The sequence below is a fragment of the Plecotus auritus genome (genome assembly GCF_963455305.1).
Source record: "Plecotus auritus genome assembly, chromosome: 6".
Classification (NCBI taxonomy): Eukaryota; Metazoa; Chordata; class Mammalia; order Chiroptera; family Vespertilionidae; genus Plecotus; species Plecotus auritus.
In genome coordinates, this window is record NC_137773.1 from 166,432,950 (window position 1) to 166,577,128 (window position 144,179).

The window sequence follows — 144,179 nt, forward strand, 5'->3', positions numbered from 1 at the left end:
AGAAGAAGCAGAGGACCGCATCAGTGAGCTAGAAGACAGGTAGGAAAAAATACCCAAGTAGAGCAGCTTCTAGAAAAAAAATTAAAAAGCAGGAGGAGAGCCTAAGGGAACTTTGGGACAACATGAAACAAAACAACATCTGCATAATAGGGGTTCCAGAAGGAGAGGAAACTGAGCAAGGAATAGAAAACCTGTTTGAAGAAATAATGACAGAAAACTTCCCTGATATAGGGAAGAAAAAACCCACACAAATCCAAGAAGCTCACAGAGTCCCAAGCAAAATGAACCCCAAAATACTGATGCCAAGGCACATTATAATTAAATTGGCAAACACCAACGACAAAGTAAGAATCTTAAAAGCGGCCAGAGAGAGACAGAAAGTTACCTACAAAGGAACCCCCATCAGACTAGCAACTGATTTCTCAACAGAAACTCATCAGGCCAGAAGGGAATGGAATGAAATATACAAAGTCATGCAAAGGAAGGGTCTGAATCCAAGAATACTGTACCCAGAAAGGCTATCAATCAAAATTGAAGGTGAAACCAGGAGCTTCACAGATAAAAAAGGACTAAGGGAGTTTTTACCACCAAACCAGCAATACGAGAAATGCTAAAGGGTCTGCTGTAAAAAAAAAGAAATAGGAAGCAAAGAAGGAACACAGGGGTAAAGAATACAAATGGTGACAAATAAGTACCTATCAATAATAACTTTAAATGTAAATGGATTAAATGCCCTAATCAAAAGACATAGGGTAACAGATTGGATAAGAAAACACGACCCATATATCTGCTGTCTACAAGAAACCCACCTCAGAAAAAAAGATGCACACAGACTGAGGGTGAAGGGATGGAAAAAGGTTTTTCAGGTGAATGGAACTGAAAAAAAAGCTGGGGTAGCAATACTTATATCTGACAAATTAGATCTCAAAGTGAAGGACATAAAAAGAGATAGGGAAGGCCACTTCATAATAATAAAGGGAGCAATCCAACAAGAAGAAATAACTCTGGTAAACATATATGCACCCAATACAGGAGCACCCACATACATAAAAAAACTCCTGGAGGATATCAAAGGAGAGATTGACAGCAATACAATCATAGTAGGAGACTTTAATACCCCACTATCACCATTGGACAAATCTTCTAAACAAAAATTCAGCAAAGAACCATCAATCCTAAATGACTCACTAGACCAGATGGAATTAATTGACATCTTCAGAACATTTCACCCCAAAGTCACAGAATATACATTCTTCTCAAGTGCACATGGGTTATTTTCAAAGATAGACCATATGTTGGGTTATAGGCAAAGTCTCTTCAAATTCAAGAAGATAGAAATCATATCAAGCATCTTCTCAGATCACAGTGGCATAAAACTGGAAATCAACTGCAATAAAAACAATCCAAAAAAATCAAACACATGCAGACTAAACAGCATGCTATTAAACAATGACTGGGTTACCAGAGAGATCAAGGAAAAAATAAAAAACATCATGGCAACAAATGACAATGAAAACACAACAATCCAAAATCTATGGGACACAACGAAAGCAGTCTTGAGAGGGAAGTTCATAGCTCTACAAGCCCACTGCAAAAAACAAGAAACAATGGTAATAAATTATCTAATCCTACAACTCAAAGAGTTAGAAAGAGAGCAACAAGAAAATCCCAGTGTAAGCAGAAGGAAGGAAATAATAAAGATCAGAGCAGAGATAAACGACATAGAGACCAAAGAAACAATACAAAAGATCAACAAAACCAAGAGCTGGTTCTTTGAAAAGATAAACAAGATTGATGAACCTCTAGCCAGGCTCACCAAGAAGCAAAGAGAGAGGACCCAAATACAATCAGAAATGAAAGAGGTGAAATAACAACAGACCCCACCAAAATACAAAGGATTGTTAAAAAATACTACGAACAACTCTATTCCGACAAACTGGACAACCTGGAGGAAATGGACATATTCCTAGAAAAATATAACTTTCCAAAACTCAACCAGGAAGAATCTAAACATCTCAATAGGCCAATAACTATGGAAGAAATTAAAGCAGTCATCAAAAAGCTTCCAGCAAACAAAAGCCCGTGACCAGACGGCTTCACAGGGGAGTTTTACCAAACATTCAAGGAAGAACTAAAACCTGTCTTCCTCAAACTATTCCAAAAAATTCAAGAGGAAGGAACACTTCCAAGCTCCTTCTATGAAGCCAGCATCACCCTAATACCAAAACCAGATAAAGACAACACAATGAAAGAGAATTACAGGCCAATATCCTTCATGAACATAGATGCCAAAATCCTCAACAAAATTCTAGGAAATCGGATCCAGCACTACATCAGAAAGATCATACACCATGACCAAGTAGGATTAATCCCAGGAATGAAAGGATGGTACAATATTCGCAAATCAATAAATGTGATACATCACATAAACAAATTGAGAGATAAAAATCACATAGTCATATCAATTGATGCAGAAAAAGCATTTGACAAAATCCAACACCCTTTCTTGATAAAAACTCTCAACAAGGTGGGAATAGAAGGATCATACCTCAACATAATAAAAGCTATATATGATAAACCCACAGCTAACATCATACTCAATGGGCAAAAACTAAAACCATTTCCCCTGAGAACAGGAACAAGACAGGGTGCCCACTCTCACCACTCCTGTTCGACATAGTAATGGAAGTATTAGCCATTGCAATTAGACAAGAAGAAGAAATAAAAGGCATCCAAATTGGAAAAGAAGAAGTAAAGCTGTCCTTATTCGCAGATGACATGATATTGTACATAAAAAACCCGAAAGACTCCATCAAAAAACTAACAGACTTAATAAATGAATTCAGCAATGTAGCAGGATACACAATTAACACCAAGAAATCTATGGCATTTCTATACACCAATAGTGAACTTACAGAAAGAGAGACTAAAAAAGCAATCCCATTTACCATTGCACCAAAAAAATTAAGATACGTAGGAATAAACTAAGGAGGTAAAAGACCTATACGCGGAAAACTACACGATACTGAAAAGAGATAGAGGAAGACATAAACAGATGGAAGAACATACCATGTTCATGGATTGGGAGAATCAACATCATTAAAATGTCTATACTACCCAAAACAATCTATAGATTCAATGCACTTCCCATTAAAATACCAACGGCATATTTCACACACCTAGAAAGAACTCTTCAAAAATTCATCTGGAATAAAAAAGACTCCGAATAGCCACAGCAATCCTGAGAAAAAAGAACAAAGTAGGTGGGATCTCAATACCAGATTTTAAGCTGTATTACAAAACCACTGTTCTCAAAACTGCCTGGTAATGGCACAAGAACAGACATAATAGATCAGTGGAATAGAAGAGAGAACCCAGAAATCGACCCAAATCACTATGCTCAATTAATATTTGACAAAGGAGGCATGAACATACAATGCAGTCAAGACAGTCTCTTCAATAAATGGTGTTGGGAAAATTGAACAGATACATGCAAAAAAATGAAACTAGACCACCAACTTACACCATATGCAAAAACTCAAAATGGATCAAGGACTTAAACATACGACGAGAAACCATAAAAATACTAGAGGAATCCACAGGCAGAAAAATCTCTGACATATGCCGAAGCAGTTTCTTCACTGATACTGTTCCTAGGGCAATGGAAACTAAGGAGAAAATAAACAAATGGGACTACATCAAAATAAAAAGCTTTTGCACAGCAAAGGAGACCATCAATAAAACAAAAAGAAAGCCCACTGAATGGGAAAACATATTTGCCAATGATATAAATTATAAGAGTTTAATCTCCACCATTTACAGGGAACTCATGCAGCTTAACAAAAAGAAGATAAATAACCCAATCAAAAAATGGGCAACTGATCTAAATAGACACTTTTTGAAAGAAGACAGAAGGAAGGCCAAGAGATATATGAAAACCTGCTCAAAGTCACTAATCATCAGAGAGATGCAAATCAAAACGACAATGCGGTACCATCTTACACCTGTCAGAATGGCTATTATCAACAAATCAACAAATGACAAGTGCTGGCGAGGATGCGGAGAAAAAGGAACCTTCGTGCACTGCTAGTGGGAATGCAGACTGGTGCAGCCACTGTGGAGAACAGTATGGAGTTTACTCAAAAAACTAAAAATGGAGCTCACATTTGACCCAGTGATCCCACTTCTAGGAATATATCCCAAGAAACTAGAAACAGGAATCAAAAAGGATATATGCACCCCTATGTTCATAGCAGGAAAATTCACCATAGCTAAGATTTGGAAACAGCCTAAGTGCCCATCAGCAGATGAGTGGATTAAAAACTGTGGTACATCTACACAATGGAATACTACGCTGTGGAAAAAAGAAGGAGTTCTTACCATTTGCAACAACATGGATGGAGATGGAGAGCATTATGCTAAGTGAAATAAGCCAGGCAGAGAAAGATAAATATCACATGATCTCACTCATTTGTGGAATATAATGAACAACATAAACTGATGAACAACATAAACTTGATGCATGCATATAAGCCTAATCAATGGACACAGACAACAGGGGGGTGGGGGCATGAATGGGAGGTGGGGGGTAATGGGGGAATAAGGACACACATGTAATACCTTAATCAATAAAGAAATTAAAAAAAGAAAAAAAAAGAGAGGGAGAAAGAGGGTTTCAACTGGGAAGTTCTTAAAGCAGGAGTTCAGAAAGTATCCATTATGGTGCAAGAGTGACACAATAAAAATGGTATGAAATGGCAAGGGAGCCTGATGTCTCTCTTTACTATCTCTTTTCTCTAACATTTTTCTATGGATTTCTGCGTTTGGTTCATTCCATTTTTATCTGGGTCATGGGAGTGCTAGAAAGATCCTAGTCAAATTCCTAAGGCTCTGGATCCGACCTCTGGCCTCCCTTCCACCTGAACTCTTGAATCCAGATGAAGAGAAGGCAGGGGAGGGGTCTCTTGCCCATTGCTCCTGAGAAATGTCTGCTCATTGAAAACCAACGGAACCCGGTGCAGTCTGGAGCTAGGAGGGTGTTCCGGGTTTGTACTGCAACCAGGACGAGTTAATCTTTATTAAGCAGATGTACAGAGGATCAGCCCGACTCCATAACATCTCCATGGCCATCCGCTCCCCATTTCTTTTATTGATCTGCCTGTCTAAATGGATACTTCTAAACTCAGTGGGAGTTTTCCAATTAGATAAAAGGCAATTCATGTTGCCTGCTGCCTCCGTGCTGCACTAACAGCCCCAAACTAGGAGAGCATATTCAAGACTTCTTGGCAGAACAACCCACTTTAATCAAGGCAGCCCCCTCCTGAGCTCCCTTGCCTGCAGGACATTTCTCTTAATATGCAGAGGCTTTCTTTATTGGAGGTGGAGAAAGATGGGCTGCTCCTCCAGGAGCTGGGCTTCAGGGTGAGCTGCGTAGTTAATGGAGAAGATGCATCGCCCACTTTTTGGGCTGGTGTTTTAGGAAAAGCTGTTTGGCAGTTATTTTGGGGTCAAAGACTTGAAGATTTTCAGATCTCTGCTAGAAGCATGGCCTCCTGTCCCTGGATGAGTCATAGCTTGGGTAGCACAGTGTTTTGCAGTCTCTATTCCCTGTCAGGAGGCAGAAGAAATCACAGGATGGGCACCACTGACCCAGTGGTCAATGTAAGTGGCCCAAAGTCTGGACATCAGCAGGGGCCTCCCATGGCCCACTGTGGCTTCCATGGTCCAACCATTCTTCATGAAGTTCAAGGTCTTTTTTACAAGGCAGACTCATTTCTTCTGCCTCTTAACTGGATCTATTCTGGTCTGGCTCCTCTTACACATAGGCAGGAGCAAGTTTTATAACTTTTGGTTGTACTGTGCTTTTTTCCCCCTTAAAAAGCAGCCCTCATCTGAGAAAGGGAAGCCCTTCTCTGTTACTGTCTTTCTCCTTCCTCCAGATTCCTTTCATACTGTTAGTATTACCTTACTTATTACCTAGTCACTAGTAGACTCTACCTGATAGAGTGACTGTCCTTTATTGAGTGCTCACCATGTGCCAGACACTGTGCTGGGTGGTTTACATGCAATTAACAAAGTCAGACCTCACAGTGTTACTATGAAGTGGTTGCTATCATAACCCCTTTTTTTACCAAAGAGGAAACTGAGGCCAAGCACCTTACTCAAGGGCACATATGCATTTGTATCTACATCTGTGTGATTCCAAAATTCTTAGGCTTTACCGTAAATAATAAACATAATGGTAGTGAAAATAAATTACTTGCTTTTGAAGACACTTGGCACAATCATGCTTGCCTGACATAAGGCTTAGCAACAATGCTCTTTGACTTTGAGACCTTCCCAGCTTCCCAGAATTGCCCTTTCTCATTCTTCCTAGGACAGCAGATAGTGTCTGTGCAAATAAGATTTTTGGCAGCTAGTGCAGGTAGGTCAGATCGATGAAGTCTGGTGTGATGATTACGTGCCTTCCTCCATACCTTCAACCTTGAAGCTGGGGGAGGTGGCCAGGCTCTTCTGTGGCCACCGCAGTCCTGAGCACTGGGCTGCAGATGGAGATGTTGGCACATTGTGAGCTCAGAGCAATGCTGAAGCTTAAGGTAGGGAATGTGATGGGAGATCATTGATAGTGAGTTGATGAGCCTCACACCCTTCCCTTCATTCCTGCTCCTGGCACAGTATTTGCATAATCCGGAACAGCTGTGTTGTCTAGACCCACAGAAGGGTGGGGTGTCTCCAGTAGCCCTCCTTTCCCCCTTTCCTTCCCCTTCTCACAGCACAACCCCAGAGGAGAGGCACAGCTTGGTTTCCCCTTGCTCCTGTGGCTTGGGTGGACAAAGCTAGGTCCTTCTCTGACACATGATAATCATGGTCAGTGTGAAGAGAGCCGGAGCAGTGAATATTGAATGTGTATACTGAATGTCTGGGTCTTGACCTCCCAGCAGTGGCATCTTCTCGCCCATCAGGCGTTGTCTCAGCATTATTTCGACTGTACCTGGGAGTCAAAGCCAGAGAATGATGGAGCTGTGTTGTTCAGTAGTCTTAGGCACCTGCAGCTCAGAATCTCCATGAAGCTATTGGAGCGGCTCTGGAAAGAGGCACTTGACCTCTTCTTACATCAGAAGAGAGAAGAGCCAGGGACTAACATTGGAATTAATGCCCATTCTAGCTGGAGGGGTTCCCCTCCGCTCTGGGAAACAAGGGGAAGTGTTTGATGATGCAAGAAAGCTTCTGTTCATTATCAAACCCCAGCAGGACTTTATGATAATTTTTATAACTTCTTCATTCACAACTCTGGGTGCTTTGAAGGTTAATAACTTGTGTTTATTGAAACTTCCCTTCAAGGAATTCAGAGAGCTTTGTAGACTTTAATTCAGCAGCACCACAGGACAAGGAAACAGGAAACAGGGAGAGGGTGAACAGAGAAGTTTATTCCAATTTAGGAGAATTGATGATATTAATAGCTCCAACAGGGAGTTTAAGTGAGTTTTAGAAAGTCACAAAGCCAGTTGTGAGTCATCCAGAAAGAGCTCTCCTCATGTCCAGCCCTGGCAGCCTCAGACCACCATCTGGTTCTAGTACTGTGAACTAGGGGGGAGCTGGACCTCTCTGCCTCAGTTTCCTTTTCTGTAAAATGGGACAATAAATCCTACTTCTTGTCAACTGTTGTTATATTTAATGAGATAAAGGAGTAAAAATACCAGCACAGTGCTTGGCACATGAATATTGCCTCCCCATCCCACCTTCTGCAGGGAGCCACAGAATATCTTCCTGTGACTGCAGGAATGAACTACATGTCTCTTACTCTGCTCAGCATAAGGAAGATGGGCAGGGATGCAGGGGTCTGTCTGCCCATGGGGGACTGGTGGTCATTTCTCTTTTCTGGAAACTGTGAGATCCAAAAGATATAGCCAAGTTTTGTGAGAAAACTAGCCCTCTCTCTCCAAAATCTGGAACAAAAGGAGGGCATATGCATGAATGAAAGTAAGATGGAGATCTGAAGCAATTTTATAGTTAACCAGGGGGAAGAAAATACCTCTGCTGAATTGTCTTTTGGGGGTTGAGTCGTTTGTGGAGGTTCACATTTCTCAGCTGGTTACCTTCCATTTTGCTCTCTTTGGAAAAGGAAGTGTCAGCAGAAGGTACTTGGCCTGTGTCTGGTTTGGAGCATTCCAGATTGGCATGAGATTTCCAGTTTTATTTTATTTTATTTTATTTTATTTTTTATTATTTTTTTTCTTATTCTTTTATTTTTTTAAATAAATCTTTATTCAGATTATTACAATTATTTCTCCTTTTCCCCCCCATAGCTCCCCACCACCCATTTCCCACCCCACCTTCTGCCCTTACCTCCCCCCCACTGTCCTCATCCATAGGTGTATGATTTTTGTCCAGTCTCTTCATGAACCCCCCATACCCCTTTCCCCCTGAGAATTATCAGTCCACTCCCTTTCTATGCCCCTGATTCTATTATATTCACCAGATTATTCTGTCCCTCAGGTTTTTAATTCACTTGATTTTTAGGTTCACTTGTTGATAGATATGTATTTGTTGTTCATAATTTTTCTCTTTACTTTTTTCTTCTTCCTCTTCTTTAAGAATACCTTTCAGCATTTCATATAATACTGGTTTGGTGGTGATGAGCTCCTTTAGCTTTTTCTTGTCTGTGAAACTCTTTATCTGCCCTTCAATTCTGAATGATAGCTTTGCTGGGTAGAGTAATCTTGGTTGTAGGTTCTTGCTATTCATCACATTGAAAATTTCTTGCCACTCCCATCTGGCCTGCATAGTTTCTGTTGAGAAGTCAGCTGACAGTCGTATGGGTGCTCCCTTGTAGGTAACGAACTGTTTTTCTCTTGCTGCTTTTAATATTCTCTCTTTGTCTTTTGCTCTTGGCATTTTAATTATGATGTGTCTTGGTGTGGTCCTCTTTGGATTCCTTTTGTTTGGGGTTCTGTGGGCTTCCTGGACTTGTAAGTCTATTTCTTTCACCAGGTGGGGGAAGTTTTCGGTCATTGTTTCTTCCAATAGGTTTTCAGTATCTTGCTCTCTCTCTTCTTCTGGCACCCCCATAATTCTGATGTTGGTACGGTTGAAGTTGTCCCAGAGTCTTCTTACATTATCTTCAACTTTTTGGATTTTTTTTTTTGCTTTTTGCTTTTTCGGTTGAGTGTTTTTTGCTTCTTTGTATTTCAATTCTTTGACTTGATTCTTGTGTTCCTCTATTCTGTTTCTGGGTCTCTGTATAATATTTTTTATTTCAGTCAGTGTATGTTTAATTTCTAGTTGGTCCTTTTTCATATCTTCGAGGGTCTCGTTATATTTATCGGCCTTTTCTAGGATATTCTTAAAAAGTCTTATAACCGTGGTTTTGAATTCTATATCCAGTCGTTTGTTTTCCTCCATTTCTTTCATTTGTGATCTGATTCCTTGACCCCGCATTTTCACTGATTCCCTGAGTTGGTAAGGTAGATATTTGTGCTAGGTTTCCAATATGGCCCAGTGGGTCTGCTTCCCCAGTTAACCTGAGGTGGACACTCTTGGTGCACCCCTTTGTGGACTGTGTGTACAGCCTTGTTGTAATTAAGTCTTTATTGTTGTTGGTATCACTGGGAAGAATTGACCTCCGGGTCAGTTGGCTGTAAGGATCAGCTGTGTCTATGCTGGGAGAAGCCCGGTGCTGGAGACAGCCCTATAGGATTAGACTTGCCAAATTGCAATAGCCTCTGTGCTCAGCTTGGATGGGGTGGAGCCTCAGTCTTGGCTTCCTGTCAGCCCCGCCCCTGCGCGCACATGCGCTTTCAGTCCTCCGCCTTCCCCAGCTCGAGTCTCCGCCTGAGAGTCCAGACTCCCCCCACAAGAGCGTGGGTCCCCAGGGGCTCGCCTGGAACCGGGGTTCATTGCAGTCAGAACTGGGGCACAGTGCAGTCAGGAGCCTCTGACTCCCCTCCACCAGGGAAAGCCCGCGGCAGCCTCCGCAGCCCTTGTGCGCACCGGCGCGGGCGCGCTTTCAGTCCTCCGCCTTCCCCGGCTCCCGAGTCTCCGCCCGAGAGTCCAGACTCCCCCCACAAGAGCGTGGGTCCCCAGGGGCTCGCCTGGAACTGGGGTTCACTGCAGTCAGAACTGGGGCTCAGTGCAGTCAGGAGCCTCTGACTCCCTTCCACTAGGGAAAGCCTGTGGCAACCTCCGCAGCCTTTGTGCGCACTGGCGCGCGCGCGCTTTCAGTCCTCCGCCTTCCCCAGCTCCCGAGTCTCCGCCCGAGAGTCCAGACTCCCCCCACAAGAGCATGGGTCCCCAGGGGCTCGCCTGGAACTGGGGTTCACTGTGGTCAGAACTGGGGCTCAGTGCATTCAGGAGCCTCTGACTCCCTTCCACTAGGGAAAGCCTGTGGCAACCTCTGCAGCCTTTGTGCGCACTGGCGCGCGCGCGCTTTCAGTCCTCCGCCTTCCCCGGCTCCCGAGTCTCCGCCCGAGAATCCAGACTCCCCCCGTAAGAGCGTGGGTCCCCAGGGGCTTGCCCGGAACTGGGGTTCAGTGCAGTCAGAACTGGGGTTCAGTGCGGTCGGGGGCTTCCTTCCCCCTTCCACCAGAGAAAGTCAGCCAGGCTTTCAGCCGCCCTTCCTCTCTGCGCGCACAAAGACCCTTTGCCGTACCTCCAATTCTCTGTGAGCTTTTCTCTTTCCTTCTAGTTGTAGAATTTTCACTCAGCCAGCTTTCCTGTGGTTCTGGATGGTGTCCGTTCTGTCTTTTAGTTGTAGTTTTGAAATTGTTGTGCGAGGCAGCAGTTTAGGTGTTTACCTATGCCGCCATCTTGGTTTCTCCCCGAGATTTCCAGTTTTAGAGCACGACATGGCTTGAGAGATTCTCCCCACAAAACCCACAAATAAGGATGAGTGGTATACTAGCAACCTTCCTTAGTAGCTGTGGCCTTTTAGGGTTTTAAAGTTATATGGAGAAGAGAAAAGAAAGGACTCTTACAACCAAAAGATCCTTAGGGCTTTACTGGTGGTCTGGTGACTGAACACTGTGGGGAGTCAGGACATGGCTGCTCCCACTCAGGCCCCCCATTGAACCAGACTTGGGTAAGAAAGAGTAGGAATCTTCTTCCAGTTTCTCTGTCAGTTTCCTACTAGTTTTGGGCTCTGTTCAGTCATAGGAATCTATGGAATTACTGCGAGAGGCAGAAGCTTTGATTTGCAGCCTGAGGTCTGAGGTCCGAATTGGTCCCCTCTTCCTGGGCTCATCTATCTTCAGAAACTCTAGCCCTGGAGGGCTTTGCTAGACATCTTGCCATCAATGGTAATGCTTGGATTCACCTCCTCTTGGCCTGCATCTTAGAGCAAGGGAATTTTGGACTTACCTGAATTGCATATGTTAGCCAGTGAAAAGATAAAGGCATCCATTGGTTATGCTTATATGCATGTGTACAAGTCCTTTGGTTGATCTCTTACAAGACACTGGGAGGGGGGCGCAGATAAAAGCATGTACTGGGGGGTAGGGGAGGCCGGCGGGGAGGTCAATGGGGGAAAAAAAAAAGGAGACATATGTACTACTATTTGTAATACTTAAAAAAAAAAAAAAAGATAAAGGCAAACGATGCCAAAGCAGAAGAGCCAGTGGAACATTACCAGGTGGTTCTGGTGATACAAAAATAGAGGAAGTGACTGTCATATGGGTTAACCTCAAGGCCAACTTATTACCTAAAGCAGGGGTGGGCAAACTTTTTGACTCGAGGGCCACAATGGGTTCTTAAACTGGACCGGAGGGCCGGAACAAAAGCATGGATGGAGTGTTTGTGTGAACTAATATAAATTCAAAGTAAAGGAGCGGAGGGGAGAGCAAGAGAACCCTCCACTCTTTCGGCTCCGTGGGCCGGATAGAACAGCCGAACGGGCCGGATCCGGCCGCGGGCCGTAGTTTGCCCACGGCTGAAGAGTACAGATTAGCCCCCTCAGTTTCAATGGGAGTTACCCTCAGGCAGCAAGACCATCTCGCTGATACCACATTCTTGACCTGTGCAGAAACAAAGGAAGGTGAGCCCAATTTTATTTATGATGACTAGGCCCTTTCTCTCGACTATAGACTAGAATTAATATTCAAAGTTTAGAAGAGGAAGCAGATATACTCATTGAAATTTCCCCTGCATTTCCTAGCCTCATCTTGAAGTCAGACAGATTGCTCTGTCATTTCTTGAGACACGTTCCTTTCCTTGGTGTTACCGGGAGAGTGATGAAAGCTGCCTTCCCTAGCTCTGAGCTGAGGCCTCGGAGCCAGGTTGAAAGCTTTCTTGGGAATTACCTCTGAATGTCTCAATTCCAGTAGTTTTAAATCTCAGCCATAAATGTTTTAGAAGTGTGATCTTTTTCTGCACTGGATGTATATGCTCAGTGATTTAACGACCTAGCCTATGACCTAGTGTTGCTATTGCTGTCGAATGTATAATTCTCCATTTGCAGATGGGTTTTGTCTTTCATTGTTCTCCTAGGCTTTAATTGGGGAAATGTTTCATGGAATAGCATAAAACACAGGTGTTCAGGACCCATGCAGCAATTAGGAGGGAAAGCCACGCTACCATCCAACAAAAAGAGGAGAGAGTTGAGAGGAGACTGAGTGAAGAGCAGAACTTGGCTTCTAGTTTAATAGGCATTAAGTCAGACCACATTTAGTAGAGTGAATTACAGAAGCTATGAAATCAGGGTAGGAGGGGAAGCCACATGTAGCTCAAGACCAGTTCTGAGAGGACACTGGCTAAGGTGCTAGCCAACAGGTGTGGCCAACATTGGCTGTCAGGTCTTAGGTCCAGTCTGACTGGCCATGGAGAATCACCCATCTTCTAGTCTGTCTGCAAGTACTTTGCTGGGCCCTGCAATGCAGGGACATGTGTGCTCTCCTAGTAGGTGGGGTTCTTCGGGCTTACCGAGAGGTCACTGACTTTCCAAGGGAGAGAGATTTCTAAGGCCAGACACATAAGAAAGGACTCCTCCTTCCCCTACTAGTTCTTGTTTGCTTCTCAAGGAGCTGGACACTTTTTCCCCCTGAGAAGTTACAGTATATCATTCATTCATTTATTTCTCAAACACTTTTGAAAGCCAGATACTGGAAAGAGTGCTGGGAATAGAGTAATGCACAAACACAGTCCTACTCCAAGAATTGGGTGCCCCATGGGTGTGTGGGGGGTGCAGGATGAATGTTTGTACACGTGAAGGGAAGAATTTCACTTAGATTCCATGTGTATGTATCTGTGTGCTTTCCAGGGAAGGTTTCTGCAGAGAGATAATAAGTCTCAGGGCAAGATGGAGTTCAAGGGCAGGTGGGAGGCTGGAGGTAGGGATGAAATAAAGTCAAGGTAAAGAGATTAAAGCTAATAGGCCTGGGAGAACAGAGCATGCTATCCAAGTGAGCAAAGCCTCGAGGCTTCAGAGATATCCTCTTCATGTCTGGGGGTGAAGGAGGGAACAGCAAGAGCCTGTAACACCTCGCTGTTCCATGAAAGCCTTTTCCTGGTCTGCTTGAAGGAGAGAGTTGAGTTCACTTTAGAGTTGCCAAATCTAGCAAATAAAAAAACAGGATGTCCAGTTAAATTTGAATTTCAGATGAATGGCAAATAATTTCTTGATATAGATATGTCCTATATAAATTCTAGATATATGAAAAATCAGTCACTCTTTATCTGAAATTCACATTTCCTTGGGTACCTCGTCTTCAGGCATGTCAGACCTAAAGGGATCGAGGAGACCTGAGGGATTGGAAGTCCCAGTGGTGGGCCACTTGGCAAGATGGTGCTCAGGGATTTTTCTGGGTTCTTATTGCCAATCTTGGAGCAATTTTTTTTGTTAATCCTCACCTGAGGATATTTTTCTCATAGATTTTTAGAGAGAATAAAAGGGAGGGAGGAAGGGGGGCCGGGGAGAGAGAGATACATAGATTTGTTGCCTCCTGCACCCACCATGACCAGGGCCAGGGAACAAACCTGCAACACAGACTTGGGGCCAATTCTTGAAGTGTTTTCCCATACTTGTGACAAATGTATCACATTTCTGTCAATTGCTGTATTTTCCTACCTGAATCAAGGAAGACACTTGACTCCTCTCTCTTCATCTTCCCCCACCTTTTTGACCACAGACACCTTCCTACCCTTGACCTTGCTCTCCACACTCCCTATAGGTTTCTTCCAAGCGCACCCTCTCAAAAACCACCCCACCCCGAATCATCACCCTGGCTCTTCTAGGGAACCTGATCTAATGAGAGAATTCCTTTTCTTTCTTGGACTGTGGGAGTGTTTGTGTGAGCCATTCTTCTGGAAGGGTCTGGGGTTTTGCAGGTTGTATGTTTTCTGATTGCATGATGAGTCAGGATGGATTTGAGATGCCACCGGCCTTCCAACACCCTGTCGTTAGCAATGCAAGGCTTGTCGTGGGTACAGACGGGCGGGCAGACTGGTCCTGGGGGGAGGCGAGTCATTATTTCTGCCTGAGTGCATTCTAATCATATTTTCCTCTGTCAAACCTAGCAGGACCTTCCAACTTACTGCAGAGTCTCTGCTTTCCTTCCACTCGGATCAGAAACAAATCAGCGTGATCAAGCCTGGCAGTAGATCATTTAGAGATTTTCATCTCTATCAGTAGCCAAGGGCTGGTCATATCTTTTGTATTTGTGTGTGAACATACATGTGCCTTTTGCTTTTAAGTAGTCAATGGCACTGCTTCCCATTTTGAAATGCTGGATATTTTGCCCCCTTTTAATTGAATTTATTGGGATGACATTAGTTAATAAAATTATATAAGTATTATGGGTACAATTATATAACATCATCTGTACATTGTATTGTGTGTTCACCACTCCAGGTTAAGTCTCCTTCCATCACCATTTATTCCTCCTTTACCCTCTCCTACCTCTCCCACCTCCCTTTCCTTCTGGTAATCATCATATTGTTGTCTGTCTATGAGGGTTTTTTTTTTTCTTTTGCTTAATCCCTTCACCATTTTGCCCTTTAATTTCCAATAATGATTGCAGTCATGGAGAAGGATGAATCAGCACAGAACAAAAATTCGAGGGTGACGAATCATCAGAGAATTCTTCTACCTGTGAATTCTACCCAGTATAGTGATTCAGGTATCTGTTCAGTCTTTTTAAACTTTTATTTTTAATTGGAGTATTAGATGTATAAACTAAAGTGCCTAGATATCTATAATAATAAAAGCGTAATATGCAAATTGACCGAATGGCCGAATAGGGGAAACGACTGTCTGGACAACCTTCCAACGACCTTCTGGACGAAGCCGGCTGGGGGGCGGGGGGCGGGGGGCGGAGGTGGAGTGGGGGTGGGGAGGGCTGCGAGGGCCTAGGCAGCCGGGGCTGTGAAGGCCTACTCTTGCACGAATTTCGTGCATTGGGCCTCTAGTTAAGTATAAAACTGTAGATAGTTTTACATATGAGGATGGTCATGTAGCCACTACCCAGATCAAGATGAAGACCATTTCCAATACCCTACAAGGGTCTCTTGTGCCCCTTCCCTAAGTAACCACCATACTGATCTCTATCACTGTAGATTAGTTCTGCTGTACTTTAACTTCATATGAATGGGATCATGCAATCCTTAGTATTTTTTCTATATGGCTCCTTTGACCTATTATGCTGTCAGTAAAACTCATCCATGTAGTTGTATGTTGTGGTTAGTTGCTCCTTTAAAATTTCTGTATAGTATTCCATTGTACTACAATTTATTCACTCCACTCTTAATGGATTGCTTTCAGTTTTTGGCTGCCTCATATTATCAAAACTATCTTAGTGTCTATAAAGTGCTTTATTGCTCTTCTGCCACAAGAAGCCTGCACTATAGACAGGATGGGGATTTGTATCTTTATCTTCCTTATATAGATGAAAAACTTCACAGAGAATTTCAGGGGCTCGTCTAAGGTCACACAGCCATGGAAGGACAATCTGGAGCCCAAGTTAAGGGACCTCTCCACTTAAATAAAAATCACCTTCCTGATGGCTGAGACCCTGTGGAACCTGTCTCATGTCTAAACAAGTGCAGTTTCCTCAATGGCCCTTCAGCCTAGAGGGATGCACTTGACCCCCAGATAAGCAGCAACAATTAAGACTCTTTCAAAAGGAAGCAGCTGAAGCCCCCACTCGGCAGTGTCTGGTGACTAAGCAGTTATAGCAAAAAGTATGCCTGTCAGGCATGGGCTGGGAGCAAGAACATGCTGTGTGGATGTCGCCAGCAAGGACACCTAGGCTTAGATGTTGCCATCGCATTGGTCCCTGCTCCGGGAGGTTTGGGAAAATGGGCAGGATGCAGTCCTCCCCTCCTGCCTGCTCTCAGGCAGGCCCTGGTCGGGAGAAGTGTGTTCGTATTTAGGAAGAAGGGTGAAAAGAAGGCCTCAGAACGGATGGTGCCCTGAGCATCCCTTCTGGTGATTTCTGAGCTGAGTGTCCCGAGAAGGAGCAGTTTCGTTCTGTCACTCTGTCACGTGCCTCGCAAATCACCGCATGCCCATGCTGGATTCCTGCAGGGCTCAGAGGCCCTGGCAGTCGGCTCCGCTGGTTGTTCCTGCTGCCTCTGCTCCCCCCGCCTTTTTGTTTTGTTTTGTTAATCCTCATTGGAGGATATTTTCCCCCATTGATTATTGATTTTTTTTTCTTTGAAAGAGAGTGGAAGGGAGAGAGGGAGAGAGAGAGAGAGAAACATCGATTTGAGAGAGACACATTGATTGGTTGTCTCCCACATGGGGCCCTGACTGGCTGGAGCCTGGGATCAAATCTACAATCCAGGTATGTGCCTGCCCTTGACCGGGAATCAAATCTGTGACCTTTCAGTGCGTAGGCTGACACTCTAACCCAGCCGTGGGCAAACTACGGCCCACGGGCCGTATCCGGCCTGTTTGGCTGTTCTATCCGGCCCGTGGAGCCGAAAGAGCGGAGGGTTCTCTTGCTCTCCCCTCCGCTCCTTTACTTTGAATTTATATTAGTTCACACAAACACTCCATCCATGCTTTTGTTCCGGCCCTCCGGTCCAGTTTAAGAACCCATTGTGGCCCTCGAGTCAAAAAGTTTGCCCACCCCTGCTCTAACCACTTAGCAACACCAGCCAGGGCTGCTTTCCTTTTTTCTCATTGTTTTCTTCCACCGTCTCCTCTCTCATTTTCCTGCTTATTTTTATTTTCTCTCATTATTCTTGATTTTTTTTTTTAAAGCAAGGAAGTGTCTTGGAATAATAGGATTTACAGAGTGTTTCTGGTACAAAGAAGGCCTCTGGTCTTCACAGGCTCTGTGCATGTTAGGTCTTCTCACTATATGTTTACAGACGAGCAAATGGCAGCTCAGAGGTTAAGTAGAGTGACAAACTCATCTTGGTTTTCCTAAGACGTTTCTGGTTTTGGTCCTGAAAGTCCTACATCTGGGAACCCCTTTCGCCCTGGGCAGTCGGGGTTAGTGGACACCTGACAGTACAGTGAGCTGCCTAAGGTTATGAGCCAGGAAGTTCCCGCACTGAGATTTGAACTCAGCTCTCTCTGGTTCCCATGCTGGTGCTTTTCTGGCTTTCCCATGTTGTTTTTCCTAGGTATTAGTTTGGAATGATTGAGAAGGTGCTTTGAGGGACAGGGTTGGTAGCCTAAGACATGCATGCTGGAGCTGCTTCTGAGGGGGGCTTAGCGGACACAGGAGATGATGGGGAACAACCTGGAGGTTAGCTTAATCTACAGGCAGCCTCAGATGTGCCCCACCTGCATGGTCCAGCTGATTTAGGCTGAGAAGATGGAAAAGGCCTATTTATTTAGTCACTGCAAATGAAAAGGGAGAGAATGAATCATTGCTCTTCCTAGTCTCCCAATCTTGACTTGATTTGGGAATTCTCAAGGCTTGAGAAGATAACATGGTTAGTGATGGTGAGACATAGTGACCCTTTTGGACTATGGCCGGCAAGGTGCTAGTGCTGGAAGCCAGTTCCAGCATGTCATAATTACAAGAGTTTCATCAAAAGGTTGATGGAACTTGGGGACTCAACAAGGGCTGAGTCACATATGTTATCACCTGTTGGGAATGGCTAAAGGCATTTCCCCCAAACCTGAATAGGATGATTGTTTGCTGCCAGACAGCTCAGGGCATCTTAATCTACATGTTAATGCCTCCTACTGTAGGCTATTCCCCAGTCTGACAGTGCTTCTGTACAAAACCCTACCCTTTGAAGCGTGTATCTCCACCTTGCCTTAGGACAAATTGTGTTAATAAAAAGCAAGGAGTCCTGAGACAAGGAGAACCTTTAGCTAAAGCTCCTCTGACCCCCAATGCCTTTCAAAATTATCTTTCATCTCTGGACTCTTACTTAATCTATGCACAGCCTTCTCCAGATTCCAGAACCCTTCTATATGCCGGAACAAGACCCACCGGCGTTAAATGTCATCCAACGTCCGGCATTATGCTAGATCCCCAGTGTTTGGCCAGTTTTCAAAGGGAGTTATCTGGGTTTAAATAGGTTTCAAAGTCTTTTTTTTTTTTTGCACAAGTTTGCTGACAAGGACTCCGCCCTCTTAGAGTGTGTCTCCAAACCTCTGGTTCTTACCAGAGTGAACCAGCACCCCCACAGTCCTTCCCAGCGACAATGCATCTCCATGGAGAGCTGTATTTTCTTTGACCCAACTTACTAGTATTTATATCACCTACTCAAGCAGGACTTGACCAATGACCTACATGAAAACATTCTCTACTAGATTTTACATTTGGTCTAAAATTATGTGGTTCATTTTCTATTTTAAGCCAAAGCTCGCTTATTACCCGATCCTTAGACTTTAGTGTGGCCTCAGAGATTCACAATTCTCTGCAAAGTGGAATCTGCAACCCTCCTTTCCCCTGTGACTCCCAAGGCTGATATCTGATTTTCTTTTCTGCCACCCAACCATGATTAGGTCATTCAAATGGAATTTACGGGAACACCTTCTAGACACATTTAGGCACAGAGTGAAATACGATTGAGCTAGAGCTTAAATTCATGGACAAGCGAATCAAAAGGTGTGTCATCTTTGTTTTGAGGTTACTGGCCCGTGGAAGTGGCAACATTTCCCAGGAGGGTGAAATTGTGTGGGAGGAAGGGGAAGGCCAGGAAGGGATTAATGGATTGTCATCTGGGTGCCAGGCATCAGATTTGTGTCATCTTATTTAAGCCTCACAACAAACCTTTTGAAGGACGAGACTTACACATGAGTGGCTAAGTGACTTGTGCCATGATTCACACAGCTATTAAATGGCAGAGCCAATATCTTAACCAAGTCTGACTCCAAAGCCCAGGCTTTTCCTAGAATATGATGGGGAGGAGAATGGAAAGTTTAGAACAGATTCCCAGACGATTCCTACTATTGGGGGACATTAGGAAGTATATCTATATATTTGTATGTTTGGATAAGTTTTCTATCTTTTTTAAAGTGGAGGACACTCCTTGAAGCGCATCTTAAAATACATTTTAAAAGCAAAAGACTTTAAAACACAAGGTAAATTTCCACTAAACAATGAGCTGGTTTACACAAGCAGTTTTAAATGGAGGGTGGGAAAGATAGTTAAAAATGTTCCAAACCTGTAGGTAAAAAACCAACATAGAGTAAATGAATCAGCCAGATGTGAGTGTGAATTCCGACAGCTTCTGACAAATTGAGGGGCTTAGATGAGTTCCTGAACCTCGCTCAGGCTGTTTCCTCATCTGTAAAAAGGAAACAACCCCCACTCTGCAGAGTTGGCAATTGCTCAGTGCAGTAAGCTGAATTAGTAAGATGCCAATTCTTTCCTAGAATTCCTTGCTTCTCAGAAGCAAGCCTTCTAATGCTGGTGGCGGTGTGAAGAGCCACCTGGTAGCACACCAATGTGGGGAGGGGCGAAGACGCACCAGCTCTGCTCCCCATGGAGTTTCCTATAGAAGATGATTTCCTCACGCTTCACTCATCCAACCCCTAGCTTTCTCTCTGCTCTCCTTTCTTCTGGCCATCCTTTTGGTCCATTGTACCACCTCCATCGAAGCTGAGCAGAGAAGTTGTGGGCCATAAATGGATGTGCTCACAAGGGTGTTAGACGCTCTGGTCTGCCCTACACATGGGCCCAGCAAACTCCAGTGGCCAGAGGATGCCTCAGGCAGTGTGGGCAGGAGCACGCAGGATCAGTGGGTGCTGAGGGGGTCCCTCACAGCCTGGCCCATAAATCTTGGGTGACCCCACCATTTCCCAGCTTTCCAGCTGCACTGCTACCTGAGTCATGCTAGAGTAGCCCTGTGCTACCTGTGGGTCCCTGCATACCCCAAAATTGTGTTTTGCCTTCATGCTATTGCTCATGTTAAACTTGGCCTTGGATGTCCTTCTCTCATTTCTCTGTTTAACATCTACATATTCTTCAAGATTCAGCACCACCTCCTCCAAGAAGCCTTTCATTTTTTCTTTTTTTTGTTTGGTTAAATCTCACCTGAGGATATTTTTCCCATTGATTTTTTTTTTTTTTGAGAGTGTGCAAGGGGGAAAAAGGAGAAAGGGGTAGAGAGAGAGAGAGAGAGAGAGAGAGAGAGAGAGAGAGAAACATTGATGTGAGAGAGACACATTGATTGGTTGCCTTTTGCACGTGCCCCCACTGGGGCCTGGGATTGAACCTGCAAATCCAGTACATGCCTTTAACTGGGAATCAAACCCTTGACCTTTCAGTGTGTGGGCCGACACTCTAACCACTGAGAACCCCAGCCAGGGCTCCAGAAAGCCTTTCTTGATTAACTTCTTCCCTAGCCTGATTAAATAGCCCTTTTGCAGCATTTTTCACAGATCTGCTTCCCTCACCAGACCGTGGGATCTGTGGTACATGTACCCAATCTGGTTCCTCTTTGAGTCCCTAGTGATGAGTGAGCATGTGGCCTGGTACAGAATAGGCAGGTGATGGTCTGAACGGTGCCTCTGTGGCTCATTGTTTCATACATGGTTGAGACTTGGTATTTGTGTCCTGAATGGAACAGTTGTTTCCCCAGCTTCCTCTTTTTCTTGGCAGAGGCAACAAGGGAATAAAATGGAGTCCTCACTGCCCCAGCAGACAGAGGCACTTTACTCTCCTTTCCGGAGAGATTAGAGCTGAAAGTGGTGGCCAAGGGGAGGCACAGAGCTGCAGGAGACAGAAAGCACCAGGTTAACACACATACATGTGTGCACATACACACGCACATGCAGAGATGTGGACAGACAGATCCACACAGGAAAGAGGCAGTGTGAGAGGGACTGGTCTCAGCAGAAAGTGAAAAATGGACAGACAGAGGAATATTGGAGGGGAAAGAAAAACAAAAAGATAGAAAGGGACGAATAGAAGGTGGGAGGAGGGAAAGGGGAAAATAAAGTCAAGATGTGCTAATTGGGAAACTGCGAATAAAACCTCCTGGAAAAGATTTATCGCATCTCAGAGATGGAGATTGGAGGTGCAGTTGTGAGCTGTTTTGTCTCCTTGCCCATCGCTGGCCCAAAGGCAGAGGTGGATGGTCGGGTGTTGCTGGGTGAGCCTCATGAACGGGCACACATTCACTGCCATTGTCTGGTGGCACCTCCTGGGGGAAGGGTGAGTGGTTGTGGGATTTGCTGGGCCCTGTTTAAGCCCTTTTTTTAGGGGCTCAATTCTGCAAGGAATGGAATAGAGCACCGCTGTGGCTCCCGTGTGCTTGCCCTTGGCCTTGTGTAGTTGGATTTGTGGTGTTTCATGAAAGAATGATGACTGCATGAAATTTTAAAGCTGCCTAATGCTCCTCTCAGCCCAGCTGTCTGTGAGTTTGCAAAGCAGGCAGCATGGCTCCCCAGGAAAAGGCCAGAGGACATGACTGAGTGTCAGGTCTGCTGCTGTGACGGCTAGTGCCCAGGACTATTCTTGATGGCTGTCACAGTGCCGGGGACGGGAGAGGAATGGTGGGATCATTATTTGGGTCAGAGGGCAGGTAGACTGGACTTAGGAGCTTGGCAAGATTTTGAAAAAAAGGCAAGTTCTTTGATTAAATCATTCACTACAGATTATTTTCTTCTCTACCTATGTTTGCTGGCTGTGGTGCCAGTTATCAAGCTATTATCTCTCTGTTCCAAACCTAACATTCTGCCCTGTGCTCAGTGGTGCTGGATGGGGACTCTGCAAACCACATTTCTGCTTTGCCAACCGGGTCACTGTTAAGTTTTGCCAGTAGGAGGCACAAGAGGGAGGAGGGTTGCTCCTTCCTGTTGCCTTGCTGTTCTTGTGAGCCACACCCCAGCAAAGGTCATTTGCAAACCAGCAGCTGGTTGCACTTGGTCATTTTTCCAGACGTCGCTGCACCTCCTTTAACATCCCAGCACCAGCCAGGTGGTGCCCCTCCTCACAGGTCTGGGTCCCATCTCTGAGGGGCTCTACCGCCGAACTTGGAAGTTTTAACAATTCCAGTTCTTCCCGGTGTTCTCCCAACACTAAGGGTTGTGTAAGGTGACCACCTTATCTTGGTTTTCCTGGGCCTGGAGCACTCAAAGTCCCGTTTCCCAGCAACCCACTCAGTCCCAGGCCAACCAGAGAGGTTGGTCACCTTAGGGTGAGAACTGCTCCCTGTGCTTATGACCTCAGTTACCCCATTAGTGATTTTATATCAAGATAATTCTTTATAATACAATCTCTCTGTTAAAATACTGGTGTGACTTCTGTCCTTAGACTGGAACATGATGCATCCTCTCATTGAATTGTTAGGAAGTGATGTTCAATCAGAGAGCATCCATTACTTGTGGGGAATAATCACAGTGTTCCACCAAGGAGCATTACCTGTTTTATTGCTGCATTGTGATCACTGCGGCTGTAGCAGCAGCTGCTGCTCCGGGGATAACAATACCTCACATAGGTAGAGCATCTCACAGTTCCCAAAACACACTGGTCACCTTTGCCAGCTTGTTTTTCGTAACAACTGTGGTGGAAGTACTATTATCCCCAATGGATTCAGAGGAAGAGTTACTTGACCACAGTCATAGCTAGTCACAGATTGCTGAATTTCAAACTAATTAAAAAATTCCAGATCTCCCTCTTATTGCCTCGCAGCCTTGCTTTCTTTTTTAAAAAATACATTTTTATTGATTTCAGAAAGGGAGAGGGAGAGATAGAAACACCAATGATGAGAGAGAATTATTGATTGGCTGCCTCCTGCACACCTCCCCCCACTACTGGGAATCGATCCCACAAATTGAGCATGTGTCCTAGACTGGAATTGAACATGGGACCCCTCAGTCTGCAGGCGAATGCTCCACTGAGCCAAACTGTCGAGGGCCAACCTTTCTTGAATTGAATTCAATTGCAGGCAAGCAGTAGTTGTCTTTTGCTTCCCACCCCGCCTCCCCCGCTCTGTGCCCCTAAGCTTTTGAACTTCATCTAGCTCTGCTGGATAAAATGGACCACAGGGATGGTGATGAGGAGAACGAGGCTCTGCATCCCACACATTCTGCTGGACATCTCCCTAATGATGGCATGCCTCCCATTTCCAGTGGGTTTGCATTTAAACTAAAAGCTTTCTAAATGTTGGACTTAGACCCGCTTCACTCAAAAGGTTTTTCCCAGAACACTCAATCTCATTAATGCCACAAAACAATCCATGTTAAATAGCTGGATCATTTCATATTCAGAAAACATCCCCAAACTGAATTGCTCTGTTTGGACCGTGACTGAAGTATTCCTGTAAATCAGTGGTTCTCAACCTTTCTAATGCCGCGACCCTTTAATACAGTTCCTCATGTTGTGGTGACCCCCAACCATAAAATTACTTTCGTTGCTACTTCATAACTGTAATTTTGCTACCGTTAATGAATCATAATGTAAATATCTGTGTTTTCCGATGGTCTTAGGCCAGGAGTGGGCAAACTTTTTGACTCGAGGGCCACAATGGGTTCTTAAACTGGACCGGAAGGCCGGAACAAAAGCATGGATGGAGTGTTTGTGTGAACTAATATAAATTCAAAGTAAAGGAGTGGAGGGGAGAGCAAGAGAACCGGATAGAACAGCCGGATCCGGCCCGCGGGCTGTAGTTTGCCCACGGCTGTCTTAGGCTCTACAGCAGCGGTTCTCAACTTGTGGGTCGCGACCCACAAGTTGAGAACCGCTAGCAGGGTCGCCTAAGACCATCGGAAAACAAAGATATTTACATTACGATTCATTAACAGTAGCAAAATTACAGTTATGAAGTAGCAACGAAAATAATTTCATGGTTGGGGGTCACCACAACATGAGGAACTGTATTAAAGGGTCGCGGCATTAGAAAGGTTGAGAACCACTGCTGTAAATGGTGTTGCTGCGTGGCCCTGGAGAGGTTTGCCTAGAAGATGCAGATTGGGGGAGTAGTAGGAAGGGAACTGTATGTAGACACCTGTCTGGGCACCATCCAGGGCCGCTGGGTGGTGCCATGGAGACCAGAAGCATGTGTAATGTGGTCCCTCTTCTCAGACTGCTTACAAGGCAGATTTGAGTTGGGGGAATCAGTTCTGCCTTTTGATGGGAAGAGTGGCAAGTGTATATTGGGATGGGCAGATTGCCAGCTACCATCACTGCAGACAGTTCACCCCTGCTGCACACTTATCCTTGTGCTTGAAGTGAAAAGCAAGACTCAGTTTAACTGTGCAGCTGTTGAGCTCATTCAAGCAGATGGAAGGCGACCCCTATAAGGTTTGACAGCTCAGGAGCCCATATTCCCGTTGAAAGCCATGACATTCGGCCAGAGAATTGGCCAGTCCCAGCTCCAGGAAGAGGAGGCAAAAGGTTTGCTTGGTTCTGGATAGAACATTTTATTGATCTCTGAGAAATAAGCCTGAAATGGAATGTCAGGAGGATTTGAAAACTTTTCTTTAAATTTGATGCACTTAAGTCCAAAGGTAGGTAATGAAATTTTGTTCACCAGTAAAGCTTCAATCTCCTTGATGAGCATATGCAACAAAAACTGAAAACAAAGGGCAGGAAATTACCATGGTGATGGCTCATTGTGGTGAATCTGCATATATTAGTTCACAATAACCCAAATAACACTTGGTTGGCCGAAGGGTTAAGGTACAGAAAGTAGTGTTCTGTTTAAAATGTAAAAATCACAGTCTGTTCTGATTAAACTAACATTATAAATATTAGCAAATTCAATGTTGTTTAATGGTGAATGGGAAAAGAGAATCAGAATTGGGCTTAGTCTTATCATGCAAAGTCCTGGAATGTGGTCGGTATGCTCTGTGCTCCAATGAAATTGGAAATAGAATATTGATCTTTTGGGCCCTCCCCTCTCTCTCTCAGCAGCTTTTTTTTCTTTTCTTTTTTTTTTTTACATTGTCATCCTCTTTCTAAGATGCCCAGGCATCTCCTCAGGAACTGGCACTGTGGGAGGAAGTACAGGGAAGATAGAGACAGGCTTGTTTTTAAGAAGAAATAATAGGCTGAACTTAACCATCATACCCAGGAGGCCTCAACACCTGCCAACGTGGGGCAAACAGATTCCCTCACTGAGACTTCGTTTTCTCATATGTAAATCGGGGAAGGTATGTACCTTGAACAAGATAATGGGTTGTTTGATGCCAGTGATGTTAGTTGGAGAGAAAAGGCTGGTGTGCATGAAATGATGGCAGAGTTGGGGAGATCTATGGGGATGTGCTAAACTGTGGTTTGGCCTCTTCAGTTCAGCAAAGGAGGTTCGACTTCCTGAATAAGAGACGGCTTGAGCTGGGCACAGCTGGGGCAGGAGGAGGTACTGAGAGGATACTCTTGGAAGACATCTCACGTGAGAAGGTGTGGAGGCAGAAATAGGCACACGGATGTGCAATGAGAGACAAATGATTGGCAGGAAAGAAATGGTGACTAGTGTTAGGGTTACTTCATGGAGAGCTATGAGACCCAGACAAGGAGTGGACTTAGCGAGGAGGCTTAAGCTCTGAATGCCCACAGGACATTCGATAGAGTCCCAAGTATTTTAAGTTTGTGTGATGTGCTTTACCTCCCACTCTCCACCCCCAAATTCATTTCAGTGTCCTTTTTTCTCTCTCTTTTTCCAAATTACCCTCTTGTCTTCACTCTATAGTGTGCTGTTTACTTCCAAGTGCAATTAACGGACTGGGCCAAAAAGCAAATGGAGCACATCTTGCCAACTCTACCTGCAATTGCATTACATTTGCTTAACTGTGAGTCAGATTTGGAATGACCTGGAAAGGAAAGGGCAATGGTGTTTGGGTGGCGACAGCACCATCCATTACCTTGCTGAGAGCCAGGAAGAGGAGCCAGTGGAACTATTTGAGAAAGGATGAACTGTGAAGCACACAGTGATTCAAGATGAACAATAATTCCTGAAGCCTGTGTTGTGAAGAGCAAGTGTTTAAAACACTCTCACAGCCAGTAATTCGTGTAAGTTTTAGGACAAGCCTATGAGGTCGTTACAGAAAATTGTTTTTCTTATTTTACATGTGAGGGAGCTGAAATGGAAAGAAAAAGAGGGCTTGCCTAAACTTCCATAGCAAATAAATGGTGAAGGTGGTTGGAGACTTAGGTTGTTGGCTATATCACCCATCAAACATCTGTTCTGTGTTCACTGCTCTTGACTCCCCTGCTCCCCTCACCCCTGTTCTGGTGGCAGACTGGAAGATGCTGGATTAGGGATGAAGTAGCTGGGAAACCAGTTAGAAGGCTATTTTGGTGGACCAGACATGAGATGAGGAGGGATGAGGAGATTCTAAACCTCACTTTTTCTCATGGCCTCTCTGGGCATTGTTCTCAGTCTCCCGTGCGGCTCTCTTTTGTCCACATTGACATCTCCCAGTGCTAGGCCATGGTCTCTATTCTCACTCTCCACGATCACATGGGTGATGCCTGTCATTCTCCACCCTGGCTTTTATCATCGATTCTGAATTCACATTTTCAGCCAGACTGATCTCCTTTGATCAAGATCCATTTAAAGATCTTAACTCACAAATCTTACCCTTTCTAGCATCTACTGATGCTTTTCTCTGATCATGATATGAGTGTTCTCAGCAGAAATCACGGTGAATTATTCTGTTATTCTTGGAACACGCTTATCTTGCTTCTGTGACACAACACTCCTGGTTTTCCTTCCACCTTTTGAAAGGCTCTTTCTCTTTTCCTTTGCTCATCCTCCAGTGAAAAATGATTAAATGGTCCCATCCATGACTTGTTTCCTCACTCTATACATAATCACCTTCATGCAATTCTTCAGTGACCACCTGTATGGAGGCAACTCTCATATTTACAAATATAGCTTACGTGTGTTTTTTCTGATTCTCAGGTCTACACAGTCTACCTATTAACACGCTTCTCTCCTTGGGTGGCTTTAAAAGTCCTCAAAGGTAACATACCCAAAAGTGAACTCATAATTTTTCATTTCAAACATGGTGCTCCTTTAAGGTTCCCTATCCCAATGAATGACCCTCAATAAATTTAAGTCAGAACCTCTGCAGGTCTTCCTTGACAACTCCTGTCTCATATCCCACCCCAGCCATCATCATTACTTTCCAAGTAGCTTTGAATCCACCCACTTTGCCCTATTTCTGCTGTAACCACAAGTCATAGTTGTGTCTTGTGAGATTATAAAAAATCTTCTAATTAGCTGTTCTCGTTCACTTTTGTCTCCTCCAGTGCATTTTTACATTGAACCGAAGAGACCTTTTGTCATCTTATTCTCTGCTAAAAGCCGTTCAATACTTCAAAGTACTCTTTGAGTAAGTCAAAGTTTTTCATGTTGCTCCCTGCATCTCTTGCATTCCTCTGCAGCCTCATTTTGCTCTGTTCTCTTCATTCTTTCTATCTCCTTTCCACCTCAAGATTTCTGCACACATTTCCCCTTTGCACAGAATTCGTGCCTGCTCCTCACATATTCAACTCTTCAATGTCTTTGCATATCCAGCTCAGAGGTTGCTTTCATAGACGTGTTTACTTGACTTAGCATATGTGGTCCCCTATTCATATGTCTTCACAGTTCTGGCTTTATTCCCTGTGTAGCCTTTTTCAGTTTGCAATTCTATAGTTAATGTGATTGATTAATAATGGTCCCCCACATTTAACTGTGTACTTCATGAGAGTAAGGGCTGGTGAATGCTTTTACTTATATTGGATCCTGGGACTGAGCTGAGTGCTCGATGCACAGTAGGCACTCAGCAAATGTTTGCTGAGTACTAAGTATGTAAAAATGGATATTATTCATCATCATATAAATTAATATCTCCAAAGCATACCTCAAACTGAACTCACCCATTCCCTGTGCCCTTGCCCTCAATTACCCTGGCATTCTCCATTTGAAAAAACAGTATAGCCATCTACCCAGTCACTCCACTAGAAACCTGTGTATCATTCTTGGTTCTTCTATTTCCAATCATATTTAGTCCCTAAGTCCTATAGACATTTTCTCCTTAATATCTCTTGTATGTGTGTCTTTCTTTTGAACCCCACATTGTCTGTCTTAGTAAAAGAGATTCTTTGGCTTGAAATAATTGCAATAGCTTCTAATTTGTGTTCTTCTAATTTCCTTTTCTTTTCACTGTTGGAGTCATCTTTCTAAAATACTAGTAGGCATATTTTTTTCTTTCTCAGTTTCAATGATCTCCTATTTGGGTGACAGATAAAATATAAAGCTTACAGCATTCCTTTTATGCTGATCATTGCTAACAAGTCCGAAGTCTCCTCTTCCTCTTTTCTTCTCCTTTTCTCCCTCTCTTTGTTTATAATACATTAATGCCCTTTCTATTGTCCTCAAAAGTTGCCAGGCTTGCTTGTGCCAATATGTCTTTGTTCATGTTTTTCGTTCTTCCTAGAATGACTTCCTTGTTCACCGAACAAATGTTTCCCTAGTCTTCTAGCTCAGCTCAGCTGCCCAGTATCTCCTCCTCCTTTTGGGAAGCCTATCTTGCCCTCCCCCGACTCCCGCATCCTTAGGCAGATTCATACTGCTTCTCCCATGTTCCCCGAACACCTTTTATATACCTGTTCTAAAGTAAGTTGCTATTTCTGAGTTTGGATTCCCAGTAGAGAAATGTCTATAATGCTTAGCACTGTCATGTCTGGCTGGCACTCAGTAAATTATTTTTAAATCTATGGATATATTTTCATCAAATGAAGTAATTGGTTGTCAGGCACAGGGACCCACCCACTTGGGCTAATTTATGTAACAGGATTTATGGTAAGGTCGTGAAGTCTCATGAAACCCAGCTGTAGGCAGTATTTCTAAGGCTTTCAGAATATTACAAAGTTGTCAGACAGCTGCTATCTTTATGTCTCTTTCTCTGGAGATTCATTCTCTCTTGTCTGCTCCTATCTGCATATGCTCTCCATTCTCCTCATGCATACCTGCTTTCTCTGCAAATCTCTCATCTCTGCATCTCCATAACTTTGGCTTGCGCCCCGCTTTGAGTCAGATGTCTGCCATTGACACATGCTGCAGTGCCAACATCTGACTTTCAATAGTCCCTGTGTTTCAGTTCAAATTATCTAGGACATTTATTGGTTCTTGGCCAGTCAGTGGTGTGGCTAGCTTTGAATTGGTTCTGTTCACTATTCTTGGTTCCATCCTCTGTTGTTAAGGGGGTAAAGGTCACTTGGCCTGAAGCTATTGGTTAGAGTTCAGTCTCTGAGAAGGAATGTGGGATGGGAAGGAAAATCAGTTGACTACTAACGAAGGAACAAAATCATAGTTTGGTAATTTGCTTATCAAGACTACTGCAACTGGGAGTGATGTGAAGAACTCAAGTCATGGGCAGTCAGTTCTCCAAGCTTTCAGTGGCCCAGGGATTTTGATTCTACTAACTCTAGGTCCTTCATCATCTCTAGCCTTAGTGTCTTTCAACCCAGCAAAACAGCCTCACACATAAGACATCAAATAGAAACCAACTGGTAGCTCAGCAAAGGTAAGGCTCAGCTTTTTAGGATTTATTTGAACCAGGTTTACTTGTATGAAAGTGATTCTGGGCAAATAGTGTGCTTTGTCCTGAACAAGGATTTCTGGAGAGAGTAGCTCTAACGAAAGGGACACTCCAGCTGGGCCTTCCATTCTCCAACTCTTCTCCAGGGAATTACTTTCATGGATTTGAAAGACTCACGGAGTGGTGTGGAATATAAAGACCACAAATTGGGAATCAGGTTTCTGTTTCATTTTATCAACCATGGGGATGTGATGAACAAAATTCAGACTACAGGGAACTCTATATGACAAATGACCCAATTTGTCTAACAACAACAAAATGCAAAAAAAAGAAAGAGGAGGAATTTATAGATTCTCTGTGTCTTAATAAACACCAACAATCACAGTATATGAACCTTATTTGGATCCTGATTCAAACAAAAGAAAATTGTTAAGAACAACAACAACAACTAAAGCCCCATCTACTCAACACTGGGGAAATATGAACACTGACTGTATATTTTTGATATTAAGAAGTTAATTATTATTATTGTTTTGATGTGATAATGGTTTTGTGATTATGAATTTTAAAAAATTCCTACTTTTTGAATATGAATATTGATGAATGATATACTATCTGAAATTTGTTTCAAAGTAATTTGGGAAAGGAAAGTGGGAGGGAATTTAGAGAGAACAAAATTGGCTCTCTAAATTATTATTGAAGATGGGCTTCATTACATTTTTCTTTCTGTTTCTGTATTTGTATACATTTTTCCATAGTAAATGTAAAAGGGGAGGAATGAAGGAAGACTTGGCCTGGACAGTGTCGGGTTCCCTGGTGGCAGTGTTTCTCATTTCTATAAGATGATTTTCTTGGTTGGGGGGAGGAAGTCTCAGAAGAGTGTTATTTCAGCTGAAGAGTGTTATTTCTGACCACATTTATTCTGGGAGTTATTCGCCTGTCTTCCTAGTTCTCCTTTGGGAGAGGTGGCCTAATGGGCTGATCAGATCTCTTACTCTGCCCCTCACTCACCTCTTCTGAGAAAAGCAGCCACTATCATGGAGGAAGATAATGCTTGCTCCCCTGGACATACCTGATTTTGCTGGAGAGCAGTGCCCCGCTGTTCCTCCAGCATTTATTCAGACCACTTTTCTTTTAGGTTTAGTTTATTTTTGTATTGACTTCAAGAATGTCTTCTGTTATCCCTTGTAAATAAAAACTACGTCATGCTTTTATTTTCTCCTATTGCTTCCGTTTATCCTTAATACTTTGTAGCTACTAGTTTTTAGTATATGTGCTGCTGAAGCGAGCACCAGCTACTTGTTTTTACTATCACTCTCCTTGCTTCCTCCATTCGTTTCCTTTTAATTCCACCTTACCCTGTTTGGTGGATGCATCTGGGCCTTGCCCAGATCCCATTTACCAGGGATATTGTAAACCATCCATAGTTGCTGTGAGTGTTGGCTGCTAATGGCTCACAGCTTCCAGAGAATTGCCCAGAGCCAAAGGGTAGCTGCCCTGCCAGGGAGAGAGTACACAGCCAATGGGGGGACAAAAATCCAGCACTTTGCCTGAAGGTGAGCCAATTCTGCGGTGCAACTCCCGCTCCAGAACTCCCCACGAGATCAGGCTCCCGCTGAGACCACAGCTTGCTTAGCTTCATCTCCTGCCCCATCTTGTTTCCCTCATCCCCCTTCTCATAAAAGGACTCTTTCCATAAATTGTGTGTGCTGGCTCTGCTTCAAGGGAGCTTGACTTAACATAGTCCACATGCTCTCTGACTTTAGCCTTCCACTCAAAGCATCGTCCATTTCTACTCAGCCTTTGAGAATCATGCATTTTTCTACTCCTCTCTTCCATTATTTCCCTTGATTTATTTCACTGCCACATTTGCTTTTTACCTTTTCAGAGCTTCTTGCATGCCTCAGAGTTGCTACCCCTGGAGCTATATATGTGATGCATCTTTGCTTTGTAGTTAATTGGATGAATCAGAACACGTTCTCCTTCTTTGCACCAAAGACCCGAAAAGATGCCATATGGAAGGAGAACCTCATTCCAATGAATGTTCCTACTAGAAAGGCTTCGGATTGTAAGCAGATTGAGACTCTGCCTTCATTCTCCACCATCTGTTTCCCTGTTGGAGGCAGGAAGCCTACAGGACTGAATGAAAAGATGGAGTGACCTTTCTCAAAGACTTGTTTTCAGTATAATGTCTTAGAGTCTCTCTTTCCCAGAGCTAAATAAATACTGTCTCTGGTAATAAATCTGTGCAAGCTGTGCTAATTCTCCCAGGACACCAGAGGGCCAGTGAACAAACAGAAGAAGACTATCATTTGGTGGCCTCAAAACTATAGGCAAAACTAAGCCTATTTGGCCCAACCGCCGTGGCTCAGTGGTTGAGCGTTGGCCTATGGACCAGGAGGTCACAATTTGACTCCCGGTCAGGGTACTTGCCCGGGTTGCGGGATGATCCCCAATGTGGGGTGTGCAGGGAGCAGCCGATCAATGATTCTCTCTCATCATTGATTATCTCTACCTCTTCCTTCCTCTCTGAAATCAATATATATGTATGTATATATATGTGTGTGTGTGTGTGTGTGTGTGTGTGTGTGTGTATATATATATATATATGTGTATATATATATATATATATATATATATATATATATATATAAATAACTAAGCCCATTTGGGTGATAGATATCCATACTTGTACTCAGTGTTCTGTGGTATATTAAACTGTGCCTAAAAGAAAGTTAAACAGCCTTCATTGATAATTAAAGAAATTAATAGCAACACTACTGGGATTTGTAAAATGCTATTATATAATAACTCTGGAGGTACATATAGTATGTAGCACTTACCACGCTTGTTTTATGATACAACTTCTTTTCCCTGTTTCCTTTTAGTAGAACATCTTATAAGAACAACTTATAATAATCATGCGACAATAGAGTTCAATAAATACTGTTAAGCACTATTTGTGTATATAGCAGTTTGTTATCTACTAGAGGAGATGAGATAGCATTTGCATACTAGTCAGGACTCTGTCAGTTATAAGATATTAAGACCCAATTTCAGCAGCTTAAGCAAAAAAAAAAAAAATTGAAATCCATTGATTCATGTAACAAACATGAATAAACAGATTAAAGCATGTTCTGGCTTTAGGTGTACATGATCGAGGGGTTCAGATTATATTGTTGGATTTCTTTATTTCTTGACTCTTCATTGTGAGACAAGCTTTGTTCATGTGCCAACTGTCTTAGGTTGGGTTCCCAGGAAAAAGGTGCTGGAATGGAGAGTTGCATGAGTATTTATTGGGGAGCACTTTTGGAAATCACACCTGTGAGGAAGTGAGAAAGACGAGGTTGGGCAGAGGAAGACATTGACCTCTAAAGTGGTTGAAGCTGAAGGCTCAGCTAATCCTACAGGGAGCTCTGGAAGCTTTCAGAGTTGTCCCCGAGTTGAAGCAAAGAGTCTATGCCTTTATCAGCAGATCATTTGCTATGGGCTACTCTCTGGGAGGGGGCATAACTTTGATGAAGAGTTTCCTTGTGGGAGGGAGCAAATCCAGCTCTGTGGGATTGCCAACACTTTTGACAATGGGGGAAATTAGTGTGTTGCCCTGAATAGGGTAGCTGGACAGAGCACCATGGGGTCCCCTACAGTCAACCAATGTGATCCTGCCAGCTCAAGCCTGAACTTTCTTACTTACTATTTCAGAAGGAGAGAGGCTCTCTCTTCAGGTGATGTTCTTGAAAAGGGAATTTCCTTATCCAGCCTGCAGCGTCCTACTGATCCTGTGATGGAGGAGGTGGAGATCATATAGTGCAGTGGTCGCCAACTGGTGGTCCATGAGGTCTGAAAGGTTGGCGACCGTTGATACAGTGAACAGTTCCATTGTCCATGGGAGGGGCAGTCCTTAAAAGGAATACATGCTGCACAGACACAAACGAAAACCAGTGTCAACTGTAGCCTTCAGAATCTTACTGCACCAGAGAATAAGAAAGCATATCCATAAATGATAACAGTAAAAGAGTCTATGACAGGGGTGGGCAAACTTTTTGACTCGAGGGCCACAATGGGTTCTTAAACTGGACTGGAGGGCTGGAACAAAAGCATAGATGGAGTGTTTGTGTGAACTAATATAAATTCAAAGTAAAGGAGCGGAGGGGAGAGCAAGAGAACACTCCGCTCTTTCGGCTCCGCAGGCCGGATAGAACAGCTGAACGGGCTGGATCCAGGCCGCGGGCCGTAGTTTGCCCACGGCTGGTCTATGACAAATACACCTAAAAAACATGACCTTGGGTCATCCAGTCTTATTTTATAGGGTCAGAGAAGGGAACCTTGTTTTGAATTTATATTTGCACTTACTACTAAATCTATGTTCTATGACATTTTAATTCGGAAGGTAACTCTACATTACCTTGGCTGGTCTGTTTTGATTTAAAAAAGACAAGATAAAAACTATATAAGTTGGAATAATTGTCAGCCTATTGTATATAGAAGTACTCTTCTGTGAATATTATTCTCTAATTTTATTCATTATTTATCTAAAGATTTATACTGCTTTATTAATACTGTAGTCTTCCCCTTATCAGAGAGGGATCCGTTCCAGGACTTCCAGGGGCTGCCTGAAACCACTGATGGTACCCAACCCTATATACTGTGTTTTCCTATACCTACATACCTATGATAAAGTTTAATTTATAAATTAGGCACAGTAAGACATTAACAACAATAACTAATAATAAAATAGAACAATTATAACAATATCCTGTATAATAAAGAGCTAGTATGCTAATTAGACCAAACAGCCAAACGACCTTCCGTACAACCTTCTGGACAAAGCTGGGGCTGTGAGGGCCAAGCCCCTTGCATGAATTTCATGCACCGGGCCTCTAGTATTATAATAAATGTTATGCGAATGGCTTTGGGGCCATTATTAAGTGAAATAAGGATTATTTCAACATAAGCATGGCACTACCATGAAATGCAATCTGATAACCCAGACTAGTGGTCAGGTAGTTTATACAGAGAAGGTACTTTGGACAAAGAGATTATTCATGTCTGGGCCAGACAGAGCATGATGGCTTGAGATTTCATCACACTACTCAGAACAGTATGAAATTTAAAACTTATGAATTGTTTATTTCTAGAATTTTCCACTTAATATTTATGGGCCGCAATTGACCCTGGGTAACCCTCCAACAATGGAAAGCAAAACCTTGGATAAGGGGGGACTATTGTAATGACATACTTGCTCATATTTGTTGAATATGTTATTATCTGCAAGAAACTCAAATAAGCAGTTGGTATTCACTTATCAATCTTTGGGACTACCCCAACATAAGTACAATCAGTGTCTTCACGTAATAGATAAGGGAACTGAGTTTAAATGAGGTAAAGTAAGTTTTCCAAGGTCTTTTAAATAATAAATGGATTTGACCCTTTAAAACCTGGAGCTTAACCTCCCTGCTATGTTGTCTTATTACTAAGTTGACATTTTTTATTAGATCTTTTCAAAACAAATCCTTAATCTAGTTGAAAACACAATTCCTTAATTCTTATATGGTGAATTAAAGAATTTGAAATGGAAAGATATAACAAAATTTATCCTTTGATTTATTTCATGATATATCTTTATCTGCATAGCACTCATGTCTTTAATGTTTTAACATTAAAATTGATTTTACAAATAATATAACAGCGTGAAAAATAGCAGAGGATAAAAAGTTAATCTTTAAAAGCACCATCCCTTCTACTCTGGCTGATGTTGCTAAGTGGTTAGAGCAGGGGTGGGCAAACTTTTTGACTCGAGGGCCACAATGGGTTCTTAAACTGGACCGGAGGGCTGGAACAAAAGCATGGATGGAGTGTTTGTGTGAACTAATATAAATTCAAAGTAAACATCATTACATAAAAGGGTACGGTCTTTTTTTTTTTTTATTTCAATAGTTTTATTCATTTCAAACTGTGCTCTGATACTGTGCTCTCCAGGGGCTTGTCTCCCTACATTACCACGATAACGTGTCTACGCATTCCCAGGGTGATGTCGGGGGACGCGTCCGCGGGCATTACAAGGAGCCTCTGGAAGATTGAGAGGTTGTTCCTTCTACTGAATGGGGATACAACGTTGCCATGTTAACACTGCTGCTGGTGAAGGAGCGGAGGGGAGAGCAAGAGAACCCTCCGCTCTTTCAGCTCCGCGGGCCGGATAGAAGAGCCGAAAGGGCCGGATCCGGCCCGTGGGCCGTAGTTTGCCCACGGCTGGGTTAGAGCGTTGCTCGGTGCACCGAAGGGTTGTGGGTTCGATTCCTGGCCAAGGGCACTTACCTGGGTTGCAGGTTTGATCCTCAGCCTTCGTTGATCGGGACACTTGAGGGAGGCAACCAATCAATGTGTCTCTCACATCGATGTTTTTCTGTCTCCCTCTCTTCCTCTCTTTCTAAAAGTTAATAAGTAAATGGAAAAAATATCCTCTGGTGAGGATTAACAAAAATAAAATAAAACTACTATCCCTTCAACGGTTTTTCTCTTAGGTCTGGTCCTCAGAAGATATTATTTTTACCTGTCTGTATCCATGATAGAACTATTAGGTTGAACCATGTGAAATTTTCAATATTTTATATTTTTCCTACAAAAATTTCAGTTGGTATGGTTCAACTGAATGCTTTAAAGTGTTAATTTATCACTTTGTATTAACATTTCCCATGTCACCATGTAATCTTCGTACTTTTCATTTCAATAAATGTCTAATGTTCTTTCCAGTAAAACTTTTCTTAACCATTCTTTGTCTGTTGTCCTTAGATTTTTACTATTGAAGCTAAATATCTTTAAACATAGACATTTCTCTTTCCTTTGGGTTAATTCCTTATGGTAAATTCTTAATTATGGAATTACTGGATCTAAGAAAATTAATATATTATGGTTTTTGATATTGATAGTTAAATTACTTTACAAACAGAATTTATTTAAATTGCAGTCAATAGTGAATTAATGTACTAACTTCATCAGAACCTGGTTAGCCTTGAGTATTATCATTATTTTTATAATATAATAGGTATAAATGGTACTTAATGAATATTTTAATTTGTTTTTCTTTGCTCACAGCAAGGTGGAGAATTTTTACATGTTTGTTTACTAATTTCCATTCCTTCTGCATAGATGATCAGATCATATTCTTTGCTCATTCATCTATTGGGCATCTTATTTGTACATAATTGTGCAAGTTATATAATACAGATGTTAACTCTTTGTATTTCTTTTAAAAGCATTTTAATTTCTTGTTTTTCTCTTAATTTTCATTATATTATTTTAGAAGTTACAAAGTATTTTATAGCATTAAATCTGATTTTTCCTATCAAAGCTTAGAAAGTTTTAATTCCTGCACATATTTAAACATATATAAATTTATTCTTTGCCACATTTTATAAGATTTAATGATATTTACATTTTCAGCGATGCAAAAACTTATTTTGATTTATGGTATACACTGAGGATATAAAGTAATTTTGTTTTAAATTTGCTAATCAGATATTCCCAAACATTTTTTTAAAATAAGTTTTTCTTTCCCTGTTGTTTAGAGATTTTTCTTCTAAGGGTGTAAATACCTTGAATATGACAGAGTCTATTTCTGAAACATTTATTTGGCTCCATATTTTTTATGATACCAGATGTATTTTAATAAGGAGAACATTTTAAATATTTCTCCCCTACTTTTTTATGAATAGGCTAAGTTTTTAAAATATTTTTATTGATTTCAGAAAGGAAGGGAGAGGGAGAGAGAGATAGAAACATCAATGATGAGAGAGAATCATCCATTGGCTGCCTCCTGTACACCCCCTACTGAGGATTGAGCCTGCAACCCAGGCATGTGCTCTTGACTGGAATCCAACCTGGGACCCTTCAGTCCACAGGCCGATGCTCTATCCACTAAGCCAAACTAGCTACGGCTTTATATAGGCTAATCCTATATAATAAAAGCCTAATATGCTAAGTGTCCGGTTGACCAGTCGGCCATTCAACCAATCAAAGCATAATATGCTAATGATATGCTAAGGCCACTCAATTGCTCACTGTGATGTGCACTGACCACCAGGGGGCAGACAGTTGACCAGTCAACCAGTTGCTATGACATGTACTGGGGGTAGATGCTCTGACTGGTAGGTTAGCTTGCTGCTAGGGTTTGGCTGATTGGGACTGAGCAAGATGGGCCGGACACACCCTGGCGCCATCCCGCGGTTCCTCCCCTGCTGGCCAACCTCCCTGCCCCTGATCCTGCATCAGTGGGTCCCTTGGCCTGGCCTGTGCCCTCTCGCAATCTGGGATCCCTCAGGGGATGTTGGAGAGCTATTTTTGGCCTGATCCCGCAGGCCATGCTGAGGGACCCCACTGGTGCACGAATTCATGCACTGGGCCTCTAGTTTAATATTTCACAATTTGGTCAGGTTTAAGAAGTGTATTGGTTTTCTTTTGCCTCTGTAAAATAACACCACAAACTTGGTAGCTTAACACATCATGGATTTATTATGTATAGTTCTGTGGGTTAGAAGTTCGACATTGGTCTCACTTGGTTAAAATCAAGGTGGCAACTAGGCTGTGTTCTTTTGTGGAAGCTCTTAGTGGAGAATTCATTTCCTTGCCCTTTCTTGCTTCTAGAGGCTGCCCACATTCCTTGGCTCATAGTCCCCCTTCCCATCTTTAAAGGCAACAATGTTTCATCTCTCTGTTTTTCTCTGTGAACAGAGTTAGAAAATATTCTCCAATTTTAAGGACTTATATGATTAGATCAGACTCTGGAAATTTCAGGATAATTTTCCCCGAAATGGAAAATATTCACCATTAATCACACCTGCAAAGTCTCTTTTGCCATGTAAGGTAACATACTTAAAGGTACTGGGGTTTAGGATACATACATATTTTGGAAGAGGGAATTAATTTGCCTACAATAAAAAGTATCAGAGTTTTGTTTGGGATTCTGATAAGGATATATTAAAGGATTTTGGCAGATTGGACATTCATGCAATATTTCACTTTGCTATCCATCAGTAAGGTGTAGTTCAATCTTCATGGAGATTTCCTGGTGATATTTTGAGGATTGAGTACTTTTTAAAAAAATATATATTTTATTTATTTTTTACAGAGTGGAAGGGAGAGGGATAGAGAGTTAGAAACATCTATGAGAGAGAAACATCGATCAGCTGCCTCCTGCACACCCCCTACTGGGGATGTGCCTGCAACCAAGGTACATGCCCTTGATCAGAATCGAACCTGGTACCTTTCAGTCCGCAGGCCAATGCTCTATCCACTAAGCCAAACCGGTTAGGGCAGGATTGAGTACTTTTAAAGACCTTATTTCCTTAATTGTGTTCCTTAAACTTCTGTTTTGTGTGTTGCTAATGTGACTCTTCTTTGCCTGTATTCCTCCCTACTATATTTCTGTAACAAGTTATTGCTTGATGTTCTTAATTCTTCATGAAAATTTCTTCCCTAAATCTTAATTTGTCATCCACACTACAAGGAGGAACATATGCTAGCACTTGGTGGTGCGGTGTGAATGCAGCTCCCAGGGAACCAGTCCAGCTATGCCATATTGAGAAGTCTCCATTTTCATTATTTATTTGAAAAGATACAAAAATGCTGAGCATTGAGATGACCTTCAAAGCTTAAGAGAGGTTGCTGAATACTACAGTTGATCTAATTTGCTCAATGTCCTGAGCAGAAGGACACCCAGCAGTCCAAGAGCTGCCCTGGCAAAAGGAAGTGACATATGGGCCTGGGTGGAGAGGCAGAGCTTTGCTTGGGGACCCTGCACAGCCCCTCTCTCCAAATGATTAATTTATACTTCAGCAGGTTATAGTTTGCAGTCAACTCCCTTCTAAGTTTGATATTGGTGTTGAAAGTAAGCTCGTGATGTAGAGGAACGATCATGGGAAACAGGAGGCCTGGTTCAAGCCTCTAATGAGAGCGTGGTTAAGGAGGTAATTTGAGGCATGGATTCATGCCCCGGTGCGGTCCCTCAGCCTGGCCTGCACTTTCTCACAATCTGGGACTCCTTGGGGGATGTTGGACTGACGGTTTTGGATCGATCCTTGCAGGTCAGGATCGGGCTGAAACCAGCAGTACAACATCTCTCAAGGGATGTAGTAGTGCATGAAGCGGCAGGTGGCTGGGGAGGAGCCCGAGCCCGGGCTGGGCGCTGCACCGCTCCTGCTCATCCCAGCCCTGCTGCGCCTGCTGCCACCACTGCTGCTCGGTAGCATTGCTGTGGAGGTGGGAGAGGCTCGTGCCACCGCAGTTGCGTTTGCCAGCTTTGAGCCCAGCATCTGGTGACCCTCTATCAGCTGAGTGGTGCGCCTGCTGTGGGAGTGCACTGACTACTAGGGGGCAGCTCCTGCATTGAGCTACTGCCCCCTGGTGGTCAGTGCGCATCATAGCTCTGGTTGTTCGGTTGTTTGGTCATTTGGTTATTTGGTCGCTTAGGCTTTTATATATACTGTATATAGACTAGAGGCCCGGTGCATGAAATTCGTGCATGGGTAGGGTCCCTAGGCCTGGCCGGCGATCAGGGCCGATTGGGGCCTTCCTTCCCCTGGCTGCCGGCTGCTGGTCAGGGCCTTTCTTTATTCCGTGCCACCCCCTGGTGGTCACCACACGTCATAGTGAGCAGTCGAACTCCCGGTCTGTTGAATTCCCAAGAGAACAATTTGCATATTAGCCTTTTATTATATAGGATGGAGGGTTGGACTAGATTTGTCAATCTATAAACTGATGGAGATTTTAAAGTAGGCAGAATCTATTTGCACAAGGAACAAAGCACCAATCATTTCAGATCCCACTATTTTTTTTTTATCTGGGGTAGCACGTAGAAAGCAGAAGTTCTTTTGACCCTTTTCCACTACGAATATCTTTGACTTTGTGAGCTAATTTTCATCTCAATCTATGAGCCCTTGAGAAGCTTCTGAATTCTTTAAATAGCGATGATGGACTTGATATCCCTTCTAAATGAGAAGCATATCTACCCAACAAATTTAAAAACATCTATTTGTAAAGAGATATATACCCCTGGGTTTACTGCAGCATTATTCACAGTGCCCAAGATATGGAAACAACTGAAGTGCCCTTCAATAATGATTGAATAAAGAGGATGTGGTACATATATGCAATGGAATACTACTCAGCCACAAGAAAAGATGAAATACTGCCATTTGCAAATATCATGCTAAACAAAATAAGTCAGATGGTGAAAGTCAAGAACCATATGATTTCACACATACATAGGATATAAAACAGAAAGCAACATATGAACAATCAGACAAGCAAAAAATCAAATCTTAAAGTCACAGAAAACAGTATGATAGTTACCAGAGGGAAGAAGGGGTGGAGGGTGGTAAGGGTACAGGGGGTCAAATATATGGTGATGGGAGGAGATTTGACTTTAGATGGTGAACACACAATGCTATATACAGATGATGTATTATAAAATTGTACACTTGAAACCTACATAGTTTTATTAACCAATATCACCCCAATAAATTAATTAAAAAAACCCACATTGGTTTTCTGGCATTGGACCCTCCAGTCTGTGTTCCATAGGAAGCCTTTGCTGAGTAGGCCAAGAGGAGAAAGCTTACAGGCTTGTCTTCAGGACCCAAATAAAGTCTGCATGGATTTTTTATGAAATCCTTTCTTATGGATCTTTTAATTCTCTCCTTGAACTCTGTGTATTGACATAGCTTGTTATTTTTTCTCTTCATCAGTTACTGCTTCTCTCTGTAGATCAGAGGCTCTAATGTCTGAAGGGCAGGGAGTGGCCCATGGCATGCATAGAATGGCTTGGAGAAGCCATGATCTCAGCCTTGGGGATCACAGACCTTTTCAATGAACTTGCCTTATGGCCCACCTTCTACTTTGTATCATTGTTCCCTGCGTTGAGTCTGGTGGCTGAGTCCATTCCCACATTGAGGGCTAGCAAAGCACTGGTGTTGGGGAGATCTTCCATGTGAGTCTTCCTTCCTTCTTCATGCCTGAGATTGTTTTTGTCTCCTATCAGAGGAAGCGTTCAAACTGCTGCTCGTGTCAAAAGTTGACTTCTCTGATCAAGGTTACAACTTGCTGTAGTCAAAGACATCCAGCTTGTTCCTGATGCATTTTTGGGCTCAGTAAGAAAGTGAGCCACAGCCTTCTAAGTCCCAGGAATCATGTATAGCATGGCATAGCATAACTGGCCGCTAAGGCAAAAACACATTGTAATAAGAGCCTTTATAAACCAGTCCCCATGGATATGACTTTTCTTGAAGCATGAAGCATCATGTTTGGAAATCAGACATAGCAACAGTTAATTCTAGTGTAGCATGACCGAAACAATAACTAGAAATTAATTGCAGGGAGACCAGTTAGCTCTGTGATGAAGAGAGGCCCCAGGGATAAGACAAACGAAACTGGTGTGGCATTCTCAGTATTTTCCTTTGAGGGTTTTGTGAAGAGCAAGGAAAACGTTTTTGCTGTTATTATTTAAAAATTAAAGCCATGGGAAACTGATATTTTGGACCGCAGTCTGATCAGTCACGTTGAGCTATTCAATGGGGCAAAAGTGTTGGGGAGTTATTCTAGTATTTCTAGAGAGTCCAGAAACCACAGCTGGCATGGTCACGGAGGAACCCTCGCCCTGAGAGGAGAACTCAGAACCTCAGACTTGAAGCTGGCAGGATGCCCTGGCCTGCAGCCCTGAGTGCAATGAAGACTGGGTGGAGAGAGAAACCCCCAGACCTGCACTTCCGAGCAGGGAATCCCCTGAGAGTCCCGTGGACAAGAAAAAGGAAAAATCAGTGCTGTTTTACAACCCTGGCTCTTGAAAAGAGACTACGTTCTAGCCTGTTGGAGCAGGAAGTGACCTCATTCTGAGGTCCAGAGGGTCAGAGAAAGTGGCCCAGGCTGGGCTGAGCCAGAGCCTCAGCTGCCAGGCCAGATTGGAATTCAGAGGTACCAGATGTAGCAGATGGCTGTGCCAGCAGGCTCCCTGACTTTCTCCCAAGCTGTGAACATGGGTGGGATCAAGCTTTATGCTATTTTACCTCGCTGCATTAAACTTAATGTAGGAATATGGTCCTTAATTAGTAAGGACTCCTTTAAAAAAGCATTTAAAATATTTTTATTGATTTCAGAGAGGAAGGGAGAGGGAGAGGGAGAGAGAGATAGAAACATCAATGATGAGAGAGAATCATTGATTGGCTGCCGCTTGTATGCCCCCTACAGGGAACTGAGCCCCCACTGGCTAGGGCGGGGGTCAGAGTTTAAACATAAATTTTTTTAATATATTTTATTGATTTTTTACGGAGAGGAAGGGAGAGAGAGAGTTAGAAACATCGATGAGAGAGAAACATCAATCAGCTGCCTCCTGCACACCCCCTACTGGGGATGTGCCCGCAACCAAGGTACATGCCCTTGACCGGAATCGAGCCTGGGACCCTTCAGTCCTAACCGGTTTGGCTCAGTGGATAAACATAAATTTTTTAGGGACACATAATGCAATCCATAACAGCATCTAAGCCTTGGTTTAGAGGATAAGGACAAGCTCAGACCAATGACTACCGTATTCACAGTCTGGAATTCAGGGATTGGGCTCGATAGTCAGCAGAATGTGAGCTCTGCCACCTATGCCCGAGTGTTAATTGGGTATATTATATAGCCTCTCTGAATCTCAGTTTCCATACCTGTGCTTGCTGGATGAAATTTCTATACTCCATAGGGTTAATGAGAGGAGTTACATGAAATCATGTAAAGCACTTTATTTCTAGGAAGTGATCCATAAATGTTAATTACTCTTATTATCCCTGTCCCCAATATATTATTATTCATCTATATATTTATTCCTGTGCAAACAGACCAAGAAACTGTCAGAGAACATAATTGACTTCTGCAGACAGAAAGCATTTGAATAACCCCTATTCGGTTGGGTGAAATTTTTTGCTCATGTTTATTTGCAAGGCTATCATCCAGGTTGCATGACTGGCCATCAGAGAGGCATCTTGAAATAAAAGTTTTCAAGGGCAGATGGAAAAAATGACACCTTGTGGAACTGATGAAACACAGAATGGATGGAGGTGGAGGGATTTAATGATGAGACACTCCCAGGAGATGGCCACCTGCATTTTGTGCTCTTTCAAAGCTGAATGCAGATAGTCACGAGAGCTCCTGGCCACGCACACTAAATGGGCAAAGAAAGGCCTCAGTGATCCTGGACCAAAGCACTCTCAGAAGGTGTGTGTGTGTGTGTGTGTGTGTGTGTGTGTGTGTGTGTGTGTGTATGTATGAAGCCTCTGCTAATAGCACACGTTGTCTGAGCTGTAAAAGAAACCATGAAGGAACAGATTCATCTTGCCATTCCACTACTTCCCATCCTTCTCTGATGCCCACCTGACATTGTTATGACATTGAGGATAACAGCGATGCTGAAGCAGCCACCATTTACTGACCAGGTGCTACTTGTCAGGTGCTGTACTGGACACTTTCATTATATCCAACCCTGACAGCAGCCCTGTGCAGTACCCCCATTCTAGGACATCTCTCTCTGTCTGGAAACTTATGATGAAACAGGCCCAGAGCTTGACTCACTCAAGTGCACAAAGCTTGTAAGTGGCAGCTCAAACACTTGTCATCTGAATCCAAAACCTGTGTTCTGCCCCCATAACTGCTTTCCCCCACCAAAACACCCCAAACTGCAGACAATAAAATGCTGCCTCCAGCATCTGTTTGGCTCTGGCCTGGAGCCATATTAACACGAGGGAGCTGTTGAGAGCATTAAAATGATAATGTACATCGTGCATCAGCAGCAGTGCACATGGTACACAAGAACTTTCTCCTCTTCCTGCCTCCCCCCTTCTCTTCCTCTTTCTCTCTCTTCTCCCCCTTCTTCCTGCAGTCAGACCCTTTAGTAAGAAGGTAGGGGAAAATGATGGGTTGACACCATATTCTTTGTCAAAAATGTCCAAAGGAACCCAAAGCATTAAAAAACACTTTTTCTTCCAAAGAAACATTTAAGATGTTGACCTTTGTATTAGAGATAAATTAGAAAATGAAAAGGAAACTCTTTCAGTCTTCCTGCAAGTTATCAAAACTATCGCGCTGTCTTCAGAGCTAAATAGCAATGAAGTAGAAGGGAAGGAACCTATCACTGATGACTTTGGAAGCAGCCACTGAAACTCTCTGAGGAGCTAGATCTTTGACCCTCTTGAGCCAGTTTGCAGGTGAAAGGAGGGAGGTGAAGAGAGGTGTTAGAATAGTAAGCACCATTTACTTACCTCACAATGGTCTCTGCCTCTGTGTTCCAACTATTAGAATAGCTCATAAAGTGGGGAGTTCATGATTTTTGTAAATCATTCTCACATTCTTTATGTTTTTCTCTATGTGTTTGCTTCACTCTCACTCAACAGAATTTTTTTCTTAGAGGAGAGGAAGGCTCAGACTGAAAATTTGACTCCCTTTCCTTTCAGACACTGAGAAACAGAGAGAGGAGGAAGAGGGAGATAGATATAGGTAGAGAGAGACCCACTAGTCTCTGAACCCTACATTCACGTTTTCTGCTAGAGAACATGATTGTTTTGGTTTTGGTCAGTTGTCCACATGGGTAAAAACAAAAGGGTGCCTGCTGAGAGGGCAATTCTGAGGAGGAGGACTTGGACAGAGAAGAAAGTGATTGGTGGAGAGAATGATTGACATCTCTTGGCCACTAAATCGCTATTTTAATAAGTGAGACCCTGCTGTAGCAATGCACTTTGCATGCCAGATACTCAGTGAAGGGGAAGCCAGAATCTACAGTCCTCCCTCCAGTTCCAGGCCCAGTCCTTGAGGGTGCCCATGTGCTGGCCTCGTGTTGAGTTCATTTGCAGCCAGCCACTTAATTCCTTTTAGTTGTCTGATGTAGACAGTTTGCCTTGGCAGCTGGTGCCTCTTGTTGGTTCTTGTACCCCCTTTAAAACAGTGGTTTGCCTGGAATGCTGACTTTGCCTATCTCTGCCAGTTGATTTCTCCCTTGAGTGCCTTGTCTTAGCAGCAGGGCACCCAGTGTGAGACTTCAGCCAAAGTCACTAAAAAATTCTGTTCTGGCCTGGTCGGCGGGCGTGGCTCAGGGGTTGAGCGGCAACCTATGAACCAGGAGGTCATGGTTTGATTCCTGGTCAGGTCACATGCCCGGGTTGCCGGCTCGATCCCCAGTGCAGGGTGTGCAGGAGGCAGCTGATCAGTGATTCTCTCTCATCATTGATGTTTTTATTTCTCCATCTTTCTTCCTCTCTGAAATCAATAAAAATATATTTTTTAGAAATCTGTTCTGGGAGCAGGGATGGGACAATAGTCTTCCCTGCCACTTCCATCCACCTCTCTCCATTTCTTTTTTTTAAAAAATATATTTTATTGATTTTTTACAGAGAGGAAGGAAGAGGGATAGAAAGTTAGAAACATCGATGAGAGAGAAACATCGATCAGCTGCCTCTTGCATGCCCCCTACTGGGGATGTGCCCGCAACCAAGGTACATGCCCTTGACCGGAATCGAACCCGGGACCCTTGAGTCTGCAGGCTGACGCTCTGTCCACTGAGCCAAACCGGCTTTGGCCACCTCTCTCCATTTCATCCCAATCTATTTTAAAGAGGGAACTAAATAATCTCAGCGGGCATCATTTCATCCCTAAAAAGTTCTCCAAGGAAAGTTTAAAGATGGGCTGTTGTTTAGAGATCATTGAAAAAGGGATGGAATTTAAACATTAAGAAGAAAGCTCTTGCCTTCAGGTAAAGCTGACATTTGCATAATAATGGGAATGGCTAGGCAGATGAACTGAGAATCTGACTGGAATCTCAAATCCTGGGGAGGGAAGATTCCTTGACCTGAAATGGCAATGGAAAATATGCTAATCAGAGGTTTGCTGCTGTCCGTCACATTCAACAGATTCTGACACAAAGAAATCGTGTTCACAAACAGGAGGTGAAACAACTTGACATTACTAGTAAACTTAATTTGGTTTGTTTTCCCACCAGCTCTTGACAGAGGTGCAGCTGTGGAAGTCTGTAAAGGGGACGAGGGGGAGAAGCACTCTCTTCTGTCAGAACTGTGTGACATTGTCACCACGGTGTTGTCATTGCCTAATTGTTATTGTGTGAGAAACAAAACGAGGGAAGGAAAGGAAATCTGAAGTACTACCCGAATCATCATTGAGAAATGATGGGAACATCTAAGAAAAAAAGGTAAAAGGAGAAGAAATAAGGACTCCAAACATGTCTTGATGGTTAAGAGAGGGGGAAATTAGTATCTGGGTAATAGAGTCAATGATTTAGAAGATACCTTAACTGGGAAATTGGATTCCCTGAGGGAGATAAGTTTGTTAGGCTGTCCCAGACTTGAGAGTGAATTCTTTTATTTTGGGGTAACAAAAGCTATTCTGGGGGAAGATGGAGGAAAATTTTAAGATGGCTCCTATGATCACCTCCCCCTAGTGTTATGTCCTATATAATTCTTTCCTTTTGAGTGTAAGCCGAACTTGTGGTTTGCTTTTAATAGAATCACTCCCATGATTATGTTGCATTATCTGGCAAAGGCAAAGGGATTTTGCAGAGGTAATTAAGGTCCCTCATCAGTTGACTGAGTTGGTCATAAGGGAGAGTATAGTGGGAGAGCCTGACCTAATTGGGTGAGCTTTCCAAAAGAGGGCTTAGTTCTTTGAAATCATAGACTCTAAGCAACAGATTCTCTTTCTCTGTTACTGACTTTGAAGAAGAAGCTGCCATGAAAGCCACATGAACTGACTTCTGTTGCTAACCCAAGGGAGTCTGTACATAGATTCTTCCCTTGTGGAGCTCCTAGGTGAAACCACTGCACTGGCCAACATCTTGATTTCAGCCTTGTGAGACCTTGATCAGAGAACCTAGCTAAGCCATGTGTAGACTCCTGACCCACAGAAATTGTAAGATAATAAAATAAGTGTTATTTAAAACCACTAAGTTTGTGGTTATTTGGTACATAGCAATAGAAAAAAAATACAGAACTTAAATAAGTGAATTGGAGCAACACTATGTGCATTATTAGCCTTTCTGGTGGGAGGATGGGGCAATGAGTATCAATACCTGGTTCACATATACATTTCTGCAGCTAAATAGATGCTCATGTAAGATGTCTTGTGTGTGGGATGAATTGCAAATTGGTGGTCCAATAGAGTGATGATTTGCCCATCTCCTGAATACTGGGCTTGTTTAGGATAGTCTATTTACTTTCCATTATGGACTCTACCTGTGTGTCCTGCCTGCACAGCCCACACAGCTGTGGGGTTAATTTGAGGGAGGGTAGATGTTGAAATTGCATCAATCTGTTGCATGGGGCACACTTTTTCACCTCCTCCTGGGCATAAGAAAGTTCTTGGGTAAATGGGAAATATCACAGCTCCCTATTTTCTCACACCAGTTCTGCCCTGAGTCTGAGTGCTGGAGGGCACTGATGAACTGGCCAATTCACCACAAAGTCCAAGATGTTAGAGTCAGCTTGGTTCTCACTATGGCTGATGTTGTTGGTTTTGCTTGTTGAACATGACCTGGTATTTGCTTCAAAAAATTATGAGACTTAAGAGACTTGCTAAATAATACACACAGGACTCAGAGTACTGAGGTCAAATGTCTCTCACTGATGGATAGTGGACCCAGACTAGTTCAAATCCCAGCAGTTAAGCTGCTTGTTGTTCTCCCAGGTTAGGTCTCAGTCTCATCCCTGAGGACACCTATCACACTTTATAGCTTGTTTATTTATTGCCTATTTTCTCTAGGCTGTGAGTTTCTTGGGGGCTGGGCTGTGTGTCTCATCTACTACTTTATTCTCACACTGTGGCTTGGTGTACTGTCAGTGCAAATTTGTTGGATGAATGAATGAATTTCAAGTGACACTCCTGTGAGTCCATGAATATGTATTGTTCAATGTCTGTGCACCTTGGGTTTTTGTAAGGTTGCTGGTTTGTGTTCAGTATGTTTTGAACCTCAGGAATACGGTCTCTTTGTGTGTTTGTGTTGATATTTCTCATCTGGCTGGACATGGCTGCTGTTTTCCTTCTGCCCACTCTCTGCTCCCCCGTCCTTCCACAGATGGCTTTACTATCCTTCTTGTAACCTACTTTTTTTGGTGACTATATCATTGGGGAACTAGAGTCTGATAATTATTTTAAAGTTCAAACCTGTTCTGCCTCTTTGATAGGAGGCACAGGGTGGTTGGCTGTTTAGCAAAGCGGGGAGCGGGAGTGGGACAGGAATGAGGGGATGCCACATTTTTATAAGTCATGAGTACTAGGAAGTTCTTTAGCTAGAGCCCTGTGGCCTTGGTGTTGCTCAGATTGGACAATTTATGTAGCATCTGCCAGCAGAAGAAGTACCATCCTCTTCTCCCCCAGTGAAGTTCCATTGTGGTGTTCAGGCATCACTCAGTGAATATACTGAAGCCTAGCTAGCATTTTCCCGGCTTGATATATTTGGGCACATCTTAGCCACATGTGGATTGAAACCTAAAGGATGTGTTCCATTGGGTATTTAAGATACGCTAGGTATATTGGTCAGAATTCTCCAGTGTACTATTAGCTATCTGGGCATCCCTTAGCCTAGTCAAGTTGACACTTGATCATCAAAACTGAAAATTAACCATCAAACTGGGTTTTTCCACAAGTCTGGATGAAAATTGAATAGCACCTTGGTTGTCCCAGGAACTAGGCCCTATGGGAGAGCAGGGGTCTCAGACACAGGCCTCCCTACCGCAGAGCATTTGATGGATGAACCATGGTGCCTGCTTAGAGGTTGGGCTGGTGGTGATGGCTGTGTATATATTTGCCTATGAATTGTGCTAGAGGAAGTGGAGGCACTGTTCCAGTGATGTGATGGTAGCCTGAGCTGCCTTTTCCCCTTTTGTATCATAATGCCACTTGTCACTTGCAATTAAACTGTCACTTCACAACTAACAAAGTCATTCTGACCAGCAAGAGACTGCTGGAGGAGTACTCTTCCCTGAGAACACCAAACAGGCCCTGAGCTGTTTGTCATCACTGCTGTCATCGTCTTGCTGTGGTTCTGATTGTTATTAATAATGATGATCACCATCATTAGGCCTGGGAAGAAAATAATGATAAAATGGCTCTAATTAGGCATTATAAATACATCATGTTCTTATCATTATGTTGTCTAGTATTAATTATAATCACTATAATCACTATAACAATTTGAACTTCTGTTTGCATTTGTCTCCTATGTGATCAAAGCATTGAAAGACAAGGGCTTGTTTATCTTCACGACCTTCCCGCAAAGGGTGTGCAGGTTTCAAATTGTGGCCCTGTGCGTTGGAGTGTGAACTGCAGGGGATGTGCTAAAGAACTCCAGAAACCAAAACCAAAATGCAGCAAAATAAACGGTGGGGAGACACATGTGAGGAGGTATGTCCGATGTTGTACAAAGTCTAGGAAGTTCAACTCCACCTTCAGTTTGAATTTTGTCTCTGCCCATGATTCCAATCGTGAGTCCAATGGGCTGTAGCCCTGCTCATCCTCCCACCTCCCCTTCACTGTGTCAGCAACTCTTCCGTCAGGGACGTGCCGCCCTTTCAAGGCCATCCCTGAGCCCAAGCCCACTCTTTTTTAAAAAAATATATATTTTTTATTGATTTCAGAGAGGAAGGGAGAGGGAGAGAGAGATAGAAACATCAAGGATGAGAAAGAATCATTGATTGGCTGCCTCCTGCACGCCCCCCTACTGGAGATCAAGCCTGCAACCTGGGCATGTGCCCTGACCAAGAATTGAACCATGACCTCTTGGTTCATAGGTTGACACTCAATCACTCAGTCACGCTGGCTGGGCCAGGCTCAACTCTTTAAATTCTTCCCACATGCAAGCATCCTGCACTATGGCCTGGACCTGGGCTCAGAGGTTCTCTTCGAGGAATCCCTAAGTTGCCTAAAGATGGCATGGTCTCTTAGCTATTCCAGAAATGAACTGCCCTCTTGTTCTGTACAATTTACACTCTTGTTTGTCTCTAGGAATAGATGTGCTGATAAAAGTAAGCTCAGTTTTGTCTCAAATATGGGAAATTCCTCATTAGTAGGGAACAAATGAATAAACTCTTGGTTGTCTTTTCAAAGCACTAATCATGAAGACGTAGCACCCTGCTCTCTGGCTTTTTAATGGCCTGGCCTCATGTACTCTCAGCAAGGCCAGCAACTTCCTAGTGTTATGACATCCAAGGATACTCCCAGGTTTGACTGAGGGTCATTCTGTGCGATTGTCCAAGCTCTTGCTTTCCCTTCAACAGTGTTCTCAGGGGCCATCTATCTGGACTACAAGGAGCCTAGATCCACTTGGAGGATAAGCACGGAGGAGAGCTGACCCCCCCGCCCCCCCCGGCCCCCTGGGAGAGAACTAAACCTCTATTGCCTGAGGCCACTGAGATTTGGGTTGCTTGTTACAGTAGCTAGTGTGTTACCCTGACTGCTATGGACACTTCCATTCCTGAGAAGTGGGATGTTGGGAGATAGAAATTCCAGTGAGAGAGGCATTCCACATTTGGTGGGACCACACTTCTGCTGTCTCTGTGTTTAGTCCTCTGTTATTCTCCTTCATAATCATCACAAACATCCTTCTAGAAGTTAGCAGCTTGCATTGACCTCCTTACATGACTCCCAGAGATGAAAAGTGGAGAATGATGTCCCAGGAGGGCCAGAGTCAGGCAGGGCACACACACTCTTCACCAACTTCTCTGCTGTGCCCCATCCCCACCATGTGCTCGCTCTTCAGCGTCTCCATAAGGTACCATTGCTCATGTACCTGATGTCTGCCTCCGGGGCTGGGCAGAGGGATGGAGGCAGGGACCCACCGAGCACAAGTGTGAGATGGCCATCACTTCAGGCTTACGAACACTCCACGGGCTTTTCTGCTGGTTGCCAGCTCTGGGCTTTGTGTGCTGGAAACATCTTGAGCAAAATGTCACGGAGAACATCTCAGCAGTGTCCTGCTGACTGAGGCCATGGGGCTGCCGGGTTTGCCATCTGCCTGCAGCCTCTCCGAGGTAATTATATCAGAGTCTCTCAGGTCCTAGTACAAGGGGGATGTCAAATGCTCTTCCCCTTTCTCTACGAAGGCAATTTCCATTTTCTCAGTTCTTGCGGAGTTGCATAGAGTTGCATATCGTTACTGTCTCCAGGTGTTAAGAGGCACAGGGACAGAAGACGGGGGAGTGTGCCCAGTGAAAGAAGGAGAGGGGCACCATGGGAGGGAGGAAAGGAGTAGGAGGTGACCTGGGGCTCCTCCACTGCTGAGCCCAGAGAGGGGCGCATATGCTGACTTTGGCATCTTTTAGTTAAAGGATAGCCTAGAAAAATTCCATTGTTATTACTGCTCAGTTTTTTGACTCTAGTGGTTTAATGTCTCCTTTCTTACTGCACTAGTCTGAAAGCATTTTCTTTGATTGCTAATTTACATCAGAAAAAGGAAATGTGTCTGATGGCCCTTGGCAGGAAAATATTTTCAAAGTTTGCTGAAAATAGAGCTTTTCACTTTTTTTCCGCTCTGCCCCTCATCCAGTTACTTTTTGTTTGGAGTGGGAGGGAAGGGGAATTTAGTTCTGAAATGAAAGATGGTTCCTGAGACTCACGTGGCAAAAGAAATGCAAGTCCTCATTGTAAGCATGTTTTAAATCCTTCAGGCCACCTTTCCTGGGATTCGAGTCTTTGGAGTCCCTGTGACTGTGGGCAGCACCCAGGGCCCTTCTGAAGAAGGAGCGGCAGCCGCATCTTCCTGGTGCTCATGAAATTTTTATAACAGAAGGCTGGTGACTAAGACCACAAGGTCCGTGGAGGGCTGGGCAGCTGTCTAGGTGTCCTTGGGTCAGGTAACAAAAGGCTAGTAGAATTAAAACGTCTGCTTTGAAACACTATTTCCATTCTTCTCACAGCAAGCGTACAAATTAGGATGGTTTTTAAACATCATTTTACAGTTGGAGACATTGAATTTTATAAAGAAAAAGATAACTTACCCAACGTTACTTAGTAAGAAGGCTGATGAACTCAGTTTTCTTGGGACTGACGGAGATCCTGGGACATGGGACGTTCAGTGTTAAAATGAAGGCAGTCCCGGGCAAAATGGGACAAGTCGACCACCATATGGGGGATTAATTTCAGTTATGAGTCTGAAGACCCAAGGACAGGATCCTTCCTCATTCCCCACAGCTGCCCTTGGTATATGTACTGTTTTAATTGGCGTTATTTAGGCTTTTATTCTTTGGCACATGGATACTAATCATCCACCAGTGAAGTAATACGGTGAATTTAAAGCTATTCAGGAGAATAAGCACACCAAATAGTAACAATACTGTTGTGTATGTTTTGCACAGTTGCCTTTGAGAGGTCGCCCGCTTAGTTCATTGCTCAAAATGAGTTTGGAAATCCTAAATCTTGAGATTTGTCATTAGACCCAATTTTTTAGGGCCATTCAAGAGACACTCTCATTATTTTGCACTTGTGTTTTTCAGTAAAATTACCTTTTAGTCATTTGCCTCTGGTTTCACCTCTCTTGCTCTTCTAGTGTTGGCCAGAAAAGACTTTCTTGCCTACCTCTCTCATATTATGTTATTATATCTTTATACCAACTTGTTTCAGTGGTTATGCATCTATAATAGTAGAAACCCTGGTTGATTCTAAGTTCAGATGGTTTTCAATGCCCACCAACATGGTTTAATGAGTAACTAGAAGAAGGAACTCGTTGAATATTGAGGACATTGCATACTAGAGTAGTGTAACATTTGATATAACATTATTCAAAATATAATGTAAAATTGGCAAGGATCCAGAATTTGGTTAATAAGTGAGAATTGTTATAGTATCATAAAAGAAACCCCAAAAGGTTTTAGAAAAGATGTTTAACAGGATGTATTAGGGTAGAATCAGGACATGTTCTTGGGCAATAGACTAGACATTGATTATTTAATTAAAAACCAAGCCTGCAGGGAATATCAATTTCTCTTTAAATTTAGTAAAAATATTACTAAGCCTATACAAGAAGTCTCAAAAAAGAAGAAGCATTAAAACCTTTTCCCCCACTAAGAACATTTGATCTTGTATCACTTTTTAGCCTTACATTTCTATAAAGCATTAGGTCAAGTATTAGTTGAACCAATTTTATTTTTTTAGGTCAGAAATCATTGAGTATTGGCAATTTTAGATGGTTCCACCTAACAGAACTTGCTGAAGGAGAAATGGAATTCATAACCAAGACAGTGAGTTATTGGAGAAACGGGGCAGAGGACCATCTAGCTCCTCTGATCCCCAATACAGTGCTTTCTCTGTTTATTTTTTTCCCTTTTGGATCCAGCTCCAGTGGCTGTCACAGAGTAGTAACTTGATAAATGTGAGTGGTAGTTTTGAAAACTGGCCACAAATATGTTGACACTCTCATATCAAGGCAGGGAGTGGGTAGGTGGGAAGAGATCAACTAATGAACTTGTATGCATGTGTGCATATATGCATAACCCAAGGACACACACAGTGGGGTGGTGAGGGCTTGGGGGCCGGGAAGGAGCAGGCTGGAAGAGGTTAATGGGGTATGAAGGGGTACCTGTGTAAAAATTTCAACAAAAGATAAAAAAAAAGAGGTATAGTCTGTGTCCTCAGCCCTGAGTTTGTCAGTCTTGTGATTATTCTGAGCAGAAGAGTATGGTGACACTACGTGAGCCCCAAGGCTACTGTCATCAAAGACAGTCTTTACCTGGTGCACCTGAAATGCTCATTGTGTGATACTCCCTTGTGCAACCCAGTCACCATACTGTGCGAAGCCCACGTCACATGGAGAGGCCACAGGTAGGGGCTTCCGCAGGTAGGTGCCCATGTGGGGCCCAGACTCCCAGTTATTCCAGCGCGGGAAGCAGACGTGTGAATGAAAGAGTCTCCCTCCAGATGTCAGCCCTCAGCCATGGACTCCTGACACCGTGGAGCAGAGTGAGCTACCCTTGCTGTGCTCTCCAATTCCTGACCCTCTGCATCCATGGGCAGAATAAAATGACTGCTCTTTTAGGCCACCAGGTTTGCCGTGGCTTGTTATTCAGCAATAGGTTATGTGAGTAGAGTGGAAAGAATGTATACTTCTTGTCTAGAAAGTTGGGGGTTCATTCTCAGTTACAAAACTGAGAATCTGAGCTGCAGCCTGCTGCTCTCCATGCCATTTGAAGCTGTGCTGGAGCATGAGACATGAGTAGAGTGGTGACACTGCCCCTAATTGGCTTGATGCTCTGAGAGGCCTGAGGAGGGTTTCTGCTGATTGTGGGAATCTCAGTCTGTAGACACTTGGGCTTGTCAGAAATGCCCCTTGAAAATGCCCCAACCCCTCTTGTTTGGGTTCTGGATGCTGCTGGATGGTCATAGGATTCCTCACATGTGTAAATCTTTCAATTTAAAAGTAACCTTAAAAATACTTTTAGAGGAGTAATGCATATTTATCATAGCATGAACTGAAAATACAGGCAAGCCAAAAGAAGAAAACAAATGACATTTATGGTCGCATTCAAGGACAAGTACTGTTAACATACCTCAAACCTTCTTTTTTGGGCAGAAATCATATCACCCAGTTGTATATAATATAATGTAATGCATGGTAATTATAATAAAATTTATAAACATATTATATTGTACATTTTAACATTTGGAATCATATGATCCATATTGTTTTTTTAACCAAACTTTTTAAAAAAATATGTTTTTATTGATTTCAGAGAGGAAGGGAGAGGGAGAGAGAGATAGAAGCCAATGATGAGAGAGAATCATTGATTGGCTGCCTCCTGCATGCCTCCCACTGGGGATTGAGCCTGCAACCCAGGGATGTGCCCTGACCGGGAACTGAACCATGACCTCCTGATTCATAGGTCAACACTCAACCACTGAGCCCCGCCAGCCGGGCTCACCAAACTTTTTAAAACCAAAATACTGTTGGCATTGTTCCAATAAAGCTCTAATATTTATTTGTACTGACTGCACAAGATTCATTGCATGATTGCACTATAATTTGTTATTTCTTTGTTGATGTATGTTTATGCTCTTTCCATATTTCTATTGTACAAGCCATGCTGTTATCATCTTCTTAAGATAGTGCCTAAATGTTTTAGGCTGGCTGTTGGTTATTATATTTCTTATCTTTTGCACATCCCAGGCACATTTTTAATAGGAAATGTTTTCCCTTATCCCTTAGGTCTGTTCTCCTCTTCCTTCAAAACACACACACACACACACACACACACACACACACACACGGGAATTCAGTGGGAGAACATGCATAAGCACACAGAGAAATTCCACAGAAGATTGCTATGGGATCTTGAGCTTAGATGCTTTCAGAGGAAGTAAGCATTTTCTTTCTCAGAACTTGTACAAGGTTGTAGCAAACATCTGCTCCTCCAAAGAAAGAAATCTTTAACGATGCTGTGGGAAGGAGCTCAGGCCAAACACGAGAGGCTTTCCTTTCCCTTCGTGTTGTAATTGTAACTATGTCCCCATGGTTTTTGCAATTAGGAAATGTCAGCCTCAATCTTATATAATAATCCTATCTAATAAAAGAGTAATATGCAAATTGACTGTACCTCCACTACATCCACAAGCCACGCCCACCAGCAATCAGGAGCAAGTATGCAAATTAACCCAACCAAGATGGCTGCAGCCATGGAGCGAACAGGAGGCTTGGGTTTCCCTGGCAATGGAGGAAGCCAAGCTTCCTGCACACCCTGGCCAGCCCAGGCCTCCGCTCAAGACTACAAAGTTTCAATTATAGAAGATAATTAAATCCCAGATACCAGGGCCTATGCTTGGGTCTCCAGGGGGCGTGGCTGGCCTGCAAACCACCACAGGCCCCTCACCCAGGCTGCCCCACGCCATCAGGGAACCCCCACCCTGATCCAGGACACTCTTCAGGGCAAAGCAGCTGGCCCCAACCTGTGCACCAGGCCTCTATCCTATCTAATAAAAGAGTAGTATGCAAATTGACCATCACTCCAACACACAAGATGGCTGCCCCCATGTGGACACAAGATGGCCACAGGGGAAGGCAGTTGGGAGGGATCAGGCCAGCAGGGGAGGGCAGTTGTGGGCAATCAGGCCAGCAGGGGAGGGCAGTTGGGAGGGAACAGGCCTGCAAGGGAGGGCAGTTTGGGGCAATCAAGCCTGCAGGGGAGGGCAGTTAGGGGTGACCAGGCCGGCAGAGGAGGGAAGTTGGGGGTGACTAGACCTGCAGGGAAGGGCAGTTGGGGGGGGGATCCAGGCCTGCAGGGGAGGGCAGTTAGGGGTGACCAGGCCTGCAGGGGAGGGCAGTTGGGGGGGGACCCAGGCCTGCAGGGGAGGGCAGTTAGGGGTGACCAGGCCTGCAGGGGAGGGCAGTTAGGGGTGACCAGGCCTGCAGGGGTGGGCAGTTAGGGGTAATCAGGCTGGCAGGGGAGCAGTTAGGCATCAATCAGGCTGGCAGGGGAGTGGTTAGGGGGTGATCAGACTGGCAAGCAGAAGCAGTTAGGGGCAATCAGGAAGGCAGACAGGTGAGCAGTTGGGAGCCAGCAGTCCTGGATTGTGTCCTGGATTAGTCCTGTCTGGTAGGATCGGGCTTAAACGGGTAGTCGGACATCCCTCGAGGAGTCCCAGATTGGAGAGGGTGCAGGCTAGGCTGAGGGACACCCCCCTCCGTACACGAATTTTGTGCACCGGGCCTCTAGTATAAAATAAAAATGGGCTGGTCAGCTAGTTAGTTTAGGTTTTCTGCAATAAAGAAATAAAATGGATATTTAAAATGGTATGCCCATGAATGAAGATACTATTCTTTTTTTTTTATTCTTTTTTTCTTTTTCATGCATTTATTTTTTGTCTCCAAGCTAAAGATCCAAAAGGATCAAAAGGATTCCTTGTTGTTTTTTTTAACTTACCATCAGTAGAGTATAGGTTTTTCTTGACATTCTTTTCTGGAGTAACCTGCAAACAATTCATAGGACAATAACAATATTGCTCAGAGGAAACACTTGGAATTTGGGATTTCAATATAATGAGATAAAAGAAGGCTGAGAGGCATTCTGTTGATATGGTCTGAACTTCTGTGACCTTTCTAGGTCTTTGGTATATTCAAGACATTAACTTTGAACTGGTTGAATGGCTGGTTTTGATAACAGGGTAAGTGTCGGGGCCCTTGAAGGTTGGGGGCAAACTTAAGTTTTGCTGTCAATCTGAGCTGAGTTAGACCCCAGTTCCATCATTTACTTGCTCTGAGACCTGGCCTGTAATTGAATCTCCTTGAACCCAAGTTTCCTATTTTGTGTGATGCAGACTGTGCAGGGTTGGCTTTGTGAGGGATGCAGGAAATAAACATAAAGCATATGATAAATACTCACAAATGTTGGTTTCCATCTTTGCTTAAGACTTCCATTTTAATGTCATAGTAATGAACTGGAGAAAATGAAATTCACTAGAATTCTATTGATAGTGAAAGATATCTCTGAAGGAAAACATTTTTATAAGAGCTTAGGGTTGCACTGGTTACCCACCCACTCATCTGCCCAAAGGAGCCAGGGTGTGTTCTAAGTGTATTTTGTGTGGTTAATGGAAAACGTTGTCTCATTGGTTGTTCCAGAGGCGTTGAGGGAGAAACCAGGACATTCTGGGAAGATGTGAGCTCTGTGAGGTAACCCATCTCCATGTGTCACCCTATGTCTTCAGGAATCCTCTCCAAATCATGAAATACTTGATTTGAGTGGTGGCTTCCTCTTGGCAACTGGTAAAGGAACTGAGCATGCTATGGAATGAAAGAGAGCAATAGGAACAGGAAGAAATGAGTTTAAAAAAATATATATATGTTTTTAATAATTTCAGAGAGGAAGGAGAGGGAGCGATAGAAACATCAGGGATGAGAGAGAATCATCCATCAGCTGCTTCCTGCACACCCCACACTGGGGATCAAGCCCATAACCTGGGCACGTGCCCTGACCTGGAATCAAATCATAACTTCCTGGTTCATAGGTCGATGCTCAACCACTGAGCCATGCTGGGTGGGTGAGGAAATGAACTATTGAGCTTGCAGATATTGCAGAAAGGGCTTTTTAAAGAGACAATGGAATTGGGGGTCAGGACAAGTTTAACGGAATCTTTCAGTGGCAGGCTGACTTCTGAGTAAGCTTTTCTCTTTAAGGTTGTGTATCACTTGTGATTAATGTTTCTACTTACATCTCTTTTGGATACTTGAGCAAGACTGATGTAGTCAAATCACTGGGAAATAAAACCTTTGAGTCTCATTCTTCTGTCTTTCAGATAGGTTAAAGAATCCTTTGGCTTGCTAGCGTTTTTATGACCTTGTAAAATATTTAGTGGTTTTCCCATAAATCCTGGTGCCCTTCTCAGAAATAATATAGCTGGTAGCATGGATAGGTCAGGGCTGAATGGAAGTGAAAATATACGCAAGAAATGTACTTGTTTGTTTGCCAGGATATAATTTCTTTCCATTCTGACCCATTTCCCCCCCTAGGCCCTAGGCTTGGGTTTATATACAAGTCTATATTATTATGCATTTTACACTTTTACACTCTACTCTGTGTTCAAGGACACAGGCTGTCAGTCAAGAGTTGGAGTTGGATTCCAAAGCTTGGGAATAGACCATCCAGGATTAGACATAGAGAACAGATTTTAAGTGGACCAACCAATAGGGAAAATACTTTAATACATATATAGATGATAAAATTCCTTGTTTCCTCTTGGATACACACACACACACACACACACACACACACACACACACACACACAGAGACACACCAAATTACAAACTATCTTGATATTAACAACTTTATTATTGGAAAGAAGGAGAATTAGCTTTATGCAAGGTCCTTCATTATATGCCTAAACATAGACCATGCATGTAATAAAGCCAAGTGCCTCTGTAAGGATTGTAGGAAAAACTTCCATTATAAATAACAATAAAATCTGTGCATTTGGAATTGTAGCTATCGATAATAAGGATATAACTAATACTGGACATAGCATGATAAATTTATGGCTTGTAATTTCAGAAAAAGCTGCTAGAATAGTAATTGGAATGACTCCTTTCAGTGAGATATTACAGGTCCTACAAATGCCAGTAAATGCCAAAGCTATTAGCCAGAGAAAATAACTTGAGAAAAAGGAAATGAATACTTTGGAATACCCATTAAAATGCCAGATACTTAAATATATATTGTTTTCTTGAATACTTGTAATAATCTTGTGATGTAAGTATTATTATTTTTACAGATAAGGACATGAGGGAAAGGCAGGTTAAGGATTTGATGAATCTCATATGGCAAGTGAATGCAAATGGTGGGTGTAGAATTCAAACCGTGTCTGTTTAGCCCCTAAATGTATTCACTTCCCATCAGTCAGGTCTCCGTAGGGTCAGTACATTTGATTCAGAAGATGGTTTGCTTCAAAGCCAAATATAGGAGGCAGAACAGCTATCCTCAAAGTCAAGAAAATGAGACTCTTCAACTTCACATTTTTTTATTTTTTTGGCAGTTGGCAAATCTCCATCTTCCATTATTTCTGTAGCCTGTTGAGAGAATAGAATATGTTCACAAGTGTAGTGAAAAGAATGGGACTTGTCAAGGTGTTTTCAGGCATAGAATGTTGAGAATGAAGATAATGAGTTGAAGATATTATTAAAGCGAGGCAGGCTGATTTCTTTAGAGTGTGAGAACAGTTGTGGGCAATCCCAGAAACGAAACTTGTCATTGCCCTATGGTTGATGAGGCTCAGGAAACTGACTCATGTTTAGAGTTGACCATTGATTTACAAAGTAAGGTTTCATTTTAATCAGCCCAAGGACAAATTTGGGTATAGGACTTTGTAACCTGAAGGTTTGTTAGTAGATTCGGAAGGAATGGAATTGAATGACCACCTGGGTATTCTCTCCAGGCCATAGATCAGACTTTATGCAATGCTAAGTGACTAGAACATTCTCATTTGCTAGATAACAATGACAACATTCTCCTACTTTAGTGCCATTTCTCCTTGACTCCATACAAATCTTACTCCTTTTGTAGATTCATTAATTTAATTGTTTAAACAAGTGCTATAAAAATATACACACTAGTCAGCTAAATTGGATTCCTACAAACTCCTGCATTATAATTTTTGAATGTGGAAAACCCAAGGCCAATCTCCTTCATTAATATAAATGCCAGATGTCACAATTATTCCAAGGTTTGATGTTAACTTTCTACAGTGCCCTATGTACCAACTACAGGCACATAAAACCTTGAATAGAGCTGATTTAGTCTAACCTGACATTCAGCAATGAAATAGAATTAGGAAAATTATTAGCTAGACAGTTAGTTAGAGCACTATCCTGATTCACCAAGGGTTATGGGTTTGATTCCTGGTCAGGGTACATGCAAGACTCAGTCAGTGAATGTATAAATAAATGGAACAATCTCTCTCTCTCTCTCTTCCCCCCCCCCCTCTCTCTCTCCTCTCCCTCTCCTCTCTTCCTAAAATTAACAAATCCAAATAAAAAAAGAAAATTATCAGCTAGATATTAAAGTGTAGGGAAAGAAAATTAATATAAGATGAATTTGGAGAAAGATTCAGGTAAATAAGAAGTAATTGAAGGAAAAATGTAGTATATAGGAAGAGACAGACATTGCATTTTATTTTAGGCAAGAGAAAGAACTAGAAGAAATATTTCTTAGGATATATTTCTGATTTATCATTTTCATTAAAGATGGCAATAATTTTAACATTTTTAAAGGTTTCTTTCAAATCATTCAAGGGTGATATGGCCTGATTGGAGTTCGGATTATCCTAGTTATGGTTTATTTCTCTTTATGTAATTGACAGATATCTAATGAGCATTTACTTTGTATGAGGTGACTACTGGGCATTATAGTAAATACATAGAATAAGATGGTGAGCCCTAGCTGGTTTGGCTCAGTGGATAGAGTGTCGGCCTGCGGACTAAAAGGTCCTAGGTTTGATTCTGGACAAAGGCACATGCTGGGGTTGCAGGCTCGATCCCCCCAGTGGCGGGGGGGGGGGGGGTGTAGGAGTCAGCCAATCAATGATTCTCTTTCATAATTGATGTTTCTCTCTATCCCTCTCTCTTCCTCTCTGAAATCAATTAAAAATATATTAAAAAATACAAATATCTTTGTAAAAAACACTACCACTTTTATTTTTATTTATTTATTTATTTATTTATATATTTTATTGATTTTTTTACAGAGAGGAAGAGAGAGGGATAGAGAGTTAGAAACATCGATGGAAGAGAGACATCGATCAGCTGCCTCTTGCACGCCCCCTACTGGGGATGTGCCCGCAACCCAGGTACATGCCCTTGACCGGAATCGAACCTGGGACCCTTGAGTTTGCAGGCCGACGCTCTATCCACTGAGCCAAACCGGTTAGGGCACTACCACTTTAAAAAAAAAAGAATAAGATGGCGAGGAGTATTTGCTTTAAATCCCATGATAAAATAGCCATTCAGGTAAGCTTTGTTTGCAGTCTAGGGCCATATAGTCCCTGTGCCCAGAGGGGACATATCCCACCATTGAGAAGAATTTTTGTAGCATCTTGGAGGTCAAGAGCTGTGTAAGGTTGCGTTAGCTCAGGTCTGGGAAGTTAATCAGTGCTGCTGACCTGTAAGAGATTAGGTGCTCCCATCAGGCATGAGTCCTTGGTAAGGTACTCGTTTCCCAAGAGGTTATTGTTCTTATTTCCAATTTGAGTGCCTGTGCAGGGTCACAACTCTGCACTTAAATGGCAGCACAGGTGTCTGTGTTCAAGTACTTTCCAGGAGCTCTTTACAGCTGTCCAAGGGTTATGAAAACCATAGCTGAGAAAAAGAAAAAAAAAACAACAACGTTCAGCATACATAGCATAAAAAATGTGCAACTCCTTCCTCCCTTTGAAATGCAAACATTTTCTTCCAGACCCAAGAGAGCTGTGAACTTGGATTGCATAATAATGGCCCACAAAGATTTGTACTTTGGGGTGAGTCATGAGCCTGTGCTGAACATTATAAGAACAGCCTTAGGAAACACCTTGTTGAGGCTGTGGAGAGAATGAGCCTGAGAATATCTTTTGTCATGTAGTGCAAAGCATGGAGAGATGTTTACATCTACTGGGCAAGATACCTAGTCAATAGTCTAGGCCAGTGGTCGGCAAACTGCGGCTCGTGAGCCACATGCGGCTCGCGAGCTGCGGTTTGCCGCTCTGTTGACTGAGTTTGCCGACCACTGGTCTAGGCTTTTTCACTGATAACATTTCCTTCTTTGGCCATTTTAGGGCTATTTATCCCTATGGTAGTCAGTATGAGCAGGAACAGAGAAAGTAATGGAAACTGAGATCTGCCACTGTTCTGAGTTGGTCACCATCAGGAGAGGGGACATAATCACACTTATAAAAAGAGACCTGTTAGAATGGGAGAACGGATAAAATGAGTTAAACGAAATTATTTCCACTTTCTAATTTTATGACTTAATTAGTCCAAATCTGTGCTTACAGTGTGGTAGCACTAGCCACATGTGGCTATTTGCACTTAAATCTAAATTAATCAAAATGAAATCAAATTAAAACTCCAGTTCTTCAGTTATACGATGAGCATTTCTGGTGCTCAATAAGTGTATGAGGCTGTTTTATCACGATGGGGAGCACAGATTTAGAACATTTCCTTCATTGTAGGACATTCTAAAATAAAGGAAATGTTCTATTGGACAACCTTGGTTTGGAGCATGACAAAGAGGGAATGACCCAAGCTATGAAGTCAGCAGTCTGTTTTCCAGAGCAATGTATTGGGATGTCTTCTATCCCCTTCTTTCCTCACCCCATTACATTATTAGTATAGCACATTATTATTACATTATCTTTGATTAAGCTGATATGAACGGATCATATTTACCCAACAATTTTAGAGTAAGGGAGATTTTCCCTATTTACATTAATAAAAGAGAAATATGCAAATTGACTGTACTTCGTGACGCCCACCAGCCAAGCAGGAGTGAGTATGCAAATTAACCCAACAAAGATGGCAGGTTAATTTGCATACACAGCCACAGAGCGGCCGGGGGCGGGATGCTTGCATCGTCGCCATGGTGACAACGCAGGCATTCCATAGAAAGGCGGCTCCGGGCCAGAGCAAAGGCAGAAAGGTGGCTCTGGCTGGAGCAAAGGTGGTCCTGGCAGCCAGGGGAAGGAAGGACCATTCTTGCACGAATCTTCGTGCATCGGGCCTCTAGTTAAATATATGGGCTCACATTGGTGTATATACATGTACTAGAGGCCCGATGCAAGAAATTTGTGCAAGAATAGGCCTTCGCAGCCACAGCTGCCTGGATCCCTCCCTTGCAGCCATGGCGGCTGCCTCTATCCCACGGCTGTAGCCCTGGCTTAGTCCCGGAAGGATGTCCAGTCTAATTAGCATATTACACTTTTATTATGATAGATACTTTGTATATATACTTTGTGCTGTGTGTGTGCATATATATATATATATATATATATATATATATATATATATATCTCCTATCTAATAAAAGAGCAATATGCAAATTAACCACCACTCCGCTACAACACAAGCCACGCCCACAATCCAATCAGGAGCGAGCATGCAAATTAACCCAACCAAGATGGCTGCGGCCACGGAGAGAGCAGGAGGGAGGCTTGGGTTTCCCCGGCAATGGAGGAAGCCAAGCTTTCCGCACACCCTGGCCGGGCCAGGCCTCCAGTCCAGGCTACAAAGTTTCAATTATAGAAGATAAATAAATCCCAGCAAAAATGGCGGCAGCCATGGAGCTGGAGAGAGCAGGAGGCTAGGGTTGCCCTGGCAATGGAGGAAGCCAAGCTTTCCACACACCCTGGCCGGCCCAGGCCTCCAGTCCAGGCTACAAAGTTTCAATTATAGAAGATAAATAAATCCCAACAGAAATGGCTGCCGCCACAGAGCGAGCAGAAGGCTTGGCTCTGCTCCAGGCTACAAAGTTTCAATTGTAGAAGATAAATAAATCCCAGATACCAGGGCCTCCGCTTGGGTCACTGCGGGGCGTGGCCAGCCTGCAAACCACCACAGGCCCCTCGCCCAGGCTGCCCCACGCCCCAAGGGAACCCCCACCCTGATCCAGGACACCCTTCAGGGCACACCAGCTGGCCCCCACCTGTGCACCAGGCCTCTATCCTGTCTAATAAAAGAGTAATATGCAGATTGACCATCACTCCAACACACAAGATGGCTGCCCCCATGTGGTCAAAGATCCTGCCCCCATGTGGACACAAGATGGCCAGCAAGGGAGGGCAGTTGGGAGGGACCAGGCCTGCAAGGGAGGGCATTTGGGGGCAATCAAGCCTGCAGGGGAGGGCACTTAGGGGTGACCAGGCCTGCAGGGGAGGGCAGGTAGGGGCAAACAGGCTGGCAGGGGAGCAGTAAGGCATCAATAAGGCTGGCAGGGGAGTAGTTAGGGGGCGATCAGGCTGGCAGGCAGAAGCGGTTAGGGGCAATCAGGAAGGCAGGCAGGCGAGCAGTTGGGAGCCAGCAGTCCTGGATTGTGAGAGGGATGTCCGACTGCCAGTTTAGGCCCAATGGGATCGGGCCTAAACGGACAGTTGGACATCCCTCGAGGGGTCCCAGATTGGAGAAGGTGTAGGCTGGGCTGAGGGACACCCCCCTGCCCCCCAGTGCATGAATTTCGTGCACCGGGCCTCTAGTGTGTGTATATATATATATATATATATATATATATATATATATATATACACACACACACACACACACACACACACACACACACACACACACATTAACATAGATTCTGTTATAAACTGGAAAAATTCTGACTGGGAGAGTAGATTGATATTAATGGTTTAGGGCAGTGGTTGGCAAACTGCGGCTCGCAAGCCATATGCGGCTCTTTGGCCCCTTGAGTGTGGATCTTCCACAAAATACCACAGTCTGGGTGAGTCTGTTTTGAAGAAGTGGCATTAGAAGAAGTTAAGTTTAAAAAATTTGGCTTTCAAAAGAAATTTCAATCGTTGTACTGTTGATATTTGGCTCTGTTGACTAATGAGTCTGCCGACCACTGGTTTAGGGAGTCTTTTGAATAATTTGTTGATTTTAAATCATGGACCTGGTACGGACAAACACTCAACTTCCTCCAAGTGGGACACAAGCCCCGCCACCACCCCAGAGCGACACCCCACCAAATCACAGCCAACACTGCCAAGACTCCATGGTGCAAAATGTGGCCCACAGCCCAGCCAGGAAACGGTTGCTGTGGGCGCCGGGTGATGACATCATGTAGCAATGCCCAGCTTCCTCTCCTTAGCAACTAGCCTCCTTGGAGTTTCTTCAGCCCAGGAATCCGACTTACTTTATAGCCAGGTGCAAACATTTTACAGTTTAGCTAAATGTTTGTGAAGCGTTTTCACCTGCCTCATCTCATTTGATCCTCACAGAAGTCGTGGAGTAGGTAGATAGGAGACTTGGTAGAATCCTATTTTCTTTCATTGGCAAGACACGAATAGTGATATTAAAATATTTCTTCTAATTAATTTCCTTTCAATGTACACAAATCCATGGACCAGGACACTAAAATATGAAAGAATAAGCTACAAGAGTAGTTGTAGCTACATTTATTGATCTATTATTAGGGACAGGTACTTTCTAAGTGTTTGCATGCCATATCTCATTTACTTCTTACCTCTGGAAGCACACATTGCTGCAGGCACTTTATAGTTGAGGAAACAGAGGTTCAGGAGGATTAATTAACATGTCCAAGATCGTTTAGCCAATAAGTGACAGAGCTATACCCTGATTCCAGTTCTTCATCTATCTTAGTGAGGGGCTGGGGAAAGATCTTCCCCCATCAGAATCTCTCTCTTTAAAAAATATTTTTTATTGATTTCAGAGAGGAAAGGAGAAGGAGAGAGAGAGAGAGAAACATTAATGATGAGACAGAGTCATTGATCGGCTGCTCCTGCATGCCCCCTACTTGGGGATCGAGCCCACAACCTGGGCATGTTCCCTGACCGGGAATTGAACCATGACCTTCTAGTTCATAGGTAGATGCTCAACCACTGAGTCATGCCAGCCGGGCTAGAATCTCACTCTTATTACAACAGTTTGTAAATGCTGGCTCAGGAATGCTGTGAAAATGTTTATGTTATGTGCAAAAATTATAGGACAGGATAGGAATAATTACTCAGATGATAACAAAGGAAGACTGGCTAAAAGCATTAAGCATTAGAGCAGGGTTATGTTTCATACATGAATACTCCTCTCTTGAGGCAGAGGACTTGGCTACAGAGGGGTTAGATGGTCTCATGATTAAAGGGATGAAAAAAGGGGGTCCATAGTGAGCTGTGGGCTGTCAGTAAGCCAGTTGAGTGAATAAACGCTACATATATCAATCTCCATGGAATGCTTTCATCCTAAAGGGCTGTGAGAAATTTTATTGTCCACTAGAGGCCCGGTGCATGAATTTGTGCACCAGTGGGGTCCCTTGGCCTGGGCTGTGGGATCGGGCCAAAACCAGCTCTCCGACATCCCCCAAAGGGTCCTGGATTGCGAGAGGGTGCAAGCCAGGCCGAGGGACCTCATCAGTGTACAATCGGGGCCGGGGAGGGACGCAGAGGTTGGCCAGCTGGGGAGGGGCCATGGGAGGGCTCCAGGGCATGTCCAGCCTGTTTCACTCAGTTCCGATTGGCTGGACCCCAGCAGCCAGCTAACCTACTGGTAAGATCATCATAGCCCCCTGGTGGTCAGTGCACATCATAGCAAGCAGTTGAGTGGCCTTAGCATATCATTAGCATATTATGCTTTGATTGGTTGAACAGCCGACCCGACGACTGGACACTTAGCATATTAGGCTTTTATTATATAGGATTAGACTTTCCATGAGATGCTCAGAAATGTCCCACTACCCACAGAAGGTTTTTCTACTCTTAAGGCAGTGGTTCTATATCAGTTGATATTTTGCCTCCCAGGGGACATTTGACAGTATTTGGAGACACCTTTGATTGATAAAACTGGAGAGGGCTACTGGCATCTAGTGAGTAGAAGTCAAGGGTGCAGCTAAGCATTTTATAATACAGAGGCCTGCTCCCCCTAAAAAAAGAATATCAGATTCAAAATGTCCCTAGTGACAATTAAATCTTACATTAAGTTAAGCCAACAGACAGCAGACTTCTTGTTCTCCAGGTCTTGAAGACAACAGTGTGTGTGAGAGAGTTAGGTTTGGCTGGAGGGAGGAGGGATAAAAACCACTAAGCTCATGGAACTTATATTGAGCTTTGAAATTCAAGCCTATACTTTTTGATTCCAAATTCAGTGATTGCCATAGTTCCACCATAGTGTTCTGTACAATTTAGTAAAAGATTTCCTTTGCAGAGAATGTTTTGTTAGAAAATAACTCAAAGTGGAGTTTAAAAATATCGACAAGAGTGTTAGTGACACTTAAAAATGAAAACTTTTCACTGGCAATGAATCAAGGTTAAAGTACCAAATCCCAACTTTGTATAATTTTTGAAAAAAAAATTACCTTTGAGAAAATGATGCAAATGTGTGAATGTCTATTTAACAGTCCCAAATACAGTTTACTTCAGTGAGTTGGTGGAAAAACTGCTCTTAGTTTTAGAACAAATATTAGTTTAAGAAGGCATGCTGTAAAGAAAACATACACTTATATAATACTAGAGACCCAGTGCATGAAAATTCGTGCACTCGCGGGGGGGTGGGGTTCCTTCAGCTGGGACTGCCCCCTCTCGCAGTCCGGGACCCATCAGGGGATGTCCACCTGTCGGCTTAGGCCCGCTCCCTGGGGGATTGGGCCTAAGTTGGCAGTCAGACATCCCTCTGGCAGCCTGGGAGCCCTCCGGGGATGTCTGACTAATGGCTTAGGCCCGCTCCCCCTAAGCCATTAGTCAGACATCCTTAGTGCTACCACGGAGGCAGGAGAGGCTACTGCTGTGCTGGCCAGTTATGAGCTGGCTTCTTGCTGAGCGGTGCTCCCCCTGTGGAAGCACACTGACCATCAGGGGGAAGCTCCTGCATTGAGCGTCTGCCCCCTGGTGGTCATTGTGCATCATAGCGACCGGTTGTTCCATGGTTAGGGTCAATTTGCATATTACCCTTTTATTATATAGGACAGGGGTAAGTTTTGCTATCCTTTCCTGATTTGCTTATAGTAAGTTTGTATCACTATTTTACCTATGTGTTTTTAGTTTTTACTTTTCAATCAATTTTATTTTCCTGATACCTCCTATGGGCTGTTCCTTGGTGATGGTAGGTGGGGGCACAGGATGCCTAGATGTATCTTTCAGGCTTCATGATCCAAGGGCTTTCTTTGTCTTTTCTGCCACAGAGAGAGACTTTTTCTGACAGTATAGCTCATCTCTGATTCATTCATTCATTCATTCATTTAGAATATAGCCTATTTTCCTCTGCCTTTCCAAGTTGAATGTAGTCCTGGAGGGCTTTTTCCTCCTGCCCTGTTGAACACAGCTCCTGTACTCTGTGGCAAACAAGAGTTATAGTTTGCTTCAGGATGAGGTCCTCATCTCAGATCCTCATCCTTTTTTGGTTAATCCTCACTCAAGGATATTTTTTCCATTGAAAGAGAGAACGGAGGAGAGAGAAAGAGAGAGAGAGAGAGAGGAAGAGAGAGAGACATCAATGCAAGAGAGACACATCAATTGGTTGCCTCCCACACACACCTTGACCAGGGCTGGGGATTGAACCTGCAACCCAGATATGTGCCCTTGCCCAGGCATCGAACCTGAGACCCTTTGGTGGGTGGGCTGATGCTCTAACACCGGCCAGGGCAAGAAGCCTATTTTTTACTGGCACCACTGCTGGGCCTTTTCACCACCGGTTTCTCCTTGTTACTTCTTATGCAGCCACAGCCTGATCTCGGCTGCTTTGAGAAACCCTTCCATGAATTCTGGAGTCCACAGGTTATACGTGTCCTGGTTTCACTGAGAATGGAATTTGTGCATTTTTGCTGTTGTAAGATTTTCATTAGAAGTACTTATACTGAAATTCTGCTCCAGTTTTAAAATATGGTGGGCACACTATTCTTCCAGAAGCACAGGTCAGGGCAGAGTGAAGCACCTGCAATTTTTAATATATACTGTTTCACCCACACATTTATGAGCAACTGTAAACATGGGGAGAAGCTACGGCAAACCTTATTCATTTATCTCCTTTATTTAGTTTTTGGTTTTGTTTGTTTTTGTTAATCCTCACTGGAGAATAGTTTTCCATTGATTTTTTTTTTTTTTTTGAGAGTAGAAAGGAAGGCAGGAAGGGAAGGGAAAGAGAGAGAGAGAGAAGCATCAATGTGAGAGAGACACATTAATTGGTTGCCCCCTGCACATACCCTGACTGGGGCCAGGGATCGAATCCAGGGATACAACCCAGGTACATGTCCCTAACAGGGAATCAAACCCAGGACCTTCTGTGCATAGGCTGATGCTCTAACCACTGAGAACACTGGCCAGAGCTGTATATACATATAAAAGCGTAAGCGACCGTTACACTGGAACGACCGGAACATCCGGTCGCTATGATGCGCACTGACTACCAGGGGGCAGATGCTGAACGCAGGATCTGCCCCAGCTCGCAGGCCCTGATTGTCAATGGGGCCTGTCGGCCAACCTCCTGGTCCCTCCCCCGAGCCAGCAGGTTCCGATTGCCTGATCAGGGCTGGGCCCCAGGCTGGGACGGGGAACCAGGTGTGGGTGGCAGTGGACGCGGCCCCTTTCCCAGGGGGGCTGAGGGTGGGCTCCCTCCTCAGGGCAGGCAGCCAACCTCCCGGGTCCCTCCCCTGTTCCTCCCCTGGCCGGCAAGCCCTGATTGGCCGGCTGCCCAACCGCCATGGTGGCCGTTGGTCCCTCCACCTGGCTGGCAGGCCCTGATCGCCTGATTGGTGCCTGCCAGCCAATCTCCCAGTCCCTCCCCCTGGCCAGCAGGTTCCAATCGCTTGATCGGGGCAGGGCCCTGGGCTGAGATGGGGAACTGGGGGTGGGTGGCGGCGGATGCGGGCAGTGAGGGAAGGAGGAGGCAAGGAGGTGGGGAACCTGATCAGCCCTGATGGCCAGCCAGGCCTAGGGAACCCACCTTTGCACGAGTTTCGTGCACCAGGCCTCTAGTTTAGTGTATAATTCTGATTTCTTTCTCTCACATCTAAGTCTGGGCATCTCTGTCAGACAACTAGGGAACCCTAATCTCTTTAAGAACAGCTATTTCGCTCAAGTTGGGCAGTCACATCAGGGACAATGAGGCAGGCGCTTAAGACAGTCTACATGGTGTGACATTTATGCATGGTTGGTTCCATACAGTTTCACACTGTCTTGCTGCTCCCACCCATTTATACACAGACAGCTGTAGAGTGCTGGGGAATAACTGTGGGCGAGAGACAGGCCTTTTTAAAACCAAAAGTCATGACATAGAGTTTGGAGAATGGCTAAGTTATTGCATAGAGAGCAGCCTTTATTTTTGGGTAACCTGGAAGCTATAAGCATTTCACGAGGGTTGATATTTTCATTCACATGACATTATACCATTCCTACCACCATCTTTGAATGTCAAGGACAAGGTTATCGATGTATTCCTTTTATTATTATCTTTCACAGTCACTTAGCTGCTTAGCAACACTCTAATACATCTTCTGGGTTATTGTCTGTCACGTTGAAGGCAGAAGTGGTTGGGGGATGAGCTGAGTCGTGATGGCAATGAATATGAAAATGATTTTTTAAAAAAACTAAAGAGCATTTTACAATATGTTAAGTTTTGTGTTGTTAGTGATACATTGATGAATAAATCATATGCTTCATACTGAAATGGAAGGCAGTAGGCTATCATTTATTAAACACCTATTGTGGGGAAAATATTGGGGTAGGCATTTTAGTTAGTCCCTTTCACAACTCTAGCGTGTGGGCATTATTAGCCCCACTTTAAAGAGGAGACATCTGGAGTTCAGAGGGAAGCGGTAGAGCCCAGATTTGGATTGATGATCTCAAAGCTCACACTCCTTCTACTGTACCACACTGATCACATTTCAGGAGCGGGAACAGGCATGAAAACAATTCTGTGACATGTGAATGATGGGCTGGGACTAGAAATGTAAGTAAGCAGCCTCAGTGGTCCTAGTTTCTGTACCTGGATTAAGGTGCCCTCTGAAGCCAGGTCCTAAGATCAGGGGTACTATTTGAAATAGTGTCTGTGTCTGGAGGCTGGAGAGTGGGTAGAAGGGAGTAGGGGTTGAAGGATTAAGCACTTTGGAGGAGCTCAATGCCAGGAGGATTAAAAACCAAACTAAACATAGACAGTTCTGAAAAGGCATTGTTTCTCACAGAAAAATATGTAAGCCAGCAGGTGTCTCACCTGTTCTTTAAGGGAAAGCTTCTGGAAGCGTGCCCTGTGCTTCTTACACCCCAGTGGCTCGTCTCCCCCTTTCTGGCGTGGCATAGGTGTGGGAAATCTGAGGGTCCTCTGTGCAGTGGTGGAGAGTTCACTTGTACTGGGCGGGGGGTTGGCTCTTTCCTGCCAACCTTCATTCTCAGGGACTCACCAAGTCCAAGTGACCTTCCCTCTGGACCCTCATGGGCTTTTGTGTTGAGTCCACTGTACCTTCTTCCTCACACGCATTTGCTTCCAGCGCCGGCTTTTTGAACTAGAAGTATGCAGGGTGCCATTTTCTATGTCACATGAAGAAAATATGGCTGTGTAATGAAAAAGTTTAGCAACACTGACATTTCTGTGTTTGTGCTGGAGTTATCTTGATATCACCGGGAATTGACGAATGCTGCCACCTGCTAGGAACATATGTGTCTGTTTGAGCAAAGGTTAATGAGTCCATTCAATACAATAATTCAGGTGTGGGCTCAAGAGCTACTTGCTACCTTCTAAAGTGACAGAGCCCTGTGTTCTGACAACTAGTTCAGTTTTGGGTAAGAAAATTGGAAGGTACCCTTTTGGGGACATAGTGAATAGAATAGTAGTTTGATTGATTATTTCACCCTGAAATATGGCTTGAGTGATGCTGCATGCATTGCAGGTATGTGTGCAGATAGTAACCCTGTGTCAAATTAGTACAGATTGTAGGGGAGCACATACCCTTTTATCTTAGTCTCTGTGCATTTGTCTTTGTGTAGCACAATGCTGTGCACAAAGATGGCAGCCATTGTGGGGTATATAGTCAATGACCTGGATTGTATTTATTGAATTTGTTGTTAAATTTGATATCATTTAATTGCACACACCTTGCATATCAATCCTCCATTCTCTGAAGGTCTTATTTAGTTAAATATGATGGCCAAGCTTTTGCACATCTTCTAAAACCTTGAGCCTTTGGGAAAAAATGTTATTTTCAGATACCTATTTATTGAGCTGTTTATGTCTTTGATTTTCAAAGAGCAGTAGCACATCATTGAAAATAGCTCTTTGGACAAACAAGACATCCTTCTCAAATCAAGAGGGTGGCTTGACCTGAAGGAGACCTTTCATCTCCGGAGAAACGAGTAGTGAAACTTGTCTCTCTTTTACTCAACTTGCCTTACTTTAAAAAGGGACTTGTTAGTTTAAAAATAGTCATCTTTTATTCCCAGTCTGTCAGGGCCTTCTGCCTTCTCTTAAAAGCCAGCATTTACTGATGTGCTTTGATTGACACCTTCCTCAGTACTAATAGGAAACAGAGAATGGGAGAATATTCCGTTTTATTGACAGGCGCTGAGACCTTGTCAGGGACAATTGCTTAGCAACCTCTATGGTGCCACAGTTGGGAAAAGGGGAAGGAAAGGACAGAATTACATTTGAAATAAAGGGAAGCCTGTGTGACAAAGGCCAGCTTTCGTAAAACACTGAGTATTTCTTTAAGCTAGTTCTTTAAGTGAACAATATAACTTGTAAAATCTGCACAAATTATCTTTTTCTTCCCTTGGGTTGTTGGATTACTGAAGAGTTGAGATAATGTTAGGTTTCTGCAAAATGTACCTGGATGTGGGGAAGTGGAAGGGAGCTGTGTTCAGGGAGAGGAGACCGGTTCCTAGCTCAGCACTCATTCTGGCTGTGGACTCTGCAGGCCACTTCTCATTCCTGCGCTTCATTGAGAAAATCAGGAAAACCACCTTTGTAGAGATAAGGTGAGGTAAATGGGGAAAGTCATCAGTGGGTTTTGAACAGATGGCTATTTCAGGAAAGTCAATCATTTAGTGGTGGGGAAGATGGATTAGAGGATGGTGGAACCAAGATCAGGAAGGCCAACGATAAGGTTAGTATGTGAGAAATTCCAACACTTGAAAAGTGGTTGTGAATAGAGAAGGAAATGGATACAAGAGAAATTTCAGATGTAAAATAGAGCATAGCAACTGGTTAAATGTGGGACATTACTAGTAAGAGATTCAGGAAAAGAAACACATTTGGGAGGAATAAGAATGAGTTCAGTTTTAGTTATACTGCTTTTGAGGGGGTTAAGGTGGTGATTTCCTCAGATGGGGTATTAAAAAAATCAGGAGTATGTGTTCACCAGGTTGGTACCTTGAAGAGTGTCCAGAAAGCTCTATCCAAATCCTAACCTTAAGAAAGCTCCTATCCAAGTCCTAACTCCTGGTACTTGTGTATGTGACCTTATTTGGAAATACCAGGCTTTTTGAAGGTGGAATGAAGTTAAGGATCTCCCGTTGAGATCATCTGGAGTTAGTGTGACTACATAAGTGTTATTAAGAGAGAGGAAAAGGAATTTTGACATACAGAGATACATGGAGAAAGACACGTGAAGACAGAGACAGAGATTGGAGCTATGCTGCCACAGGCCAAGGAATTCTAGGAGCCACCAAAAGCTGGAAGAGGCCATACAAGATTCCCCAGGGAGCCTTCAGTTGGAATGTATCCCTGCTGATGCCTTGATTTCAGACTTCTGGCCTCCTGAAGTGTGAGAATAAACTTCTGTTGTTTTAAGTAATCCAGTTTATGGTAATTTTTTTATGGTAGCTCTGGGAAGCTAATACAGTACCACTTTTGTGAGCTCAGTATATATTTTTTGAATGATGTTCTTGTTTTCTGAAGTAGGGGAGAGTAGGGATTCTGTTTAGCCTGCTGCATAATGTGGGCTATGGCATAAGCTGCTCTCCACACATATTTGTTGACCTAAACTATTGACTGAAGGATTGGATTTACTGGCTTAATATGGCAGAGTTGTGAAAGTGAATTTTCCTAATAAAGTTGGAAGCATTTATGTCTCAGAATTCATGAACTTGGGAAACCATCATATGTTTGCATATCAATAAGAATGCTCTCCATTGCAAGTATCAAAGAACCCAAGTCAACATAGCTTAAACAAAGGGAATGCATTGGCTTGTGGAACAGAAATTTCAGAAGTTCTGATTTCAGGGGAGGTTGATCACGCTGCTCAATGATGCCAAGAAGGAGCTGGTTTCTTTCTATGCTCTGTTCTCCCTTCCTTGGTATCAGCTTTATCCTAAGGTGGGATCCCCCTTGCAGCTCTAGAAAGGCAGCCAGTATGAAAGACAACTACCTGCTTACTTGTTAATATCCTTGGGAAAGACTATGTCTACCTAAACTGTCAAGCAAAAATCCGGAACATCCCTTTGATTGGACCAATCACGGCACATGTCTGTCTTTGAATCATTCACTGTGGCCATGAGTTATAATTACTCATGTAAGAAAGACTTCATAGTTGGTTTAATGGCCTCTTGGCCTAACTCCTAAGATAGGGTGATTGAGTCACATTTTAGTTTGGTAGTCCTTAGTTAATAGATTCACTAGGCCACGTTATGTTAGCCCAAGAAGGCTGAGGATAATAATTAGGATTAGATTTGTGATCAAGTGCATTGCATTGGGCCATCCTCTTTAGTTATATATTATATAATCTGGAAAGTGCTGGTTTGCAACTGACCCAAACGAAGGAGTCTCAAGATTTATTCAGACTAGCTTACCTGCAAAGCACTCTCAGCATTATTTATGGAAGAAAGCAGTTGAGTATATAGCAGTCTGATGTGACCTTACTTTTTCAAATTTATCATCTGTAACTGTGGGTCTATTGTTTAGAATTTTTATAACCTGAAAACTTACAACTCCTTTGGAGAATGTTGTCAACCTCTCTGCTGAATATACTTTTTAGCACCCCGACTTTCTTTTGTATCCTTTAATTAGTAAGTCTTGCTTGATTTGCTAATGCCAAGGTCAATATTTGTTCTTTCTCGGTGGAGCTGAGTCTATTAAAGACGTTTGCTAATTCAGCCTATAGCTAATTGGAACTGGGGGTGGCGTTAGTCCCAGCTAAACCACACAGCACTCTACAGTGTACCAGGGCTAGAATCAGTGCTGGGCGAGAAGACCACAGGGTCTACTCATTTTCATTGCCTCTTCAACTTATAATGGACATTTCACCTGCTGTCACAGAGACCATTAATGTCTTCCTTTTGCAAATGAGAAGCCTGTGAGATTTCACTCTCCTAACTTAAATTATTTATCAGTCTAATCTAGATTATTTGATTATGTAAAGAATATTTGGAGGTGTGATAAATATTACTAGAGCCAGCAAGCCATAGGAAGTGGTTTTGATTTGTGCTCCATGGAGAGTCAGGGCTTCCCTAAGACATCTCAGAGCTGAGATGGACAAGGAGGGAGGAAGCTTTGGATGCCAGCGCCACTTCACTCATGGTTGTCTTTCTGAGCTGTTTCATACATATCGTAGTTATACATGTGGGATTCCACTTAAGATCAGATGCTGCTAACATACAGGTTGAAAACCACTACTTTGGCCTAGCTCTGTGACCTTGAAGGATAAATCCCTCCCCCACTTTGGTCCTCAGTCTCCTTTACTTGCAAAATGAAAGGGCTGGACAAGAAGTTCTTGAAGTTCCCTTCTATCTCCAACAGTTTATGATTTTGTGGCTTTTTTGCCTTTGGCCAAAGTGGTACTTATTAGTTGCATGCAAACTGACTAAGTGACTAACTTGGAAGATATTAATTTAGCACAGCTTCCCCATCCTAGTGAGTTTTCAGCTGGCTAAAGCCACATGACAGTCATAAAATGCCAGCATTGCTGGTGTGGGATGGAGCTAACAGTGGGAGATTTGCTAAGTGTTTCTGTGCGATCAGTGTGAAAGCAATCACATCTCCTGAGTGAGAAAGGTCAGTGCCCTGTAGCTGCCAGACCTCACGACGCTAAGGGACATGAAGGGGACTGCCACCCGCTGAACACAAGTCAGACTAAAGAATGAATGTCCTCTGCAGTTGCAGGCTAATAGCTCCGAATGTCAAATGATATTACTTCAGGAGACTGTTAAGCCCCCTTCTCAGTGCACAGCAGTGTATAAATCCCCTCATCTCATTCATTAATCTGGGAGACTATAGAATATGTTATCAGGCGCAGAAGACATGACTGCAGTGTGGTGCTCTGTAGTATTACTGAGCATGGAAATTAAGTCCCCTTTTTTTCCTGGTCCCAGATTGCATAAAAGGGGGGATAAAATCTCATTGATCATAGTTAATTGGTGTCCTATATGAATTAATGTTAGTGACTATTTACATCGGTAAATAAAAAAGGACTATATAATGAATCACAACCCCTATAGGGTCAGGATTCTTTCTTTCTGTCTCTCACTACCCGTACTTTAAGCTCTGGAACACACACCTCCACCTGGCAGAGAGGAGACCACACTGTTAGAGTGGTTATCTCTAGCTGGTAAGGTTACAAATGATTTTTATGTTCTTTTTGTTTTCATATCTTATACATTTTCACAATGGACACATGTTATACCGAGAAAATATATGTGTGTTATTTCAAAATATATTTTCCTTTGTTCATTTTACGGTAATTCTTTCCCCCAGAACGGCCCCATCCTGCGGAAATGGAGGAAGCTACCTGAAATGCGTGTGAAATAGGTGAACTGAACCCTGCACAGGAAGCATCCGGCTTCTTCCTTTTTCAAGACTTGGAGCCACCGTGGCCTGACAGGCGGTAAGAAATGTGATAATAAAGACGATGAGCCACTCCAGGGCTGGATTTCATTTCCAGCTTAATTAAATCCAAGAAACACACCCGACCTCTAGCTTTGAAGAGCTGCTGCCAAAGCCAGGTGCCCTCATCAGCTCGGGCTCACCCCGCAGTGACTGTGGGAAGCCAGTCGGAGAGCAGGGGGTAGAGGCAGGCAGAGGCCAGTGGAGGTGAGGAGGGGAGCCAGGAAGCAATATTTCTGAAAAAGCCGTTGTGTCCAGTGGGCAGTCGCTTTGCCCTTCTGCTCAAAAGGTGAACAGGGAAGCTCACCTACAAATGTACTGAATGGAAACTCTCCCGGTGGCACCCCGCCACCTACCTGGCCCCCTCCACCAGGTCCTCAGCCAGCTCTCTGCCCCCATGTATTGTGGTAAATTGGGTACACTATGCACTTGTTGGCACAGGTCAGGACTGGCCCATCAATAAGTGAGGTGGACTGGCTCCTCCTGCATTGACAAACGCGTGGCTGCTTCCAGTCCTACTGCTACTGATGCTGCCACCCAGGGTCACTTTGCTTTGTATCCCAGACACAGGAAATCCTCTGGAAATAGACATAAAGAGGAAAATTCCTTGATTTATGGAGCCTTGTCTTAGATCTAAGAAGAGCCCAAGGCAGGGATGTGGGTACCTGGGGTTTAGGTTGGGTGTGCTCTTAGGAGAAACCAGGAGAGAGGCGGAGAGCAGGAGAGAAAAGGGACAGGATGAGCAAGGATGTGGTCTCAGGAAACTCAGCCTTGGTCTGTTCCACCGGGGGCTCTGGAGTATAAGCTACTCTATGGGGTGGTCCCCCGCTGGAGCCAAGAGGCTGAACATTGAGGCAATTCAATTCTAGCAGAGGTTTAGTTACTGAACCAGGAGGAGTGGGCCTCTGGAATCGGGACACTGGGAGCACCACTCATTAGTCAGTTGGTGCATCTGTAAAATGGGACAAAGATGCCATCTGGCTGAACTTACAGGCTGCTATGGAAAATCAAAGGAGACAATACAGGTGAAGTCCACAGTCTGTGCAGAGAAAAGGAAGACATGTTTCAGGACCAGTGATGGCCCAAAGGCAAGGGTAGTAGGCAAAATGGCTTGGAATCCCTTCCTGAAGTTCAGGTAGCACTTTCTACCCTTGCCTCATGTATGCTCAGAATTCAGTGCCTCGGGGGAAAAAAGAGAAAAAGGAAAAATCAGCGTTCTTCCCTCTTCACCAACAGACCTTAGGTAATTGTAGTGGTATAATTAGGACCCCAGCTTATACCTCCAATTTCTGAAAGTTTCTCGTTTAATTTCACAAGGGCATATATACTTTACAATGTCTGACACCTGCTCAAGCAGGCAAATAATTGTTTTGACATTGTGACAGTTACAGAGAATATATTTTAAAATTGTCTGAAACCTGCCAATGGGATAATTAGAGTCTAATTCTCATTTGCCAGGGCCAAATGACTCCCCGATGGCATGCCAGCCACCTTCTCCGGGTGCTTATTGGCCGGTGGGGATTTAGTTCCACATAATTGTTCTATTCCTCACTGATGACTGATTTTTGACCTTTAATGATAATACCAATTATGTATTGAGTACATCACTTGTGGGTATCTTTGGATGGGCATTTTACTACTACTCTCATTGCTTGAAAAATAGATTTAATTTAATTTAATTTAATTTAATTTAATTTAATTTAATTTAATTGTTGGGCTATTCAGGACTTCACTTCCCTTGTGGCCCACAACTGTGGAGCTCGGGACTCCGGAGCACCTGCCATGGCACGCACTCTGTGTTGGGCTGCAATGGCTGGGCCTTTATGCCTCCCTCTCAGTCACCAGACACAGGCATCCTGAGAAGGGCATGACCTAGGGTGAAGCTGCTTTCTGTAGCTGAGGTTGACATGACGGGGCTGGAAGCTGGAGGCTTTGTGTTGATTGTACTCTCTTCATCAGATACAGTCTTCCTAAAAGGGGGACCATCGGGAATGCATCTCTATGTCTATTTAGAAAAGATTTTGCTGAGTCAGTTATTGTTAGACTAGAGGCCGGTGCACGAAATTCGTGCATGGGGGCGGGGGGGGGGGTCTCCCTCAGCCCAGCCTGTACCCTCTCCAATCTGGGACACCTCGAGGGATGTCCGACTGCCCGTTTAGGCCCGATCCTGATAAACGGGCAGTCGGACATCCCTCTTACAATCCAGGACTGCTGGCTCCCAACTGCTCGCCTGCCTGCCTTCCTGATTGCCCCTAACCGCTTCTGCCTGCCAGCCTGATCACCCCCAAACCACTTCCCTGCCAGTCTGATTGATGCCTAACTGCTCCCCTGCCAGCCTGTTTGCCCCTAACTGCCCTCCCCTGCAGGCCTGGTCCCCCCCAACTGCTCTCCCCTGCAGGCCTGGGTCCCTCCCAACTGCCTTTCCCTGCAGGCCTGGTCGCCCCCAACTTCCCTCCTCTGCCAGCTTGGTCACCCCTAACTGCCCTCCCCTGCAGGCTTGATCGCCCCCAACTGCCCTCCCTTGCAGGCCTGGTCCCTCCCAACTGCCCTCCCCTGCTGGCCATCTTGTGGTGGCCATCTTGTGTCCACATGGGGGCAGGATCTTTGACCACATGGGGGCAGCCATCTTGTGTGTTGGAGTGATGGTCAGTTTGCATATTACTCTTTTATTAGATAGGATAGAGGCCTGGTGCATGGGTGGGGGCCAGCTGGTTTGCCCTGAAGGGTGTCCTGGATCAGGGTGGGGGTTCCCTTGGGGTGTGGGGCGGCCTGGGCGAGGGGCCTGTGGTGGTTTGCAGGCCGGCCACGCCCCCTGGCGACCCAAGTGGAGGCCCTGGTATCTGGGGTTTATTTATCTTCTACAATTGAAACTTTGTAGCCTGGAGTGGAGCCAAGCCTTCTGCTTGCTCCATGGCAGCAGCCATTTTTTTGGGGGGATTTATGTATCTTCTATAATTGAAACTTTGTAGCCTTAAGCAGAGGCCTGGGCCGGCCAGGGTGTGCAGAAAGCTTGGCTTCCTCCATCACCGGGGGCAACCCTAGCCTCCTGCTCTTTCCAGCTCTGTGGCTGCCGCCATTTCTGTTTGGATTTATCTATCTTCTATCATTGAAACTTTGTAGCCTTGAGTGGAGGCCTAGGCCGGCAAGGGCTGGCAGAAAGCTTGGCTTCCTCCATTGCCGGGGAAACCCAAGCCTCCCTCCTGCTCTCTGTGGCTGTAGCCATCTTGGTTGGGTTTATTTGCATATTCACTCCTGATTGGCTGGTGGGCATGGCTTGTGGGTGTAGCAGAGTGATGGTTAATTTGCATATTACTCTTTTATTATAAAGGATGGATGCAGTGCCATCTGAAAGATGGCTAATCTATCCTGAGGAAGGGGTTAGAGAAAAATGGAGAGACTTAAATAAATTCCTGTATTTTACTTAACTGTTTTTATAGAGACAACTCTGTACAGCCATAAAATGTATTTTATGCAAAATATCTTCAAGCAAGGTGCTCTGGTAAAGACATACAAATTGTTTCTAGCAATGTCCTCAAATGAGACCCTAAAATGGCTCTTTCTTACTTCCTTTTACAAATGTACCTGTTATGGACTGAATTCAAATGTTGGAACTTTAATCCCAATGTGCCTTATTTGGAAATAGGACCTTTTAAAGGGCAACTAAGTCAAATGAGGTCAGAGGCATGGGACGTTTATATCTCTCTCATAGTTTCCAGATACAGGCTGCCCTGAGAAGGGCGTAATTTATAGGACTAGTATATTTAGAAGAAAATATAGAGATATCAGGGTTACTTATGTACAAAAAAAAAAGGCCATGTGAAGACACAGTGAGAAGGTAGCCACCTGCAAGTCAAGGAGAGAGGCCTCATGAAAAACTAACCTTAATCTTGAACAGATAACCTCCAGAACTGTAAGAAAATAAATTTAAGTCACCCAATCTGTGATAGTTATTGCAGTTCTAACAAACTAGTATAACACCCCAAGTTTTTCTGGGAGAAATTTTTGTGACTCCCTTATTTAGAGTCTATTTCAACCAAATGTGATTTCCTGATATTTCTGATCTTTATTAAGGTCCAATTTTAAAAATGTTTTAATTTTTTTATGCTGGTTATAGCATGCTCTCCACATAATATTGCCCACTCACCTCCTCCACCTTTGATTTCTTCAGAGAAGTTTATTCTTGTATTTCCAACATGTTCTTTAACTTTGTAGCTTTGCATCAGCTTAGTGGCCTATGTTCATTCCTAAATCACAACTCCTTAATCCTAGTAATCGCCGAATAACTGGAGGTAAGAATAAAGAAAATCACCTTAATTAGTGGTTGGGTTTCAATCCAACTAAATAGAGAGGTTGAATTTCTTCATTGCCATTGGGGCTCCTTTTGGAAAAGAGCAAATTGTGTAAAATTATAACCTAGTTCCTCTACATCGCAATTCTAGGCCTTGAATGTTCGATTATCTTGATTTGGCTAAATAATTTTTCACAGTGACTGTTGCCTTTGAAGTCAGATATGGTGTTGAATTTTAATAGCAAAGCATTGACCAAAAAGTTCATCAATTAACCAATTGGTTAACACAGATATTTACATTACGATTCATTAACAGTAGCAAAATGACAGTTATGAAGTAGCAACGAAAATAATTTTATGGTTGGAGGCCACCACAACATGAGGAACTGTATTAAAGGGTCCCGGCATTAGAAAGGTTGAGAACCACTGTATATAGGATGATTTGCTTAGTTATCTCCTACACTAGTCTTTTAAATCATGAGAATCCTATTTTATATTTTACTGTAATCTCAGCCTATTGTAAAAGTTCCTGGCACCTCGTAGGCATTCAAAGACTGTTGTTGATTACATAATTAAGAGAAATTGCTTTTTGATTGGAGACTAGGTGCTATAGGAAAATACAATGGAGTTAAATTATAGAACATGTGTGAGGGAGACATTTAAGGATTTCACTGTATTCAGTTGGTTGGCTGTGTGGGAATTGCTGATTAGAAAATATCTGATGTGATCTGACCCAGTGAAAATTGGGCAGGTGAATGAAATTCTATTTGGGGAAACTGGTATTCTTGAGAATTGATAGAGGCCATATCTACCATCAGCTTAAGCATTATTTTAGTTCTGTTCACAAGTGGCTATTAAAGTCTCATCCTAACTACTGCAGAACCTAATATCCTTCCAAATGCCACCATCTACAAACAGCCAAAGTATTTCTTTAGACCAAATCTCCAGGTTTCTCTCGATCTGCTGGGATGAATTTGCAATTATTATTATTATTTTATTTGGTCCATCCTTTTAAGACACAATTTTGAAAAAAATGTCAAAGCACTATTATCTGTGATCTGAATCTTTAAAATTGCTTGGTTTTAGGTGGGGTTTATGATATATGCTGGGGATTTTTTCTCCATGAAGGAGTCGGCTCAGCCACCTATTAAAAGCAAGTTTGATTTAAATATCATTATTAAAAGGCTGAATTGGTTCGGGAGATAATGAGACTCAAAACATTGTTCTGCTCAGATCCCCAGGGACAGAGCAAGGGAAGTGAGCCTGTCCAGGACCCTGGGAAGGTATCACCTTGGATGACAGGCTGGAGATAGTGAAACATCTTGGAACAGTGTTTAAATAAGGATTATTTTAAAAGATCTATGGTGTAAATCGCATTAATTGCAATCACACCCTGTCTTATAGGTGAGCTACAAAATTCACATACATTATTAGTGAAATAGGTAGGTAGCTGCAATTTTCCCCTGTTACCTAAAATCTGGTGGCATAAAGGCCCAGGGCCGAATTTTTTTTTATTTCTTTACGAGTTAGCTAGCTAAATTCAACTCCTTAGTGGTGAGAGTCCTTAAGGTTAACATTCCTTTAAACACATAGTGTTTCATTGGAGGTGGACAGCTATTCCCATTCCAGAGATGTTGAAATTCAGACTCAAAGAAGCTAATAACTGGCTCATGATCACAAAATAATGCGACTGTGATGGTCAGTTTTATGTGTTCACTTGTCTAGGCTACACGCCCCAGTTATTCTATCCAATGTAGGCATGCTATGAAGGTATTTTATACATGTGATTAACATCCATAATCCATTGACTTTAAGTAAGGGGGGTTGCTCTAGGTAAGCTGGATGGGCCTGATTCAGCTAGTTCAGTGGTCGGCAAACTCATTAGTCAACAGAGCCAAATATCAACGGTACAACGATTGAAATTTCTTTTGAGAGCTAAATTTTTTAAACTTAAACTTCTTCTAACGCCACTTCTTCAAAATAGACTCGCCCAGGCCATGGTATTTTGTGGAAGAGCCACACTCAAGGGGCCAAAGAGCCGCATGTGGCTCACGAGCCGCAGTTTGCCGACCACTGAACTAGTTGAATGGCCTTAAGAGCAAAAATGAGGCTTCCCAAGAGTAGAAATTCCACCTGTGGACTGCTGTAGCTTACACCTGATGCTTCAGCCTACCCTTATGATGGCCTGATCTGTGGACTCTGGGTATGTCCACCCTGACAGCACCCTGTTGCTGTTAGGGTGGACATTCCTGAGGTGACATTAACAGGAACAGGAAGCAAACAGCAAAGAGCAAATACCTTCTCCTTCTTCTAGACTTGTAGTCTCCCTTTGACACCCTTTGTTGGCAGATCCTAACAGAAAGTCAGATGGAAAGGGAGACATTTTATCCGTGAAGTCCAGCCTCAGAATCATAGATCAGAGAACAGAGGGTTGGGTGGTGCTTGGAGACAATAGCTTATTAATCAGTATAGATCCCACACATATGCTCCATTCCCCAGCAGCCTAAGTCTGGGAGACGCAAGAGGTCTTTCCCTCCCTCCAAGGGCTAGAATAGGCACAGGTATCTTACTGAGGCTCTCCTTTCTTCTTAGATAGCAGAAGCTATTCATTTGAATAGAGAAAATCATGGTTTTAATTACATTTCTCTTATAATTCAAAGGGTTTAAATAGAAAGAGATTTGGCAAAGAGCAAAATTATTTGGCAAGTTGTTCTAGGGTTTTTTTCCAGCGTCCCTAGATTCAGCTCTTCCTAATTCTGTGATTATGTGCTGCGATTTTCCATTTTAAGTACCAGGGATTACGAAGTTCCTCCTTTAGTGCTGGGGGTGGGTGCTCAGTGGACAGCTAGGGATGACAGGGCTGAATTGGTTCAGTTGTGTACTAAAACACAACTCACAAGGAACAAAGGGAAGAGGCCCCTGTTCTCCCAAGGGCGCCCTCTGCTGAGAGTTGCAGGTGCAGCATCTTTCTGGAGGAGCTGAAGTCTGGAGTCTTCTCTTTAGATGTCCCAGGGCTCACTGTAGAATGATTTCTTACAGACGAAACTACTCTCGTGTGGAAGTTGACTTAGGGCCAATGTACATAGTTAAGGCAAGAAATTAGCTGGCATTGAACCCAACTCAGTCACTTGCCACCTGGGTGGCCCTGAGATAGTCAATTCACTTTATCATTCACTTTAGTATTGATAACAATTTTATCTGTCCTTTTTTCCCTGACTCACTCTGAGGATCAAAAACAATGGTGACTAACTAGGAAAACATATTTCAAACAGTAAAACAAAATAAAAACATAAGAAATCATTGATGATTAGGTTTGGTCTATTTCAGTTCACTTGGTTCTTGATCCTATAAGACATACATATACTCTATAAGAAATACTTATAAGAGAGATGCATCCTTCCTAACATTTTCTTCCTGTTATAGAAAGGTTACAGTGTCTACTTTCTGGTCTTATGTTGCATATGTATTTCCATACAAATATTTGTGTTTGATATTATTATCTACAAAGCTCCCAATGTGCAAGTGAAAACAAACCCAGGAAAACTACCTCTGTGTTCCCAGAGCAGTTCCGTTTCCTGTGTTTATTATTCTCAGTTTTTCTTGGGGATAAAACGGAATAGGTGCTTTTGGAAATTTAGTTTGCATCAAGGAGTCCACTGTACTTTTCTTCTTTTCCTCTCCTCTTCCCCTTCTCCTTTCCCAATTCCTCATTATTACAGTTGGAGTAGTAGTAGCATTTGAGTGTTTACTGTATGCTGGACACTTTTAAAAGCATTTTTATTACCTATATAAAATAATCCTGCGGGTAAATATTGCTTTTATTCTCATTTAATATTAGGAAACAGGGGCATAAAGAAACCTCCCTGAGGTTATAGATAGTAAGTGATGGAGCTGGGATTTGAACCCACATAAACTAGTTACAAAGTCTGAATTTTTAGCTACTCTTTTGTGTTCACTGGAAACACTTCCTCATACATTGTATAAATCAATACATTGCCCCTCATTGGCTCCAATTAGTTCACATGGCGATATCATTTATTAAACACTTACAAAGTGCTAGATAGGGTTCTAAGCATTCTCTATGCAGTATCTTATATAATCCTCTTAATATTTTATTATTATTATCCTTATTTATTAGATGAAGAAACTGAAGTTCAGAGAATTTAAGCAAATGGCTCAATCAGGCTCTCACTTTTAATAAGTTGATATTTGAAATCAGGTCTACACGACTCAATACCCTGTGTTTTAATGTAGAAATCACATACTTCTTTGTTTACTAAGCATATGTATTCTTTCTGTTTCTCATGGAGACATCACTCAGACTTCCCCAAGCTTTAGTGTAAAGCGTATAACAATGAGAAATGCTGAAATAAAGCTAAGTGACAATTAGCAATCATGTCATATCAGCAGGGACTGAATAAAGATGCTCAGAACTGGGCTTATATTTAAGTGATGACAACACAACATTCTCGAGCTTGGGACAGCAGGCATTAGCCAAGCCATAATCTCAGCCGCTTAGGCTGGGGGTTCACACTTCTACTGCTGCATCACTGGATGGATAAAATTACAAATAGAGAGGTCAAGGGTAAACTGAGAAGCTTATTGAATTCTGGTCATGTGTACAGATGTATGATCATGGCCAGATTCAAGAGTTGTGGTCAAATCTAACATCTATATATATTTAAGTCTGTTGGTCCATCCATCCATCCATCCATCCATCCATCCATCCATCCATCCAATTACTTGTCATCTAAATAGAATTACATCTACTTACTAGTTCAATATGAATGGAAATGAAAGCTAACTTAAATTTTGTTGCTTCATAATAAAGAAATACACTAGAAATGACACAAAACATAAGTAAGCTATGCATTAATTTATAACTATGACAAACATTTACAAGTCTCAGGAGCTACAGAAAGAGCTAGGAAGGGTATACAGATGCATAAGACATGGCCCTTGTTTTTAATTCACAGTCTAGTAGAAAGTATTTACATATGCATCTCTCACCTCATGTCTTTTCTTCTCTCCACTCTAAAGACCCTCTTCTCCTTCCTTTTTCTAAAACAGACCAAGCATCCATTGCCTCAGGGCCTTCGCACTTGCAGCTCTTTCTGCCCAGAATGTTCTTTCCCAAGATAATGTGAAGGGTTGACTTCCACACTTCCTTCAGATCTCGGCCCAAATGTCACCATCTCAGTGAGGTCTTCCTTGCGTATCCACTATAGGGTAGCAGCTCCCTCTCACCCAGGAACTTTTTATCTCCCTAATTCTGAATTATTTTTCTTCCTAATTATATATATTCACTTCCTTTTTGTTTATTGTTTGCCTTCTTCTAAATGTCAATTGATGTACACGTTCCATGAAAGTAGGGGACTTTGTTTTGCTTATTACCCTATTCCCTTGTCCAGAAAAGAGTTTGACAAATAGGAGGTGCTCAATAAATATGGTTAAACGAATAATACAAAGTAGAAAAAAGATAAAGCTAAAATAGGCAAATGAATTATTTGACAGCAGTGGGAAAAGTGTGCTTATAGAGAGAATGGCTTATGAATCCTTGACTCAAAATATATTACTTTGAAAACATGAAGATCACATACGGGAAAGCTACCTGGATACCTTCCAAGACAGATATATCCAACATTTCTGGAGTCAAGGTGCTGGTTAGATATAATGAATGACCATACGATGCCTGAAAATTTTTTATTACCCCACTCCCTTTTTTTTTGGAGTCTGGGACCATCTGGAAACAAACGGGTTTGATTGACCTCATTCCCAACACTACTTGTGAAACCTGTTTCTGTTAACCAGGAACTAAAGCTTCACTAGTGGGCTTCCTGTGCTCAATTCTGTGCTCCAGTCTTTACCCTCCTGACTACTGATGGGACTCCAGAGAACACTGAGCATTTTCCTTGTTGCAAAAGCCATCACTCACTGGAGACCGAGAGCAGGGACGAACTCTCCTATCCGCTGAAATGGCTCAGTGCGATCCGAACTGCCAAGGAAGCAGGTGTTCAATTATAACTGGAACAAGTTTGAGGCAGAGAATGCCAGCTGTGCATGGACCACTGTGATCCCTTCCCTGGTAATGCTTGTGATGTCCGACAGGTAAATGAGGACTCTCAGGCAGTCAGAGAAGACCCTTTGGGGCCTCTTTTCATTCCTACATCCAGTCAGCCAACAATTATTTATTGAGCATCTGCCTTATGCAAGTCCCAGAGCTGGACCCAGTCTCGAGCCAGCCAGAGTATCTCTCTCAAGGGTTTCAAGAAGCCTTGTTTTGGAGATTGTTTTAATCAAAGAGTGTCATTCGAAGGAAGGAGAAACCCATTTAAACGAGATTCTTTAATAATTTTTATTAATTTCAGAGAGGCAGGGAGAGAGATAGGAATATCAATGATGAGAGAGGATCATTGATTAGCTGCCTCCTGCATGTCCCCTACAGGGGATTGAGCCTGCAACCCGGGCATGTGCCCTGACCGGGAATCAAACCGGGACCTCCTGGTTCATAGGTCGATGCTTAACCATTGAGCCATGCTGGCTGGGCTAAACAAGATTCTTTAAAACAGAGGAGAACAGGAGAGAAAATTTCCAGAATCCATAGGCAGGAGGTGGCAACATAGCAGCTCACTACGTATTTCTCCACAAGGTGCCATGCTTTCTGGTCACCACGTCAGCCTTCTCTTTTTCCTTGGACCTGGTTCCTCCAATGCTTAGTGCCTCCAGTCAAAAAATGCCACTTCAGACCTGACTGGGTAGAACTGTTCAGGAGCATTCAATGGAGACCCACGCACAGTCTGTGTTTCATTCCTAACTCCTGGGAGAGAATACCTGATTGGTTCAGCTTGAATCTGGGGTCCTCTTCCATCCAATCAGATATAACCAGGGGGCACTCAGCAGGGCTGTTGGGAGGCGACTCTCTCAGAAGGTAGAATGAGGATATAGGGAGAGCATGACTGGCATCTGTAGTGTAGACTCAAAGGGCTTTTCAGAGCTAGGAACCAGTGATTTTAAGTGGGACCTATGGGAGTGGAGCTTCTTTGACAGGAGCTATTAGTTACTAGGTGCACTGGTTAATAATGTGGATTTTTTTTCAATAGATGGAGTTACGCATATGTTGATATATATATGTGATTTGATATGTATGCTATTTTGTCGTATTGACAACAAGCTTCAAAACTTCATATGTCAAATTTTCTGGAGGTGTTAACATCATAGATATTTTTACCTTAAAAATGTAGAATTTTGTGCCAAAAAAAGAGCATTTGTGGGAAGTTTTAATTCATTACTTTATTTTGGAGAAAAGTGATGCTGAAAGTTATTGTATACTTCGGGAAGCTTATGATGAACATGCTCCATCTCAAGAACGCTGGTTTGAATGCTTTAAAAGTGAAGATTTCGATGTGAAAGACAAAGAACGTCCAGGTCAATTTGATCGTAAAATGACCAGAATGGGCCAGAAGACAGAGCAAAATAATTTTGCTTCATGATAGTGCACTTCAAAACCAGCTAAAGACACGTTAAAAGATCCTGCCTGGGAAGTACTAACCCACCCGCCATATTCACCAGACCTTGCTCCTTCAGATTACCACTTGTTCCAATCGATGGCACACACACTTTCTGAGCAGCACTTCAAAACATACGAAGAAGTGGAAAATTGGGTCTCTGAATGGTTTGCCTCAAAACAAGCAAAGTTCTATTGGGACAGTATCCACAAATTACCTGAAAGATGGGGGAAATGTGTAGCTAGCGATGGACATTACTTTGAATAAAGCACTTTTTATGTTTCTCTTGAAATTATCGTGTTTTGATTATAAAATCCGCATTATTAACCGGTACACCTGGTACATATAGGAAAGGGGAAATTTGGATACCAAGAAGGAAGCCTGGATGAGGGGAAGACCTGGGGCACTGCTGGTCACCACCCAAGGGCTGCAGGGTGGCAGATGTCCACTCACACTTCGAGCCGTTCAATTCTACTCTAGATAGTGACATCCTTGAGGTGGGGAGCTATGAGCTTGTTCATTGTGTTTCAACATCCAGTACAATACCTGGGACATTGCTGATGTTTAAAATGTTGTTGATTGAATGAATGAGTTAATGAAAATGCTCGAAGGCGTATCATTTTCTCTGTGAAGCTTTTCTTTTCTTTCTTTTTTTTAAAAATATATTTAATTGATTTTTTTTACAGAGAGGAAGGGAGAGGGATAGAGAGTTAGAAACATTGATCAGCTGCCTCCTGCACACCTCCTATTGCGGATGTGCCCGCAACCCAGGTACATGCCCTTGACCGGAATCGAACCTGGGACCTTTCAGTCTGCAGGCCGACACTCTATCCACTGAGCCAAACCGGTTTCGGCTCTGTGAAGCTTTTCTAATGCTTTCTCCAATAAAGTCAGAATTCCCTCTTTTGCCCTCCTCCCCCATCATGCGAACCGCATTTTAGGGTCATTGTCAGATGACAAATGAAGCCGCATTATACTAAACGAACTCTATTAAGTAGAAAGTGGGTTCTATTAAGCAAAAATAAACAAATGGGTTCTATTAAACAAAATAAACTACATCAAACTAAAAAGCTTTTGCATAGCAAAGGAAATAATCAACAAGACAAAAAGGCCACCTATAGAATGGAGAAATATTTGCAAACCATACATATGATAGGGGGCTAAAATGTAAACTATATAAAGAACTCATACAAGTCAGTAGCAAAATGAAATGATCTGTTTTAAAAATGAGCAAAGGCTATGAATAGACATTTTTTGAAGAAGCCATGACAATAGTCAGCAGGTACATGAAAAGGTCCTTAACATTACTTACGTTCAGGGAATTTCAAATCAACACCACAATAAATACCACCTTGCACCTGTTAGAATGGCCGCTATCAAAAAGACAGGAGATAATGAGTGTTGGTGAGGATGTGTAGAATAGAGAACGCTTGTGCACACTGTTGGTAGGAATGTAAATTGATATAGCCGTTATGGAGAACAGTAAGGAGGTTCTTTAAAACATTGAAAATAGAACTACCATATGATCCAGCAGTTCTTCTTGTGGGTATATATTCAAAGGAAATAAAATCAGTATCTCAAAGCCAGCCCCTGAGACTGTTCTTTGTTGAACTGTGCTCTGCTGTGTGTGTAGCTTTGCTCAACATGTAGAGTTCAAAGTGCTGGTAAGTGTAGGTTTCTCTTCTAGCCCTCAGGGGGGCTCTTACCTGTTAACTGATGGATGCAGAATATAAAGGTCTTGTTCTCTTGCTTCTGGTGGAGATAAACTCTGAGGGATATCATATTCCAGAGGTCTTCTGGGGAGTCAGGCTGAGGCCACCCTGGGTAGGTCTTTCACTGCGATGGCAGCCTCGCTTGGCTTCCTCCTCTTCCCTGTCCCGCTTTCTGCTCGACATTGCTGATCTCCTGGGGAGCATTTTCTTATTAAATTACTTGTATACGAACCCTAGTCTTGAGTTCTACTTCTGGGGAATCTTATCTAAAATGTCCTGCTCTCATTTGTACTTGACAAAACCTTGTGAAGTAAATGTTATTATCCACATTGTACAGATGAGGAAACCAAGTCTCAAGAGGTGGTAATATGTCCACAGCTAGTGATTCAAATTCAGTTCCATCTGATACCATGAACTCAATGCCATGAAAAATAATCAGCATTTAGGTAAAGCTAGCCGGTGGTCTCCTCACAAACTCAGTTGTTTTCTCAGGTCACATAGTTAGTCTTCTGCATTGAATTGAAAGGAATTAAGTCTGAGGTCTCAGGCTTGATGCAGAATTTACCAATAGCTCTACGACATTCCTGCTGCCTGTCCTAGTTTCTCCTTTAGACTGTACCTGCCTGCCCACTGCATTTATCAGCACCCTGTTTCAAGAGTCTGCTTTCTCACATGGCTCCTGTGCAAGCCAGCTCACTGGGGACAGGACTGTGTACTATTTGTTGCAAATCCCCAGAACCAATCATGGTGCTTGGCACATAAGAGGTATAAATGAACATACCTTCAATTAAAAAATTGAACAGAATCGTTTCCTTTATGAAAAGTCCATTCTGGAGAAATCAGTTAAGTCAAAATAAAGGGGTTTTTCTGTGTTCTTAAAAAAGAACTTCGCTATCTTGAGTTAATTTCTTACTCTTTAGTACCTAGATCATGGCTTATTGCAAAGACTTCAAGCTCTCTCTATTGGGAATCTTTCCTCTGGGGTTTCCTTTTCAGCAGCATCAACTAATTCTGTCAAAAGGTTTTCACTCTTATTACATTTTCAGATGCTGTACATATTTTAAGGGCCAGTGACATCAACTCTAATTCTGGGTAATTAGAATTCCTCTTCATAATATTCTGTGCAGAAATATTCCACTACCAAAATCAAGCCTAATTATGCTATTGGACACCTAGCATGAGCATTATAGAGGGTGTGATTGAACCAATTCTGGGGGTCAAATAATGGCATTATTATTACTTTTAATTGCAAATAAATATTAGTAGACTTTGTGTTTTTCTGTTGATGCTGCTAGCATATTTTCCCCGCTGTGTTTTTTATCAACCCTCCCCTCAGTGTACCAACTCAGATAATAATTCAGAGGGGTATTATGGCCCCCGGTTCCTGGAATTCTTCTTTTGAAAGGTGGACTTTGTGATTATGTAAGCACAACGCTAATAGGATAGGCAGGGGGCCCCAGCTGAGAACTGGCAGGTGCCGGACAATCTTCTCTCAGCTTGGCTCTGCTATTGCTTCTTCGGATGTGGGCTGGTGCGGCTTCTGTTATGCAGCACAATAAGATCACTGCCTGCTGTGCCCTGACACATCTTAGTTCCCAGCTGTAACTGAGAAATATGGGGACTGACTCTTGGACTCCAGCAGCTGTTAAAGTCATAACTACAGAAGGAGCTTGGATCTAGAATCAGAGTTTGTAAGGTTGGATTGAGGGACATCCATGGTAATAACTGGGTTGAGCTGAGTGCTTAGGTTTAACTCCCAAACTTTATGGAAAAAATTACTTAGGCACGTGTTTCAGTTATCCATGGCTGCATTAAGAAACCATCCCCAAACTCAGTAGTAGAAAGTATCATTACCGTCTCATGATTATGAGGGTCTATAATTTGGACAGGGCACATTGAAATTGAATATCACATATGTCTTCTGGGCTGGAATGTCATAGATAGCTTCTTCACTCACATGTCTGACTCTTGATCAAGGATGGTTCAATGGCCGGGGCCTGACTGGAATGGCTCAACTGGGATCATACATTTGGCCTTGGTTCTTGCTGCTGTTGACTACTTTCTTTCCCTCCCCGCCCCCCCCCCTCCCCCCCCAGCCCTGCTGTAGTTTCAAGGCTTCTCTCTCTCCATGAGGCCTCTCCATGTAGTCTCTTCAGCAGCGTGGTGAGAGCTTAGGGGCACCCAAGAGATCAAAAGCAAAAAATGCCAGGGCTTCTGAAGGCTTAGACTCAGAACAGGACAGAATCACTTACACTGTATTCAATATCATAGATTGGCCCAGATTCAAGGAAAGGAAACTCTACAAGGATGTGTGTATTGGAGGCATGGTCCCCCCAAATCCACTGATTTAACAGACTACCGCAGCGTGGTTTGAGGAAGGCGGGATTTACAGACATGGGACATGCAGAAATAAACAGAGGCTGCTCGGGTTTGAGAAGTGCCTTCCTTCTGTTGCCACATGAAACACGTGAATCTCAGATAAGTAATAATTTTCCAGTAAAAATATGTTCCATGCAATATGTGGGACATACGATACTAAAATTGTGTGTTGTTTTTCTGAAATTCAAACTTAATTGAGTGTTCTGAATTTTCATTCGCTAAATCTGACTATCCTAGGTGAGAGCCCTATGAACAGGGCCAGGGTTCAGGTCCTGGAGCTGTTTAATGGTCTAGTTACGCGGTGGTTGAGGACAAATGAAGACTGGGGCAAGAGAATGGAGAGGGAGAGGGCAGATTTTTGAATCTGGCAGAGAACAGTAGGGCTGAATAGGAGGCCTGAGGGTTTAAGCAGGGTACCAGAATGCTTGAGTTTAGGACAGTAGAGTCAGACAGACCAGAGACTGCTCTGAGAATCACTTTCTTTCGCCCCAGATTTTCAAGTGAGGCACACAACACACCACTTCATGGGGTTGTGGTGAGGATTAAATGTAGGGGTGCCGGGAATGCACTTGGTGCAGTGTCCGCTGCATAATAAGCACAGAGAATGAGTTAGATATAATCCCCATCAGAGTAACTATTGCAGTAATGATACTGTGTGCTGGGCATTGAAGCTGGGAAAGAGGCACAGAGGGAGCTAACATTCCCAGAACACATGCTAGGCTCTGTGCTCAGTGCTCAGTGCTTGCAACTCTTCACCTCCCGTCATCACACTAGCCTTTGCAGGGACAATAAATCACTGTTAAGGACTAGTGAATTAGTGAATGTTAATTCACTAATCAATGTGGATTAACTTGGAGGAATTTATATAAGTTTTCCTGAGTGGCAAAGCCAGGTCCATCTGACACCAGAATATTCTTTTTCCCCATAAAGAAGGGCAAGTTAATATAGTTCATTCAGGTGAACTTGAACGTAGGGGCTTCCAGTTAGTGTCCTGTTGACAGTCTTTCCCACTGACCTCTGTACTGCCTAAACTCTGAGCCTTCCCTACTCCATTGGAAGGTGGGAGAGTTAATACCCACAGTTCTTCTCCCAGAGCCTGTTGAAAGCATTCACTGCAGTAAAGGGTGTAAAGACATTTGCCATTTGTAGTGTCCCACAGAAATTAAAATTTTTTTGTAAGGCTTAGTACATTAAGTGTCAATGGAATTAAATATGTTAATCCTGTATTTTGCTAATTTGGGGCCTTGGCAGGATAGGAAATATAGCTCTCCTGAGGGTGATGAAGAAGGGGTTGGTGAGGTAGGAAGAGGGAGAAAGGTGAGACTTACAGTGTGGCGTGACATTCTCCTCTCTAACACTCTAGAACAGGGTGGGGAACATTTAGCCTGGGGGACTTATAAAGCCTGCAAAAATCATTTGGTCTGGCCCTGCCAAGGCATTAGGAGTGAGTTAAATGTTTGACCAAGTATAGCAGGCTAATTTTTAAGCTGATAATTTGTATGGCCCGTGAATGATGATCTAAATAACTAAATGGCCCTTGGCAGAAAAAAGGTTCCTGCTCTAGAACAAGATTTGGGGGTGAGGGTGGAGGTATATATTTCCCCAGGAGACTTAGAAAAGGTTGTAAGAACAAAATAGCAGAGGAGGACCAGAGCACGCCTGTGTGGGATCCCTAGCTCTCTCTCTGGCTCATCTCTTCTAGGCCTTAAAAATCATCCCTTGCCTGAGGCATAGGGAGGTCAGATCCAGTGATTGATAATAGGCTGATTTCATTGTCTGCTGAAGATTTGGAACTTATTTACAAGGCCACTATGAACCTTTAGACTTCCCCAGAGAGAAGCAGCTTAGGAAGATGTGGAAATATTGTCATTATCTATTTTATGGGCAAGCATGATGCAAACAGTGACTGACAGGTCTGGAGTGAGCTGGATCGTGCTGCTGGCTCGGCTTTTCTCTTTCTCTAATTCGCTCCAGGTCTGAATTTCTATCCCCCCAGCACACTGGACATGCAGTGGCATTCATTACTCTCACCAGCTCTGCCCACACCTGCCATATAAGGAACAAAATGGTCTATAACCACAGACTCATTCCCTGGGCAGTAAATTATGATAGCGTGACAAGAGAAGGTTCTAGTCATGACACATATTTTCCAAGTTCACTGGAGGTAACAACTTGGCTGGTGTGGTGGTAGTTTTGTGTGTGTGTGTGTTTGTGTGACGGTGGTGGAGTGAATGTGTGGGCTTCCGAAAGGCATCTTGTGAACACCACAGTAGAAGAGAGAGGTGAGAGCATTTGCTGCTCAGTAATGAGATTCAGTGTTAGGGGGCTGTTATTTTTAGCATTTAAGCTATGAAAAATCTCATTCTGTCCCTAGAGGCCTCCTCTCTGCCATTCTTTAGCACATTAGGTGAGAAATCAAGTGTCATCTTTAAAAAATGGTAACAGATTCCAAGTTCGCTTGTAAAAAATGTTCCCTCAATTCTAAGTGTTCGGTGTGCTAAGAGTCATCTTATAAATTGGAATTTTGACTTGAGATGAACAGGGATGGCACAGAAAAAGAGAGAAGATTTGAAAGTCTTGAGTTAGATAAGGAGCACTAGAAATAAAGAATTTTTTAAAAGATGGAATTTTATTCTATTTGTTATGAATAGCATAAATGCCCATTCCAAGTACGTGTATGACTTTACCTACAGATATATCTATCTATCTATATCTATATCTATCTACCTATCATCTATCTATCTATCTATCTATCTATCTATCTATCTATCATCTATCTACCTATCTATCTATCTTGCATCTCCCATATGTGTGTGCATGTGTATGTGAGTGTGTATGCGTGTATGTTTCTGATGTCCTTTTGATGTGTCCTATGAATACTTTTTTTGGTGATTTTGGTCTAAATTCTCTTCTTTGGTCATACTCATATTTTATGCTCATATTTGTGCCCATCGTATTTCTTTAGCAGAACAGGTAAACAGATTGCAGTCTTTCAGGCTCACAGGCTTTCCTACTTTGACTACATAAGCTCCAGAGACAGCAACTTGTATTGTTCTATTTTTTTTATACAGGTTTGCCATTCAATTAGTAAAATTCAGGAGACATGAATAAGAAGGTGCTCATGGCTTCTATATGGGTGATAACTTCTACATGTATATCTTCAACATCAACCTTTCCCTGAGCTTCATACTTATAAGTTCAATTGCCTACTGGCCAGATTGACCTGAATATATATGAACTGAAATTTAATATATCCCAAATCAAACTCATAATCTAATTCATGACTATTCCTGATTTAATTCTATTGCAACTTTTTGCTTTCAGTAAATTTTATCAGTTTTTTGGGTCAAAAGTCATGAAATCAGCCTTGTTTCCTGCTTTTCCTTCCCAGCCAATGTACCCAATCCATCAACAAATATTGTCAGTTATACTTTCAAAATATATTCAGAATCTGACCATTTGCCACTTCCACTGCTCTCGTGCTGATCCAATCCACCACTGTCTTTTGCCTTTATATTATTACAATAGCAATAACTGCTTCTACCCCCCTACAGTGTGCATGATCCTTTAAAACCTTGGCCAGATTGCATCACTCTTAAGTTCAAAACCCTCTGATGACTTTCGAATGAAAGCCTTTGTGAAAGTGACAAGCAGAGGGAAAGTCAGATCCTTCCACTGGCTGCAAGGCGATGTGCCTGCTTCCTGCTCCCACCACCTCCTGCTCAATCATTAGCTTCATCCACACTTATTTCCCTGCTCCCTAGAAAGGTGCATTGTTTATCTCAAGAAAAACTCGAGAAGAGGAGAAGTCAACAAGTAAAGGGTGTGTTAACAAGCCAGTTACCACCATAGGCAACTGGAGTCTAATCCCATAGGGATACTCTGGGAAACAGAACAGAACAGAGGACTCAGAGGTATCTCAACCTGTAGTGAGGGAACTGGGGTGTTTATACACCAACTTCCATCAATCATTAGTTGAGGGCTACTCTGGGAAATGTTAATTCCCTGGCATTTCCAAGACTTAAAGCCTGCTGGAAGCTTTGGAAAAAGCCCTCAGCCAAAGACATGCAGATACTGGCAGCTGGAAGTTTGCCTGCATACACCCAAAATGGCAAGTTCTGAGGATTATGGATGGGACACTTACAGTGTCTGTTCTATTTGGCTAAAGAACAACACCAAACTCAAGTGTTCCTCTGGTTCATTTTCCTGAGGTTAATTTTGACAGATCAATGTGGCTAATATGGGTAATGCTGATTAGACAAGTAATTAATCACATTCAAACAGAAAAAGATTAAGTAATACTTATGAAAATGTACCTTTTGTATGTAATGATGTATCTGGTCTTTGGTATTATATTGTAATATGGTAGAAATGGAATATAGTGGAAACCATATTGGTTAGGAAGTAAAACATGTCTTGGGAAATATGACATTTGGACTCACAGACATGTTTCAGAAGAAGAAACTGTAGAGTTTTGGTATTTTTGTAGTTGTAAGGTAGATTTCAGTAGAGAATGCTTCTGAGATTCTATTGAGAAGAGTTGAGTTGGTGAAAAAAGATGCATTGATCTTGTGACCTTCAGAACATCTTGGGGATGGTACATGCCTGACCATCTTTCCAGTGGTGGGAATGTAGACCTGCCAAGTCTGTATGAAGCCCTGCTACTTTTTAGCTCCTTCCAGCCAGATCAGCTGTGTGGAGGAAACTGGGCTGTAGGACATGGAATCCACCTTCTGGTGGATTTTGTGAGTTGGCTTGGTTTGCTCTTGTCACTGGGCTTAATGCAGTATAAATAGGAACCATTTTTTCCCCATAAACACTTTTCTTTCCCTACATCTTGGATGATACCATAGAAATATTTTATTACTTTTCAGTTATTTTGTGATATTATAAATTTCATTTATAGGACTAAAAAGTTCAATCTACTCTAACATCAAAATTTTCAACTCTCCAAAACATCTCTCTTCCAAAGTCAGACTTAAGTCATGGCATGAGGATAGGCAGGAGACAGGGAAAGGTTGTGGTCTGTTCTTTCTGTCACCTTATACCATTTCCTTCCCAACTAACTACTGTTTTTGGCTTCTTCAGAGCCAGGGGATATAGAGTGGAGGATTTATAGGAGACAGAGTCAATATTTTTGGCTTGTTGTTGCTGTTTTTTAACCTGATACTGATATATGTTTCTCTTGTGGCCGTCAGAAGTTCTCTGTCAAGGCAGGAATTCAATTGTTGGTTCTTTTGTGTATTCTCAGAAACCACCTGTGAGGACCTCTATGTCTCACAGTTTTCTGAGGCAATGGACATACCCTCTGCTGACTTCTTACAACTCCTCCTCATATCCAGCCTGCCAAGACACATCACAGAATTCTTTACTTCCTTAGGCGGTCCTCTTGGATGAAGTCTTCTCAAGCTAGCTTACGCATGGACTAAACTTCACAGGGTCCATGTGGGAACTTGGCTTCCTTGATTCCCCCAATTCTCAAAGTACAGTTTGTTTCTTTTCTGCCCTCAGATGATACTTCATATCATCTGACCTTCATATCTCCCCAGGTTCTAGGAGAAACCCATGTCAGTTTCTTATGAGAACTCTCTCACATTCCAATCTCATCACAGAGTTCTTGGGCTCTACATACATACCCTTAGCCAGGGAAGAAGTTTCTACTTGTTCCTCCTATCAGATAATACAGTCTTTAAAAATGAGTTTTTGGGACCCATTCCCCCCTTGTTTGGAGTAGAACAAGGGCTAAGAATCCCCTATAATGATTCCACCTTGAATTAACCCATTTTATTTTATGTAGGCTGGATGTCAAACATGAATTGAATGATTTTGGTCTTAGTGGTCCAGACTGCCTAGATGTATCAAGTATTGTATCGGCCATAATAGTCATTGCTACAACAACTCTGGAATCTCACTGACTTTAAATAATAGAGTTTTATTTCTTGATCATGTCATTGACCAAAGTGGGTTGGTGGTTATAGGGGAAGTTCTGCTCTGTGCAATTATTCAGTGTCTAAGCTTCTTCCACTGATGTCTTTGCTATCTTCTATGTGGAGAGTCTTATTTTGTGCCCTGGCTTCCTTTGGTAGTCTGGTAAGGCCTACAGACCCTTTCTCAGAATAATGTTTTTAAGTGAATGGAAAACAATGATAAAAATATTGTGATAGGGACTGTGACTACCTGATGTTCTATAGTGACTATCCTTGTTCCCATCTGCCTCCAAAGAGTGAGATTCTGGGTAAGTATACTCAAGGCTGGTCACAGTCATCTTTATTTGAGGAAGAGGATGGAGGAAGCCTGAGCCATCATCTTCAGCTGCATTTTTAAAGCTCTTCTAGTTTCTTGTGTACAGTTTGTTTGGGACTCCATAGGGAGGAGCTGTCAGGGCAGGATTCATCCATTCTTGTGTTGCTGTGCTGTGATTGATATCATCACTACAGCATCAATATCTTTGTTCATTGCTCTTACAGTCCGCATCCAGTCTGGTGTCTGTGGTACCTAGTAACATGATTTATGATCCTCAAGTTTGAATAATGTTTCAAGCATCCTAACACCAGACACAGACACTGGAGTGTGTTGGAGGGATCATTCTCTATCCTAGAGAATCAGTTTTCTCAACATTGTATACTAACTAGACCATTCTATCCCCATTGCTTTAAAGCAGGGGTAGAGAACATGCAGCCTGTGGGCTGTATAAGGCCCACAAAATCATTTGGTCCGGACCTGCCAAGGCATGAGGGGTGAGTTTAACCAAATATTTGAACAAATATAGCAGGCTAATTTTTAAGTTGGTACTGTTGTATGGCCCGCAAATGATGTTATAGATACCCAAATGCCCTTGGCAGACAAAAGGTTCCCCACCCCTGCAAGAGTCGCTGTTACTATGTGCCCAAGTCACATACAAACTGGGACCTATTCTTAGGTCTCTATTTCTGTTCCACATTTGTTGTATTTACCTTTCTGCACCAGTTCATATTGTTTGTATTTCCATAGCCTTCTTCTGCATCTCAGTATCATGTAGACCAGTGGTCGGCAAACTGCGGCTCGCGAGCCACATGCGACTCTTTGGCCCCTTGAGTGTGGCTCTTCCACAAAATACCACGGCCTGGGCGAGTCTATTTTGAAGAAGTGGCGTTAGAAGAAGTTTAAGTTTAAAAAATTTGGCTCTCAAAAGAAATTTCAATCGTTGTACTGTTGATATTTGGTTTTGTTGATTAATGAGTTTGCCAACCACTGATGTAGAGTAACCCTCTCCCTGACCCATCTATCTTCTTCTGTTTCAAAATTGACTTAGCTCTTCATGGCCTTTCTTCTTCCTTTTAGCCCAAGTGCCAATTTATTACCCTGTTGTCCCAACACAATTTATTGAAAGAGATAGCTTTTAATAACTAATTTATAAGTTAACTTAATCATTAATCTACACGTCTAAGGTATAGTATTCTTATTTTTGTTCACTTTTAATGGACATTTTCTTTTCCTCTTTGACTGAAGAGTTACTTTGGAGAATGATTTTCAACAATTTCAAGTGGTTTATTTTTAGGGTTAAAATGTTCTTATTAATTTCTAATTTTCTTGCATGTTGATTAGAAAATGTGGTCTGCAAAATACTTTCTAGAACTCTAGATTGTCTTTGTGGTCTAATATATGATAGTTTTATGTGTACAGGCCATGGGCAATGGAAATCTATTCTCCATAGAATTAAAGTTTGGTAATTATTAAAACAACCTTTATTAATTATTTAACTCAAACCCTTTTATCTAGTATTGTTAACCCATAGGGACCACAGCTAGGTTTATGAATGGGCTTCAGGGTATCCATAAGTCCCCTGATACATAGGCAATATGCACACGCTTCTGAGCAAGGAGAGAGCTTTCATGGGATTCGCATAAGTATCCAAGAGTCTAACAAGGTGAACGACCACAAGGTCTTGATTTCTGTTTCATATTCCCTTACTTGGATCTATTTGATCTGTCAATAGCACTGTAACTGTGCCTTTACAATTTGGTTTTGTTTTCCTGCCTACCCTTTATTTTTAATATTGAAACAATGTTGATAGATGCATAAATGGAAATTTATAATATCACTGAATTTTATTCTTGATAATTATAAAATCATTAAAAATTCCTTTTAATATGTTTGCCTTGAATTCAGCTTTATCTGATTTTATTATCAAGATTATAGCTTTTTGTTTATTTGTATTTGTCTGATGTATTTTTTCAACTTTGAGTTTCTTGTTTAATTGGATTCTTTTTATATCCAGCTTGTTTAACATGGAATATTATCCCTTTTATGCTCGTTGCAATAACTGATATATTTGCTCCTACTTCTTTCATTTTGTTTTTATTTGGTTGTTGATGTTCCTGGTTTTCTTTTTGTTGTTTTTGTCTTTTGCTATATGGATTTACATTCCTTGTTTTTCTCTTCTTCGGTGGTTTGCATATTTTGATTGCAGTCTATTTTAAAACCATATTTTTAGTCTTCTAAAAGTTTTCTAAATATGTTCTAACACATATCTCTCTATGTGGTATAAAAACTGGTATTTTAAGTCTCTTTATATTTTAAAATAAGAATTTGAACATACTTTCACTTTCTTTGCTTTTTTTTTTCAGTCTTATATGAATTTAGCCAAATTATATTGATTGCTACCAGTAGTCTCTAATAATTTCATACTGTGACATCTCCTTTCTTGACCTCTTTATTTTGCTTGATCATTTCCATTGTTTCATGTCCATCTTCAAATAAGTTTTTTTTAAATAATCTTTATTGTTCAGATTATTACAGGTGTTCCTCTTTTTCCCCCCCATAGTTCCCCTCCACCTGATTCCCCACCCACCCCATGCCCTTACCCCCCCGCCACTGTCTTCATCCATAGGTGTAAGATTTTTGTCCAATCTCTTCCCGTACCCCTCACACCCCCTCCCCCCTGAGAATTGTCAGTCCACTCCCTTTCTATGTCCCTGATTCTATTATATTCATCAGTCCATTCTGTTCATCAGATTTTTTATTCACTTGATTTTTAGATTCACTTGTTGGTAGGTATGTATTTGTTGTCATTTTGTTGTTCAAAATTTTTATCTTTACCTTTTTCTTCTTCTTCTTCTTCTTAAAGAATACCCTTCAGCATTTCATATAATCCTGGTTTGGTGGTGATGAACTCGTTTAGCTTTTTCTTGTCTGTGAAGCTCTTTATCTGACCTTCAATTCTGAATGTTAGCTTTGCTGGGTAGAGTAATCTTGGTTGTAGGTTCTTGCTGTTCATCACTTTGAATATTTCTTGCCACTCCCTTCTGGCCTGCATAGTTTCTGTTGAGAAATCAGCTGAGAGTCGTATGGGTACTCCCTTGTAGGTAACTAACTGTTTTTCTCTTACTGCTTTCAAGATTCTCTCTTTGTCTTTTGCTCTTGGCATTTTAATTATGATGTGTCTTGGTGTGGTCCTCTTTGGATTCCTCTTGTTTGGGGTTCTCTGCGCTTCCTGGACTTGTAAGTCTATTTCTTTCACCAGGTAGGGAAAGTTTTCTGTCATTATTTCTTCTAATAGGTTTTCAATATTTTGCTCTCTCTCTTCTTCTGGCACCCCCATAATTTGGATGTTGATATGCTTAAAGTCCCAGAGGCTCCTTACACTATCTTCATATTTTTGGATTCTTTTTTCTTTTTGTTTTTCTGGTTGGGTGTTTTTTGTTTCCTCATATTTCAGATCTTTGGTTTGATTCTTGGGGTCCTTTGATCTACAGTTGAATTTCTATATATTCTTTATTTCAGACAGTGTATGCTTAATTTCTGACTGGTCCTTTTCCATTTATTTGGCATTCTCATTAAGGTCCTTGAAGGTCTCACTAAGCTCCTCAGAGGTGTCATCAAGTTTCTTGGTGGTTTTTAGAAGATTCTTGAGTAACCTTATAAATGTAGTTTTGAACTCTATGTCCAGTAGTTTGCTTTCCTCCACTTCTTTCATTCGTGACATATTTCTTTGTCTCCACATTTTGCTGCTTCCCTGTGTTGATGGAGTGGTTTTCTGTGGTAGGTGACCAGTGGTTCAGCCTATCACCTGAGGTGGACACTCTTGGTGCACCCCTTTGTGGGCTGAGTGCAAAGTCTTGGTGTAGTTAAGCCTTGATTGCTGTTGGTACACTGGGAGAAATTGACCTCCAGGCCAATTGGCTGTGAGGACCCACTGTGTCTATAATGGAATAACTGCTGTGCTGGAGACATGCTTATGGGGCAGGACTTGCTTCAGTGGGGCTTTGGTGCTCACTGAGTCTGCCTCTTGAATGTGTCACTTATGGATGTGAGTAGTTGAAATCTGGTGTCATCTCACACTGACCACTAGATACACTAGCTTCTGGATCTCCAATGGGGTGCAGGTCAGCTACTGTCTGAGGCCACTCAGCAGGAGCTACAGCAAGAACTACAGTTTTCTCCTCTTTTGTTGGGGTTCGGAGGTTCTGGAGCTGTCTGGCCAGAGCTGCAGTTTGTTAGGTTAAGCTGCGATAGGGCAGACCATTTATATGCAAAAGCTGCTGCATGGAGCTTGGCTGGGTTTGTAGATTGTGCAGGGAAGGGTCTCAGGGAGTCACTAGGCTAGGGCGGGGCCAACAGGGATGGCTGCCAGTCAGCCATCTCTGCGTCTCTGCATTTCCAAGTCCCCGCATCCCGCGCCCCAGCACAGTAAACAATGATTGCTGGGCGCACCTCTGCAAGAAAGCCACCCTCACTTTCCGACCCAATGGCAGACAGTCCAGCTTCTCCCCGTAGGAGTTTGGGTCCCCAGCGTCTCCCCAGAAACTGGAGTTCAGAGTAATTGGGAGCTTGTCTCCCTTCGGGTTGAAAAAAATAGCACACCCAGTCGCCCGCTGCCAGCCCGATTCGCATGCCTCTGTACCTCAGCTTTTCAGCGCTTGTGCACGTCTCAATGCTCTTTTCTCTTTCCTTCTAGTTGTAGAACTTCCACTCAGCCAGCTTTCCTGTAGTTCTGGGTGATAGACGTTTTGTCTTTTAGTTGTAGTTTTGAAATTGTTGTGGGAGGCAGTAGTTTAGGTGTTTACCTATGCTACCATCTTGGTTACCTCTCTTCAAATAAGTTTTTAGAGAGGATATCTTTTTAGGCTCCTCTTATCCCTGAGATAATCTTTCTTTGCCTTACCACCCCCGTGATAGCTGGGGTGAATGTGAATGCATTAGTTAGAAATTTTTTGCCTAAAAGGCCATAACAAAAACTAGTGACTTAAAACAATAATCATATTTAGCTTACAATTCTGCAGTTTGTCAATTTGGGCTGGGTTCTTCTGGGAAATTCTTCTGGCCTAGAATGGTCTCACTCATACATTGTGGTCAGCTGCTAGGTGGCTAGGGGTTGGCCTCATTGGAATTGCTTGCTCCTATGTGCCTTCTCATCCCACAGCAGGATAGCGTGGGCCTGGCAGCTGGGCAGGGTGCCAAGAGAGAGCACAGAAGCATGCAGAGCTCCTTAAGGCCTAGGTTTGGAACTTGCACAGGATGACTTCTAACATATTCTATTGACCAAAGCAAGTGACGGAGACTGTCAGCTCATGTGGAAGGGGTGGGTGGGGAAACAGACCCCACCTCATTGTGGGAGATGTTGCAGGCACACTGCAAAGGGGGGTTCATAAACAAAGGGGATGCTTGTTGCCATTATCCTATCTAATAAAAGAGCAATATGCAAATTAACCACCACTCTGCTACACCCACAAAACCACGCCCACCAGCCAGTCAGGAGTGAGTATGCAAATTAACCCAACCAAGATGGCTATGGCCATGGAGTGAGCAGGAGGCTTGGATTTCCCCGGCAATGGAGGAAGCCAAGCTTTCCACACACCCTGGTCGGCCCAGGCCTCTATTCAAGGCTACAAAGTTTCAATTATAGAAGATAAATAAATCCCAGATACCAGGGCCTCCACTTGGGTCGCTGGAGGGTGTGGCGGCCTGCAAACCACCACAGGACCCTTGCCCATGCCACCCCATGCCCCAAGGGAACTCCCACCCTGATCCAGGACACCCTTCAGGGCAAACCAGCTGGCCCCCACCCATGCACCAGGCCTCTATCCTATCAAATAAAAGAGTAATATGCAAATTGACCATCACCCCAACACACAAGATGGCTGCCCCCATATGGTCAAAGATGGCTGCCTCCATGTGGACACAAGATGGCCACCACAAGATGGCCAGCAGAGGAGGGCAGTTGGGAGGGACCAGGCCTGCAAGGGAGGGCAGTTGTGGGTGATCAGGCCAGCAGGGGAGGGCAGTTGGGAGGGACCAGGCCTGCAAGGGAGGGCAGTTGTGGGTGATCAGGCCAGCAGGGGAGGGCAGTTGGGAGGGACCAGGCCTGCAAGGGAGGGCAGTTGGGGGGGACCAGGCCTCCAGGGGAGGGCAGTTAGGGGTGACCGGGCCTGCAGGGGAGGGCAGTTAGGGGCAAACAGGCTGGCAAGGGAGCAGTTAGGCATCAATCAGGCTGGCAGGGGAGTGGTTAGGGGGTGATCAGGCTGGCAGGCAGAGGCAGTTAGGGGCAATCAGAAGGCAGGCAGACGAGCAGTTGGGAGCCAGCAGTCCTCGATTGTGAGAGGGATGTCCGACTGCCCGTTTATGCCTGATCCTACCAGGCAGTCGGACATCCCTCGAGGTGTCCCAGATTGGAGAGGGTGCAGGCTGGGCTGAGGGACAGCCGCCCTCCCCCCCAACCCTCCGTGCATGAATTTTGTGCACTGGGCCTCTAGTATATATTTGATACTTACTTGACCTTTTCCCCTCTATTTTCCAGAATTGTTCTCAGCTTCTCAGGTTTGCCCTTTATATCACAAATTTAATTTCTGTTGCATTGATTTTACTCCCTCAAGATTTATTATTGTTTTATTGAATTATCTTGAAACAAGTCCTTTTCTTGACATTTCTCTTTTTTATCACCTCATGATGATACATCTACATCTATCTCTATATCTATCTGTCTATCTATCTATCTATCTATCATCTATCTATCTATCTATCTATCTATCTATCTATCATCTATCTACCATCTATTCTCTTTTCTGATCAGGACATTTTATTTTAAACTGTCTGATTGGTTATTTCCAGGGACATTGTACAACCTTTGAGTGTTCTCCTTTCTTTGCCTCTGCTCCTGCCCATGACACTTTTGTCATGGAACTCCTACTGCCCAGATACTCAATGTACCTAAACACATATTGCCTTAGCTGCTGTTCATGTAATTTCCAGGTATTGCCCTCTTATCCTGGATATAAAATAATGGCACTTATTTATGGAACATTTGGGGAGTGGGTAGAGGAGGTGAAGTTAATATTCTGCTTTTATTACAGAATAGTTGGGAGTGGAAATAGGCATTAGAGAGGGGTTGCTCTTCAATTTTCAATTCTGTTGTTATTACTTTTTTTAGAAATAATTTTTTCTAGTTTATATCTGTTTTTTTCAGATTTGTGATAGTATGATTTTATATTTTTGCTATATTTTCACTGAGAAGATAGAAAAACATGTACTGGGATTGCTAATCAAATGTTATTTTAAGCCAGAAAACTCATTTTTTTCTAGTATTGTATCTGTCAGCTATTGCTGTGTAACAAACCACCTCCAAACTCAGTGACCTACAATAGTCATTATAATTTATTTTTGCTTGTTTGTGGTTTAGCTGAGCATCAACTAGTCTAGGCTATGTTTGGCTGGGAAACTCTGCTTTACTTGTCAGACTTAATGGGCATAGTTCATCACTGAAGATTGGGCTCAGGTCTTCTCTACATACGTTCATTTTAGAATACAGGCTGAGGTATCTGCGAAAGGTCTTTTCCTGGTAATAAAGGAAATGCAAGAGAGATCATGGGAACATGTGTTTCCTTTGAATGCTTATGTTTGTAACTGGCACACAGTTACGTGGATCCAATTTCATTGGCCAAAGCAAGTCAGCTGACTGAGTGAAAATTCAATGAACAAAGAAATCTATTCTTCTAGTGGAAAGGATGATAGAGAACATGGAATCAAGGAGGAACCAAAAAAAAAAAATAAAGCGAAAAAATCAATTCATCAAAATTATTTACTATATGCAGCTGCTATGCCATGTCATTCCCAGAGATTGTTCATATCTCCTATTTCCCCAAATACATGTACAAAGTAAGTGTCCTTCTATTTCATAATGAGGATACTGAGGTTGAGGGATTTTCAATGACTTACTCACCATCAAACACCTTCTAAAAGATTTAATTGGGATTTCAAACTAGGTCTTTCTCTCCAGAAAGTCTATGCTTTTCTGGCTCTACTTCTCCAATTAAACTTCTTCCCCAAGCCTCATGATTGCTCAGCACTCCATAGATGCATGGTGCTCATAGAAGACAATCAGAGACAGAAATTATAAGCCATCTGACATTTGAAAAACTACTCTCAACTGTTCCCTATTATAGAGGATGCACTCTTGGGAAGAATTGTGATTTTGTTAATGAAAATAAGAGTTTATGCCAAATATCAATTAAAGCCTCTGAGTAACAGTGTAACTTGGTGTTGGCTGAATCACAGGGCTTGGAAGAGTGCTGCAGAAAAGATCTCAAGAAAAACATCTCCAGCCACACCTGCTGTCGCCTAGTTAACATTTTGACATCAGCTGTACCGAGCCAGTTAGCAGAGGGGAGAACCTCAGCTTTGGAGGCATATATAATAATGAGTCAGACAGTCATTAATGTGTGAACCCCAGGCAGAGAGCTCACATTTTGTGTGAGGGAAGACTTTTTGTTCAGTCGTAAGCGCTCCCCTACCGGGTCTGGAATTGCTCTCGGCACCAAAAATGCCTGACTTCATTTTCTTTGAATTTAAAAGGACCTTCACAAACATGTTGGCTTACATAAAGGAAAACTTTTTATAAAGAAAAAGAAATTATAAAAAAAAGGTTAGCAGAATAAGAGTGAAAACCATTTCACTAAAAATGCTCCCAATGAAAATAGAGTTTAAAAATATGAGGAATACGCTATGCCCCCAGCCCACTCCCAGGTGCAGTATTGTTTTCATAAAGAAAAACAAATGAAAAAGAGCCTGATAGGTGCAGACTGCACATATTTTTACGATAGAAATGGAAATGGGGGCTTCTTTTAAAATGTTGTGACTATAATAAAACTTAAAAATTGATTCATGTTTTTAATAGCATAAAGTATTATAAGCATTCCTACAAAAGGAGAAATCAGAGTTTGGCCTTCAAATACTGGCCCTGACCGGACAGTATGGGTTCATCTGCCTCTTGCTGTCTTTTCTCAGTCTCGCTTGACCTCCTCGTTAGTTAGAACTGGGCTGTACAAATACCGAGAGTTGGTCATCTTGCCCTTGAGGAAAGGTCAGCTTTGCCACTTTCCGCTACTGGGTACAAGCAGAAACAAGCAGGGTCTCGTTTGCATATATGGGTACCTAAGTGAGGCTTTCTTGCTGTACCGGGCGGAAGACATTGTAAAAGCATTAAAAGTTGGGAAGTCAACTCCAAGATTAACAACAAACCCTAACTTTCTTTCCTACCTAGAGGATGGACTGCTAGACCTATCATTGGGGAGGGTAATCCTTACTGGAAATGACCTGGAGGAAAATAAGTTTCCAAATAAAATCATCTTTAAAAAGGTGAAACTGTCACGGGGACTCGAGACATCTCTTCTTACTTTACTTCAAATTGTGTTCTGAAGAACCCATTACATTCAAGGAAACTTTCTCCAATGACTATTCGTGTTTGTCATTGCTTTGATAGCATGATGGGATGCTGATGTCTTAGGAAGGGAAGACCCTGTCTTAATATTACATGCTTCCCTCAGAACACAGATCATATATATATTTTTTATTGTGTAGATATGCATTTCTCTCTAAGGGTTGTTTTTTTTTGTAATGGGCTGTGCCTCAGAGTGGTACATTTGATTATGGTTACTTTTTGTTTAAACATAAGCAACTCACCAGAGTAGCAATATCTGAAACTCTTCAGTAAGTTCTTCTCAAAGATGGTCATGGATGTCTATTATAAAATAGTGATGGCTTCCATCCAGACCCCAAGATTCTGTGTAGATAGTAGAAGAGAGAGCTTTGAGCTATTTTCAGTATTTAAAAGACACTTACCCATAAGACAGTTATCTAGCCGATAAATCAAGTTTCCTCATTTGAACTTTAATTTTATCAATGTCAGTGTGGTAATTTGAGTTAACATGTGCTGAAGAATAATTTATAAATACCAAATATTTGTTATTCAAAAATCCATCAGAGATGTGATTTACAGAGGAGATTAAAAATCAGTTTGAATGATGAAAAGTTTGGACTCCTGAGTTAAAGAAATAAAGATTTAATAGCAATGTTTCAGATACCAGGGGACTCCATCCCCAGTGGGGATGAAGAGAGAACAGTTATCCATAGAATGAGCACCTGCTGATTGTCTGGCTAGACACTTATACACAGTCATTCACTAGGCTGTGGGTACCTCCGTTTTGGGACTGTGTTTTATTCCAGTCTATTTCTGTTTTTTTAGTGCAGTAGTTACTTAGTTTGTGGAAGGTACTTCATAAGCACTTATGAAATGGGATGGAGGATGAGAGAACTTAACGCACCTGAAAACACATGGATGGAGCTAATATTACAATCCAGATCTGTCTTAGTAAGTTCCTTTTTCCCCCCAGTCTCACCATAAATTTGTCTCAGTGGCAGGCGCAGCATCGTCCTAGATGTCCTAAAGTCAGTCACATGAAATATTGCACAGTGTGTCTTATAGATTAACCGCCTATACATCTGCCCATCTTGGACTTATCGTTCTTCTTGATGTGGCTGTCTGCCCTGAATTGGAAAGCTTTCTGCTTGGTACAGCACCAACTATTTCTCAATATCACTCCAAACAAACAAACAAAATGTGTCAGAAATGAGTGGGCTGGGCTTTGTTTGTGAACCCTGTGACCTCGTGGGCACAGAAGCTTGTGCACAGGCTGTGCTGAGACTCGCAGAACCTGGTTTTGAGCTGGCAACCTACTGGGGAGCTGGGTATCACTCTCCCTCAGGTCGTGCCTGTGCTGCCTTTCAGGGCCTGCACACCAAGCTGGGGCTGACCCAGTTTAAAAGGCTCAAGATTGGGCACAGCAGGTTTAGATGAAAAGAAAGAAAGAAACCCGCTCACAGTGTGAACCTGGAGAAAGGACTCCTTTCTGATCTGGTTCTACCAATCAGCTCCAGAATTCCTCTGCAGGGCTGGGATGCCACAGCTCAGGGAAAAAGAAGGATAATGCTTGGGATGTATGCACACACACACACACACACACGCACACACGCACACACGCACACACGCACACACGTGTACAATACCACCACACAGGCATGCAGGGTGGGAGGGAAAGAGGTATGGTGATTAAATCTTGTGTTGGGGATGAGAGGTCTATTAGTTTAATTTTAAGAAACATTTACCAAGAGCCCACTCCCATGGAGCACTGCGTTGGGCACCCGCAGGCGCTGAGTGGAATACAAAGCCCCTAAGACAAGTCTCTGCCCACACAGTCTAGAGGGAAAAGCAAAAACGAACCAACCAAACAAAAAAACAAAGAGCACTAACCCAGGCACCAGGCTGGAGAATTTCCAAGCTCTTTCACAAACATCTCAAATAGCCCTGTTTGCAAGGCAAAGGGAGGTAAGTGTTATCTGCACCTGACCAGTGAGAAAAGATCGCAAAGCCAGCAAGTGGCAATTGCAGAATCCAGGTCACCTAACCCCCGATTCAAAGCTTCTCCTGCAATATGACACTGCCTCTTTGTAAACACTTGGTTATAATACAGCACTGTGTTAGGAGAGCACAAAGTTAAAAAAAAAAAAAAAAGATTAATTCTTCCCAGGCCAAGGGCGATGGAGGATTAGGCTTTTAAAAGAAGTAATTTTCCATAGGGAGAGGAAATACTGATTGTGTAGGCAGAAACACACAATGGGATGGGAAGCTAGGCCATGTTCCATGCAGAGCAGTGGTAAAGAGGCCGTTCTATCCAATCTAAACGTGACTAAATGATCAGATCTAGGTCCAAGCAAAAACAGCCGGAGACTCAAAATCTGTCTGCCTCCAGCTTGCCTCCTGGGTTTCTATTTCCTGTGTGAGGACCTGCCTATCTCTCAGGAAATGGATATGGGGAGTAATGACCCCTCTTCATTACCTCGAATCCTCTTCTAATCCAGTGGCTTTGTAGGCCTCAGGGTGAAAATCCTGGCAACATACTGCAGAATATGTGCGTATTGGTCATCCAAGGGATGCGTGCCTAGGATTCAGAGTGTTGTTTTATTTCACAGAATGCTTCTAACTTGCTGTGTGACTTTGAGAGCTTCATTCAGCTCCTCTAATTCTATTTCTTCATCTGTAAAATGAGGATAATCATATCAACCATGAAGGGTTGCTATGGGAATCAAATGAATTGATGTTTGTGAAGTACATAGTCAGTGCTTGACACATAGCTGACTGTAAAGAGCAGTGATTACTATTCCTATTCCACACGAGGAAGGGAAATGGGTTAATAGCTCTCAAGTGCTGACTCCCCATCTCCTCCACTCCAGCTAGATGTGGCCCCTACAAAGCAATGAGACCAGAGGCTGAATGACCTCTATTATCATAGTTAAGGGGAGGTCCTTCAAAATGTCTGCGGAGATCTCTGTTTCATGGGTTCATGGAGAAGAAGAAGAAGGAGAAATCAGGGTTTAGTATCTGACCTGGTGGAAGGAGTGGATATCAGTGTGTTTTCAAAGCAGTGGCTCTGGTTTGGGTGGTTCAGTTTGTCAGGAAGACATGGTAACAGGCTGATGATACTCAGGATGTGGCAAGGGACTGAAATATAGCACAGCTAACCAGCCAATTATGGGCAGAGCCCATTCAGCACTGGGGGGGGGGGTGCGGGGAGCAGGGACTGGGGCTGTGGCCAAGCCTAAAGAGCTGGGGCTCTAGCCCGAATGGCCAAGTGGAATAAGACATCTCTGTCCATCTCCAGGGCGAAGATGGCTCCGTGATGACTTGGATGTCCATGGCTCATCCCCGGCTCAGGAGATCTGAGGTCTTTGGCAACACAATTAAATCCATATCCCCACTGAATGGTATGGCTGAGGCTGATGGACTCAGGACTTAAGCAAGATGGGGCGGGGGGAAGTCTGGGACTGAGGAGGGCTAGAGAAGAAAGGAACTGGGCCCACTATGAAATCCCAGGAGCTGATTGCTCCTTGCCACAGACAAACACTTCACTTTCTCTGGATTTTGCTGATTCCACAGGATCATTTGTTGAAACAAACATCTGATGCGCCATCCATACTGCACTTACATTTTACAGTTATATCCGCTGACTCCTCCGCATTTTCAGGAATATTATTTTTTTTTCCTTCAGCTAGGAATGCTTTAGCATTTTGGAGAAACTGTAAAAGGCAATGGGAAAAATATGAGTCAGGAAAGCATATCCCTGTTTTACAAATGGATGATATTTTTCCTAGAGGGTAGAAATCAGGAAAAAATGGTCGGGAATTTTAAGTGTATTCAGAATTCAGTTGTGACTGTGGTTGACTTTTCTGAAGGTCAACTATATTTCTTATGGAAGAAATAAAATTTGAACTATATTTGACCCGATTATACATAGGTAATAAGGCTAGAAAACCATGATGAAGAGTGGAATGTAGTTCAAAAGATGTGATATTATAATTGTAGCAGTGGCATCATTTGTAGCTGATAATGTTGACTGGCTTACTTAGATCCCATTCCACCCCTCTTTCAGCTCACAAGAGACTAAAAAGCTAAAACTACATTTCCCAGACTCCCTTGCAGTAAGGTTTTCATGTGACCTAGATTCTGTCAGGCAGAAGGACCTGCAATAAGGTTGGTGGCAAATAAGAGCAATGTGAGGCATTAGTCATGCAGAGACAGATAGGATCTTCTGGGAAACATTGTGGCAGTGAGCTCCTCCTTTAGCATCTTGTTCTTGTTCCATAAATTCAATCTCTTTTCTTATTTCTTTGAGGTGATTGACAGTCCATATTTTATGGAAGAAGTTTTTGTCTTTTTGCAGAGATTTTACTTCCTTTGAATTGCTCCTTCCTTCCTTCCTTCCTTCCTTCCTTCCTTCCTTCCTTCCTTCCTTCCTTCCCTCCCTCCTTCCTCCCTCCTTCCCTCCCTCCCTCCCTCCCTCCCTCCCTCCCTCCCTCCCTCCCTCCCTTCCTTTGTTTTTGACAGTCTATTTTATATTAGAGCTTTTCCTAGAAGGCTGGTGATTCTTGGTTGTGTGGGGACTAAGAACTTGGAAATCATGAGCATATCAGGTGGTCTGTCTGGGGAACCTCTGATGTCTCTTTTCAGGTCCTTCCTCTTGGGTTGGGCAGAGGAAAAGGCACAGCTGTCAGTGTTCTCAGAGATGAGAGAGAAAAGAGGCCTGGCCTCTGCATTTAGTACACATCACTTTACTGACTCACTGTCATCTGTGTTGGCCCAGGAGCTTTCTGTCTAACCTTCTCAGAAAGAAACTTCCATACTTCCTCCTAGGTAGGAAGTCATCCTATAATGTGGGGTGAGCATGGGATCTGGGACACTACCTGATTTTTCATCTATCCTTGTGAATTTGTCTTGTCTCTCACCCTACTGGGGTTTTGGAAAAGAAATAAAATCAATGTTTATAATGTACCATCCTTTTTGTACAGCTGTCCATATATTTTTATATCCGATTTCCTCCATTTATGCAAGATTCATAACACTAGTAGAAATGACCTTCTACTCAATGTGTAAAATTATTACAATGTAAGCATGTTTCATATTATTACACTTTCAAAAACATTTTATTTGCTATATATTTCAGAGCATAGATGTACCTTAATTTATATACTTGAGTGGGGGAAATTATAGATATACAGGTTTTGGTGATTCCTTCTTGATCAAATTGAACACTCAGAGTTGCAGGCTTTCCTTTTCTCTAGAGTTGAATATTTATTTTGTTTTATTTGTTTCACTGTTATGATGAATATCTTTGTGCATAAAACTTTCTCATGCATTTGAATGATTTCTTCAGGCTAGATTCCCAGGAGTGGAATTACTGGATCCTGTGCTATAAACATTTTAAGGCTTTAGATTCTCACTGTCAAATTTCTTTCCAAAAGTTATGGCATATTTGCTTAACAGAGAGGAACAATGGGTCAAATATATTTGCGTACACCTTTGGGAAAGGGTGGGATGAGGTAGTCCTCACAGCTTATCTCAATGGTCAACCACACACATGTAAGTGCCCACAAAATCTTGACATTTCCTACTTTGCCCACTTGTGATGCCAGCTTATTTGGTCATTCTGATAGTAGCCAATCCCAGACCTTACCTGCTATCTGGGGTCCTGCCAATGGTGATTGGAAGGGCACTTACTGTGAGTTCTGATTGCCCCCAAAACACATAGTTAGGGATAATTCTGAGTGACAGCTCCCAGTTTTAGTAAAACTTTGAAATGTTCCAAACAGAAATCTTGTGGCAGTCCCTGCAATGGGAGGAACTCCATAGGCCTTGCCATCAAAGCTCCTGACCACAGAACCTGTGAAAATGGTGTATGTGAACAAGAAGAGAAGGGTCCCCAGTAGGACCTGGATGGTCTCTGGAACCCATCTCTCCTTGACCCAGGCAGCATTATGATGTATCTAAGTCATTTTACTTAACCAAGTAGGAACAAGGCCGAGCAGTCCTGTACAAGTTAAAGGAAAGAAAATGGGTCCACATTCCCAAAGAGGGACCACCCCATCCTTTATCATCCTGCAGTGGCCACGGGAGGAGTCACCTGAGAAATTCCCAAGACCAAGAAACAGATAGAAGGTGGGTAGGTGGGTGGGTCAGGGGGCGGGGGATTGTTGTACAAACACTTAAGCCAAAACCATGGCTTTATTATGATGTGTGTATGTGTGTGTGTGTGTGTGTGTGTGTGTGTGTGTTTGTGTGTGTGTGTGTGTGTTGGGGTGGGAGTGGGGTCAGTGTAATGTTCCAGAGCTCCTGGTTGTTACCTATGATTGTGGGGTGAAGCTGAAGGTGACAGTGAAGATGAAGGTGGTGGTGGTTGTGGTGCAGGATGCTCATGAGTGAGCTGAAGATTTGTGTGCACCTCCATTCTTAGGCTCTCAGGACCCAGTAATACAATGCTTTGCTCTTCGGAACCCCAGAAGTCTCCTAAAGGACTGATGCTTTGAGCAAATATTTGGACAAAACAAGTTCATCTCCCAGATAGGATCCTGATTACTGAATATTGCAACTGCCCTGGTAATTTTCCTTAGTATTTTATTGGTACATATGTATGAAATGTCACAAAAGGCAGCACCTGAAAGATAAATGTATTATAGGAAAGAGCTTATCTTTTAGTGTTTGAAGCACTTGAATACTAATGAATCTGTCTACTCAGGGGTTTCCATGTGTGAAATGAGAACATAATACTTAGCTCATAATATTGTTGTGAGATTAAGAAAAGTAACCCTTGTGGATACATTGGGTATAGTGTCCACCCACAGCCTATGGCCTACGGGCCAGTTCCCTTCTTTGCTCTCAGGCGACAAGTACCCTTGGTGATGGGTCCCCATCAGAGGATTTCCCTGACAACCCATGAAGGACAGAGTTCCTGGAGGGTTCCTGCTTCTGTACAACTCTAGTAATTGTTGTACCTCTTGGAATCTTCTCTTTCCTCTGCCACCACCTCCCATTTTACTAAGCAGTGGTTCTCAATGTGTGGTCCCTAAAGTAAGAACATCAGCATCACCACCCTGGCCAGTTTGGCTCAGTTGGTTGAGCATTGTCCAGTGCACTGAAAGGTCACCATTTCAATTCCTAACCAGGGCACAGTCCCTCGGTTGCAGACTCAATCACCAACCGGAGGCATGCAGGAGGCAGCACTTGATGTTTCTCTCCATCTCTTTTCCTCTCCCTCTCAAATCAATAAAACCATACATTTTTTTAAAAAAAAGAAAAGAACATCAGCATCACCTGGAAAATTAGAAAGTTAGAGATGCAACTTCTCAGGCCTCACCCAGACCTACTGAATCAGAAACTGGCGCTGGGGCTCAGTAATCTGTGTTTGAACAAGCCTTATAGGTGAGGCAGATTCAAGTTTGAAACCATCAGTCTAAGGACTCCAACTCTCATTGCTATTACCTATTTGGTCTGCTTACCTACCTTGGGGCAGAGAAATCAACTACAATCTCTACCCATGTCTCCAACAGATGCCCACACTATGTGGAAACTTGCTCTTGCCAAATGATCGAGTTGTCTTCTTCTCACCTGTGCATGGCCTAGCACACCTGTGGTGCTTAGGACCTGGCAAGGCCTCAGCCTGTGGAGGAGGAAGCCTTCCTCTGAGCTCCCCCACAGCCCTGCATCTGGATTATGAGGCATGAACTTTATTGTAGTTTTCCTCTTACTTTGTATTTTACATCCTGTCAGTCCTTGAAACGATTATGTTTTGCCAAAACGAAGAGGAAAAAATAACCCTTCAAGTGTTGCAGAACACTTTAATAGTCTTGAGTGTTTTTCCCGGATGAGAGGTTGAGAGCATATGCCAACTTTTCCCTCACGTTCCAGCTCCAAAATCTGTCACCTCTTTTGTAATTGAAGGGAAATTTTTTACCATGTCCAGCAGAACACCCCAAATTCCTGTAACTGTACTATTTAAAGTTGGGATCCTGAATATTATCATGAACAGTTTTATTTCTGTTCTATTTACATGGAAATTTTTTTTTCTATCCCTTCACTCTCATCCTGTGTATGTCTTTTGTTCTGAGGTGGGTTTCTTGTAGACAGCATATAGTTGGGTCATGTTTTCGTATCCATTCAGCTACCCTATGTCTTTTAATGGGAGCATTTAATCCATTAACATTTAAAGTTTTTATTGGAACATCCTTATTTATGTGTTCCTTCTGTGTCCAGTACTGGCACACTAAAGGTTACTCAATAAATCTCCATGGAATGGACATACTCAGTGAATATCCAACCTCTATAGAGCCTCCAGGTCTGACTGGATCAGCTGCTGGCATAATATGAATGCTATTGAATTACGACTTCCTTATGTAGGCTTGTGTTTATCTTGAAAGGAACTTTGCCGAGATGAAATTAAATTTTATAAGGTCCTTTCATAGTTGGGGGAGCCATGGCAGGGCTTTAATATTCCAGAGAGCAATTACGTTAGGCTTGATATCAAAATCATGTAAAAGATGTAACATCTTATGTAATTTTGTTGTTGTTGTTGGAGCTTATTAGGCATGATGGTGAGAGGCATCAGAATATGCTGTTTTAACAGTTGTTGGGTGTGGCCAGAATTGGAAATGACTCCTGGGTCCCAACAGAAATTGCTGGAGGTCTGCTTTTCAAACTTAGGAACTTTATACTTATTCCACCCTTTGCCCTGGAGTACTTGCCTAGGTCTTCCCAGGACTTATTTTTCTATAGCATTTGTTAAGAGCACAGACCTGAGCTAGACTTCTGGGGTTAACTGCTGCCTCCTTCTCTTCTAACTGTGTGAACTTAGGCATGCATCCAAACCCTTATCTGCCTCAGTTTCTTCAGGACTGAAAAGGAGGTAATAGTGTATTGTACCTGAACTGACTTCATGGAGTTGTTGAGAGGATCAAAATAATTCACACATGTAAAGTGCTTTGAACATTTCTTGGCATGAAGACAACCCTCAATTATTGTTCACTATTGCTATTGTAATTCAGGTTCAGTTCCAAAGTTACCCCTTCGGCAAGACCTTTCCTGACCGCCCAATCCAAAGCAGTCATTTCTGACCCAACCTAGTCTTTATCACTTCACCGTTTTATGGCCCTCATGTCATTTAGCACAACCTGGCATTATCTGACTTAAGCATGTGTTCAACTCTTTATTTCATATGTCTCGCCAACCCAAAACAGAAGCTCCATGAGATCGGGGATGGTGTCTTGGTCACTGCTGAATCCTCAGCATCTAGAATACTGCTGAGATCACAATAGTCATTCATTACAAATTTGTTGAATGGATTATAAATTTCATAGTTAGTCTACTTCTGACCCAACTCAGAGCCAATATTCTCCCACATTGTGGAAAGGCAGGGCAAGATCTGGGCCTCCTAGACCTGGTGGATGCCAGCTTTTCTCTTGTAATTCTGGAGCGCTTGGGCTGCTCTTTGGGGGAACATTTGAGTCTGATTCATTCTAGCACCTTCCAAGTCCTTCAAAGATTAAAAATATCATAAGGAGTTTATGTATATATGGAGAAGGCTTAGCTGTCCTCGTGCAAACTCAAGGAGGTTGATGCATATTGGCCACACTGCTGATCCTGCCCACTCCAATAGATGACTAGTCACTCCCGCTGTGAGGTTTTGCTAGTCCAGGTCTTGGCACAGATCATAATGATCCTTCATGTGAGGAAAAATCCCATTTCATGTTTGCCAAGCTTGGCCAAGGGTGTATAAAATTTGTGTGCCCCAGTCAGTAATTGTCAGTGTTGGGCTTCTTAATTTATACACAGACACATTTGCAAGGATACAAGCTAGTCTCTGGGTACTAGATCAAGACCCTGCTGGGGTGAAGTATTTATGACTCAAAGTTATGCTTGTCCACACAGGTTGTGTGGTGGTTTCTTTTCCAATCCTCTTGTATTAGGATGGGATAGGCTATGCTACAGGAAAAAACAATCCCCAAGTCTCAGTGCTAATGCAAGATAAGTTTATTTATTATTCTTGCAAAGTCAAGGTGATTCTCCAGAATTGCTGTTTTTAAGTGGTATCTTCAACATAAGGCCTCCTCCAGGATTATCAGCCGAGGATAGGAAGGAGACTGGAGAATTATGCAGTCTGCTTCCCTTTCATTGGCCAGAACTGGTCATGGCCTAGCTACTACAAACACTTGTGAAACACGATCCTCCACGAACTCAGGACGGGCAGGAGAAGTGGATATGGGTGAACAGTGATGATACTTCCACAACTCCCAAAAGAGAATGACTCTGTTGCACAGAAAACTGAGACTATTCATTTGTACCTATTGTCAAAGGGATATTACTCCAGCAATTAAAAAGATATTTGCTTTCTGTACCAAGACTGTAGCATAACTTGAATCTTCTCTGTCTAAAAGAGAAAAATAAACTCACATATTTAATATTTAGTGGGGGTACCTTCCTGGTAGAACAACTGCTAGACTATGACCTAATAATGCATAAAATTTGTATAGAGGAAAAAAGAAGTGTTTCAAGACCTTGGGACACGTAATCAGTGACTTAGAGACAGGAATGGTTATAAATAGTACCATTAGCATGAAATTAGAAAACCACTCAGATGTGAGAGTCTTTGAGAGAGTTGCTAACTACCCAGAAGACTTATTTCCTAACTTTTCAAGATTGGTGATGAGATATAGAGGTGAAATATTCAGATCCTTGGATAGAATTGCTCCAGTACATCCATTTCTTCAAGGAAGATCTGTGGATGCCTACCATATGCTAGGTATTGGATTAGAAGGGGTTATGTATAAAAGTAAGACATAGATCAAGCCTTCATAAAACTCATGGTCTAGTGGGGTATACTGATTATTAAAATAATAACATCTATACAACATGGGAATAGTAATATAGAGGCTTGCTCAAGGTGAAGTGATGGTGACGGAGGTCAGAAAAGGCTTCAGGCAGGAGGACACATTTATACTTAATCTGGAAGAATGGGCAAGTGATAAACCAGGTAGATAAAGGGAAAAGATCATTCCAGGCCATGGGAACACCATTTAAAGGCCTAGAGGTATAAAACAGTAAGGCATACTTGGATTGGAGAAAAAAATACTAAAAAGGAATAAAGTATGATTGAGGAATAAAGTGGAGATGTGGCTGGAGTAGCAGTCTGGGGCCAGGTCACAAGGAGTCTTATTTGTCATGTTGAGGAGTTTGGGCTTTGTACTGAGAATGATAGGATGCCTTTGAAGGGTTTTAAACTGGGAGCGACAGGCACTAATGACCCAGTTTTCTTTGGAAGCTGGCAGGAGGATGGGTTAGCGGTCCAGAGACTAGAAGCAGAAAGACTGGTGGGGAGACTGATGAGCTGGTTTAGGAGACAAATGGTGGGATTTGCATTAGGGTAGTGGTCAATAGAGCTTAAGACAGGAGCTACTGAGTCCAGCATTATTATAGAAGACAGAAAGGATGGCACATTTCACTTCTGATGCTGCTTGGCTTAGGGTCCAGGAGGGGGCACTGTGAAGGTAGGATTCATCAAGGACTATCTGAAAGGTCTACCTGCTGGCTCGTCAAATGTAGTAGATTCTCTTGGTGCCTTGCCCAGATTCCATCATGCTGGGACACCCACTCCCCAGCTGCTGAGATTGTGGGCTGCTGAAAATTCAGAGATAGACCCCTCCTTCAGAGAATTGTCTTTAATTGATGGGAGCTGCCTGGTCCTTGGAGACAGACATGCTCCATCCTGGGGAAGCCCACAGCCAATGACAGACTCATCTAGGAAGCTAAAGGTGAGGACAACTTTGCATTGTAGTTTCTCTCCAGAGCCCGCTGTGGTCAAGTCAAGCCTAGACTTTACATAACACCACGTCCTTGCTTTGCTCCTTCGTCTGCCCTCTGCCTTATCTTTCTTCCCTCCTGTTTCTCCTGAGAGCTCTCCCTTAATATACTAGGTGACCCGGTTAATAATGACAGGTTTTGTAATCAAAGAAAACATGAAAATTTCAAGAGAAACATCAGAAGTGCTTTATTCAAAGTAATGTCCATTGCTAGCTACACATTTCCCCATCTTTCAGGTAATTTGTGGATACCGTTCCAATAGAACTTTTCTTGTTTTGAGGCAGACCATTCAGAGACTTAATTTTCCACTTTTTCGTATGTTTTGAAGTGCTGCTCAGAAAGTGTGTGTGCCATCAATCGGAACAAGTAGTAATCTGAAGGAGCAAGGTCTGGTGAATACAGTGGGTGGGTTAGTACTTCCCAGGCAAGATCTTTTAACGTTTCTTTAACTGGTTTTGAAGTGTGTGATGATGTATCATCATGAAGCAAAATTACTTTGCTGTGTCTTCTGGAAAATTTTGGTCATTTCACCATCAAAGCTTGGTTCAAATTGATTATTTGTTGTCGGTAGCGATCAGTACTAACAGTTTCACCTGGTTTTAGAAGCTCATAATACACCACACCTTCCTGACCCCACCAAATGCAGAGCATTGTCTTCTTTCCGAAGCGATTTGGCCTTGCAGCCAATGTTGATGATTGACCTGGATCAACCCATGATTTTGTGTGTTTGGGATTCTCAAAATAAATCCACTTTTCATTGCCATCACAATTCGATGCAAAAAAGACTTTCTTTTGTGCTGTTGAAGCAACATTTTACTGATGACTTTTCGGTTTTCCATTTGTCTTTTGTTCAGTTGATGTGGCACCCATTTTCCTTTCCTTTAAAATCTTTCCCATTGCTTGTAAATGATTGGAAATTGTTTGCTGAGCAATGTTTAATCTTTCTGCAGGTTGTTTTTGAGTTTGACACGCATCTTCATCCAATAATGCTTGTAATTGTTGGTCTTCAAACTTTTTTGGTTGACCTGGACATTCTTTGTCTTTCACATCAAAATCATCACTTTTAAAGCATTTAAACCAGCATTCACGAGTATCTTGAGATTGAGCATGTTCACCATAAGCTTCCTGAAGTATTCAGCAGCACTTTTCTTCAAAATAAAGTAATAAATTATAACTTCCGGCAAATGCTCTTTTTTTGGCATGAAATTCGACATTTTTAAGTGTAAAAATATCTATGATGTTAACACCGTCAATAAATTTGACATATGAATTTTTGAAGCTTGCTGTCAATACAACAAAATAGCATACATATCAAATCACACATATATCAACATATGTGTAACTCCATCTATTGAAAAAAATCATCATTATTAACCGGTACACCTAGTAGCATGTGCACCAGAGTCCTGTCTCAGTCTTTGCATCAAGGAAAACCAACCTGAGGAAATGATGCAAGATTGGGAAAAGAGAATACCAAGGAGTTACCCACCTGAGGGATGAGAATTAGAAAACATAGTCTGAGAGTATAATATTTGTAGATAAATGGAACTGAGGGGAAAGACTGTCATCTTCTCATCAAGCTTATGAAAGAGAATCCAGAATCTTGTGTAGGCATTCTGCTCTTGGGGTATGTGGGACCCCCAATGTCTGTGTGGCTGACTTCCAGTCCCCTTTGATGAAAATTCCATTAGTCAAGGGGCACTGCTCAGCTATTTGCAAAGCAGATGTGGGAGGTGATGGAAAGCAGAGTGAGGGTCTAAAGTAAGTGACCCTCACTCTTGTCATCTAGTTCAGTAGGCGAAGCCTAAGCAATGAACCTGGAGTTGCTGGATCCTCATCTGAAAAGCGAAAGGTGGGACCACATAATCTTAGCTTCTCCCAGACCTTGCTTAAATGCTATTTTCTGAAATGGAATTGCAAATGCTAAAAACATCTATCTCCTTGTTTAGCCTGGGTGGATCCTAAGGCTGTGGGCTGTAGAAATAGATAAAATTGTCCTTGGCTCACTGCTCCCCCATTTCTAAGCCATCTTTACAAAGCCTTCTGCTCCCTCCTGTCCCCTTTATGCTAAAAACCACAAGTCATGTGGGTGGAAGTCATTTTTAGCGTCTGCGTCTGGGTGGAAGGCTCTGAGCCTGGTTTTCCCATTGTTCTGCTGTCTCCTGTTCACAGTGGCCCTCACCAGGCTGAGGAGTGTGCTGGCCAGGAGGAAGCCTGGGCCCACGCCAAGGGTGGCATTTGCAGTTACTCCCCTCCCACACGGAAAAAGCATCAAGTTTCTGGCATGCGGAACAATACTAAGAGGGTCTGGCTGGGATTTTTATTTTCTACTTCCCCTTCCAAAAAGCTTTGCTGCATTTTGGCATGGAGACAAAATGCAACCACCCCCTTCAGCAAACACTATAAAACCACCTCCAGACCAAACCTCCTTTGGTGCTTTAATCGAGCAGCTGTAAGGTACCAGGTCCAGGTTGATGCTGAGGGATTATATGAGGTGCTCTCGATCACCTTAGACACTGTGGTTTGTTTAGTCGTGTCGTTTTGGCTCCTGTTCTTGTGGATGAACTGGGAGGGAGTAAGGGAGAGGAAGTGCGGGGGAGAGAGAGGAGTAGTAAAAGAAAGAATAACAGAGAAGCAGAAGGAGGAGAGATTAGTCACCAGGAGATGGTGCTTCTGGGCCTTTGAGGTGGAGAGGAGGAGAGAGAAATCACTGCAAAGAATTTTGGAAGAGGAAGGTCAATCCTGCACAGTTGTATTGAGAAAAGATGGTTATGAGTGAACAAAACTGTTAAAAGACCTCTGACAGTTTGGTAGACCCAGGGTTAGAAGAATTGAGGGATGTTAGTGGTTGTGCTGAGTTTTAGACACAGGGCACACTGGCTCCTTAACCATGGACTTCCCACTACTCCTCACCTGCCCAGGTGCTGTCTAACAGACCTGGGGGCTGACTTCTGTTAAAAGGAGCAGGACATGTAATCATAACCATCTTTCTGATTCTCTGCTGAGTGCAACGGGCAAGGGGATGTTTTCGGGGAAACTACAGAAACTTAGGGCACAGGGTTCTGCCTCTGTCCCTTGCCACTTTGTAGCCTTTGGCAATTGCCTAACCTTTCTGATCCTCATTTCCCTTGTGTGTAGAATGGGAACAATAATGGGGCTGATTGGACAGTGTTGTTCATTATAGGAGGCTCCCTAGAGAATTGTTTTCTTCCCTTTCCCCAGGAAATTTCCCAGTGGGGTCCCTGGAGGACTGTGGAGTCTTTGGTTTCTTCCCTACACAGCCTGATCCCTGGGCTCCCCGGAATAAGGTCTCTCTCCAGCACTGGGTTGTAGTCTCTAGCCAGGCCCAGAAGCACCATCTCCTGGTGACTATGAAGCCCTAGTCAATCTTGGTGTAGCCATTGTGAGAGGGCCAAAGGGTATGACAAGGTTTCATGCTGACTTCAGGCCCCTGGAAGCCTTGCCCATTTAGATAATTTGGGCACTGGGCATGCTAACGACTCTTGGTGGTCAGAGCAAAGCTGGGCAGGCATTTCGACCAGGCTCTGCTCCCCCAGTGCAAGAGGACATGCGGCCCTGGACTCCTGTCCACTGGCAGTGAAATGAAGCCCGTGAAGCAGGTGCCTCCCCATGCCACCCTCAGCTGGTTTCTTTTTCAACTCTTTTCATGTCCTCTTTGGCTCGCCATCCCCCAGTTCCATTCTTCTGCCCTGACTTGGGGCTTCTTATGGTCATGAGGCAGCTTGTCCTTGGGTGACTGTCAGGCAGAGACCAGAGACTTGCACTGCCAGGCAGAGAACACAGCACCACGGTTTCCTCTATTCCGTCTAAATTGGTCAAAGCAGGGGCTCCCGACCAACATCCTCCTCGTGAAAACTGCTTTCCTAATACCATCATTTACCAAGTCCCAGCAGGGACCAGGCCCCATTTATAGGTCTTTCATTGCATCCTCACCACATCCTCCTGGTTTGGCAGGATGGACTGCTTCCATTTTCATTGCAGATACGAGGAAGCTCAGAGAAGTAGAGGACTTGCTCATAAATGGTGGAACTAGGATGGGACAGGGTCCAGTCCTCCCGACTCATAGACCCAGAGCTCCCAGGAGGAGTCCTGTGGAATGCTGGGTAGAGGGCATTTGCAGGTGAGGAATGGGGAACCTGAATCTATGCAGATCGACAGAAAAAAGCTCCCCTTACTTTCAGTAGAGGTCAGAATTGTGGGGGGTGGCCCCTTTGCCGAAGTAGAAGATCCTGGCTTGGTCATTATTACCATGGTAGTAGCGTGATGAGTATTTAACTGATAAATAATCCCCAAAGAGGAGGGCATGACAAAACCTCAGACTGAGATGACTTTGGTCTTAGGACTCTAGAAATTCAGGTTCAGTTGTTGCATCTTAGTAACTGAGGGTATGAAGGGAAGAGACAGGCTTTCCCTTTCCTAGCAAATGCACCCACCATCACCCCCCACCCCCCTCACTCACACACACACGCACACCACCCCACACCACACACCACCTGGAGCTTCAGAGAGAGCAGACTGCACTGCTGGGACAGCTGGGGAGGCCTCCTCGCCTCCTTTCCCTAACTGCTTCCAGGGGATGGGCAGGCAGACCCCTCCTGGGCATTGTATCTGTTGTCCTACAAGGAAGATCCAGATGCTTTATTTTCTGTGCTTTTCCCCTGCCCGGGCTGCTGGGTCGCTGCCAAGGCTGGAGAGGTGAAGGGTAAATTGCTTCCTTGTGCTCCCTCGGGCTACATTCTGTGCCCCGGGGCTTGGCTCAGGCCTCTCTCTAGTGCCAGTCAGTTTGCATCACAAGGATCTGCTCCCAAGCCTGTCTTCACTGTTCAGGTCAGCTCTCCTTCCTTTGTTCCCTCTGAGCACAGAACCTGCTGGTGGAGAAGCTGGGAAGAAGACATTGTGGAAAGAGTTAGAAGAGGGCTTTACCCCGACATCTTCTCCACAATTCCAGCTCTGGCCCTTCACCTGCAGGCACAGAAATCCAGACCTGCCCATGAGCCAGAACTCGGGGAATTCCTCACAGACCAGGGAGCTGGGCTAGCCAGGAATGTGTGAGTTCTGCAGTAGGAAATAGACTCTTGTAAGCCCAGAGTGCTGGAATGGGCCAGACCAGGGCATTATCTCCCTTGTGAGCAAACCTGCATTGGACACCCCAGGCACTGGCTCTCCAACTTGAGAGCATTTGAACCTCCTGGAGGCCGGGTTCAAACATAGCCGGCAGGGCCCCACTCCCAGTGTTCTGTTGAGTCAGTAAGTCTGGGGTGGGGCCTGGGAATTTGCATTTCCCTGGTGATGCGGATGCTATAGATCCAGGGATCCCTGCTTTGAAAACCACTGCCCAGGCCAATCTGGGGGTTACACAGGGAGGGGAGCATGGTTTCCGTGGTTTTTGGATGCTGTGGATCTGCAGGGATAGCTGGCATTTCATCAGGGTCATTATCACACTGCTCCCCCCCTTCTCTCACTTTCCTTTCTTTTATATGTAGAGTTGATTTGGGAGAGGGAGAGAGAGATAGAAACATCAATGCTGAGAGAAAATAACTGATAGGCTGCCTCCTGCATGCCCCCTACTGGGGACCGGGCATGTGCCTTGACTGGGAATCAAACTATGACTGCCTGGTTCATGGGCTGGCACTCAACCAGTGGGCCACACCGGCTGGGCATCACTTTCCTCTTTCTTGTAAAAATAACCGAACAGAAAGAAAAATAAATGCACAACATTGAAAATGATCCTAAACAAGAATAACTACCACCACACACACACACAAAATAAGACAAAAACTAGGTACCTGGGTACTGTAAAGTGGTTTCAGACACTGTCCTTAGTTGGAAGCAACCCCAGTTCGGGACAACAGGAACTCTGACATGGTCTAGGTGGGCTTGCGTTTGCCAGCAGGATCCCCAGCTCAAGGGCAGGAGGCAGAGCAGGTCACAATAATACTGGGAGGATCCGAGTCAGAAGGCTGGGCGCCGATGAACCACAGTCCCCACCTGTTCTCTCCTTGGCACGACTCTCTCCTAAGGCATGGCTGCCTCACCATCTGTGCTCTTAACGTGTGAAACACATTTTTTAAAATACACTATTAGTAATTAAAAATGATATTTGTCAGCTCACTGCTGCACCAGCTTCTTTCCCACAGTTGTGCTGCTGCCGGAGCTACTGTACCACCAGGGAAGCAGGCCCCGGGCAGCCAACTTTGCAGAGAGCAGAGGTTGGACAACAGTGTGGGAGGTTCCAGTCAAAGCTTGTATAGCCAGCAGTCATACCCTCACCTTGTCCTCGGAGACACGAGACCCTTCACAGGCCTAGGTTATATAGTCGAAGGTATTGATACTTCTGGAAGAGGTGGGAACCTCCCAAACCATCCATAGACATCTCCACCCTTTCTTGTACCTGCAGTACAGACCCTGTGGGTAAATGTTAATCCATCAATATGTCCACCTGAAAACACCCTAATAATGTACCAGCTAAGCATCCCTGCCTGGAAGCTGTGTACTCCAGGTTTCAGAGCTAGAATGTACCTTGTTTTTTTTTTTTTCCAGAGTCCGAATTTTGCTTCCAGTTCAGCCGCTTTGCTCCTCTGCATTGTGGAAACTCGGAAGGTTTTTCACAGCCTGGATATGACAGATTTGCTCCTGCTGAGCTGTGAATTCCTGACTGCAAGGCGGCCCCACCATCCCACCAGGAGGGGTCCAGAGGTGTCATCTGGGCTTTTTGCTCTGTTGTCACCTTTGAAATAAATTGTGACCACATTTTTGTGGCAAAAGGGAGGAGGCGAGGAGGGAGAAAAAGAGAAAGGGGGAGAGAGAACCTAATTCTAGATATATTTTCTGATTTCAGTCTCTAGAAAAATCTTCCCAGTCCATCATGTGCCCCAAACCAGGACTGTACATGGATTTTCTGCACATTTTTTGTAGCTTTCAGTTTAACTTGTGGTTTGAAGGCAGACGGACCACCAGGTGGGGCTAAAGAGAGGCTTGTTTTGGATGAGGCCCGGAACCAACTGGCTTACTTAGAAAAAAATTAGTCTTGGAACAGAGTTTACTTTTCATATCTTAAAATGGAAGTTAAGACCCAGTAAGTCTTGCAGTTCGTGTTTCTTCTGCAGAAAAGTCCATGCTTTTAGCAATGCCAAGCCCTGTCCCTGCCACCTCAACCAACTTCATGGAACTTCCTTCCTCCTTTCTAACTTCCTCAACTGCCCCTCTCTTTCTCCCTTATTCTCTCTCCCCCTCCTACCGCCCTCCCCCATTCATTTGATTTGATGATGCATTTGTCTGTTGGGTCAATCCAATTGGCCTCTTCTCTGTAAAGCACTGTTTCAGGGAGTACCATGGACAGAGCTCTGCAGACTGAATGAAAGGGCAGAGCAGCTCAGTCTCTCACATCAGAGCTCATTGCTCGCCTGAGGAGCATCATTACTTTGGAGACATTCCTCCAGCGAACTTCCAATGGAATATTTGTGTAGTGTTTCCCTGGGAGATACAAACAGTTCTCAAAATAATCTGAGGGAGTCTCATCTTGCTGACGTACTTGTGATCTGTCCTTCTCTGGGAGTTATTTGAATGTCTCCTCCCCACTTTAAAGCATCCTGGGATAGTTTTAACAGTCTTACTTTTAAATGCAAACATTTTCATGTTCAGAGTACACAGATAATAAATAAATAATGCTTTAACTTTTTAGATGAATTGGTAATTAGATTGTATAAAGAGCTTTGGAGATAAAGTGTCACCACCCATATCTGTCCAATTTCCCCAACACAGTGGTGACTTGGAACACAGATCAGGATGTCCTCTAGACAACAGGCTCTCAGTCAAGCAAGAGCTGCTTGGCCCAGGATGGGGGACGACCACTCGCCCAGCTGCGTATTAGTGATACACTGTTGGGAGTCCCATCCTCCTTGAGTCTGTTTCCTCTCTGAAAGGGGGATACTGATGCCTCCCTCAGGGCTTAAGGTGGTAAATGTGGTAAACAAGCAAACCACTTGGCACAGTGCCTGGCAGGTGATGTTTTCCTTAAGTGTTATCCTCTGTACGAGGATGCTTGGGGACACCCAGAGAGAGTCTTTCCAAAGTGTCACAGGGGATAAGGACTCTAGTAGAGCATAAGAGTGCTGGCACCAAGTCCAGCAATAGAAATAACTGACATTTGCATCCAGCTTTGGAGTTTGCAATGTACGGTACCATCACACTATTCTTTCGCGGTGCCCCCACAAGCTCCTGTGAGGATGTCAAGGCAAGTGGTACTTTTTCAATGTGAGGAATGAGAAAGTTGAGAGATTTGTTTACGTAGATCTTTTCATGCCAAGCGCATTGCTATCCTGATGCATCCCTGAAGGTACCAACAGGCACTGCTGGGTGTATAAGGAAGGAAGCCGAGGTAGATCTTAGTTCTGGAGCAAAGGAATCATTCCTCTGATAGAAAAAGTGAGGGGACCACCCCTTCCCTCATTCCTGTGGCTCAAAGAGCACGCATGCATGTGTGCGTGTACACACACACACACACACACACACACACACACACCCCTAAAGAAAACCTGACAGCTAGTTAAAATAATTTGCCAAGTACCTGCCTATAATCCATTAAAAAAGGAAGATGGCCTTTCCAAAGGCCAAGCGCCACTTTTTTGAGAAACATAATGGCAAAGTCTGCTTTAGAGACTAGTGCTATGAGGGAAAGACTTGCTGGGTTAACCCTAGCAGTGTGAAAGTAACAGGCTAGTCTGAGTGTTAAGGTACTTCAACTTTATCCCCACCCCCCCCGATTTACCCTAATGTCTTTCTTACCCTAATGTCTTCTCTTCGTATGAATTGATACTGGCAAATGCAGAAGAGAAGACTTTTATTTTGTTAAAAGGAGCTTTATTGGAGATAGGTTTCCATGACGACAGACTTTTTATATATCAAAACAATACTATCTACTTAAAAAATATCTGGAATCAAAGTCTGAGTCATTTTATATCTGGTAAATTCCTAAGCTACTCTGAGGGTAGTCAGAAGGGGTCTACTCACATCTTCAAATCAGTGGGCTCACGGGCAATTGGACTACAAATTGCTTCACCGGTGCTGTTTGTGGATCCCCTGTATGATGGAGGGCTGGGAGGCCTGGGTAGAGATCAGGCTGGAGGGGATGCTGACAGCTCCCCGCATCAAGTAACACTTCCATCTCCTTGTCCTTTCCTCCTCTCTCACTTTCCTCTTCTTCCCTTCTGATGTGGCAGGTTAATAACATGCTGGCATCTTTGCCATAGCTGGGTCCCAAACATGCTACTTGACCCAGTCACTTGGATGAGCTGATTAAAGCTATAGATTCTGGGGCCTCACCCTAGATATCCTGAACTAGGCCAGAGAATTTGCATTTATAAGCTTCTCCCCAGGTGATTCTGAGCCCAGCAGCCTGGCCCGAGGCCTGCGGACAGTATAAAGGACAGTAGTTGGGTGGCACACATTGTTTCTATGTGAATACCTTGGGTTCTTGCAATCACCCCATACCCCGATGCGGAAGCTGAGGCTCAGGGAGCTTAAGTAATTTGTTCAAGCTTAACTGTTTAATCACTCATCCATTCGTGGAGTCATTGAGAGATTTCTTCGCTCATGCTGTTAGTGTCTGTTTTTTAAGGGCCTGTGATAGGACAGGAAATACGCAGAAGAATAAAGCACAATAGCTCCCCTCACATGGCTGTAATGCAGTGGATTGCGCAGCCCATTGCTGGAACCAGGACTAAAGCCTCGTGTTCTAACTCCTGATCTTATTCTTTTAAAGAACTTTTTATTTTGAAATAATTATGGCCTCCTAAGAAGTTGTAAAAATAGTACAGAGAGTTAGTTCCTGTGCACCTATCACCCCGCTTCTCCCTAAGGTAACATCTGACAAAACGAGTGTGTTATCAGAACCAGGAAACTGGCATCGGCACAGCATAACTACCTAGACTACAGACCTTGCTCAGATTTCACCCGTTTGGGACTTTATTACAGCCCAAAGCCACCAGAGTGGACCTGTAGACCTTGATACCGCTCACAAGCACAGCGGTGTCTGACCTCCAGGATCATAGCTGCTGATCAGAAAATGCAGGAGATGCAAACTGTATTCTGGGTGCATTTGCTTTTTGCAACATAAAAACCTATGGATATCTGCTGGGCACTGTGGATGCTATGACCAGACTCCCCTTCCTGGGCCAGTATCTGTCTCCCAGCTGCTGTTAGTGTCCGTGCTGCTGGCTTATAGCTCCCCTCCTCTAGACAGTAGGCTCTCAGTCAAGCAAGAGCTGCTTGGTCCAGGATGTCCTGTACCCCTCCCCTCTTCCTGCAGCCTGCAGTCTTGCAGCCAATGGCAGTCTGGTGCAAATAAAGCCTATGCTAGGCCTCAAGGTGGGACCAGGCCTATGACACCCGTCGTGCTCCAGAGCTCCCAGGAGGATCAGGCTGAAACTCCTTTCCACCTGAGAGCATGTTCTTGCTTAGCTCCCTTCCTTGCCCCATCCTCACCCCCTACTCCCTTTCTCCTGAGAGCATCTCCTCCATAAACAATGTGCATTGAACCCCGGTGCCAGACTCCGCTACTAGGGAACTTGTGCAAAGCTCCATGCTCATTTTGCTTTCTTTCCTCATTTATTCATTTTAGAGAAGAAAAGTTCTACACTCCACACAGATTTCCTTGGAGCACCCCATTCACCCCCATAGACTTAGAAACACCCTTACTTGTACACCCACAGACAGAGAGACCCAAACACACAGCTACTCGTACACTCTCATCACCCCCCAGCTCCCCTTCTCACACACCAAAACCAGCGCCCATGGCAGATGGTGACAGGGCAACCCTCAGTAGTGGTTGGGACTTTCTATTGTGTGTATAAACAAATGACAAATCGGAGCCCAGATCAATGGTTATGAATTTCATGTCAGATCGAGTCTCATTAGTTTGGGGCCATGGCTTTAAGATAATCAATATAATGTGATTAGAAAGCAATTTTAAATGTCGCATAACATCTTAGCTAGAAACCAAAATTACTGCCTCCCTGCCTCCCCATTTACACAAAGTCAACTTTAAATTAGACCGAGTGAGCTGAATGGATTGTTTTTCCTTCAGCAGAGAAGAACAGCGATAAGGCTGCTTCTTGGCCTATCTGAACCGTGGTGGCCAGTACAAAACCATGAAGAAGGACTGTAGTCCTTAAAGAGCTACCACTGAGCACAAAACTGGGGTTCAGAAGTCTTGGGGGCTTCCCTGACCGGCCAGCTGTGAAACACTGGGTATGTTCCTTTAAAAATCTCTGACTTATTTACCCACAAAATGGAGCTAGTAATATACCCTCCCTTGCCTATCCCAGAAAACAAAGATAAAATTATTAGAGTGAAGGTGCTTTATAAGCTCACCAGGTGCTGAAGGGGGAGGTATCACTTTCACTTTTCATCACTTGAGCATCCATTTCCGTTGGTCAAGCTTCCTCCCTCCTCACCTTTGTCCCCAAACCAGCACTTGCTGCCCTTTCCTCTTCCCCCACCATCCAGCAAAGCCTAAAAAAGCCTTTTTTTTTATTTCTTTGAGGGACTCTGAGTCTCTTAGAATTCTTTTTCCTCATGAATCTGACCAAGAAGATAGAAATATGATCTAATAATGCTCTGATTTGGCTGGAATTTTACAGGTATTTTAATTACTATAGATGCTTCAAATCTGGATTTAAAAAGATGTGTCATTTTTGTTTGTTTGTTTGTTTTTTATTTTGGCTTATTCCGCAATAGGATTTTTTGTTATTTGTAACCAAGATATTGAACAAGCCCTGGTATTTTTCTATAAAATACCACCAAAGTGCTCAGCATTTCTTTTATGAAATGTCTGGAACAAAAGAACCACTCTTTTTAAAAAATATCCTTCATTCCGCTGTGATCACACAACAGCTAAGGCATTGGTAGGCATGCAAGGAAGGGGTTAGGGAGCATGTGGTGATGGGCGGAGATGTCTGGGTTTGAAGACTACCTCCTTCGGGTTCAGTTTTTCACTTTTTCTTGATTCTGAAAATATACTCTTATTTCCCTCATTCCCACTTGAAATCAGATATTAGCATCCTCCCCAAAGACTGCCTCCATATGGAGTGCAAACAACATAAAAATATAACAGTCCAGATTTTGTATGCTATAAAAGTATAGCATTTATTGACATGAAGTTAATTATATTGGAGTTCATCAGAGGAAATAAAAAGATTAAACTTCTACCCAAGACATTCCATTTTTCAAAATGCGTGCACTTTACCATAAAACTTGTTCAGGAGACATAGTCCTAGCCGCTTAGTAGCCTAAGGAACAATTCAGGGCCCGAACTTGCTGGAAATTATTGATGCCTATTTCCTGAGCTTGCCTGGTGAAGTCTCCAGGGAGTCCTGGCCGCATCTTATCCGCAAGGCTCACTCCGAAAATGCACAGACTGTTCAACTGGATTCAACCTGGACATACTGAGCTTTATAGCTTATGCAATGTTTAGGCTACAATCAGGACAGTTTTGATGCATTGGAATGTCATCTCTTCATAATTATAAAATGACAGCAGCAACAACAATTACTACATTTCCTGTTAAGAGCCAACTCAGTAACTAGCACCTCTGTCCACTGGTTTAACCAGCCTCCAGAAGCTTGACTCTCAATTCCCACGTCTAATCCCTCACTGATTGCTGTTGATTCCACTTCCATAATTCTTTTTCATTTTTAGATTTTAAAAAATATATTTTTATTGATTTTAGAGAGGAAGGGAGAGGGAGATAGAGATAGGAACATCAATGATCAGAGAGAATCATTGATCAGCCACCTCCTGCATGCCCCACACTGGGGACTGAGCCCACAACCTGGGCATGTGCCCTGACCAGGAATCAAACTGTGACCTCCTGGTTCAACACTCAACCACTGAGCCATGCCTGTTGGACCACTTCCGTAATTCTTAATAAATCTTTCGACTTATTTACATTGCTACCATCCCCATTCGAACATAAGGACCTGTCAGAGCATGCTTGAATTACCACAATCGGGTCTTCTTGAATCCATTTTTGCCTCATTACCACCCAGTCTCCTCCTTCCACTGGAGTGACCTGTAAAAGTGCACACCTGGTTTCAGGTTTAAGATGGCAGACTGATATGTCTAGCCTTCCTTTTTCCCCAAAGCCCCCTGAAGAACAAAGGAAGATTTTTAGAAAAAATAACTTAAACATAATAGTGCTAGAAGGCAAGGGCAGAAACCAACAGCGAAAGAACAAGTTTAAGGAAATCCTTGATGATAAAAGACAGCTGTGGTCGGTTTGATAGAGACAATAGAACTGGAGAAACGCCACCTGAAACACGGGAGATGTGAGCAGCCTTCTCCAAGGGAGAACACAAAAAGCTTTGAGGTCGAGGTCAGCAGATACAAAATTCTGCCCGTGGGATGATCCTCAGGGTTAGCATTTAAAAATATGAAATGGCCACAGATGAGTCCTGGGGAGTGTCCCTTTTTCTCCCACTTCCCCTCATACACAGAGCCTATGACAATGGCACAAAATCCAAGAACTAGTTTCTAAAGAAAATGTCTGATCTTAGGAAGGTATCTTCCTGTGGTTTTGGGGATCTGCTGAAAAGCTGAGCAGATCAGAAATGAGCTCAGCAGAAATTAACATTAGAAAGAGAGAAATAAGGGCATCAAGAACAAAGCAGCTCCATCCAAGAAATCATTTCAATGTAAAACCCACGGTCTCTTTACATGGCCATTGTGGAAGACCTCACCTGCAGACAGCTCCCTAGCCTGAACCCCACAGGGATGTCTGCAAGTCGCTAGTCTCCACCTCCTACATGGAGCCTTTTATATACATTTATATATAGAACAAGCAGTTAGCCAAAAAGGAATCCCTGGAAACTAAAAATATGTTCAATAAAACTGGGAAAAAGAAATCAAAGGACTGGTTTGAAAGAAATAGAAAAGTTAGGCCCTGGCCAGTGTGGCTCAGTTGATTGGGCATAGTCCTGTACACCTTTGAATGGTTGCTGGTTTGATTCCCATTCTGGGCACATGCGCAGGTCGTGGGCTTGATCATCGATGTTTCTCTCTCTCCCTCTCCCTTCCCTCTCTCTTAAAAAAATCAAAAATATTTAGGAAAAGCCAAGGTTCCCTAGCTGATTTGGCTCAGTGGATAGAGTGTTGGCCTGCAGACTGAAGGGTCCCGGGTTTGATTCTGGTCAAGGGCACATGCCCAGGCTGCGGGCTTGATCCCTAGTGGGGGGCGTGCAGGAGGCAGCCTATCAATGATTCTCTCTCATCATTGATGTTTCTATCTCTCTCTCCCCCTCCCTTCCTCTCTGAAATCAATAAAAATATATTAGAAAAAAAAAAAGAAAAGAAAAACCAAGGTTAAAGACCAAAGTTAGAAGATAAGTAGTCAAGGATATCTTCCACAGTGAAAAACGAGTCTAGTCTAAGAGATCATCCTATCAACAATAGAATGTATCTAAATTGGATTATATCCACATGTGGAAAAGTATACAGCAGTAAGAATGAGCACACTGTAACCACACACACACACACACACACTATGTGGATGAATCTCAGGATGAAGCCCGACACAAAGAGCATATGCTGTGTTAGTCTATCTCTAAATCTATCTTCTATCTATCTATCTATCATCTATCTATCTATCTATCTATCTATCTATCTATCTATCATCTATCTATCATCTATCATCTGTCTATCTATCATCTGTCTATCTATCATATATCTATCCATCCCCCAAACAGGCAAGTGTGACCCTCAGGGAGGTGGTGACAGGAGGAGGCTCTGGGTATGGGTAGCATTCTCTTTCTAGATCCAAGTTGTTCAGTTTGTGAAAATTCATCAATGTGCACTTTTGTGCACTTTTATCTGTGTATATTATAGTTTTTTAAATCCTCACCCAAGGTTATATTGAGAGAGAGAGAGAGAGAGAGAGAGAGAGAGAGAGAGAGAGAGAGAGAGAGAAAGAAAGAAAGAAAGAAAGAGAAAGAGACTGATATGACAGAGAAACATCAATTGCTTGCTTCCTGTATGTGCCCTGACTGGGGATCGAACCCACAACCTTTTGGTGTATGGGATGATGCTCCAACCAAGTGAGCCACCTGGCCAGGGCTGTGTATATTATACTTGGCTAAGGCTTATCAAAAACAGAGATAAAACGAATATAAATCTTCATGCATTCAAATTTATGAAATTATCTTTGATAGTTCTGGGTTTTGTATCATATTCAAAAAGCCCTCCCTAGTCTGAGATTACCAGTTTATTTCTCCTGGTGCTGTCTTCTAGTATATTTATACTTTAATCTTGTTGTAGTTGTTGATTAAATTGCATGCCTGTCTAGATTTCCTTTTACAAATCATCATTTTAAAAATGACTTCCCCTCTCAACAACAAATGTGTAATGATTCATTTAATCAATCTTCTATTGTTAGAAAGATAGGATGGATTCAGTTTTCACTATTTGGAAAATAAGAAAATTAGACAATTGAGCAACAAGAAGTTGAACATTCATGCATTAAGAGTTTCAGAAGGATGACAGAGATAATGGAATGGAAGAAACCAATGAAAAATAAAGGAAAGTTTCTCAGAGGTGAAGAAAGAAAATAGTTTTCAGAGTGTATTAGCCTAACACACATGAAGCAAGCTGCTAAGAAAAAAGGTCCACAGTTAGAAACAACCAAATTAAAATAAAAAACTCCAAGGATAAGAAGAAAATCCTGAAAGTTTCTACAAATAAGAAGCAGGTTACCTGAGATGCAATGAGCATCAACTTGACATCAGACTTCTCACAGTCAAGAGTAAAGAAATACTTTTTGTTGTTGTTGTTGTTGAAGGAAATAAACTTCAAATTCTGAATGTCTACAGCCCTGCTTTTGGTTAAAGATGTTTTTGAGAAATCAGGTACTCAAAATATTTACCATCCATGTAGCCAATTTGAACATAATTACTTGAGGAGTTTTCCTGAATCAGAAAAAGAAATATAAGAACGTGACTTGAGGTATATGAAATAGTGACAAGTGCAGATGGGACAATGAATGAAGACCCTAGAACACAAGGAAAATAACCAATTGGACACACATGATGCCATGAACCTTCTCTAAGCTGCAGGGCTTTGGTGACCCCTGTAGGGGTCTGTACATGCACACAATTCTCTCAGATGGCGAAGACAGTGTAGCTTCTTTATTCCCGTCACTGATCTGAAGGGTCGGCGACAGGTCCTGGATTCCATAATACATAATACAGTGTTGTCCCTTAGGGCTGTGTAGAAATTTGTGCTGTAATTCTATCAAGTTCATGTGATGATCCTACCTGTGACAAATTTGTGCCTTTTGATGTGGCACAGGATAACATAACCCTTGTTATACTGCTTGGTAATTAGGCAGTGGTGGTGGGAGACTGTCTCCAACAGTTTTCATTAAGAATGTATGATATTTCAGTTCTAGTCTGATAGGTAAACTAGGTTTCTATGGGTCCAGCTCCCAAGGAAGACGGAGCCCCCAGGCTTATGGGTTACAGGAAAGCTAGATGTCCAAAGCTGCGTGTCTAGGGCCAAGGTTCCCAAAAGGAGTTCACAGAGGAGGAATGTTAAAATTCTAGCAAGGGTCTGTGTGGGGTGGGAAGGACAATCCAGGGGAGGAAAGAAATAAAATGGGTCTGGGCCTGTCAGGTGAGTTCTAGCATCTTCTCAGGAGTTATTTGATATCCAGGGCATGTAGAGGGTCTCAGAAAGACCCTGGGTTCATGACCCCGAAGGGAAGACCTTCACGCTCTTGCCATGTCCTAGGCAGGGGTAACCCTGATGGACAAGGTGTTTCCACCCAGGGTCTTAGTGTCGGTGTGGCAGCTATGGGCTCTAACATAGAGGTTGGCTGAGGCTGGGGATGCCCTCCTTATATCCCCTTCCCCAAAAGGTGAGTGAGGGCCCCTGCAAACCTTTTGTTACAGATTCCCAGGAAGTGGAGGGAGGACAAGGCTAACGCTTATTTGACATTTCTGTTGCTTTCTCCTTTCCTTCCACCCTCCATCAGAATTGAAAAGTACAGGAAATTACTTTGTTAGCTAAATGGGGAATTTAATGAACTCACAGATATCAAAAGACAGACCTGCAATATCTTTATCTGTGTAATTAATTAGCCAATGTCCGTAAAGTGTTCTGAGCATGAAGTGCCACAGATAGCTTGTGTCATTAATTATGATTATGCATGGGAAACATAACTGAATTTCTTGACCTCCATGCTCTTAACAGCTCCTGTTTAATGGTGCATTCATTGTAGCTTTATTTTTTGATCAGCTTCAATTTTCCTTAGGAGGTGATATATTGAGATACTTATTCATGCCTTTCAAGATTTCTCTTTAGAGAATTAAATTTTGAAAATGTGTGTGCAAATATGAGTGGCAGTGAGGAGTGACTGAAGGTGTCTGAGAGGGGGAGGAGTGTGTGGCTGCACAGGAAGCTGGTGTTTACAATATGCATCTGTTAGAACTAGAGTAAATTAAAAAGGGGAGAGATTGGAAGCAGGGAAGGATCCTGCTTAGGCACGAGGTAATGAGCATTTGAACCAGAGTAGTGATTGGGAATTGAAGGGGGTATGGTGGAGAGAAAAATGTCTCACTTTAGGAATGGTTGAAGATAATGTCCTAATGGACCCTCTGGCATGCTGGGGAAAACCTGTAGGTGGCTTCACTATCCTGGGTTAAAAAAGAAAAGAACTTTGGGGAGCTGGATGTAGCCATGTAAATAGATGCAAAACTAATTTGTAAGGAGAGCACCACAAGTGTCCAACAGGTTTGAGGTGGAAATCTCTGGGGGCAAGTGTGTGGGTCTGTGGGGTGCAGCAGGTGTGCCCGGGCACTGTGTCAGCACAAGGCTGTCTAGCAATCAAGTTTGTTTGCTAGTCTATACTTCGATGCAATGTAATACTCACCCATTGTTACTATGAGGAGTCCGTGAATGCAACACACAGTGTTGTGGGAATGGTGCTTTAGGGAAGTCCTAGTGTTCTACCCCTGGGTGAGCAGCAGGCAGAGGGGCATGGACATTGAGAGAGTGCAATGAAAGTAAGGTGGAGAGTGTCTGCCATCATGGTTTCATGTGGCTATGGGAACAAGAAGCCACAGAGAATTCAGTGAAATCTTGAGCAGGGCATGGATTTCCCAGTGTGTGAAATGGGATCAAACCCATAAATTTTATGTCACTTTTGGAACCAAAGTGACCTCAGCTAATCTTTAGATATCAAGAGGAAAGAAATCCTAGAACTGGAGATCTTTTCTAAAATTGAGGATTATGTGCAGAAACTTATGCAAGACAGAAGCCCACTGCCTTTCTCCAGCTTTGCCTTTAGTGTATCCATTCATTATTTTTCTACTTTTCTAGAATAGTCATGCATATCTCAATGGGAAAAAATGTCTTTTCAGAACTTTCTGAAAATTCTTTCCTTCTAGAAACTCTCTGTTCTGCATTACTCTGGGCTTCTGATGAGATAAAGTCTAGATAACGATTCTGAAATATTTTAGACTTTTAATTAGATGAGAGCAAGAGAAACCTATCCCAGATCACTTTTGGCTTTTAATGAGATGAGACCAATAAAGGATTGACTAAGTTCATTTTCCCAAGCTCAGAGATCAAATATGTTTGTACTATCCCAGGAAATCTTCACAGATAAGAAATACAAACACATGGATAAAGTCTTCCAAATTGCTACTTTCTTTCCCTAACTTCTCTTCTTTTCTATTCTTCATGTTGTCTGTTTAAAAAAAATACATTTTTATTGATTTCAGAGAGGAAGAGAGGGAGAGAGAGACAGAAACATCAATGATGAGAGAGAACCATTGATCAACTGCCTCCTGCACGCCCCACACTGGGCATTGAGCCCACTACCAGAGCATGTGCCCCAACTGGGAATCAAACTGTGACCTCATGGTTCATAGGTCAATGTTCAACCACTGAACCATGCTGGTTGGACTTGTTGTCTCTTTTTTTATATAGCGTACTAGAGGCCCGATGCATGAAATTCGTGCAAGAGCAGGCCTTCCTTCCCCCGGCTGCCAGAACCAGCTTCCCTCTGGCACCTGGGACCCGGGCTTTCCTCGCAAACCCCGGCTTCATCCGGAAGGACAGACGGTCTAATTAGCATATTAAACTTTTATTATTATAGATGTGTGTTGGTAGGCACCATCAGAGGAGAGGGAGAGGTTGGAAATTGTGAGAGTAACTGTTTATTAGTTGTAGACCTAAGTAGCCTTTGTCACTAAATAGCTGTGTGACCCGTGGCAAGTCACCTGGTTTTTCTTCCTCTACCTAGCTCTGAAATTCTAACTATGCATTGTTTAGTTTTTTAATTGATTGCTTGTTTAGCTGTCTCTATTTATAAAATACTCAGGCTAACTGGTCATTTTATTGGCCATGACAAAAAGAGAAAAATGTACCAAATGACTTGAGTGTTGGAGTCACCTGTCTTAAGAGAGAGAAATTTCACTCCTTGTGGAAGTTACCACATACACTCAAGAATGCAAGTCATGTAAAGGATTCCAGGCAAAACTCACAATATATCTCTAAGATGTATTTCATTCCCTGAGTTTCTTTCTATTGTCATTCTAGGATGCAAACGGGTTGGAGACAGGAGCTGTCTATAATGGAATCTGAGCAGTACCTAGCCCCTGTGGATATCTATTAAATGTTAAATAACAACAGTGATCATGTCATAATGATGCCCAGCCCACTTGGGAGAGAATACCAAATAGCGGAATTTTCCCGTTACTGGCCATGTGGCCCAGGAGCATCCTGAGGTGAATTTAAAAACTTCAGTGATTCAGATCACATTTCCCATAGGAAATACATCTTCTAGCTTGGAGTAATTGTTTGGCTTATTGCTGGTTTACTGTGTGATTTGTTAGTCTTTGTGTGAATCTTCCAGTTCTGGAAGAAATATATTGTGCTTTAATGATAAATAATCTCCAAAAGAGAGGAAGAAATTCAACCAGCTCCCCTGGTCAGTGCCTTTCTCCTCTTTTTCCTCACCTGGTATTTTTCCCCAACTGCTTCAGTTGTTCTGAAGTAAATTATTACTGTATGAGCTCAATTGAAAAAGCTGCTACAGAAAACAAGCTACCACAAGCTATTAAGGAAATAACCCTATTTCAGTTTTGAGTGAAAAGGAAAGAAATTAACTCCATTCAAGATACATATACTTTTTTTTTTTCCATTGGATGAGAATCTTTTTCTATGGTGTCAATGAAAAGGAACTTGGCCTTCTTATCCTCCCTGCTTTTCTCAATCCAGCCTCCCGTCTTATTCCATAGTATCCTGGAGGAAGCAAGCTGTCAGATGTCTTGCTTAAAAGCTTTCTAATGGGGACCTTAATGATTGGTTTGGAAGGAGCCAGAGTTAGTGGGCGTGAACATGGCTTTCCTCCAAGGTCTGCAGTGCTGTGCCTAGCACAAACACCTCCCTCTTGACAAGTTCCTAAACGTTACTGGGGCATTACTGGGCTTGAGCGTACATTCCTTTATTCAGTTATGGTCTATTAAGTGCCAGATGTTTTGCAAGGTGACAAGGATATAATAAAGAAGACATAATAGCGCCCTAAAATCACCACATCTTAGAGGTCAATAAGCAATTATGGGCTCCTTCTTGATAAATATGATGTCAGTGACACACACAGGTTGGAAGTAGACTGAAGGACCACAGCCCAGAAGCACCTACCCAGCCTTAATGGGATCACAGAAGTTTCCTGGAGGAGGTGACACCTGAGTTTCTTTCAAGGACACATAGGAATTTGCCAGTTATAGAAAGGGCCAGAAAAGAGCCTATCTTGTAACAACTTATTTGCTTTGCCCATTGAAATTTAGGTAGAATTATTATAGCCCACCTTTCCATACATTGTCAAAATCCCAAAGGGGACCTTCTTGTGGCCATTTCTACTTCCCTCTGTCTACAACTAATTTTAATAGCTATCAAGCACCTAAATAAAGCTGATGCTGGATTGGGTGCTTTGTAACATCTTATTTGTCTTAACTGTACTCCTATATTTGCGATGGGGAGGCTGAAGTCACACAGCCAATCGTTCAGAGAGCTTAGTCTGTTTTCCAAATATCTAAATATGCACTATAACATGCTGCAAGTTAAAATGAAAAGAAGTCTGTATGGTCTAAGCAGAAAGAATATCCCAACCTGACCTCTACACTCTCTATCATGAAAAACATACAGCAGGCTTGTGGTATTTACCTAAATAGATAAGTAGCATTCTTATTTTTATAGTTGAACAGTATTATTTGTTGTGCTTGCTTTCTATTTTCTAGTATTGTCAGGCTCAGGAAAGTACATTTGTATAGCACATTTCCATTTCTTATGAAAAAAATCTCGATGCTTCTATATTATTTGTTAACCCCAAAAGAAACTTGAATTCCAGAACTAGTTGCGAATAGACTTTATGAAACACTGAGCTGCTTGAGGCCAAAGCAGAAAGGTGGGAACCTTCATAGTCTCCTGCTCCTATATGAATGTCATGATATATGAAACTAGATTCTAAAGTGGCTATTTAGGGTTTGCTTTCCTCTTACGGGTTTACAGAAAATCAAAGAAGTACATGAGGAAGTTCTGATCATTTTCCCTGGACTGGTCCTTAGGCAATGGACCAGTATGAAAATGTTTTTTCTTCTTCTCATACATAAGGCTAGACAACATTTCTAATTCTTCTCTGCAGTTCAGTCTGGTCATGTGACTGAACTCCAGCCAATGGACTATGAGAATGAATGATGGGCACCAAGTGCAGGTTTCGCTCATAAACCCTCCCATGCAAGTTCCTCTAGGCTCCTCACCCTTTCCAACGGCCTGGACCGGAGGTGACCTTTAGAGTGTTTCGGAAGCTGTGTGTTAAAGATCCATGATCAACTGCCTCCTTGAATTGTAACTGAACAAACAAAAGCAGAGGTTTGGCTGCCTGTCACAGTGAAAGCCAAACTTGTGAGGCAGGTGCCCTCTCTTCCCTATCCCTATAAGAACGATGAGCACGAGCAGGAAGGGAAATTGGTCTTTGAGACAGAAGTCTGCCATTCCCCCAGGTCACATGGCTCCCTGGATTAATTTATCAACCTGGTTTGTTCCCGCTGCTGGGTTTCTATGAGATTTCAGACCACCAGGGGCTGCCCTCTCTCAGTACTTATTTCACCCTTCTCTTGGAAGAGTCGTTCATTGTAGTGGCCTCATTAACTCTGACTGTTTTCAAAATTTCACTCAGAGCAGGGAAGTTTAGACTTCCTACCCTCAGAAGATGGAGCTGCTGAGTGAGAGCTGTGTTTGGGGGAGAGCAAAAATACTCCTTCTCTCACTCATGTTTATCAGTGGAAGATACTGGCAGGGACCTGCTGTCATATTTTTAAAAAATAAAGTTAAAATTTAGTGTTGAAAAGTTTTCAGATGTACTGTCAATGTTTTTAGGGGTCTTTTTAAATCTGAGGTTTGGGGACCGTTTTTCTGGATAGATTCGGGGATCTGGGCTCTGTCTACCACTGGTGCTGCGTCCAGCCATTTGCAGACAGTAAGCCAGGAAACATCTCTTGCTGGGTGAATCTAATTCTCACTTTAGTAAAATATCACAGAGCATGACCCCACAGGGAGTGCTGGTAAGCAAAGTGGTCCATGACCCTGTTACTCTAGACTTCAGGGTCTGAGAACTAGGTAAAATGCTTGCCTTCTCTGTGACTCTGCAGTCCTGTTTCCTTCTTATTCCTCCAGACAAGTGAGGGGTGAAGCTGGAAGGATGCCTGTGTGGTATGCAGTAGCCCACAGATGGTATTGTCAAGATATGCCCCTCTTCCTGTTTCTGCAGACTAACAATATGGTAGATGTGGGTAGGAATAAGAAACAGCTGAGGAGTTTGAAGGTATGTTTGATCTTATGTGTTATTGATATTTGTATTATTGCT